Below are 126,600 nucleotides of genomic sequence, written 5' to 3'. Positions count from 1 at the left end.
AATTTATAAGCATCGACCCAGGAATTAAACTAAAAAAAAAAAAAAAAAGAGAAGACACTTCAACAAGATTCAACCCCAGTCTTTTAGCTCACCAAAGGCAAACTCAGAGGGCAATGAGGTGGAACAATCTGAAAGCCAACCATCTGGATACAAGATCTTGGAGAGGCTGTTTCTCTGCTGATCACCACTCCTCCATCTTCCCAGAAGTCCTGGTCCTGACATTTTTTTTTTTTTTTTGGTACTAAGGATCAAACTCGGGTCCTTGCAAGGTCCTACAAGGCAGGTGTCAGAACCACTGAGCTAAATCCCTGGCCAGTCCTGACATTTAAAGTTGATCTGTATCTATTGGATATCATTAAATATGCATTTTGTTGTTGTATAAATGAGATACACTTGTATATTGGGCAATAAGTCTATTTGTGGTCATTGATACACTTTCCCAAACTTATCAGAGCTGTAAAGATGTCTTTAATTCTTATTAATATAGTGACACTTTATAAAAGCTGTTAAAGGAGTCTAACATTTGTTTTAAGAGTAGAGGCCAGGAATTTACCTCAGTGGTTCCACTGCCTGCTTTGCAAATGCAAGGTCCTGAGTTCAATCCCCAGTACAAAAACAAAAAAGAGTAGAAACTAAACCTGAGTCAGTGGTGCACACCTATAATCCCAGCACTCAGGGGTTGAGGCAGGAGGATCACCATAAATTAAATTCAAGGCCAGCCTGTACTACATAATAAGATCCTGTCTCAACGCCCCCCAAAAAGTAGAAACTAAATATATAAAGACTTCTATACAGCTGTGATACCAGCTATTGCTAACCTCAATGTATATTAAATGGTATATTTGTGTTTTCCAAGTGTACAGACCTTCAAAGAAGCAAACTAAAGGGCTAGGGATTTAGCGCAGTGGTTCCGCTGCCTGGCTAACAAGTGCAAGGAACCAAGTTCAATCCCCAGTACCAAAAAAAAGAAGCAAACTAAAAAATCTTATCACTCTAGTGACTTCCATTAAAGTTGTTTATGGTGTTAAGCTATTTTCAGTTCAAGGATCTGGCTTTATCTTACTTGTGTTATGTCACTTAATATCTTGTAATTAGATAAAGATAACTGGCTAAAAAGTTATTCTATACTAAGATGAACATTTAAAAGTATTTCAGAGGAGCTGGGGATTTAGCTCAGTGGTTCCACCGCCTGCCTCACAAGTGCAAGGACCTGAGTTCAATCCCCAGTACCAAAAAATAAATAAATAAAAGTGTTTCAGAGATAATAACAAAACCTAATAGTTCTAATATAATAATGTCATCATGATTTTATGCTAAAATGTTATATTTCCCTTGATATCAAGTTTTCTCTGTGAAACTATGTACTTGTTATCCATTAGGATTCTACAAGTATTTGATTTCTGAAACAATCATGATCGATAAAATCTACTCCTCAGGCAAGAGTCAATCCCTGTGGTTAAAAAGGCAATGAAATTTATAAGTGCATGTGACTCACTATGAATCTTTTGGCAAACTTAAATATATTCATGTGTCTGCTGGTACCTACTTTGATTATTTATGTGCCTCCTTTCCAGCAGACAACTTTTTCTTTCATGACTATTTCAGGACTTGGCAACTATAAAGTCCCACACCAAAGCAAATTTTCTTTAACCTGCATCAACCCAGGGGTCAAAGGGCCACCTTACAGCCCTTTGTTCTTGACCTAGTTATCACCCTCTGGGGCAAAGATTTACTATTTAAAATTCAATTATTCAAACAAAAAGGAGGGCCCAGGAATGTAGCTCAGTGGCACAGTGCCTGCCTGGTAAGCACGAGGCTCTGAGTTTGATTCCTGGTATCAAATAAATAAATAAATAAATAATTTAAAAAATAAAAATAAGGAAATAAGTGAAATAAAACAGGGCTGGGGATTTAGCTCAGTGGCACCACACCTGCCTGGCAAGCGCAAGGTCCTGAGTTCGGTTCCTGGTACCAAAAAAATTAAAATGAAATAAAACAAAAAAGGGGTAATATGATACCCACAACTATATAAAGCATTATTTACTTTAAATTTTTAATATTGTGACTCAGATGACTTCACAGCAGTGGAAAAACATCTCATTCCCACAAATGATAGAGCTTATCTGGCCCACAAGGGTTGGGCCCTGAGGAACTGCTTACTAGGGGGAGAGGGGTATGTATTTGTTTTCTCATCCACAGGACCTCTTTGGGTTCCTGAAAAGGCTGCTCATCCATATCATGTGGTACCAAATGACAAGGATCCCCATCCCTGAGCTTCAAGTGATGGCTCACAACCTCCACTGAGAAAGGACAAGAGGAAGAAAATGAATCTGTTACCCTCTACAACACAATCCTCAGGACCTACCTGGGGAGTGATTAAACAACTCACTGCATAGGCTGAACAGATGCTATAAAAACCAGCAATGCTTTTTAACCCAGAAAAACCTCTCCTCAGCTATGATAGCACCTATAATTCTAAGATGGCAAAGGTAAAAGTGTTCTTTTTTATTCTGCTACTGTTTAATTGTACATCAAAAGCAAGTGGCATGGTATACTGGACACATGTACTTATACCTCCTGTTTTTTATATAGTTACCTGGCAGTGGGGGACCCTGAGCCTCCTCTCTCTTCGAAAAATACCCCTTATACTGGCAGAGCCTGACTGCCCCCTCCTGGCCCTTTAAGGGGTTGTGGTAGGAATTATGAACACTGTGGCCATTATTGCCAGCCACTATTGACTGATATTTACTACCTCATGAGTGATACTTTTTGGCCAAAGGATTCCCTCTCTATATAGTTGCTAATGTTACCTCCAATAACCACTGTATTCCTTTTAAGACTCAATAGTACATAAATCATATTTTCATTAGTCCCACCTGTACTAAAGGAGCCCATCATCAAGTTTTCATTAATCCTGCCAGAGTTCTAGGTTCCTCTGTGTCTGGCAGGCACCTTCCAAACTGCAATATTCTCAACATTCTCATCCATAGTTATAGGAGATAACCTAGATTTGGGTGGACTTCATGTCAGTCCACCAATCTCTTTATTATTCACCTTGCTTATAACCTAGCCCTAGAAAATCAGGGGCACCACAATTTGATGGTATTAGAATCTAATTCAACCTGGAATTATAGTTTACCTTTTAATTACAGTGGCAATCCCCCTTATAGAATCTTGGGGTGTGCTAGACCTTTATTATGTCTTTCTTCTGGTGCCTACTTATATCACTTTTTTTTTTTTGGTACTGGGTATTGAACTCAGGACCTTGTGCTTTCGAGGCAGGTGGTAGAACCTCTGAGCTAAATCTCCCGGCCCTATATCACCTTTTAAAAAGCCTTATCAGCCAGGGATTTAGCTCAGAGGTTCTACCGCCTGCCTCACAAGCGCAAAGACCTGAGTTCGATCCTGGCACACAAAAAAAGGGCTATGGCAACAAAACAAACAAACAAACAAAAAGATTTTAAAAAATAAACAATGGGCTGGGGATTTAGCCTGCCTTGCAAGCGCAAGATCCTGAGTTCGATCCCTGGTACCCCAAAAAAGCCTTATGGCATTTCACTATTCCTTTCTTCCTCGAATTGTCAAAATTGGCAGCTATCAACATATAGATAAGCTCACATGAATTTCTAATACCTCTGATCATGTTATGATCTGTATTTCACACTCATCTATTTTTATTCTCACTAAGGAAGAGCCTATTTTCACTATTTAAATTTTTTTTCTTTTTTTTGTACTGGGGATTGAACTCAGGACCTTGCACTTGCCAGGCAGGTATGGCACAACTGAGCTACATCCCCGACCCTAGAATTTATCCACTCCTTGGTACCAACTTTTAAGGCTCTCAATATTACCTTGCCTGCAAACATGGCTCACTCCATATGTCACCAATAAAAATATTTCTCAATTAAATATTACTCATTACAGTGCTTAGACAAAGGGCTGAAACCTGGCTCCCCGCTAATCTTACATGCAATCGGATGGGAAATGCTGCCCTTGAATAAATTACCTCAGCACTTGAACATATCAGACACCAATTATTTTGGGGCATTTTGATTACTGCCATTATACCTGTGATGGCCTTGGCAGCTATTGGCAGCTACAGGAGCCACAGCAGCCATTGCCCTGACTTGATTCATTCCATCCTAACTGCCCAGACCATGAATGGCTATTTTTAATATGTTACTTCTGAGCTTTTAACTCAAACCAATACCAATAAGGAAATTTTGCAAAGAGTGAACGTCAATGAAGCCATGGTAGGATGAGTCAGTGTACATCAAAAAGCTCCTACTACACTTAGTATGCTCAGCTGGGATGCTGGTTACCATTCCATGTGAATCACTCCATGCCACCCCACCCAGCCTGGCTACTAGAATTTTAAATTATCTATAGGTACTAAAATTTACAGAACTATTTTTAGTGACTGTTGAAATGATCATATTACTTAAATGTAAATGATAATGAAATGGAAAAAACAATAGACAGAGCAGAGACTGATGGTCTCAAGGTGGACATTCTAAGGCTTGCCCCTCCTGCTAAATCCACGAAGGTCACCGTGCCCAGAAGATGAACTGCTGAAACAGCTCCCTACCTCCCTATGTCTTAAAGATAAACTGTTAAAAAAAAATTACCTCCACCTCCCTACCCTTTGCTAAGTGCTGCTTCTGTAAAATTCTGTTCCCCTCGACCCCCGCACTGGCTAAAGTACAGATAAATACAAGAACAAACAGAGAAATGGGGCTCAGACTCTGGAAGGTGACTTCTGCTGGGCCCGATAACTATCAAATAAACCTGCCTTTCCCTTCAATTCTCTGAGTGCCACTCTCTTCCTTGGTCTGCCTGCCCTCCAAATGCCATGTCAATGAAACATTAAAACTTTGAGAATTGTGCTCGCTTTGGCAGCACATATACTAAAACTTTGAGAATACCTTTATGAACCATGATAGGAAAATTTTCTTAATGAAGATAGCACAAACATAATCTAACAAGAAAAGACTGGTAAATTCAGCTACAATACAGTACATTAGTTAAGAATTTCTGTTATATTAAAACTGACTATACAAGCCATAAGGTGGGAGTGGTGACATAGTCCTGTGATCATAGCATTCTTGGAGGCTAACAAAGAAGGTTCACAAATTTGAGCCCAGTATGGGCAATGTGAGTTAGGAAGACCCTATCTCAAAATAAGAAATTAAAAAGGGCCAAGAGATGTAGGTCAGTGTGAAGGTCTTAGGTTCAATCTCCAGTATTGGAGAAGAAAAAAACCCAGCCACAAACTAAGAAGGTATTTGCCAGGTATGTAGCAGCTTTAGCCTGGGATTCCAAAAAAAGCAGAGTTTGAGTCAAAGCTTAAAGATAATGTTTTGCTGGGAGATGTCATGTCAGTAGTAAGAATGAACAAAAAGGAAATCAACTGGGGGTGGTGGCACACACCTGTGATCCCAGCACTCGGGAGGCAGAGGCAGGAAGATCACCATGAGTTGGAGGCCAGCCTGGGCTACATAGTGAGTTTAAGGCCAACCTGAACTACACAGCAAGACCCTGTCTTAAAAAACAAAAACAAAACAAAATGAACAAAAAAGGAAATCAAAATAGAGGAAAAACTGGAAACAAATGCAAAGAAATGAGAGCTGGGCATGGTGCTGCATGCCTGTAACCCTCAGAAGGCTGAGGCAGTAGGACTGCCACAAGTTAGAGTCCAACCTGGTGTACATAGTGAGATCCTGTCTCAAAAATAAATAAATAAATAAAAGCAAGCTGATGCATCATTATGCTGCACCTTGCTTCACAACAAACAGTGCTGTTCTGCCAACAAATGTACCCATTGACCATGGAGGACATTTCTGAGCAGGCTGTATGGGAAGACTCAAAACATTCCATTAAAGATTTTTAAAAAATGAAGAGATTCAGCTGTTACTTCTTTCACATGTCCCATCTCTTATTTGATAAAATTTATCCTGTGGCAAACTTCCAGGCTGCCTTACTGGGACCTTTTTTAAGCACCAGAGACATCAGATACTGCACCATCTGATATCCAAAAGGAAAAGAGACAAGTACAGACTGACAGGTTCTAAAGGATTACTGGTAGTGGTTGAGTTGGAACCAATAGAAGAGAATCCAGAACATAGGTCAGGCTAAGAAAATTTGAGGAGCTTTCTAAGATGTGTCTATAAAACTCACAAAAGTTTAATAAACAGATTATTTTAAAATTCCTTAAAGTCCATAAGACAGAACATAATATTAAATGAAATAAGTCAGAGAAATAAGCTCAATAATCACATGGCTTCTCTTATACAAGAAACACAAAGGAAAAATAGAAGAGAGATAAATAGGGAGAAGTTCAAATACTTCCATTGTTTAAAAAATATTTCAATATATATGATAATTGGTTTCATTTATACTAATTTATCTTAGTTCATTGAAAAGAAAGATTTGTGTTATTGTTTCTTTTTTGTAAGAATCTTTTTGGTTTTTGTCTTTTACTTGAGTAACTACTTCGAAGAAACAATACACAGTGTAATAATTACTGCTATTCTCTTATTATTGGATTATACAATTTTGTTTTATGTTTTCACAAAATAAAAAAATTTAAATTCATAACTCAATAGTTCAATGGAAAAGAAGACAGGGCCGGGGATTTAGCTCAGTGATTTCGCCGCTTGCTGCGCAAGCACAAGGACCCGAGTTCGATCCCCAGTACCAAAAAAAAAAAAGAAAAGAAGACAAAGCCAGTTCTAGTATTTTACAGGAGAAATATAAGGACTGGGGATTTAGCTCACTGGTTCCGCTGCCTGCCTTACAAGCGCAAGGTCCTGAGTTCAATCCCCGGTACCAAAAAAAAACCCAACAAAAACAAACAAGGAGAAATATAATTAATGAGTCAACATGGAAAATTTTCTATTTCATTAGTAATTATAGAAAGACTGATCACCAAAATGAGATATCACTTTAAAGTCATTTCATTGGTCAAAATGAAGAAGTCTAGCCTGGCGTGGTGGCACAGACCTATAATCACAAGACTGACAGAGTCTGAAACATGAGGAACACAAGTTTAGGTTCTGTCTAGGCAAGTTAGTGACACTCTGTCTCAAAATAAAAAATGAAAACGGAAGGATTTGCTTTAGTGGTAGAGCACCTCTCAGTTCAATCCCTAATACAGAAGAAAAAGAAAGTAGCAGAGCAAAAGGAGGAGGAGGAAGAAGAAAAGGAAGAGGACGAGAAGGAGAAGGAGGAGAAGAAGAATCACTCCCAAGGTGATTATAAACTGCATGAATTACAAACATGTACTAATAAAATAAAATAAACAAGAAAAAAAAAAGCAGAAGAAAAAGGAGGGAGGCGGAGGCTGGAGGATCACCATGAGTTCAAGGCCAGCCTGAACTACATAGTAAGACCCTGTCTCAAAAAACAAACAAGGGCCAGGGATTTAGCTCGGTGGCACCGCACCTGCCTCACTAGTGCAAGGTCATGAGTTTGATCCCTGGTACCAAAAAAAAGAAAGAAAGGGGAGGAGGAAAAAGAGAAGAAAAAGAAGAGAAGATGGAAAAGAAAAAGAAGTTGAATACCTGTATGTAGACAAATACAAACAGCTGTTGCTGGTGGAGGTATCCATTGGTACAACTATGTTAGCAGAAATATATAAATATATATATATATAAATATATATATATTTATATATATAAATATATACATATATGTACATATATATAGTGTAAAAGTTGTCAGAATCAAAATAGAATGAAGACAATACATAAATAAAGTTGGAGGGGCCGGGGATTTAGGTCAGTGGTTCCACCGCCTGCCTCGCAAGCTAAGGACCTGAGTTTGATCCCTGGTACCAAAAAATAAATAAATAAAAATAAATAAATAAATAAATAAAGTTGGGAGGTTATGAAGGATGGGATCTCATGCATGTATAGCTATGTTAAGTTACTTTTCTCTCGTCACTGAGACAAAATACCTGACACCCAAAGTTAGAAAGAAAAGGGTTTATTTGGCTTACAGTTCATAGAGGTTTCAGTCCATAATCAGCTGGCTCAGAGGCTGGAATGGAACATAAGCATCATAGAGGAGAAACAACATTGTGTGCACAAGGCAACAAAGGTTTTCTGCAATCCAGCCGCCCCCTCCCCCCATGAGGGATTGAACTCAGGACCTTGAGCTTGCAAGGCAGGTGTAGTGCCACTGAGCTAAATCCCTGGCAAGGCAGCAAAGGTAATGAGAGCGTTTAACAGCATCTTTCCACTCCTTTTATTCAGACTACTTAGGGCAGTTAGCATTCACACCCTTACTCCTAGTGCCCTTGAGCCTAGCATTGCATCATGAATCAATTCCAGCTTCACACTCTCTACATCACGCCTATGACCAATGAGGCTTTGGGGGGACATCTAGACCCAAACCATAACAATAGCTGATGACATTTGCACAAAGGCCACTGCTAATTTACAAGAGGGAAAAAAAAGATAAAAAAGAAAAGAAAACTGTGTAGATCTCTATGCAATCTCCGGTCCGTACCACCCTTGTATTAATCTCCAGGACAAGGGTTATTGTTTCAAAATATCTGATGTAATCCTTCTCCTTTTGTCTTTAAAAATGTATCCCCTAGTAGCGCAGCATGTGGCACATGCCTGTAATCGAAGCAGTGGAGAGGCTGAGGTAGGAGATTGCCAAGAGTGTGAGGCCAGCCTGGGATACATAGTGAGACTCTGTTTCAAACAAAATAAAACAAACAAACAACAGCAGCAACAAAGAACTTGTCCTTACTTCAACTTCCTTGAATGTGCTCATAGCTTGCTATGGCACATATATCCCAGTTACAATGCTCTTCTATTCCCAGATAAACTTCATCTTTACAGAATCTCTTTCTGATGGTCATTTAGGTTGACAGGGGTAACCAAAGAAATAGCTAACAGAAAATTCTGGATAGTGATTCCCCCCTGGAGAGAGCACAGGTGACTAGAAAAGCACATACAGGTAGCCTCAATGGTTTGAGGAATGTTTTAGTTTTTTTTTCTTTTGTGGCACCGAGAATGAAACCCAAGGCCTTCACATTGAGCAATATCACTAACCCCTTATTAATTTTTTATTTTGTTTTGTTTTGTTGATTTTTGGTTTTGGGGTTTTTGTTTGTTTGTTTTGTTTTATGAGACAAGGTCTTGCTATGCAGTTCAGGATAGCCTCGAACTCGCAGCAATCCTCTTGCCTCAGCCTCTCAAGTGCTGAGATTACAGGCATGTACCACCATGCCCCTTTTTAATTTTTTATTTTAACACAGTCTCACTAAATTGTCCGAGCTAGGCTTGAACTTTTGATCCTCCTGCCTTAGCTTTCCAAAGTGCTGGGATTACAGGTGTGCACCACTAAGCCCAGTTAATGTTCTTTTTTTAAAAATTTTTTTTTTGGTACTGGGAATCAAACTTGAGACCTTGCGCTTGCCAGGCAAGCAGCAGAACCACTGAGCTAAATCCCCGGCCCAGCTAATGTTCTAATTAAATTCATGGTGAGTTAATTGGTTCTTAGATGTATTATGGTTCATTATTCACATATCTTTTCAATGTACCCAGTATTACATAACTTCAAGTTAAAAATAGATTATGCACGTATACCTGTATATACTTATAGAAGTACATGGTTTTATGTTACAACTTTACCTTTACCTAAGTGAAATCATACACTTACTCAAATTCCGCTCATTACTACGACTAGAAACCTGGGTTTGTATGTTTCTAAAATTTTAAATCAGTACATAGAGATCGTCCTCATTTAAAAAAAAAATTCCGTCAGGAGTGTGGTCACGTACTCTTGTAACCCCAACACTTGGAAGGCTGAGACAGATTGCCATGAGTTTGAGGTCAACCTAGGCTACATAGTGAGTTCAAGCCCAGCCAAACTACAAAGTGAGACCCTATCTCAAAAACAAAATCTATCTTATTTAAAAAAATTACTATATTGTATTCTATAATATGGTTATGTCATAGTCTAGTGTATCTGCTAGGATGCCTTCAGAAGCAAGTTGGCTTATACAATAAGGAAGTTTATTGTCTTATCCAGCAGAAGAGTTAGATTGTCTATTTTTCAAGAGTGAGTGACTCAGAAGCTCCGTAGTTACAACAAGAACAAGATTCTTCCTATTACATTTTTTCTTATCTCTATTCTGTGTCTATAATGTAGGCTTCAGTCTAAGGCTAGCTCCTTCATGGTCGTAGGATGGCAGCATTGAGTCCACATGCTTTTTATTCAGGAGAGAGTGAGCTGATATCTGAAGCCCTCCCAGAAGATGAAAGAACTCTCCAGAAGCCCCAGGAACCTCAACTGAGTTGCATGCTAAATTGAGTTTCCTGAAACTGTCATTAGCAAGGTAGATCTAACTACCCTTAGATAACCACCCCTATACCTTGAGTTAAATGTGAACTAAGGGTCAACTTTCTCTAAAAGCAAAGGATTGTGCTGGGGAAAGGTGGATATTTTCACAGAATTAGAATTCTATTAGAAAATCAGAAAAGTGAAATCAATGCTGAGAAGGCAACCATCATCTATTATTCAATTTATTTATTGTGTATGTTGATTTTGTATCTTGCTACATTACTGAATTTCGTTATTTATTCTAAGAGTCTTTTGGTGGATATTCTGGGTAATCTGTGTAGAAGATCATGTCATCTGCAAATAATGATAATTTGACTTCATCCTTTCCTACACAGACCACTTATATTTCTTTTCCTTGCCTGATTGGCATGGCTAATATTTCAAGGATTATCTTCAACAGAAGTGGTGATAGTGGACATCTTTGTCTTGTTCCGATTTTAGAGGAAAAGTTTTCTTCAGCTTTTTGCCATTTCATGTGATGTTGGCAGTAGGTTTGTCATACAGGGCTTTTATCAGATTGAGATAATTTCCTTCTATACCCATTTTCTTTAAGGTTTTTGTCATGAAAGGATGTTGCATTTTGTCAAAGGCTTTTTCTACATCTGTAGAAATGATCATGTGATTTTTGCCCTTACTTCCGTTTATGTGATGTATTACATTTATTGATTTGTGTATGTTGAGCCATCCTCGTACCCCAGGGATGGAGCCTACTTAGTTATGATATATGATCTTTTTTTTTACCTTTGGTGCTGGGGATCGAACTCAGGACCTTGCACTTGCCAGGCAGGAGCAGCACCACTGTGCTACAACCCCCGCCAATATATGATCTTTTTGATGATTGGTCCCATTCTGTTTGCCAGTATCTGGTTGAGGATTTTTTTTTTTTTTTTTTTTTTTTTGGTATCAGGGATTAAACCCGGTCCTTGCACTTGTGAGGCAGGCAGCAGAACCACTGAGCTAAATCCCCCAGCACAAGGTTGAGGATTTTTGCATCTGTATTCATTTAAAAGATTGGTCTATAGTTGTCTTTTTTTTTTTTTTTTGGTACTGGAGATTGAACTCGGGTTCTTGCGCTTGCAAGGCAGGCGGCAGAATCACTGAGCTAAATCCCTGGCCCATATAGTTGTCTTTTTTGATTTGGATCCTTGTCTGGTTTTGGAATCAGGGTAATGGTAGCTTCCAGTAATGTCAAATTTCATTAAAAAGCTTGAGTATTTGTGTTAGAACTTCCTTGAAGTTTTTGTAGAATTCAGCAGTGAACTTGTCCAGAGCTGGGCTTTTCCTTTCTGGTAGGTTATTTATTACTGATTCAATTTCATTGCCTGATACTGGATTATTCAGAGTTTTAAAATCTTCTTGTTTCAAATTGGTAATTCATATGTATCTAGGAATCTACCCATTTCTTCCGAATTTTCCAATTTAATGGCAAACAGGTTTACATAGTGTTTATTAATAATCTTTTTAATTTTGACTGTCTATTGTGATTTCAGTTTTTCTTTTCTTTCTTTCTTTCCTTTTTTTGGTTTTTTTTTAAACAAGGTCTTTAGTTCTGTCTGCCCCTGAATTCACTACGTAGCCCAGGCTGACCTCAAACTCATGATCCTCCTTCCTCAGGCTCCCAAGTACTGGGATTATAGGCATGTGTCACCATGCCCAGCATCTTTTTCACTTCTAATTACATTGATTTGAGTTGTCTCTCCTTTTTTTGTTTAGACTGAATAAGGGTATGTCTATTTTATTTATTCTTTTTTTTTTTTGGCACCGGGGATCAAACTCCGGTCCTTTTTGGTTGCGGGGCAGGCAGCGGAACCACTGAGCTAAATCCCTGGCCTTTTTTTTTTTTGAGATAGAGTCTTGGTGGGCTGGGGATTTAGCTCAGTGGTTCTGGCTCCTGCCTCGAAAGCGCAAGGTCCCGAGCTGCATCCCCAGTGCTAACCCCCCCCACCCCCAAAACAAAAAAGAGATAGAGTCTTGCTATGTAATTCAGGCTGGCCTTGAATTTACTATGTACTCCAGGCTGGATTCGAACTCATGGTGATTCTCCTGCCTCTGTCTCCTGATGGCTGAGAATAGAGGTGTGTGCCAACACAGCCAGTTAGATTCTTTTTTTTTGGTACCAGGGATCGAACTCAGGACCTTGCACTTATGAGGTAGGCATCAGAACCACTGAGCTAAATCCCTGGCCCTAGATTCATGTTTGTTTTTTGTTTTTTGGGTTTTTTTGGTATGGGGGATCAAACTCAGGACTTTGCACTTGTGAGGCAGGTGGCAGAACCACTGAGCTAAATCCCAGGCCCCACAAGCATATAATTTTCATAGAGCACATGTAGAACTTGGAAGGAATTTATAAAAAATACTGGTAAGTTCTCTTGATATTTGTTGTTCAGTATGTTAATATATTACAGCTTAATCACTTCCAATTGAAGGCAGACATAAGCTCTTCAAATGAACAGTTAAATGGATTTTTAAAAATGGATTTTGAAATATGGAAATTTCCTTTGTACCTGCATTGATGTATGAGACATGTTGCTGGAATTGAAGTCTAGGCTCAGATTGTATGTTGTTATGGTTTATTTTATTTTATTTTATTTTTTGGTACCAGGGATTGAACTCGGGTCCTTGCGTTTATGAGGCAGGCACTGGAACCACTGAGCTAAATCCCTGGCCCTGTTGTTATGGTTTATATCTGGATGTAGCTCCAAAGCCTCTCGTGCACTAAGGTTCATAGGTGGAGCTTTGACTGGAGGTGACTGGATGGGAGTGTGATGCTCATCAGTGGATTAGTCCACAGATGAGTTCATAGCTAAATTTGATGTTGGGAGGTGAAGCCTGGTTGGAGAAGTGGGTCATTGGAGGCATGGCCTGGAAGGGTTTATCTCCTCTTTTCCCTTGATCTCTGGTTCATGACTGCCATGCTTTAAGAAAGCCTCCTTTGCCGTGTCCCTGTGCTTTGGAGCCATAATTATCACACCTTCCTCCTTTAAAGAACAAACAAAAAACAATTGCCAGGCTGTAATGATTACTGATAGCTTTAAAATAAATCTAAACTGGGCGTGGTGGCACATGCTCATAAGCCCAGCATTCCAGAGGCTGAGAGGCATGAGGATCACTATGAGTTCAAGGCCAATGTGGGCTACAGAGTGAGTTCAAGGCCAACCTGAACTAAAGGAAACCCTGTCTCAAAAAACCAAAAATAATAATGTCTAGGAATGAGGTAGTAAGTGACTTTATTTATCTCTTAGTTTTTTGGTTTTTGTTTTGTTTTGTTTTTTTGAGACAAGGTCATACTATCTAGTTCAGGCTGCTCTTGAATTCATTATATAGCCCATACTGGCCTCAAACTCATGGCAATCCTCCTGCCTCAGCCTTGTAAGCGCTAGGATTATGGATGTGCACCACCATGCCCAGCTCTAGATTTTTTGTTTTTTACTAATCTATGTTTTTTGGTTTTCCATGTAAGTTTTAAAATTAATTTTTTTTTTTTGGAGACAGTCTTACTGTGTAGTTCAGGGTGTCTTTGGACTATGTAGACTGGGCTGGCCTTAAACTCATGGCAATCCTCCTGCCACAGTCTCCCAAGTGCTGGGATTATACTATGCCTGGGTCAAATCACCTTGATTTTTACAAGATGTGCTGGTATGTTCTTTTGTAAGACCGAGGGCCTTACCAAACGAGGGCCTTACCAAACACTCCCAAGGAGCTGACTGCAGCGAAGAACACCCGGGAAGGAACACACCGACAAGTTGGAAAGTAAAACAGACCTTAGTCTGGCCAGATGGCACTCCCAAAGCAAAGTAGCTTAGAGAGGCGACTAGCCCAGAGTCCAAGGCTCTTTTTATAGGGGGTTGCAGAGGAAGTTAACAGGTGAAATTTACAGAAGAGGAACAAAGGTTAGTGGTCAGCTGACATGAGCTGATGGTCAGCAGCTGTTTGTAGATTGTTCTATAGATAGCGGTGTCCGGAACATCAGTTTCGAACAGAGTTGAGTATTTTACTTTGGGACCTTATGGCTGATACAGATCTTATCTAGTGTCCCGGAGCTAACAAGCATCTTTATCTAATTATTCACATTCAATCACAGTTGAGGCTAGGGGAGTTTTATGATTACAGAGTTATGCAGTCCCATATTCCCCACTGATTTTACAATTTAAGTAATCTTACGTATAAACGTAGGCATCTATTGTATACAACAGCATGACAATAGTAAGCATATACACACAACTATAACAACGAGAAAAAGTTGTTTTAACCATTATAGGTGGGGCAACCATTTAGTTAGCCATTGGAACAAGTCCCAGCCATCTTCATTATGTACCCTTTGAGCCAGGTCTTCCAATTATTTTACCTTTTCTTTGATTTTTGGACTATTGTCAGTAAGATTGAAACAACACATATTTCTTATTTTCTCACAACCTTGGTGGTGGAAGAGCAACAAATAGTCTATCACTGCCCTATTATCTAAGATTGCCTGTCTCTGTTCTTGTGACTCTTGGTTAATTAATGCCAAGGCTGATGAGGTAGCATTTAACCCTTTGAACACCTTGCATGCTAATTTCCGTACTGCCTTTTCAGCATGGACTCCTGTAGAAGGAAAGGCAACAAAAAATGCTATCATAGTTATTACTTCAGCATCTGTCAACAGACCTACATCATCATCACATCCTGGTGCAGGATAGGGTGACCAACGTTTAGTTCTGTTTGGCATAATCAAATCAGTTCTATCTGGTAGAACCACAGCTAGATGACTCAAGCAGCAACGGGTCTTGGTTAAATTGGCTGGGATATAATTGAAAGTTATTCCTTTACAGGTATAAAACCATCCTATTGGTAGGGAGATATGGCAATCATTATACACAATTTTTTGTTTTATATAGCAGGGCATCCCTTCCGACCATTTTATCCTCAGACATTTGGTTGTACAATTTTCATACATAGCACATTGGGTATTATTTGACATAATTACCCTGGGTGTATATAATTTGACAGCATTCTTAGGTTTATGACATGAGGCATGTCCCCAATACATGATGGAAATTTACATCAACATTTAGACAGAATTCAGACAAATTAAGTGAGTTTGTCAATTGAATCCATACATTTTTTGTGTGATCTAGTCCTTTTGGGGGCAATACTGCCAGTGTCCCAGAGAATATTATCATGAAGGCTAAACATCTCCATCCCACTCCAATCTTAGCTTTTGGTTGCCTGGTTGGCTGATAACCTTCCATTAGTCCTTTTTGACATCCACAGGGGGTCCTGCTTTCAGATGGTTGTGATGTATCCAGGCAGAATGTCCAGCCACCTTCACCGTCAAGGGAGTTGACAGGACAACAGGAACCGGTCCCTTCCAACGAGGTTCCAGGGTCTTGGAATCAAACCTGCGAATAAAAACCAAATCTCCTGGCTTATAGGGTAAAGGTTGTGAAGGTTTTTCATTGGGACTGGTCATTTCCTTTCGTAATGTCTCATGTAGCTCTGACTGAAGCTGATGAACTGCTTTTAAGGATTTAAGGAGTTGAAGGTGGGAAAACTTTTCCTTTAATTCTACATCTACTAACGGAATGATTGGGGGAGATTGCCCATAAACAATCTGGAAGGGGGACAGATTGAGGGGAGGCTTGGGAGTGCACCTCATTCGGAGGAGGGCAAAAGGGAGAAGCTCTACCCAACCTAGTTCAGTCTCCAAGCATAATTTAGTCAGAATCTCCTTTAAAGTTTGATTTGTTCTCTCTACCTGTCCTGAACTTTGAGGCCTATAGGCACAGTGTAGATTCCACTTTATTCCAAGGATATTACTAATTAATTTAGATATCTTAGCCATAAAGGCTAGACCATTGTCGGACCCCAGAGCTAAGGGCAAACCAAAATGGGGAACTATTTTTGTCAGGAGCTTTTTAACTGTTACTTCAGCTGTCTCCCTCTTAGTGGGGTATGCTTCTACCCATCCTGAAAATGTATCCACAAAAACTAGCAGGTATTTGTATCCATACATGCCAGGCTTCATTTCAGTAAAGTCCAATTCCCAATGTTCTCCTGGAGTTAATCCTCTGTGTCGGACCCTGGGGGGGCCCGGTTACCTGATTTGCATTTACCTTGAGGCAGGTGGGGCATCCTCTCACCACGTCCTGGGCCTTTTGGGCTAATCCCTCGCTGATGAAATGAGGTCGCAGGGCAGCCATCATCCTTTTCTCACCGAGGTGGGTGGACTCATGTAGTTCTTGCAGCAACGTATCTGCTACAGCGGCTGGGAGCACCACCTTTCCATCCTTAGTCGTCCACCATCCATGTTTTCCTCGAGTCCAGCGTCTCCTGTTCATTTCCGCTACTTCTTTATCTGTGTATTCAGGTTTTTCTGGGAGTACCAGTGTGGGAAGCAGAACCATTTGGTTCCCCACTGATTTTTGGGTGGCTTGTTTTGCTGCCTGATCAGCAGCATTATTACCAATCATCTCAGGGCTAAGCCCCTTTCTGGTGCCCACGGCAATGGATGATGGCGACCTCTCAAGGCAACCAGATTGCTTGTAGCAATGCCAATATCTCAGTCTTATTTTTGATTTCCTTTCCTTTGGAGGTCAACAGTCCTCTATTTTGATAAATCTCCTCGTGCACATGGGCGGTGGCAAAAGCATAACGGCTATCTATGAATATATTTATCCTTTTTCCTTTTCCCAATTCCAGAGCCTTAGTTAAAGCAATCAGCTCAACCCTCTGTGCTGATGTCCCTTGAGGTAGCCCCTGCTCCCATTCCGCCTGTTGGTCCTGGTTGACCACCACCGCTCCAGCATACCGTACACCATCACGAACGAAACTGCACCCATCAGTATAGAACGTTATATCTGTGCGGGGGAGGGCCTGGTCCATCAAGTCCGGACGTCCTCCCCTCAAGGTTTCAAGAGTCTCGAGGCAATCATGGATGGGCATTTGTTCGTCAGATTCCAGGAGTAGAGTAGCCGGATTGAGGCTAGCGGTGGTGGCAAACATAATGCGTGGCTGTTCTAATAGGAGTCCTTGATATTGTAACAGCCTGGCATTAGACAGCCACTTGCTAGGTGAGCTATTCAACAAGGGCTCAATGGCATGGGGAGTGATCAAAGTCAAATCCTGTCCAAAGGTCAATTTGTCAGCCTCTCGGGTTAAAGCAGCTGCTGCTGCTACTGTTCTCAAACAAGTAGGCCACCCTCGGGCCACTGGGTCGAGCTTCTTTGAGAGGTATGCCACAGGCTGCTTCCATGGCCCCAAAAGCTGAGTAATCACTCCCTTAGCCACCCCATTTTTCTCTGCCACATACAGGGTAAAGGGCTTGTTTAAGTCTGGCAATGCCAGGGCTGGTGCCGATGCAAGTGCAGTCTTAAGCAATTGAAATGCCTGCTGGCGAGCCTCAGTCCACTTGAGGGGTGTATTTCCTCCTGCAGTGGCCTCGTGCAGGGGTTTGGCAATCTCAGCAAAGCCAGGAATCCAAATCCTGCAATAGCCAACCACCCCTAGGAACTCTCGCACCTGTTTCTTTGAGCCTGGCTTCCGAATCTGGAGAATTGTGGATACTCTCGATTCTGCCAGCCTCCTCTTTCCCTTTTCAAGAATATAGCCCAAGTAGGTTACCTTGGTCCAGCAGAGCTGAGCTTTCTTCCAAGACACCCGATATCCCAGGTCTTGGAGGGCTTTCAGGAGGCCCTCGGTGGCTGCAATGCATTCTTTGTCGGTTGAAGTCGCCACCAGGAGGTCATCGACATACTGAAGAATAGTCACCTGGGGAAACACTTTTCTTACCTCTTGTAAGTCTTTGCTGAGAGCTTCCCCAAACAGAGTGGGGGAGTTTTTGAATCCCTGCGGCAGCCGGGTCCATGTCAGCTGTCCGGTAGTTCCAGTGTCTGGGTCAGTCCATTCGAAGGCAAAGAGGGGCTGGCTCACAGGTGCTAGAGGCAGGCTGAAAAACGCATCTTTAAGGTCTAATATTGAGTACCACACATGACCGGGAGGGATGAGACTCAACAGAGTATAGGGGTTTGGTACTGTTGGGTGAATGGTCTCCCCCCGGCTGTTTACTTCCCGCAAATCCTGTACCGGTCTGAAGTCTGAGGTGCCAGGCTTCCTCACAGGAAGCAGGGGTGTATTCCAGGCTGACTGACAAGGGATCAGGATGGCGGCTTCCTGGAGTCAGTGGATGTGCTTGGATATCCCTACCTTGGCCTCCAGCCAAAGGGGATACTGCCGCACATGGGCGGGGGGTGGCAGAGGCCAACAATTGAACCACTACTGGGGCATGGTGTTTGGCCAGTCTGGGTGGATTGGTTTCAGCCCATACTTGGGGAAACTTTTTCTGAAGGTAGTCCCATTTTTGTTCAGGAGGTTCTGAGCCCTCCTTTAGCAGCTTAAATTCATCTTCAAGGGGAACTGTTACCATAATGGCAGAGGGTGGCTTGAGTTTGAAAGTCCCTCCTTCAGGCTCAAAGGAAATAACAGCCCCCAATTTTCATAGTAAATCTCTTCCCAACAATGGGTATGGGCACTCCAGGATGACTAAGACAGAATGAGTAACAGTGCCTTTTCCCAGATTTACAGTTCATTTAGTGGTCCAAGGATAAGAGGCCAACTTTCCTGTGGCTCCGGTAATGGAGGACTTTAGGGAAGAAAGGGTTCCAAGGGGGGGTCTTCAGGACAGAGTGGGCCGCGCCAGTGTCCACAAGGAATTGGACATCTGTTCCCCCTATTTCCAAAGTCACCATAGGCTCATTAGGGTCAAGCGGCCATGAGCCTTGGCCCCGTCAATCTTCCTCATCTACCAAGAGAACTCCATCTCCTTCTTTCTTAGTCTCTTTCTCTCTCTTTCTTTTCAACTTTTCACAATCCCTCTTATAATGGTCCTTCTCTTTGCAATACATGCATTGGTCCTTCTCTAACAAGGGCCATACCTTATTTTTATCCTCCTTTTTATTTTTTCTTTCTTTTTGGACAAAACCTCCATCTGTCAAGGCAGCAATGTTCGCCTTTCCTACCTTTTTAGCCATTCTATCCTCAAAAGGATCCCTATTGTTAAACACCTTCATTCCCACACTCATCAACTTTTCCCTGTTTTCTCCCTCAAATCCCTCCATCCGCTGTAATTTCTTTCTAATATCTGGAGCTGACTGAGTAACAGAAGCCAAATTAATCGCCTGTTGATTTGCAGGGGCATCTGGGTCAATTGGAGTATACGTACAGTATGCTTCCAACAGACGCTCCAGAAAGGCAGAAGGGGATTCCTCAGGTCCTTGAAGGACCTTGCTTACCTTGCTCAAATTGGTACGCTTTCGAGCGGCTCCCCTCAAGCCGGCTAGGAGATGCTGACGGTAGTTTTGGAGAGCTTCTCTCTCGTCCGAGGAATTAGCTTGCCACCGGGGACAGGTGGACGGAAGTTGCGCCTCAATACGGGCTTGTTGTTGCTCTTTGAGTGGGCCCTCCGTTCCTCCCAATACTGATTTTATGGCTTGCCCTTGAATTCTTTCTCTTTCCTCGGAGGTAAAAAGGGCTTGGAGGAGTTGTTGACAATCATCCCAGGTAGGACCATGGGTATGAAAAACAGATTCTAGGAGGGAGACCAAAGCCTGGGTTTTTCTGAAAAAGGGGGATTTTGATGTTTCCAATTGTACAAGTCACTGGTAGAAAAAGGGATATAGACATAATGACCCTGCCCTATTTCCTGAAGAGGTAAAAGAGGTACCGAACCAGCCCCTTCAGTGGGAGCCCTGCTGGGACCATAAGCAGCCCCTGTTCGTGTGTGGGAGGGGGAGGTTACAGAATCCAGAGATTTTTCCTCTTCAGGAAGAGGAGGGTAGAAAGGGTTTCGAGATCTGGGGCCGGCTTTATCAGAGGAGGAGGATGGCTCCACATAGGGTGGAGGTCTTATAAAGGGATCTAAGGGATCAGAATCTTGTGAGAGGACCAGCTTGGGAGCCTGGGCTTTGACCTCTCGGGGTTCCCTTGGGGCCATAACCAAAATGCGAGAGTTCCTTCGCCAGGAACAACACTGCAACCAAGCTGGAGGCTCTTGACAAGCCTGAACCCAGATATTTATATATGGAAACTGATCAGGATGGCTAGGGTGCTCGGTGACCCTTTTCCATACCCCCCGGCAGAGGCTTGGGTCAAAAGAGCCCTCAGCTGGCCATCCAACTCCAAAGGCTGCCCATTCCAATTGACACAGGGAGCGAAGTTTTCCACGAGAAAATTTAACCCCATATTCGTCCTCCTGCTCTGGGGAAAAAGCCAATTTAAAATTAGTGAGGAAACAGTCCAACGGGGTAGTCTTGGAGCAGGATCCTCCCATCTCTGTCCTTGATGGTTTAAAAAGAAATTCAAAATTAAACACACAACGGATAGGACACTAACATATGAATGACAAGACGAACAGGCGCCACAACAAAAGTGAAACTAAATCTTCCCTTGTTCCTCGTCAGGAACCTTGGGGTCAGGGGAGGCTTACCGGCCCGTCGGCCACCTCACTCCTGACTTAACAAACGGTTGCAACCGGCCAAAAACTTACCTCCGGAGGTTTTCTGAGGTCTGTGCCTGAGAGTCTCCTGCTGGATCCCTCCACAGAGTCTCGGCTGAACCGGGGTTCCTTACCTGGGAATCTCGCTGGGGCCTCCAAAATGTAAGACCGAGGGCCTTACCAAACGCTCCGAGGAGCTGACTGCAGTGAAGAACACCCGGGAAGGAACACACCGACAAGTTGGAAAGTAAAACAGACCTTAGTCTGGCCAGACGGCACTCCCAAAGCAAAGTAGCTTAGAGAGGCAACCAGCCCAGAGTCCGAGGCTCTTTTATAGGGGGTTGCAGGGGAAGTTAACAGGTGAAATTTACAGAAGAGGAACAAAGGTTAGTGGTCAGCTGACATGTACTGATGGTCAGCAGATGTTTGTAGATTGTTCTATAGATAGCGGTGTCTGGAACATCAGTTTTCCAACAAAGAGTTGAGTAATTTACTTTGGGACCTTATGGCTGATACAGATCTTAGCTAACAAGCATCTTTATCTATTTACTCACATTCAATCACAGTTGAGGCTAGGGGAGTTTTACGATTACAGAGTTATGCAGTCCCACATGCTGGGGATTTAGCTCAGTGGTTCTGGCGCTGCCTCACAAGCGCAAGGTCCCAAGTTCAATTCCCGGTACCAAAAAAAAAACAACAAAAAACCCCACCACTAAATACAAGCCATAACATTCCGCCCCTGGCTCCCAAATGACTGATGTGGATCCATTTATGCAAAATGCATTTAGTCCATCTCTAAGAGTTGTCAAAGTCCTAATATTATAGACAACTAAGTTAGAAATATTATAGGCAGTCAGACAGGGCTAGGCCCTCAAAGAACCCAATGCAGAAAAGAACACATGTAGTGGATAGAGGTGCATTCCTTAAAGGCCAGACCTCAAGACAAAGATGAGCTGACTACCCTGCCTGGGTGGGGGACCAAAATTTTAATAGATCCCTTCCAGGAAAGGTCTTTGTTCTTTATGTGACTTGCTTCCTCATTGGGTCAATAGTACCTAGGTGACTATACTTGTAATCTTATTGGTTGGCCCATAGTTTTGTCCCACCTTATGCCCATCTTGTGGCTACCTCATGGTTTTGCTGTATAAAATTTCTTTGAGAAGTGGGCTCATGGGTTACCCACTTTCTGAGCCCTCTCCTGTCCCTCAATAAATATTTCCTACTCTTAACTGCCATTGTTCCTAGAATTCATTTTTATTTTATTTTATTTTGGTACCCGGGATCAAACTCGGGAACTTGTGCTTGCAAGGCAGGCGGTGGAACCACTGAGCTAAATCCCTGGCCCCATTCTTTGATTTTAGAGAGTATGAACTTGGTGTATCAGACATCTAACAGGTTGGGAGTTATAATATTTCCCCTGTATCATTTGGAGGTCCTATATCATCTCTATATCGCTAACAGTTTCAGCATTGCTGAAAAGTCCAACTCCAAAGTCTCCTCTGAGATTCAAGGCAAAGTCTTAGCTGTGAGCTCCTGTGAAAATCAAAAGAAAGTTAATACTGCCAACATACAAATGCAAAGGGTAAACATTCCCATTTCAAAAGGGAGAAAGAGGAAGAAAAAAAGGAATGGGACCAGAGCAAGATCCAAACCCAGCAGGGCAAACATTGAATTCTGTACTTCCATGTCTAGCACCTGGAGCAAGTTATGGTGAGATGAGAACTCCAATGGGCTGGGGTAACCCTGCCTCTATGTCACTGCTGGTGGTTGTAGTTCTCAGGCCTTCTCTCCTGGGCTGGCTTGCTCATTCCTTGCAGCTTTCTTCAGACATTTCACATTCTCTGCTTTTCTAACATCCGTGGGTTTCCACTATACTTTGGGCTTCACACTCAATTTTAAGCACTGCCCTCTCCAGGAGAACCTTTCCTAGCTTCCCAAGCCTTCTTTTGGAGAATAGTGCTCTAGGGCTCTCCAAAGCAGTCTTTAACTTTTGATTTTTGAGCCTTCCAAGGGATTGGGCCTTACTGTTTCCTCACGTACCCTCAAGGTATCTTTCCTATTTCCTGTTGTAAAGTACTTGGCTTCTTTTTTTTTATTTTTTTAGCTTTGCACATGTAACGGAGCAGTTTCATTTGCATCTAAAGTTCTAACAAAAGCTGTAGCAATCAAGAATGGCAGCACATCATTCTATAACAATCAACATTGTAGCTTTTCAAATTTGGTTTTTAGAAGAATTTATCTTTCAGTAAATCTATTCATGCTTTTAAAAATTGCTTTAGGGAGGGGCCGGGGATTTAACTCTAGTGGTTCCACTGCCTACCTCGAAAGCCCAAGGTCCTGAGTTAGATCCCTGGTACGGCAAGAAAAAAAAAATTGCTTTAGGGGGCCAGGGATTTAGCTCAGTGGTTTCATCACCTGCTGAGCAAGGAAGGATCTGAGTTCAATCCCCGGTACCAAAAAAAAATAAATTAATTAAAAAAATAAATAAATAAATAAAAATTGCTTTAGGTCACTCCAAACTTGGCAGTTAACATTTGGCATAAACAAGAAAAAAATCACAATTTGATAAATAACAGATAATACTGTAGGCTGTAAACATACAACATAAGGAAATGGTGGTGTAAGTCAGTAATCATTAAGTTACTAGAATACCTTGGCCTCTATGCAGAGGGTTTGATTCACTAGCCTGGACACCCAGTTTTCAAAATAGGAGCAATGTCTGCAGTACCATTTCTAACACTGCAAACAAGTAGAGAATGAGGAATTCTTTTTTTTTTTTTTTTTTTTTTTTTTTTGGTACCAGGGATTGAACTCAGGATCTTGCCTTTGCGAGGCAGGCAGCAGAACCACTGAGCTAAATGAGAAATTCATTTTTATTAATAAATTACACCCTCAGGAGTTAGAATCAACACCTTAGTATAAAAATGTTCAAGTTATATCAGTCATAACCGTGTGCTTATTTTAAAAGGTGGTAAATGGATTAAATGGAGACAGCAATGCTTCCCCTAATGTGATTGATCTTACCGTGTTTACAGCTACGAAGCCCTAAAACTTCAGGTGTTTGAACTGAACATTGATGAGCACACGTATATTTCAACCTGATATGCTTGACTCTGTTATTTGGTCAACTGTCCATTTACTCTGAAATTAATATTTTAATATTGTCAAAAGTTGATGTAAGTGGCATAATAACTAATATGCTGAAATGGTTATAGTCACAAATGGCACTTAAGGCTGGGAATTTGGCTCAGTGGTTTCACCGCCTGCTGCGCAAGCGCAAGGACCCGAGTTCAATCCCCAGTACCAAAAACAACCCCCAAAAAACCCCAAATGGCAGTTAACAAGGATATGGGGAGATCCCACTCCCAAGCCACCCAGTAGTTGGAATTACTGTATATACTGTCACACAACTATAACAAATTGGATTTAAAGCTGTTTACTTGAGTTTGACATCTTCACATACCCAAGATATGTACCTTATATGAAAAGTGTTTATTCAAAATCAAATTTTTTTGTAGCTGTTAAGCTCTTCCCTTAAATGTAAATAAAATGGGACAGAAACTTTTAATAACCAGGACTCAGAAAATTTAAAAGAATAATTTGAGTTAGGAATCAAATATACAGAGTCAAAGAAGGAAAAAAAAAATCAGCTAGAAGACAAAGATCCAAGTAGCATCTCAGATGCAGAGCAATTTTGTAAAGGAGGAAAGCACCTGTGATCACCTGCAGCTTCTCAGATCATTCTAGCAAGTGTCTCCAGGTACCACCTGTGTCTGTAAATGGTATTTCCCTAAATAAAGGGCCTTGAATGGACATTCAGTGTGTTTCCTGGGAGATGAAGTGAAGATATTTTCGTTTTGCTTAACTCACAAACTATTTGGTCAAAGAAATATGTAAAGCTAAATAAAAGCACATCTGGTAGAAATCCATAGCAATGAATGTTGACAAGATGTGCTTGGATCTTGCTTGCAGCATCTGGCAGTGGGTAGTGGGACAAAGGTAGCAATCTTGCAGGCTCTCCTGTGTTTGTTCTGGAGGTGGCTCCTTGGAGGTGGCACTAGCATTTGCAGTTGAATTCAAGACTTTTCCAAAATCATCGCTAGCCGGCTTGGTTCCCCCTACTTTAGACTTTAAGTTTTTGACCTTTTCTTCAAATGACTTGAAGTTTTTTTTACATCTTCCAGCTTTTTGGTGATAACAGAGCCAACAGATGAAAAGGCCGCTGAAGTCTTCTGTCCTGCCTGAGATAAGGTTTCAGAGGTCTCCCTGTATGCGGATGTGGCTGTCACATCCTGCCACCCTTCGGCAATGTTCTGCTTTAGCTCCTGTAGTGAACCAATCCCAAGTTTCCGCTTGATCTCTGCTAGATGCTTCTCTTTTGCTGCTAACACTTGAGACAGAGTTTGGATTTCTTCTTCCACCTTTGCCAGCTCTCTTCTCAGCTCATCCTGCTCCTCTTCCGAGAGTGTCTTGGTGGTGCTGAGGGTGGCTGCAGCATCTTCTCCTTCCTCAGGTACTGGGTCTGTCCTCAGCAAACCAAGTTTCTCAGTAGGTGATCCGGGTGGAGACGAATGCCCACTAGGGGACAGGTACAGGTAGTTTTTGTTCACTCCTGCATTGAAATCGAATGGGGACTGGTAGTCTTCATATCAGTCTGTGTCTCTGTGATCCATCATCCCAGGCAGACGCAGAGTGCATGGGTTTATGGCTGCCTAAGCTCCTTCCCTAGTCGCTCCCCGCTTTGGCCTTATTCCCCACTTGGCTTTTTAATGCTAATCTTTCTAGCAACCAAACTCTCTGATCTATCTTTTCAAGGTCCAACTTTACCAGGGTTCCTTTCTGGCCAAATTCAAAACTTTTATATTATTCAGCTGGGATGTTTGGTCTTTATTCTCAATGTAGAGCTGGCTAAAGTCCCCCAACAGTACCTGTGCCACAGCTGCAACATTAGACTGCCTTGAAATTTCCTCTGTTGGATTGATTACTCCAATGCCCTTAACCTCAGTTTCCCACAGTATCAGGACATGAAGAAAATGCAGACAAATTTACTGCCAGAGCATAGCACACTATTAGGAGTCCAACTGCCAATGGAGTCATTATTCCCATCTGAAACTTCCTGAGCCTGGTCTTTTTCATCTGTATTTTTATCAGCATCCCAGTCTTTTTTTATAACCAGCACTACAAATAGAGTTAAATGGCTTCCAAATGTCTTCAGGTCTAGTGCATAAATGACCCCCCCACCTCCCCTCTGCCTAGGGAATGGACAGAAATCATGGAGGAAAGGACAGATCCTGGCACCTGGAGGTCAAGCCTAATTTCCTTCCTTAGGCAAGGGAGGGAGAGGTCTGGGACCAGGAAGGGAGGGAAGTAGCCTGAAATTGTTTATTGTTCCATTGTATTCTTCTCCACACTAGTCCTTACTATAAAAGACCCTTGTCCACTTGTACAAGTTGAGGCACCTTGAGGCAAATAGGTCCCTCCCTGAGAGTTTTTTCTCTTCTCTTCTCCTCTCCTCTCCTCTCCCCTCCCCTCCCCTCCCTTCCCTTCCCTTTCTTTCCAAAGTATATACCCTCCTTTGACTTGGTCATCAGTGAGCAAAGGAACCCAAGAGTATGAATTTAAGTGGTCAATGGCATTCTGAGCTCTGAACAGAATCTCCAATCAAGCTAGACTTATAGCATTCTAGGGCAGCTCTCCAGCTTCTTCAAACCTTTCCAAATTCCACCTTCCAACCAGTTCCAAAGACTTCTCTTTTTTTTTTTTTTTGTACCAGGGATGGAACTTGGAACCTTGCGCTTGGGAGGCAGGCAGTGGAACCACTGAGCTAAATCCCCAGCCCCCAGAGACTTCTTAACCACATAGTCAGGCAGTCATCAGAATGATCTCACTTCTTTGGTACTATTATAGACACCCAAGTTAGGTAGAAGTATTATAGGCACTCAGATACGGCTGGGCCCTAGATGAAAACACATTACAACTGTGGCTGGGGGCACACCCAGGCCACAAGATAAAGACGAAATGACCAAGCCTACATACTTCCCCAAGGGATAAGTTCTAACACCTGGCCCAATAAAGTCTAGATAGACATCAGTCACTCTAGTGGGTGACCAAGACCTCTGGATCCATCCTTCCCTTAAAAGGTTCTTTGTTCTTTCCATGTATTCTTGCTACATGACTTGCTTTCCCATTGGGCCAATATTACCTAAGTGACTATACTTGTAATCTCATTGATCATAATTTTGTCTCACATTGTACCTGTAACAAGTGGTGTGGAGGAATGAGACCACTCGAGCAGGCTAGTGAAAGCAAAGAGGTACAGACTTTATTCACCTGGGGAAAGGTGGACTGATGGCAAGCAAGAGGCCGCCAATCCCAAACAAAGAAAAGCAGAAAGCTTTATAGAGCATTGCAAGAGAGGTCTGGCACATGTCATTTGCATATAGGGGTCAGAACAAATATATGTGGTCAGGGTCCATGCAGCAATCAAGGCAGATGTATGGATATTTTCAGGTGACTTGGCATCGAAAAGATGCTGTACTTTGTAGTTGTTATCTCTATGTTGGGAACATCTCATCATGTGTTCTGTATTCTATCTGCTCCAAGATAGTACTGGCATGGCTGCCTGTTTTGCTGTGGTTTTTTTAATCTTGTCAAACTGTAGTTTGGAATTAAAAAAACATATTCATTAGGGCAAGGTCCTGAGTTCGATCCTGATACCAAAAAAACAAACAAACATATTCATTAACCACTTCAGGACTAGGTCAAGTCTGAGAGTACCCACCTCATGATTTTACTTTGTAAAGCTTCCCCTGTGAAGTGGGGGTCCCATGCAACCCACTTGGGTACCCTCTTGCCTCTCAGGAGCTATAAAATCTCTCCCTCTCAATAAATATTTCCTAGTCTTTTGAAGCAAAACATTTATTGGTACAATATTTCCTACTCTTAACCTCCATTGTTCCTTAGAATTCATTCTTTGAGTTTGGGGAACATGTATCTGACATCTAGCACATTATATTCTTCCCGTTATATCATTTGGAGGTCCTGTCTTAGTTACGCTGTCATTGCTGAGACACAATATCTGACACCCACAACTCTGTGGAGGAGAGTTTTATTTTGGCTCACAGTTTGCAGAGATTTCAGTTCATAGATGGCTAGCTCCAAGGCAAGGAGGCATGGGAGAGGAGAATGAGCTGATGGCATGGGAGTAGGAAGCATAAACTGGAGGGCAATTTTATTTTATTTTTTTCAGGTTTTTTATTTTTTATTTTTGGTACCGGGGATCGAACTCAGGACCTTGCCCTTTCGAGACAGGCGCTGGAACCACTGAGCTAAATCCCTGGTCCATTTTTTTCAGTTTTTTTGAGCGAGGGTCTGGCTATGTAATTCAGTATGAGCTCAGACTTGAACTCACTATGTAGCCAGGCTGGCCTTGCACTTGGTGATCCTCTTGCCTCAACCTCTGGAGTGCTGGGACTATAGGTGTGCACCACACCTGGCTTTGGAGGGCATTTTAGATCCAAACCATAACAATCTTCATTTTACAAGTACAGATATGAAGCAATCTATTAAGACTACAGGAAATTATAGTGGTTGGGCTGGGGATGTCTGAGTTTTAGACCATTTACCTAATGTGTATGAAGCCCTGGGTTCAATCCTTAACACTGCATAAGGAAAAAACAAAACAAAAGAAAGAAAGAAAGAAAGAAAGAAAGAAAGAAATCTTATAGTGATAGTTCTGAGAATAAAATGTAGGCAAACTTTATGACATCTACCTAGTCTCATTTTAAAGATTTGTTATCTTTTCCTCTCTGTATACGCCATTATTTGCAATAAACATTAGTGTTTTATAGTGCTACAGACAGCTTAGTTCTTAATATAATGGGTTTTTTTTGGGGGGTGTATCGGTGATCAAATTTGGGACCTTCAGCTCGAGAGGCAGGAGGCGGAACCACTGAGCTAAATCCCCAGACCCCTTAATATACTGTTTTGTGATACACTATAGGAAAAAAATTCTCAACCATGTTGTGCATTGTTGGCTCTCTGCTCAATTTTGAAGACACAATTTTTAGCAATATAATCTTTATATATGGCTTATTCATTGTTGTATAGATTTGGTTTTCTTTTTTTTTAGTACGGGGGATCCAGCTTGGGACCTTGTGTTTGCGAGGCAGGCAGTGGAACCACTGAGCTAAATCCCCGGCCCTATTTTTTAATTTTTTATTTATTTTATTTTTTTTGAAGGGGGAAAGGATTTATTTGGCTTACAGTTCATAGAGGTTTTAGTGCATAATCAGCTAGCTGGCTCCAAGGCGTAGCGGCAGAGGGGCAACAATTCATGGTGACAGAAGACAGCAAAAGCAACAAGAGCTATTTTTTTATTTTTTTGAGACAGGGTCTCGATTTTTAGTTCAGACTGACCCTGAACTCATTATGTAGCCCAGGCTAGCCTTGAACTCTCGGAGATCCTCCTGCCTCTGCCTCCCGAGTGCTGGGATTACAGGTGTGCACCATCGCACTGGGCCAGATTTTTTTCCCTCCTCTCTCTTAACCTTTTGTTAGGCAACAGCCTATCTCTACCTTAAGGAAAAAAGATAGAAAAGCTTCATAGTCTCACATTTTGTGATCACGTCCTCGGCCTGCTCCTTGGCCTGCTCCTAAGCGTAGTTTCCGATTCTGGTCACATGGCTCAGGTAATGGGCCACACCTTCTTACCTCCATGGACTGACACTTCACTTCTCAGCCCTCAACCAAACTTCCAGATTTGGTTTTTATAAATGATCTAATTAATACCTTAAGTTGTAGGATAGAAAGTTTCCTACTTCAAGTCAGATGAGTTATTTTGTCAATAACTTGCTGAGTGACTTTGGCAAGTCCCTTAACCTCAGTTTTTTTCTCCTGAGTTAACGATTATCAAGATAGAATTACAGAACATTAAAATTGCTAGACTTGGGAAATTACACAGTGGAATTCCTTCAATCTATGGAGAGATTAAATGACTTACCCTAGCCATCTACACAGTGAGGAACTTTTCTAGAACAAGCGCCAAGTCTTAGGTATCGGTGCTCTTTTCATTACATTACTGTTCCAAGAAATGAAAAAAAAAAAAGTGAAGGCACTAAACAATACGAGGCCATTTAAAAAAAGCCAAGTATTAACCATAAGCAGGCACTGTAGCTTGAAAGTTTATTTTAAAATAATTTGAAAGTTACCCTAACTTAAATATTACTTACAAGTTAGACGTTCTTAAATTAAATAGATCAGAAAAAAGAATAGGCAGGGTTTAAAAATCTACGGTGGGTTTGCAGAACACCCTTGAATGGAAAACAAGCCTCCCACAAGAGTCCTTACGGATTTGTGAAAGAATGTGAGAATTACCTGAAACCGTATTATTTGCCTCGCCATTTCCCACTTACACTGAACACTGTAACATCAGTTGTCTAATTTAGCGCCGTTCCCTAGCCCAAGAAACAGCTTTAACCTGCGGAAACCACAGTCAACCCAAAGACTCCAAGTCCCAAAATGCTCGCTGGGCTGTCTCCACCGCCTGCTCTCAGGAGCTGTGCTTCCGTCTGGGAATTGTAGGCATGCGGAGCTTGCGCTTCCTGGATGTGGGGCAGAGGATGAACCATGTGAACTACAACCCCCAGGAGGCCGCGCGGCTCTTCTATCCCGCGGGCGTCGCGCTCCGCCTCCAGCCGCTCCTCCCTCTCTGGGCTGCACAGCTCACGCCTTCCTGTTAGTCGGAGCTGGGAGAAGTTCACTAGGATCAGCTGATCCCAACTGACATCAGGAAAGGAGGAAGCCCGGGAGGCGACGAAGGAGGAGAGGACAGAGATGGAGACGAGGATGGGTTCGCCAGTGTCCTGAGGGTCAGCCTTTGCCCCCACAGCCGTCTCGCGAACCCCCAATGCCGCCTTGCGGCGGCCGCGCTGCTCTGTGGTGGGAACCCGGGGCCGCGGTGGGCAGGGCGGGGAGGGCACGGCCCTGCACCGGGCGAGCGATAGTCCTGGGGCTCCGGCTGTCCCCGGGAGGAAGGGGGGCCGGGTGCGGCGCGGGTGGGTGTGGGGTGGTATAAACAATGGATTCGGCTCCGGGCTGTGCTGGCGTAGGGGGGATTTGGGGGGACCTTCTTTGTTCTTCGGCTCCGCTCCTACCCCTCGGGTTGTGTTGTGTTGTCTGGGAGGAAGGCAGGGTGAGGAACCCCGCTTTGGAGTGAGGCGTCGAGGTGGGGACCCCAGTGGAAAGATTGTTTGCTTGGCCTGGAGGGCATGAGGTGTTCTTTTGGAGGTTGATTTTATATTTTTTCACAATCGTGACAAGTTTTGATTTTTGTTTCCGTTTTGGGTGCTGGTTGGGCACGTCTTTGGTTAGAGTGTAAATAAGGAACCCTGGTCCCTCCCTTGCCTTCCTTGTTTATCTGAAAATAAGATTGATAGATTGATTACAGTAGAAGAGTGAGTATCTGAAAGGAGGACTTTACACTTTGTCGGGCATTGGGATGGGAACCAAGGGTAGGGAGAATCAGGAGTGTAATTGTAAAAATGACCAGAGCCCCTTTCCTGATCCAGTTGTCTTTTTTTCCCTTTGTTTTTGAAGTTATTTTTATTTTTATTTTTGAGTAACAAAGATTAAAATTATTTTGTTCGACTCACTGAAGGCCTGGTTTTATGGTGGACCATAGTGTGGGAATTCTGTCTCCTGTTGCTCTCTTTTTGTTTTGCTGTTAAAGAAGCAACAAAAGGAAGTACAATAATTGTTTTATTGTTTTTGAACATGAAAATGGGACTTGTTTTGAAATGTAGAGTCCTTATTAAGCATCTATCTAGTAGAGTTCAAACAGTTATGGGGATAACTGGATCTGCCTAGGTCTATGATGGGTTTAGAGTTTCTTATTTTCTTTAGGTTTTTATGGGGTTCCTTTTCTCCATCTCCTAGTTGTGAGGTTCAGAGGATTATTTCAAGAATTGTTCTCTTAGTGATTCTGATTCTGAATTTAGTAACTGAGTGAACAGCACTTTACTCAGGAATAGAACAACAAGCCTTGGGCCTAAAGGTTATGTTTGTTAAAAAGAAGAGCCTTAGGCATGCTTTTGAGAAGAAATTCCTAGTATTCTAAGACAGTAAGTTTTATAAACAAGAATGAGAGCAGAGAGCGATGATCCCCAGCACTCAGATGGGAGGCTGAGATAGGAAGATTGCTGAGAGTTCAAGGCCAGCCTGGACTACATAGCCAGACCCTGTCTCAAAACAAAAACAAAAACAAAACACAAAACAAGGAAGAATGAGAATTCTCTCAGTAATTTTGACCTAGTATTTAATTACAGTCTTGTTTTTCTGTTTGTTTTTGTTTTTTTCTGTTTTATTTAAAAAATTTTTATTTAACAAAACTCTTTAATGAAATTTATAAAAATGCATCTTTGGGAATAATTTTCTTAGCTTGAATTGTTTTCCTTTTCTACTCCCAAAGAAAATACAGAATTATCAGCACCCACACACATTTACACTCAAAAGTACACTTTCTACACCCAGCTACATTAGATAGGCTTTAAACTGCAGGAAAATCAAGTGTTTTTCTGTTTTGAGGCGCACTTCTGTTTTCTAGGTGAGTGAAATCCTTTTCCTTCCTCTATTTTAGGTGTCCCTGAAATACTGACTTGAATTACTCTGAAAAGATCCTGACCACTTTGTCATTACCAAAACTTTGTGGCTGAGGCCCAGAAAGTGAGCCTGTAACACATTACACTTTTCTCAGATTGTCATCAAAGACCTTTTCAAATTCATTTTGACTATATCTTTGCCTGCACTTTACCGAAGATGAAACCATCAAACCAAATCAACGTTGCTGCTGATACAAGAGTTTGGGAAGCAGAAAATTAAAAATCTGAATATTTGTGAATGTGTAAAGAATTATAATAGGACAGTTTTTCTTTTCCAAGGTGTTCAGATCCCTGTGGAAGGTTTGTGTGGTCTTTGGACTCAAAGCCATTTTCTCCATTCTTTGGGAGAGCTCCTTGACTCTTACATGGTGGGTGTGTTTCCTTACCAGTGTGAGTTATGAGTGCCCAGACATCCCTAACAGAGAAGGGCCTGAATCCAGGGCTGATGTGCCAGGAAAGTTATGCGTGCGGTGGGACTGACGAAGCTGTGTTTGAGTGTGATGAGTGCTGCAGTTTGCAGTGTCTCCGCTGCGAGGAGGAACTCCATCGACAGGAACGCCTGCGAAACCATGAGCGGATAAGACTCAAAGCTGGCCATGTCCCTTACTGTGACATCTGCAAGAGTCCCAACGGGCATTCTCCAGGAGTTAGGCAGAGGGCATTGGTGAGGTGCCAGAGTTGCAAAAACAACCTGTGCCTAGAATGCCAGAAGAGAACTCATTCTGGGAGCAACAAGAGGAGACACCCCATTACCCTGTACAATGTCAGTAAGATCCAGGACTCCCTGGATGGGGAAGAGATGGATGAGGAGACCAAGTGGAAGAAAATGACTGAGAAAGTTGTGAGTTTCCTCCTAGTAGATGAAAATGAAGAGATTCAGGTAAGCACTTGGGCCTGGTGGGACTCAGGTGGGGTGGAGCAGGCAGCTGTTAGAAGGTACATTTTAGAAAGATAGGCCAGGAGTTCATATTTTAATCATTAAAAACCAAGTCTTCGAAGGCTTCAGTTGCCTGGAGTCAGATTTAGTTGCTTATCAGCTGCATGACCTTGGGCTGAGTTACTTTTCTCTGAGCTTTAAAAACAAGCTGGAAGTTGGGTGTTGTGGCACAGAGGGAGCCTGAGGCAGGAGGCAACATAGCAAGACCCTGTCTCAAGATAAAAAGTAAGTGCTGGGGAAGTAGCTCAGTGATAGAGTGCCCCTGGGTTCCATCTCTCATGTTGGGGGGAAAAAAAAAGGAACAGTGTCTATTTGTTGGGTTATGACGATAAAATGAGACAGTATTGGTATAGCCTGTTATATAATAGATGCTCAGTATATGGCAGCTGTTGTTAGTATTATTATTAGGAAGAACTGTTTTCAAACAGATTTCTGATAGCACATTGTGAGTAAATGTCAACGATGAGGGACTGTACACATCCGGGGAAAGGAATACTAACTGTATCTGTGGGAATTTTAGGCGATCAGGCATGAACCTGGTAGGCAGGTCTTTTTAAATTTAAAAATTTTTTTCGGTACCAGGGATCAAACTCAGGACCTTGTGCTTGTGAGGCAAGTGAGCCGCCACTGAGCTAAAGCCCAGGCCCTAGGCAGGTCTTTTAAAAGGGGTTTTTAGGGCTGAGGTTGTGGTAAAGCCCAGTATGTCCAAGGCTCTGGTCAATCCTCAGCACTGTGAAAAACAAAGCCTTTTGCAAGGTCAATTTTCTTACCAGATAGCCTCTTCTTTTTATTTAGGGGTTTCTTAGTCCATTATCTGTTGCAATGACAAAATACCTGAGCTCAGGTAATTTATAAGGAATAAAGGTTCATTTAGCCTGAAGTTCTAGAGCCTGGAAAGTCCAAGAGTGAGACACCAGCATCTGGGGAGGGCTTCAGAGTGAGGTAGTGCAAAAATCCTTAAGCTTAGTTCTCTCTTTTCTTTCCTCTTTTCTTTTCTTTATCTGGGGAGTGGACTCAGGGCCTTGTACATGCTAGGTGGGTGCTCTACCACTGAGCGGTACATGCAGTCCTTTTTATAATTTTAATTTTTTTTGAGACAGCCTCACTAAGTTGCCCAGACTGGTCTGGGTTTGAACTTGTAATTGTTTTTTTTTTCTAAAGACAAGGTGTTGCTTTGTAGTTCAGGCTGGCCTTGCACTTGCAGAGATTCTTCTGCTTCAGCCTTCTGAGTGCTGGGATTATAGGTGTGCACTAGCACAGCCCACTGAATTTTAGATTCTTCTGCTTTAGCTTCTGGGGTAGGTGGGGCTGTAGGTGTGCACCACCCTTCACAGCTAGTCTTTCTTATAAAACCACCAATCCATTGATGAGGGCCCCACCTTGATAACTAATCTGTTTTCCAAAGGCTCCTCTTTACCATCAATTTAAAAATTTGAAGGTTAGGCTTTAAGATTCCAGGGGACATTTAAACCATAACTTCTGAGTGGTAAAAGCCAGTGAGAGCATCTAGAGTGACTAGAGGATACCTGGTTTAATGCAGAGGTGGAGAAGGAGTAGCCTGTGATAAGAGCAAGGTGGGAGATGGTAGAGTGTGACGGTTAGGGGTGACCAGGTGAGGGGTGGTTTAATGTTTGTGATTCCAAACAAGTTAGTGTAAGCCTGCCTGTGCTTTGAAGTGGGCTTTCAGGAGAAGGCTGCTTGGTTCACATCCTAGTTCACTACTCACTGTACTGTGTTGTATTATCATGGGCAAGTTGTTTAAGTCTGTGGCTCAGGTTCACTTTGTAGGATTGTTTAGAAGTGCCAAGAGTTTAGGAATGGAATGGACTTATCACTAGGGCCTGGCACATAGTGTCCAGGACCGTTTTGTTAGCAGTATCTGTGGGGTACATGAGGTCCATTGACTGTATCTTTGGTGGTGATGACTTCTTTAATCTCCAGGTGGGAAGGGTTACCTGTATAGTTACCATCTGAGAAATTTCTTAATCACCACTCAATGTTTTTCTTTTTCTTTTTTTTTTGTACCGGGGATCAAACTTGGGACCTTGTGCTTGCGAGGTAGGTGGGGGAACCACTGAGCTAAATCCCTGGCCTCAATGTTTTTCATCTCCTTTTTTTCTCTTTGGACAAGCTGATGGGAATTAATTACATCACAGTTCCTACATCTGTTGTCAGCTAAAGACTTTGCTAACACAGACTTTTCTTTATTGGTTTGAGAAGAAATGACAGAATTATGGAAGAGTGATCTAGATCTTATTCTGCCTCCCTTGTCAGCAATAATGTGTTCATTATGGGTTATGCTCTAATTGAGTGACATTGTGGACTAAATATTTTATAAATGGAGCATTTGGATTTATATGATTATTGTTGGTTTTGATATCAATTCTCCATCTTGTCAGCCTTTGGACAGTCATAGATTGTATTGCCATTACTTTCCTAAAGTGAGAGGAAGATTTGGGGTAAGTCAGTAATCCTCATGAATATGGTGTTGGTACACAGTGTTTTTGAGGAGGAAGGGTATATTTTTTGTCCCCCTTCTGGCCTGTCGTAGCACTAGGGATCAAACCTAGGGAGTACTGAGCACTTTATTTTCATTTTGAGACAGGGTCTTGCTACGTTGCCCATTCTGGCCTTAAATTTGTGATTCTTCTGCCTCAGCCTCCCTAGTAGCTGTTTTTTTTTTTTTAAAAAATGCATATTCCTGCTGGGCTTGGTGGCTTAAACATCTACAGTCTCAGCACCTGGGAGGTGAAAATGGTAGTATCACAAATTGGAGGGTACGCCACCTTGGCTACATAGTGAAGTCAAGGCCTGCCTGAGCTGCATTGCAAGACTGTGTCTCAAAAACAAAATAAAACAAACTTCATGCATGTTTCTAAGTAGAAAATGAAAATATAAAAAATTATTAAGACAAATTAAACTACCCAGAGGTGATAGTTGTCCATTGTCTTTTTTTTCCCCTCATGTGATATATAATATGTATACAATTGGGTTATTGGTAGAGATTCTTCCTGCTTTTCCTCCATTTACACCACTTCTCTGGAAATAACATTTTAATCCCAAGCAGCATTGGCTGGGCTAATGGATTAGATATAATTCATTCATTTTAGGTGGATATTTATTCTTACAGGGTTGTAAGTACAAAAATACTTGGCCTGGGGATTTAGCTCAGTGGTTCTAGCACCTGCCTTGAGAGTGCAAGGTCCCAAGTTCGATCCCCGGTACCCAAAAAAAAAAAAAAAAATTTAGGGAAAGTGTCTGGTTTAATTTTCTGTTAGGTCAGTGTCCAAACAATTAGATGATTTTCTGAAACCAAATTACAAATTCAGCTAGAGTATAAACTCCTTGAAACGGGACAGTTTTTATGTCCTATACAGTACCATGTAGGATGGTAAGCACTTTGTCAGCATAGAAATATTTGTTGACTGATTGTTATGATGTTGTATCTCAAGTTTTTAAAAATGGGTATCATGTACAGTTATGTAAATAACTAAAATTTAATAACTTAAATATAAGCTATATTTAAATATACTATTTAAACAGGTATACAGTGAAGAGTTTTCTACTTCATATACTTAGTTTCTTTTTAGAATAATCAATAAGTTAACTGCACCTCCTTCTGAAATTTTTCATGTACATAAATATGAATATATGCATGTACCATATTCTTTTTATTTTTTAAACAGAAATGGAGCCTAATATACACATTGTACTGTACTTGCCTTATGAGATTTCCTTTTTACGAGCACGTTGAAGCCTGTCTTATTATTTAAATGTTGTCTAATATTTCTTTGAATGCCTTTTCTATAACTTATTCTATTAAGTTATTCAAGCTGTTATAAAAATATGCTGTTTAGATAGGATAGTTCATCAAATTGTAATGTGAAATTAAAGTTTAGATATTATCAATTTTTTTGTTTTTAGGGGTTAAAATTAGAGAAAGCTAAGTTATGCAGAGTGATTAAAAATACAGTGAGTATTTAAATTTTAAAAATACAGCCTGGTGTGGTGGTGCATACCTGTCATCCCAGGAATCAGGAGGCTGAGGCAGGAGGATCACTGTGAGTTTGAGGCCAGCCAGGGTTACATAGTGAGTTCAAGGCCAGCCTCAACTGCATAGCAAGACCTTGTTTGAAAAAAATGACCCATTGTCATTAATTTCCCTCAAAAAATTCCCTCTTGCTTCAAAGACACTTATCCTGGGCTGGGGATTTAGCTCAGTGGTTCTGCTGCCTGCCCAATGAGCGCAAGGTCCTCAGTTCAATCCCTGCTACCAAAAAAAAAAAAAAAAAAAAAAAAGACACTTTTCCTATCTTTTTGCCATGTTCTGAAGCAAGGAAGACTTCTTTGTGTCTTTGGTTGCTCTGCCATTGCTGCGTTGATACCGGGAATTGATTCAGTATGTGTACCTTGGTCATTTTGACTTTGGGGAAGAGCCAGAAGTCACATGGTGTCAGAACCAGTGAATAAGGTGGGTGAAGACACTAATATTTTTACAAGTTGGCCTTTGTCATTGGATAGCACTTGTCAGTAGCATTAATCATATTTTTGATACCTTGTGAAGACATTCACAAAAAAGAACTCCCAGAACTGTTTCAGAAAGTGGCAAGAATGATGGGATAAATGTATTTGGAGTGAGACACAGTTTATTTATTTATTAATTCTTAAGTTCTTTTATTGGTACATTTTAGGTATACATTATGTTTACATTTGTCATTGGGTGCTTGTACCTGTACATGATGTATCTTGGTTCTTAGTTTTTCCCCATTACCTGTGCGCCCTTCCCTATTGACATAGACTTCATTTCCATTCTTTTTCTTTTCTCATAATTTTTCCTTTCTCTTCTTTCCTTTCCCCTTCCCCTCCCATCACCCCTACCCCTTTGGACTTTTCTTCCTATTTCAGATTATCAGTTATTCATTTTAATAATTTTAACCCTTATTTACACTTTCAATTTCTCATACTAGAGAAACTATTCGGTATTTACACATGTGGAGACAAACAGTATTTTGAGAGAGTTTAATGGTGATGTGTCTTTTACTGTTATAAATTTTTAAAAATTTAAGCATTCACCATATTTTTCCCTGTGTACCTCCAGCTCCTTTTTATTTTTTAATTTTTTTTTTTGGTACCGGGGATCGAACTTGGGTCCTTACACTTGCGAGGCAGGTGGCGGAACCACTGAGCTAAACCCCTGGCCCTCCGGTTCCTTTTTAAATGTTTTCATGTTGAGACAGGTAAGTTTCCCAGGCTGATCTTGAACTTATGATCCTGTGCTTGTGGCCTCCCCAGTAGCTAGTATTGCAGGCATGAACCACTGTGCTCAGCTAGATAATACCAAATTTCAGAATCTCATTTTCTTGTTGTTGGTGTTTTTTTTTTTTTCGTACCTGGGATCCAACTCAGGACCTTGCACTTGCCAGGCAGGCGTTGTGCCGCTGAGCTACATCCCCAGCCCCGAACCTCATTTTCTTAACCTGGGAAATACTTCTATGAGTCCCTGGATTCTGTTTTTGATTCATAATAGTTACCATTTAAAGAGCTTACTTTGGTGTCAGGAATGATTATTTTTTTTGAGATAGGGTCTCCCGATGTAGTCCAGGCTGGCCTCAAACTCAGCCTCCCAAATGCTAGGTTTACAGATGTGGGGCAGGGTACATTGCCCAGCAGGAACAATTCTTTTTTTTTTGGTACCAGTGATCGAACTCAGGACCTTGTGCTTGCAGTGCAGGCGCTGAAACCACTGAGCAAAATCCACAGCCCTAGAAATGATTCTTAACACTTTAGTTGTGTGAGATCATTTATCTTAATGATAACCTTGAACTGGTTTCATATTGCTGCTGTAACAGATTATCCCAAATTTAGTGGCTTAAAACAGCACAAAAGTATTCTTTTTTAGTTTTGGAGGTCAGTAGTGCTACTATGGCTCAACAATGCTGTTTTAGCGGAGAATCTGTTGTTTTAAAGCTTCAAGAGTCTATCTGCTTGTATTCCTTGGTATGTGGTCCTGTTATTCAACTTCAAAGCCGTGGAACCTCATTGCCATCATTGTGTCTGTCTGCTTCCATGGTCACATTGCCTTCTGTGTCTGTGCCCTTATGGCTTCCTCTAAGGGTCTTTGTGAGTACATTGGGACCACAAAGATAACCCAGCATAACCTCCCCCCATCTCTGAGTCCTTAACTCAGTCACATCTGCAGAGGCTCTTTTGCCACATAAAGTGACATATTCACAGGTTTTCGGGATTACAACATGGGTATGGCAAGGGGAAGCCCATATTCAGTGACCTACACCCAGTGAAGTAGATTGTGTTTCATAGATGAGGATACTGAAGCATAGAGAGACAAGGCGACTTTCTTTTTTTTTTTTGGTACCAGGGATCAAACTTGGGTCCTTACCCTTGTGAGGCAGGGGGCAGAACCATTGAGCTAAATTCCTGGCAAGGTGACTTTGTCCATGATCAAGTTAGAGTAAGTGGCAAAGGATTTGAACACAGGCATCTGGTTCTGAGTTCTAGTTCGGTAATGGCAAACCTTTTAGAGCTTTCAGTGATACAAACAGCCTCTGGCAGTATGTGCTCCATATGTTCACCACCACTGTTTTAACTCTTTAACTATTATATTCCTATCTCTGACCAAGTCATTTCAACTTATTCGTTATCTTTATTATGGTGAATAGCACCAGTTCACCAGTTCCTCATGGGTGCTGTGAGGATCAAGGGAAACATAATTCTTCATAAATATGAGTCAGTCCTGTATTATCATTGAAGAACTTTCTCCATGAATTATACCCTAAATTTTTTTCTTTCATGTTTCTAAGTATTTACAAATTTGACCATTTTCACTTTCGTTCAAAGGAATAATTTTAGTAATTTGTAAGTTATTACTGTTTTATGTGGTTCTTCTAATTCCATTCTTTAACCTTTGTTGCTTGTGATTGGAGAATTAACTCATTTTTTTGGAAAACCTAAATGGATAAAATTGTCCCCATCACTCAGGAGGTGGAGGCAGGAGGATTGCCTTAAGTTTGAGACCAGCTTGAGCTACATAGTGAGTTTAAGGGCTGAGGCAGGAGGATTGCTGTGAGTTTGAGGCTAGCCTAGGCTATCTAGTGAATTGGAGGCCAGCCTGGGCTATACAGTGAGTTCAAGGCCAGCTTTTTGAAACAGAGGGAGACCCTGTCTCAAAAAAAAAGTTGCTCCCACCCCAGAGAGCCTGCATAGGAGGCTTTTGCAGAAGCTAAGATGTATTTGGAGGTATAGAGATGTAGAGAGACATTGATGAATTTGGGACAAAATTTGGAGGTCAAAAATAGGAATGTTGATCCATTCGCTAGAGTAATGAAAAAATAGGAATGGTGACCATTTGCTAGAGGAATGAGGGAGTAAGAGAATTCTAGTGACTCCTAGGCATTTTTTTTACTTTTGACTTTTTTTTTGTACCAGGAATCAAACTCGGGGCCTTGTGCTTGCTTGCCAGGCAAATGCTGTGCCGCTGAGCTACATCACCACCCCTTTTCTTTCTTTTCTTTTCTTTCTTTTTTTTTTTTTTTTTTTGGCACCAGGGATCAAACTCAGGTCCTTCTGCTTGCGAGGGAGGTGGTGGCACTGCTGAGCTAAATCCTGGGCCCCCTTTTCTTTCTTTTTTAAATTTTTTTTTTTTTTTTTGAGACAGGGTCTTTCCATGTAGTTGAGGCTGGCCTTGAACTCCTAGTGATCCTCCTGTCTCAGCCTCCCAAGTGCTGGGATCACAAGTATGTGGCACCACACCCAGCTGACTCCTAGGGATTTGGTTTGTGCATATACCACCCTCTTAATCAGATTTTATTGATTTAAATTGATAAGGCTGAGAACCTGTTTAGTATAATAAAGAGCTAATTTAGCATCATTTCATTATTGTTTAATAAAGTGGTTCTAACTAGGAGAGAGTTTACTTCTCCAGGCACATTTGGCAATGTTCAGAGTCATCTTTGTGTGTCACAGGTGGGAGTTGGGGGCCATATGCCCCTGGCCAGTGTGCTGCTAAATATCTTACATAGGGCAAAGAGTCATCTGGTACTTAATGTCAGTGGTGAGAAAGGCTAATGTACTAAAGTTTCAGTCTAATAGGAGATATGGATTCTAGTGAAGCGGAAATAGATCAGGGACAAAAAACAATTTAACCAAACAGCAGATTTTCCAACCTCTTTTGGTTTTGTTTGCTTTTCAGAGGTAATTAGCTAGTGAAATCAATATTCTCTTTTAGCATATTTTGTAATCTCGCTAGTGAGATGATTAGTCTTTCTGGGCTGTATTCATTGGTTTTTTTTCAAGCTTCAGTAGAACTGTACTTGGAAAACCAAACAGGTGCATTATTTAGAGACCATAATAAATAAGTGATCCATGCTGACAAGTCATCTATAATTTCCTGAAGCCAGCAGCAACACCCTCAGCAAATAAATCAAAGGTTAGAAGAATAAAGTTTCTAGCAATTAGGGTTCTTAGAGGAAGAGGATGATATTTTCTTATCTGTTGGGTCATGAGGCAGTGAGACATCTTGCTTTTCAGAATGTTGACTAGTCAAGGTGGAAAAGGGTGAAAGATTCAAAGGCATTTTTTCCTTAAAGCCCCATACAAAGCTCGGCGTGGTGGCACATGCCTGTAATCCCAGCCTTCTGGGAGGCTGAGGTAGGAGAATTGAAACTTTGAGCCCATAAAGTCTCACAGTTAAAAATAAAAAGGACTGGGGTTTTAGCTCAGTGTAAAGGCCCTATGTTCAGTTCCTTCTACCAAAACAAAACCCATACAAGGTTTTCCATTTAAAAAAACTACTACCCCATTCTCCTTTCTTTTTCTTTTTTGAGACACGGTCTTGCTATGTAGTTCAGGCAAGCCTTGAACTCACTGTGGTGCCCAGGCTGGGCTTGAACTCCTGGAGAGCCATCCTTCTCCCTGACATTATAGCCATGCACCGCCATACCCAGCTTCCTCTCTTTTCTGCAAACTAAACAAGGCTGTCCTCTTCTGAGAGAGGAGACTAGCAAGCTGAGGAGAAATTTTGCCTGTTTCACCTTCGTGATGGTTGACCCCTGAGTGGAAGGAACATTAGGAAGAGCCTAGGAGCTTTTCATACTGAGACCCCTGGAGTGAAGTCCTTGTGAAGGAAGTTCAGTGGCCCAAGAGTGGTCATTTAGAGGCTAACAAAGTGTCCACCCAAGCCAGGGCCTACTGCTGAGAAGTAGCTTTGGAAATGAGAGCCAAGATTAGAGTCTTCTGTCCTTCCCTTCAGACAAGTCACTGGTCATCTCACTGAAACTGCTCCTTTAAGGAGATCCATCACATTGCTTGGCTGCCTGACTTGTTTACAGTCCCAGAATAGTGCTGCTCAAAATACTGAGACTTTGCTTTTTTTTTTTTGAATTGGTTAAAAGAGACTAGTATTCTAGTGGGATTCAGAAATGGAAAATCACAGAGGATGTTTTCTTACTGTAGGGGAATTCTTTACCTCACAGTGGCTGTGCTGGTGTGCCACGTTTTTGTGCTGCTTCTGTCTCAGTCTCATTTGCTGTTGGCCTCCAGGGCCCTGTCCTCTGGCTCCTGGTCTAGGTTAGTTTCTTGGAGCTTGCTCTTCCCAGCCCCTCTGTTTCAGATAGGCCAGTGGAAATCCCCCAGGACTTGATTCTGGTCAGTGGCTCAGTGAGCTGGTGGATCATAAGCATCTAAATTGTTGAACTTTCTCATGTTTCTCATTAAATGGGCAGTGTAAGGACAAATCTTGTTGCGGTGGCTGGTTACCCTTGGGGAATTCTGCTCAGAACATGAAGCTGTGTACTATTAGTTTCTTAGGTGCCATGTAAAAAATACAACAAATGAGCTGGGCATGGTAGCACACTTTGTAATCCTAACATTCAGGAGGCAAAAGCAGGAGGACTGCAGTGAGATTGAGGCCAGTTTGAGCTACATAGTGAATTCAAGGCCAGCCTGAACTACCTAGCGAGACCCTGTAACCAATAACTGTAGATCTACTTAGGAGCTATTTGTCAAATTGGATGAGTGGCAAAGGTTTCCTCCCCCACTGCTGCCTTTCACTCACAGAAACCCCAGTAAAAAGCCCCCTTTGTTTAGTGGTCATGTAGGGATGAGACATTGAATGGGATTACTGGGAAACAGAGTTGAGGATGACTCAGACCAACAAAGTTGAAAGGGCTATTACATGCCTTAAGTTTCTGCTCAGCATCTTGTGAGGCTTCTGAGCCCTGGACTCATTCAGTTATAACAGACTTCTGGCATTTAACCTGGGAGAATGTTTTGTTTAGTACAGGCTGGGGTAAATTTGACCCATATAAGCCATCAAAGCCACTGCGAGTCAGCTTTTTAGGGAACCTATCTTTAACTCTTTTAAGATACCTCTTTTTGTGCTTCTTTTTTTAATTGTCTGCCTGTTGAAGTGATTGAGTTTTTTGGACTTGGGCAAGTGTTGGCGTTTTGAGCTGGGGTTAACATAGTAGGCAGGTTTCTTGTTAAGATGACCTTGTTTGTTTTCCTTGTGGATACCTCTGTTAGCTGTACAGCTCTGGACTTTATCCTGGAGATTGTGTAGCACAGAAACACTTTGATGGCTCGCTGTACTGTTCTGGGGAGTCTTGCCTGCTTTGAAAGGAGCTCCTGTGAGATCATTTCTCTCTGAGGTTAGAACTGTTAAATGCACTGAGTACATTTGATTGGGAATGGGAAATCAGAGGAAAGCTAATGGAGTCTGTAAAAGGGAGAAGGAAAACAAGACTTAGTTCCAGGCAAGAAGAATTGGAAGTACTTACAGGAAGAGACACCGAAGGACTTTTGGAGGCAGGAAAGAGCAAGTGCTCCCTTAGAGAATGTTTTTGTTCATTTCATCCTTCTTTCCAAGGGCTTTTGGCCTCCTGTTTGACTAGATTGTGTGGTCATCTAGGTGGTGGCTGAGTTCTTGGGCAGAGATGTGTACCAACCGCATGTAAGTGCCTGGCCTCTTGCCTTCACTGGTGGGTAGTTTGGCTTTCTGGAAGCTCCTAGATTTTTTTTCTCCCTCTTTCCTGATCCTCAGTCTGGATTATTACTGTCTCTGTGCTAGAATGCTTGAAAAGAACTGACAGGGTCACAGATATTCTAGTGTTGTGCAGCCTCCTCCTTTATCTAGTCTAAAACATTTTCCTTACTCTACAAGAAGATGCCTAATCCATTTAGCAGTCCCCTCAGGGCAGTGATTTTTTATTTCTATTTTTTTGTTAGTACATGTTTGCCATACATAATGATCACATTCATCATAGGAAATTTGTACCTGTGTGTAATATATCTTAATTCTTTTTTTTTTTCCCTGTTAACTTTATTGGTACATTTTAGGTATAAAATACAGTTACATTCATCATTGAGATCTTGTACCATTACGTGAGTCTCTTGGTTCTTATTTTCTTTCCCCTTCCCCTGCCCTCCATTCACCCCCTCCACGCTTCCCTATTTGGAAAGACCTTGTTTCCATTTTTTTCCTCTTCTCATATTCTTTCCTTTCTCTTTTTTCCCTTCCTCTACCCCTCCCCATTCCCCTGCTCTTTTAGACCTTTTCTTCCTCTTATACAGTATCAGTTATACATTTTTTAAATTACAATATTAAGATCTAGGAGACATTACCACAGATTTTACAGAATTTAAAAGGATATAGAAAGCGTATTACAAAAATCTTTTTTGAAATAAATTTGACAACTTCTAAGAAGTAACTTGGTTTTTTTTTTTTTTTTTTTTTGGTGCCGGGGATCGAACTCGGGTCCTTGCGCTTGCACAGCAGGCAGCGAAACCACTGAGCTAAATCCCCGGCCCTCTAAGAAGTAACTTGGAAGACAAATTAATGAAACTAACTTTGGAGGAAATATAAAATTTGAATAGCACCTATTAAAGAAAGTATATTCCTAGCTTGAAAACCTACCTATATGACAACAGCAGGCTCATAAACATTTTAACTGATAAATTATATCAAACAATTAAAGCAGAAAAAAGAAGGAACACTTCTCCCCTCATTTTAGGAACTCAACATTGTGCTAATCCTAAAACTGGATAAAGATAATAGAAGAAAAAAGTATGAACATAGATAGAAATTTGTTTAACAAAACAAACTATTAGAAGTCAGATCTGGCAGGATGTAGAAAGTGGTTTTGTTATAGGGATGGCAGTGTTGGTTCAGCATTGGAAGATCCACCCCCCAAAAGTCATCATTTTAACAGAGGAAAGGAAAAAGCCATATGATCCTGTCACTAGTTGGAGAAAAAGTATTGGACTAATTTCTACAGCTGTTCATGGTAAAAGCTATCAGGAGACTAGAAATAGAACAGAAACTTCTCAACAGATTAAAGACATGTACTCCATACTTCCAGCGAGAACGCCTTATATGAATGGAGAAGATACAATGCTTTCTCCTTAAGGTGGGGAACGAGGGCAGATATGCTTACTCTTTATCTGTCCATTAAACTTTGAAACCTAGTCCCCACCAAAATAGTCTGGCAGTAAAATGACACAACTAGGATAGGATTGGCACGGCAGAAGCAAAATCTTTGTATGTAGATGAAATGATCATCTACAGAGAAAATACTAAGAAATCTCTAGGAGCCCCTAGAACTTGTACTTGAATTTAGCAGGATTAGAAAACACAAGGTATATATAAAAATTCAGATCTGTGTATACTTGCTATAAATGAAGAATTGGATATTGAAATTATGTAGTAGTAAGTACAAAGGACCTAGAAAAGTTAAAAATAAAAACAAAAACAATGTTGGAAGACGTTTAGCACCTAATTTTAAGACTTCTTCTAAAGCTACAGTAATCAAGGTAGTGTTGGTGTAAGGAAAGACATATACATCATTTGAATAAAACAGAGAATGTAGAAATAGAACCACACATATATGGTCTACTGAGTTTTGAAAGATTATTTAACATTAGCATTTTATAGACTATAAACTCAATTCAAGAGCTGAGGAAGAGATAGTGTTTTCAGCAAATGGCACTAGAACACCTGGTATCCGTATATAAAAAATTAACCTCAACCCTTTTTTTCCATACATGAAAATAACTTGAAGGGATCTATGAAGCTAAATAAGAAAGCCTAAAAGTATAAAACTTTAGAAAGAAATTATAAGGGAAAATATTTATGAATTCAGGGTAGGCAAGAACTATCTAGGATACAAAAAACATGATGTATAAAAGAAAAAAATTGATAAATGAGATTCCATCAAAATTTAGAACTTTAAATGACATCATTAAAATGAAAAGTAGTCCTTAAACAGACCATATTTACAATGCATATAACCTATGACCAGAATATATAAAGAATTCTTAGAGCTCATTAATAGACAACCCAATTAAAATGTAGACATAAGAAGATGATAAATAGCCAGTATAGCACAAGGAATGGTGTGCAACTCTAGAATCAGAAAAATACTAATCAGTACAATAATAAGATTGAATTATACACTCATTAGGGAGATGAAGTTAAAAGTTTTAAAAGCCTTGTCATGGCTTTTTCTTTTTGTTGGATCCTCCCTCTTTGCGTTTAATTTGTCATGCCCAATGGATTCATTCTGCTGGGTTTTCTGGGGTTGTGATCCTCATTGTCTTTTCCTAGGGTATTGTCTAAAATTTATTGGAGTGCCGGTTTGGTATTCATGAAGTTCCTGAGGTGCTCTTTATTATGAAAGTATCTTATTTCTCCATCAATTTTGAAAGATAGTTTTACAGGGTACGTCAATCTGGGTTGGAGGCTATTTTCCTTTAGGGCTTGAAATACATCACTCCAAGCTCTTCTTGCCTTGAGGGTTTGCATTGAGAAGTGTGCTGTGATTCTGATGGGCTTTCCTTTGTATGTGATTTGTTTCTTTTCTCTCACTGCTTGTAGAAATTTGTTCTTCTGTTGGATTTCTGGAATCCTAACTATTATATGCCTATGTGTAGATTTTTTTTGATGAAGGCTAGCTGGAGTCCTATATGCCTCACTTATCTGTATGTCAAGTTCTTTTCTCCTGCATGGGAAGTTTTCTGCCGTCACTTCTGTGAACAGTTTTTTTGTGTCATCTGCACTCTCTCCTCTTTCTTCATTGACTCCAGTCAGCCTTATGTTATTCTTCTTTGCATCGTCTAGCAGCTGCTGGATTGATTTCTCATGTTCCCTTACAATTTTAAAGCAATTTTTCTTTTCCTCCTCACTAATTGCAATCTTATCTTCTGTATGTGAAATTCTATCCTCACATTGGTTCATTCTGCTGTGTAAACTTTCAATGGAGTTTTTAATCTCTTGGAAATCTGTTTGTATCTGTTTTATGGATTCCATTTGTTTCCTATGTTGAGATTCCATCATGTTCCCCAGCTCCTCTATTTTTTTTATCTGTGTCCTCTCTAGATTTATTAATCATGTCTTGCACCATGAGCAAAATCTTTGCTGTTATCTGAGTAATTATTTCTGATTTCATTTTTCCCAGATCCTCTTTTGTTGCCAGTTCAGAGTCCAGGGGGTTGAGTATCAGATTGTTCCATCTCGTTTCCCTTTGGGTTTGCTGTAGGTGATCTGGAAGTCTGTTTTTGAGGCTTGTTTATGTGTCTTTTCATTTCCATCGCGGTGGGGGGTGTGTGCTTCTGGTGCCCACGTGGCTCAGCTTCTCTGCCCTAGGAGCTTGAGATGGCAGTGGGGTAGCTTCCTTCCAGGTGCTGGGACCGGCTGAGCCTCTCTGCCCTAGGAGCCTGGGATGGAGTCGGGGAGGTTCCTTCAGGGTGCTGGGACCTGGGACCGGCTGAGCTTCTATGCCCTAGGAGCCTGGGATGGAGGCGGGGAGCTTCCTTCTGGGTGCTGGGAGCAGCTGGGCTTCTCTGCCCTAGGAGTCTGGGATCTCTTAATTCTTTTTTTCCCATTCCTCTTCCCTCCCATCAACACTTCATCCCCTCCCCATTTACAAAAGTTTCATTTCCATTTTTTCTTCCATTCTTTTTTAAAATCCCTTTTCTCTTCCTGCTCCTTCCCTGTCCTTCTTCTCCTTCCCATTTGAACATGTCCTTCCTCCTTCTCAATTAGAACATTTTCAGTAGAGAGTAGTTTTTGACACCCCTATTCGTCAACATCTATGTCAACGTTAGGCACATAGGAAGTACTCAAAAAATTTGTTTGGATCTAAGTATCTTGTCTGTTTGTGGTACTCTGACACAATATTTGAAACTGCACAATTTATAAACAGAGTTTTCCCCTCAGTTCTATAGGCTGAGAGGTCCAAGATCAACACTAGCAGATTTGGTGTCTGGTGAGGTTGGGGTCTCTACTTCCAAGATGGTGCCTTGAATGCTGCTTCTTTCAGGGGGGACAAAAGCTGTGTCCTCATGTGGTGGAAGGGATGGTAGGGAGCACACCCATCCCTCAAGCCCATTCATTCCATCCATCAGTGTTCTGCCTCCAAACTGTCACATGGGTGATTGAAGAAGGTACTGTGAATTTTGGAGATGATACAAACTTCAAATTATAGCATGAGCTAAGAACGAGGAAACACTCAGTTAATTCAACATTTGGTGAGTGCCAGCTGTGTGCTGACACAAAGATACAGAGGGGCACTGAAACAATAAGCATGCCCTTGGGAAAGGATGGTGTAGTGACAATAGACAGATACTGTACATACAGTCAGGTGCACAGTGTTTGAGTGGCATAGGGAGGGTATGATTAGAATTCAGAGGAGGGTGATATCCCTGGAGGATCATTATTATTACTGAATTTAATGAGATACCCTACATTGTTCCCTCACCAGGGCTCCAGTCACATTCCATATAGAGTAGAAATCAGGCCCCTTTCATTCTACACCTCAGGCACCAGAGATCTCTTTGTCAACCCGCATTATCTTCAGCCATAAACTGAGAACATTTTAGTGAGTCTCTGCTGTTGTAATATGTAGTAATAATTCTTGGAATCATGTCATATTCTTTTCAAGAGGACTGAATGCTTTCTTAGGAATAATAGATGTATTATGTAATCATGTAACAGCTTTTTTTTTTTTTAATTGAAAAGATGGATCCTTTTGAGGTGAGAAATGGTAACTATTGACTAAGTATCCTGCTTGTCCAGTTGTCCCTATTTATTTCTTGAGACATTTATTAGAAACTTGCCTGAAGAGTTTTGGTTTGGAATGATGGGATGATCTCTGATAGTGCTAGCACTGTGGCTCAGCAGCAAACAAAGGAAACTACAGTAGTGCCAGTCAGCACTTCTCTAGCATTTACTGCATGGCTCCATGGTGCTGTGTGTTTGCTGTACATTGTCTCATTTAATTCTCACAGCTACTCTGAAGTAGGTTGTGTTGACAGGTGAGTGGTACAGTGAGTTTCATTGAACCCTTAGTGGTGATGCTATTATACTGTTCCCTTTCTCAGAGAGGATGTAGTACCTAGACATTGTGTGCCATGTTTGTTGCCTAGTATCTGTCAAGCACAGTGGTAGGGGCATGGTGGTGAATAGCTCAGATGATGCTCATGCCATTCTAGTGGGGAATCTCAGGGTTGGGAAGAATGGACAAATGTTAACAATGTTGGTGGGTGCCAAGGGTGTCTTTGAGCAAGAGAAGGGCTGAGTCAGTTGCCCATGGTGTGATGTGTGATTCATGTCTAGCTCTGGTCTTCTGTCTGTCTTCATGCTTATACCACTGAGTCCTCACACCTCTCCCAGAGTGCATGTCAGTTTGCATTGTGGTCCAGTTTGGTTATGCCATCCCGAGTAGAGGGAGGCTTTGCTTGCCACCCAGAAGCTCCTCAGAAAGATTTCTTAAGGATGATGGGGATCTTTAGGCTGACTCAGTATTCGTTCCTCAGAAGTGGAAGGCTTTTTTATTTAGATAAAAGTGGTGAGTTGAACTGAGTGAGTTGGATATGGTTAAAAAAAAGCATTTATAGTGTGAAAAGTGGCTCTTTGTGAAGAATTTGTGTATGGATCATCTCTACATAGACACATTCTTTGCTGCTAGGGCAGAAGAGCAGCTGGCAGTCTGAGGCAAGGGTCAGAAGCACTATTCCTGACCACCAATCATAGAGCTCTCTGGGGACACTGGAGTTCAAGAAAGTGATCTTTGCTCTTACCAACTGTGCACAATATGTTTGTAGGGCCAGCCTTGCAACTTCAGTCTTTTTTTTTGAGGCAGGTTTTTTTTATGCAGTGCATGCTGGCCTCAAACTCACTATGTAACCCAGGATGGCTTCCACCTCTTGGTGATCTCCCTGCCTCAGCCTCCCGAGTACTGGGACTATAAGTGTGCACCATCACCCCCAGCTGACTTCAGTCATTTTAATTAAGAAAACATTTGACTGAGAAACCCTTTTGTTTTTACATAAAACTCTGTGGACACATACATGGGTAAACAAAATAAATACTCCTTTTAGGATAGAATGAAAGGAAATTTTCTGAACTTGCTGTGTTGGAAAAACAGGTTCTGATGATAAGATTTAGTTGGAATAGAACCTCCTTATCATTTGGAGTTTAAAAACAGACTGACTACTGGTTTGTTTGACATTTTTAGTAAAATCTTGTTTGACAATTAGGCCATGGGCATAAATCATTGCCTGATGTTCTTTTTTTTTTGGTACTGGGGATCGAACTCTTGGCACCTTGCGCTTGCGAGGCAGGCGGTGGAACCACTGAGATAAATCCCTGGCCTGCCCGATGTTCTTTTAAATACAAAGCTGGCTTTGGATTTCTCAGGGAATAGCTTTCTCGTCTTCTTCTTTCCCTCTCTAGCAGAAAGAAAAATGTTACCCAAGTTCTGTATTTGTGCTGATCTAACATCAGGTCAGTGATAAACAGGAGGTGAAGCTCAGTACATGTCTGTTGGCTTAATGAATTGATCAGGTTCCTGTGTTTTAGAGTACTAGTTCCAGTTCTCTTATGGGCGAGACTTTTGTTGGTTTCTCTGGTTCTCTCTTCCTTTAAATTCAACCAAAAATGGAGTGAAAGAAAAATACACCAATACACCAGAAAACATTAAATAAAAGTCATTAATAGGAACTTAGTTTTGGGAATAACTGTTCACTTAAGTTAGTTTTAAAACCTCAATAGAGCTGGGTGCACGCCTGTAATCCCCACACTCTTGTAATCCCCGCACTCAGGAGGCTGAGGCAAGAGGATTGCTGCGAGTTCAAGGCCAGCCTGGGCTACATAGTGAGACCCTGTCTCAAAAAAACAGAAACAAAAGCACCTCAACGAGAAGGTATAAAATCATGATTTGTTATCCCAGGATGGAATTCATTGTAGGCATGTGATTGTGATGAGAGTAAAAAAGCTTCCCATAGCCCTTTACATTAACTGGGTAAAGGAACTAATTTTTGCCTCCTAGAAGAATTTTATAAAGCTTTGGAGGAATGAATGTCTGATGGTGGTTGGTACAGATTAGATCTTTTATCCAGAGAAGCTGGCACTGGAAGGATCTTGATGCTGAGTTACTTTGGAATGTGTTCTGGGGTCTTTGAGGGTTAATTTGTAGAGTAGAGGTGCTGTAGAATTCCCTCCTTTCAAGGTTCTTCAGCTCTTTCCCTGTGTCCCTTGCTTTTCTCTTCTCAGGGTTGCTGGGACAAAGTCTGTGTGTGGTTATTCTTCCTGGAATGACTCCGGGGACAAAATGGAATATGAGGGGGAGGCTGTCATCATTCCATTTGCCGGTTTGCCCGAGATTGACTGCTGGACACTTCAGTACCATGAACTACTCTGAATTCTAAATTGGAACAGTGGGGGTCATTGAGCAGTTGTATTTCTTTGTAGCAACTGTTTGGAACCCTATACAAATTAAAAAGCTTTGTGGGTGAGATAGAGAGGGAGGGGGAGGGAGGATGGGGGAGAGAGAAAGAGAAAGAAGCTGGTTGTTGGGCATCTTACAGATTAATAAAATAGTAGATGGTCACTTTTTTAGAGCCTGCTATAAAGCCAGTGTTAATGCATTTTTTTTTTCTTTTTGATACTGGGGATTGAACTCAGTACCTTGTGCTTGCCAGGCAGGTGCAGAGCCACTGAGCTACATCCCCAGCAGTAACACATTATTTTGATGAGGGAGAAGAAAAGGGTGATGAAGTGAACAGAATTCATTTCCAGGTAGAATTAGTTTAGACCTCCCCACGTTGCTTAATTAGTTATGGAATGAGTAATTTCTGAGCAGTATAGGTGCAAGCCCAGCTGCTACTGTGTACATCTGGGTGTTTTCCCAGTGGGCTGTTCTTTAAATAGCAATGGCTTGCATTTGTGCTTACCGTGTGCCATGTGCTGTCCTATACCCCTTTATACTTTTATCTCATTTAATCCTCTCAGTGTCCCTAAAAGTGGTGCGATCTGCTATCATCTTGTGTCCCTGAGGCTTCAGTAGTTAAGAAAATTTTCCACAATCACACAGTGGCAAAGCTAGGAGTGGAAACTGGATGTTTCTGACTTGCCTGAGGTCTGAGCAATAAGCTCAGGGAGGAGGGAAGGTGGAAATTGGGAAAGGGTGGCTTTGGTGTCACTCTTGGTTTTGCTGTTGTGGTAGGGCCAAGGACCATTTTAGATAAGTGGAATTGGGTGGGATGGCAGGGCTTCAGGGTCAGGGAGTTTGTTTTCCTCCAGGAATGGAGCAAAGTGGGACCATTGATTGCAAACAGGCAGAACAAGTAGGGCAGGGACCTTGTTCCTTTTGGCCTGTTCCTGCCCTTGCCAAAGGGAAGCTTATCTTCTCTTTACCTTTGCCTTCCAGGAGTACAAACCATCTTGCTACCACCTAGGCGAAGGAAGGCTGTTAGTCTCGCTGGCTCAGGGGTAACATATTAGGGATGAATTTAGTACTTTAACTGAGTACAATGTAAGATGGAAGGCAGAAGAAGGAAAAAAATGAAGCCTGGTTTCCGTTTTGGCAGGGATTTTTTCACTTATCTCCTAGATTAATTAGAACTATGCTGTCCAGTCAGGGGAGGCAAAGATGATTATATCCTTATTTTACATGAGGAAAAAGTGCCATTAGCACGAGGTAGGAGATAGTCCAGAGCCCATCAAAAGGAAAACCAGCCTAAGGCTATAAGCTCTTAGAGCTTTTCCATTGGCCCCAAATGCATATGCCTGTTAACAGGGAGTGTTTGATTCTCATCCCAGATGAGTTCTTTATATATTATGTACATCATTTGGTGGACGCTTAACACAAATCCTATGACATTTAATAATTCTTTACCTAAAGACTGGTGAGCACCTTTTCAGATGCCTGTTGCTGTTTTGTGAGTTTATAGATCCATGATAGAGTAGATTTTCATTGGGTGACAATCCCCGGTCCCAGTCTTCCTGGGACCAGGACTGTTTGAAAAGGTGGCTGGCTCTTCCAACAGTTACCCTGAACTTATCTTCTCCATGGCAGAAGTTTGTGGAGCTCTTGTTTGTCTCTTTTGTCTAGCCAGTTTAGCAATTTGGAAGCAGGCTGGCTGAGTGACACAGATCCCAGTGAGTTGTTCTGTGTAGCTTCTTGTTCTCAGAGTTATCTGCTAGATAACAACCTCTCACCACATTTATGAAATGTTGCTGTGTTCATCCCTGTGGAAGATGTACAGTGGGGCAAAGTGATTAACATTTCTAGCAAGTTGCCTAGCATTCATTCATTCATTCGCAAGACATTGAGCTCCTTGTGCCGGGCTGTGTCCTGTGTACATGTAGAGATGAGATAGACTTGGTCCTCTGCTCATGGATCTAGTGATGAGCCCTGTCCTTCAGTGGACATTCAGCGAACTATTGGAATTAGCAAAGCTCTTAATAATATATTAATAGTGGTATCATTAATAGAATAGTGACTGTTTAGAGCCTTGATGATGTTATAGAAGACAAAGACTTCTTATATTTTCACCCTCAGTTGTCTGTCTGTAGCAGGTCTTACACAGATTCTGGAGAATCAGAAACATTTCTCTGATGGGTGGTCGTTAAGGTAGATACTGGTGTAAAAGGTCCATCATTCCTTTAACTGGAGGAAATGTAACCTGTATGGTTTAGGAACTTTGATTTGAGGATCTATCTGTAGTCTTGAGTAGGTGCTCTGAGCATCTTGCTGAAGGTCTAGTGTGGAGGTCTACTTTTCTTGCCCAAATCTCTTCCTTTCTGGGCTTGCTTTTTATAAGGACTGTCCTGTTCTTTTAAATGTTAACAGGGAGGTCTGGGTATTCAGCTCGCTAGTTCTGGTGCCTGGGCCTGCCTCTCAAGCACAAGGTCCCAAGTTAGATCCCTGGTACCACCACCAACAAAAAAATGTTAACAGGGAGAATTTATGAAGTTTGAACAATAAGCTTAAAAAAACCCCACCTTGATTGTGGGGCGTGGTGGTGCACGCCTGTAATCCCAGCACTCAGGAGGCTGAGGCAGAAGGATTGCTGTGAATTCAAGGCCAGCCTGAACTATGCAGTGAGACCCTGCCTCAAAAACAAAAACTATTGATGTAATTTACATACCATAAAATTTACCCTTTTTTGCTTATTTTTCAGTTTTTTTTTTTTTTTTTTTGTGATGCTGGGAATGGCCCCTTGTGCATACCAAGCAAACACTACTACTGGGCTACATTCCAGCTCATATTCACTCCTTTACAGTGTACACTTCAGTGTTTTTAGTATAATTATAAAGCTCTGCAGCCCATACCACTGTGTAATGCTAGGACATTTTCATGACCCCACAAGGGAATTTTGAGTTTTGTTTCTCTTTTTTTCTTTTCTTTATTTTTGGTCAAAAAGGCATTTTGTACCCATTAGCAGCCTCGCCCTGTCCGCCCCCCCCAGCTTCTGACAACCACTAATCTATTTTCTGCTTTATAAATTTGCCTGTTCTAAACACTTGATATAAATAGAATCATACAATGTGTGGCCCTTTGTATCTCTCCTTTCATTCACTTAATCATATTTTCAAACTTCATCCATGTTGTAGCATATATTGGTACTTCATTCCTTGTTTCCCTCAGTGTCAAGTATTATTTGATAGTTATTTTCAAGTCACAAAACTTTTTGACATTTCTGCCAAAATGTTATTAGATAGCATAAAATTTTTATTATTTCTGAAGGAAAAAATTTGCACTTTAGCATCAGTACTTAATAATTGGTGGATGCGATGTGAGTGTGTGGGCGTGCAGAACTGTCACTCATCTACTTCATAAGCATATTTAGGGGACTGGATTAGTAATAAAATACTTTGGAAATATACAAAATATTACAAATTCTATAATTTTAACTTTAAGTCATTTTAATTCTTTAAAGTAAGAGAAATGTGATTATATTGACATACTTTTCATTCCCCCAGTCCAAAATTAGGAAGTGAAATTTAAAAGATTATCATTAATTTAAGGAAAATCTCCAATCATAACTGTTTTTCCCTGTTGAAAAATTAATTGAAATGATTCAAGGTACATTTTCCAATTCCTTCCAAATACAAGTTTCATCTGTTTTCTAAACAATCAGAACAATTCAGTACGTACACAGAACACTTCTAAACTAAACTAATACTAAGTCAGTAGACATTATTTCAATGCAGTGCACATTATTTTATAACAGCAGGAATATGTAGTCTTGCCATAGCATTTTAAACCTCCTCCAAGTTTAGTGAGCAAAGATTTAAGAAGACTATAAAGGAGGAAGCGGTACAGTCATGACAGTTAAGACAAAAATAAGAGTTCCTGACAAATGAGGTCAAAGTACGGACACATTTAAAAATTGCTCTAGGCTGGGCATGGTGGTGCGTGCGTGCACTCAGGAGAAATGCCATGAGTGTGAGGCCATCCTGAACTACAAAGTGAGACCCTGTCTCAAAAAGGAAAAAAAAAGAATTGTCCTAGGTTGGGCATGGTGACATACATCTATAACGGAACTTCTAGCACTCTAGGAGGCTGAGGCAGGAGGATTAAAAATTTGAGCCCAGCCTAGGTAATTTAAGGACTTAGACCCTGTCTCAAAATAACATAAAAGGGCTGGACATGTAGCTCAGTGAAAAGGCCCTGGGTTCAAATCCCAGGAAGGACCCTCAAAAGCCTTAAAGGTGAGACTAACAGATGTATATAGTAGTAGGTGGAAGTAGGTTCATTTTAGATCCAAATGGCTCTCAGAAGTCTTCTGTGTTCATAGGGCTTTTGGAAGGTTATTGGATCATGGGGGCACTAAGGGTCAATAAAAAAGATATGGTGAATGTTTAAAGAAAAAAAAACACTACTGTAAAAGACATATTGCTGGGCTGGGGATTTAGCTCAGTGGTTCCATTGCCTGCCTCGTAAGCACAAGGTCCCAGCTTCGATCCCTGGTACCAAAAAAAAAAAAAAAAAAAAAGACATATAGCCAAGAATGATGAGTAAGTGTATTCAAAACCTGGTCAAGTATTTTGAGTATCTTGAGTGGGGGTGATGGCGATGTGTCCTTTACTGTAATAACATTGTATTTTTTATTTATTTTTTTGGTACTGGGGATTGAACATGGGATGTTGAGCTTGCGTGGCAGGCACCAGAACCACTGAGCTAAATCCCTGGCCCAACATTTTATTCTTTTATTTATTTTTTGGTACTGGGGATCGAACTTGGGTCCTTGCGCTTGCAAGGCAGGCGGCGGAACCACTGAGCTAAATCCCCAGCCCTCAAGAGTATGTTTTAATCACCCCCATTGATCAACTGTTGACAGCAATTTGTGTCAAATAGGAACATTATGGTGTACCCTTACCACCCTTTTCAAGGGATCTGGTACTATTCAACTTATCCCTTTTCCCCAAAGTCAAAATGACCATGAAAGGTAGATGTTTTAATGACAGAGAGGCCGCACAACTTAAGACACTCATGAAAAGGACTCCCAGAACTGCTTCAGAAAGTGGCAAAAATGATGGGCTAAGTGTGTTTGAAGCAAGAGGGAATATGTTGAGTATTAATAGTAATTATTTTTCGCTGTAATAAATTTTAAAATTTAAACATTCACCATGTTTTGATTGAACTTTGTATATTTGTCAGTGAACTTATTGATGAGTTCATAGCTGAATGTGCTGTTAGAAGGTGGGGCCCAGTCAGAGGGTCAGAGGAGGTGAGTCACTAGGTTATGACCTGGGGGGGTGTTCTCTTGTTCCCGGCTCCTTCCTTCTGTCTCTATTCTCTGCTGCTATGGCTTAAACAGCTTTCTTCCACTTGCTATTCCATTGTACTGTTTTTGCAGCCTAGCATAGACTGCACCCTCTGAAACCTTGAGTCAAAATAAACCACCTCTCCTTTAATTTTGGGTTTAGTATTGGGTATTTTGTCCCAGCAATGGGAAAATGACTAATACTATTCCTTTTTATAGCTGAATAATCAGTGTATTGGATATATGCCACATTGTATCTATGCATTCATCAGTTTATGGGCGTTTGGGTTGTCTGCTTTTTGGCTGTTAATGTACATACAAGTTTTGTGTGGACATAGTTTTCAATTCTGTTGAGTATATACATAGGAGTAGAGTTACTGATGGCAACTCTGTCAATTATTATGGCAACTCTGTCAGACTTTTCCAGAGAGGCAGTGCCATTTTACATTCTCACAATTTCTCTTACTTCCTTGACAATACATGTTATTGTCTTTTTGGTGATAGCCATTCTAGTGGATATAAAGTGATATCTCATGTAGTTTTGATTTCCATTTCTTTAATGACTAGTGAGCATAATTTTGCATTTGCATATCTTTGGAGAAATGTCTGTTCAAAATTTTTGCTTATTTTTTAATTGGATTGTCTTATTGTTGAGTTTTAAGAGTTCTTTATACTGAACCCAAGGCCCTTATTAAATATGTGATGTACAAAAAGTTTTACAGTTTTAGCTCTTTCATAACCATGAATTTATGACTGATTTATACTGATTGAGGCTTTATAAACTCTTGTGAGTTGTTTGCTAAGGATGGGAGGTGGTGATGGATCTCTTATCCTGAGACTTCTTTCCTTCCTGTCTTGATGAGCTTATCAGGGACCTTGACCCTGGAAGCATGCATTTTCCTTCTCCTTCCCACCCCTTCTCCCGCCCCTTCCTAGGGGGGCCTCACACATGCTAACAGGAGTTTTATCACTGAGGTACAACCCCAGCCCTTAAAAGAAAAATTTTCTTAAAAAAAAAAACTTTTGAGGGTCGGGGATTTAACTCAGTGGTTCTACTGCCTGCCTTGCAAGTGCAAGGTCCTGAGTTTGATCCCTGGTGCCCCCCCCCCAATTTTTTTTTGAGATAGGGTCTGTCTACATTGCCAAAGCTGGCCTTGAACTTTCGATCCACTAGCCACAGGCTTCTGATAGTTGAGATTGTAGGCATGTGACACCACACCTGGCTCACTTGATCTTTTTGTAGGTGTTTCTAGCTGTTCTGCAGTTTCCGTATTTCATTGTTGTCTTTTTCTTTTTTTTTGAAGGTAACAAATGAAGATGACTTTATTAGGAAATTGAACTGTAAACCCGATCAGCATCTGAAGGTGGTTTCCATTTTTGGAAATACTGGTGATGGAAAGTCTCATACCCTCAACCACACTTTCTTTTATGGCCATGAAGTCTTCAAAACCTCCCCTGCCCAGGAGTCCTGCACAGTGGGTGTGTGGGCAGCCTATGACCCAGTCCACAGAGTAACAGTGATAGACACAGAAGGGCTCTTGGGGGCTACCGTGAATCTAAGCCAGAGAACTCGGCTGCTACTTAAGGTCCTGGCCATTTCAGACATCATCATCTATCGAACTCATGCAGATCGACTTCATAATGACCTCTTCAAATTCCTTGGAGATGCCTCGGAAGCTTATCTGAAGCACTTCACCAAGGAGCTTAAGGCTACCACTGCCCGCTGTGGCCTGGATGTCCCCTTATCTACTCTGGGCCCTGCAGTTATTATTTTCCATGAGACTGTGCACACTCAACTACTGGGCTCTGGTGAGTAGACAGGGTGCTGAGTCACAGATTGTCTTTTCTGGGTACAAGGAAAGGCCATTGGGTTGCAGTAACAACTTGGTGGAAGTAGATTGACCAGAAAAATTTTTTCCCAGGAGGAAAAAAAAAAGAAGCGTTTCAAAAAGGATGGCATGTTCAACCTTGTCAAGGGTTGAAAACTAACTGCTTTGGCAACAGAAAGGTCCTTGGTGATATGGATAAGAGACCTGTTTCCTTGATAGGGAATGAAAGCTTATTCAGAGTGAGAATAAGAGAGGATAGGAGCAGAATGAAAGCTCTGAGTACATTGAACTCTTTCAGTGAGTTCTGTAATTTGCTTTTTCAAAATTTAAAATGGTGGGTATTACAGTTATTGGTGTACTGATGAAAATGATTCCTTAGAAAAAGAACAATGCAGATGTAAGAGAAAAGGAATGATTGGAGTGATGCATAGGTGGTACAGTTGGCTGTAGAGGCATAGACAATTCATTCATGTCAAGAGAAAGAGTGTAGGGACGTGGTTTCAGGTAAACATGTAGGGGCATGTATGTGTGAGTGTGTATGTAAGCTCTTGTCCTATTGTTTCCATTTACTTAGAGGAATAGGGTGCAAGATCATCACCTGCGTGGAAAGATGAGGGAGCAGGGGCAACAATAGTGTTTAGATGTAGAGAGAATAGTAGTATGGCCCCTAAAACAATTATTCCACTCACCAGTCAGTCAACAGTTTTCTGAATGCACATGTCATGTTCTGATCACTGGGACTCAGAGGGAAAAAAATAATTCCCACCTTTGAATAGCTCACAGTCTAACTGGGGAGACCACCTGGTATTCTGTCCTGTGGCAGATCTAGGTACTGGAGTTGTGGGAGTGCAGAGGAGGGACTCTGCATCCCCTGTTGGGATCTTGGGAGGAGGTAATATTTGTACTCTGAATTTTGGCTACTGAAAGGAGTGGGGAGGAATGATGTTCTGGGAACAGTGGATCCACTGGTGGCTTCAAGGAGCAGGCTGTGTTCAGAAAACTGCAGGTAGCTCTGCAGTAGCTTCCTAATCTCCGTTCTTAACCCTTCACTCTCTCCCCACCGCCTGTGCGTGTGTTATGCACATGTGTTTGAGTATATACACATTCCCCGCTCCCCGGTAACCTGCCTCTTCTCAGTTCCCACCTTTGCATATGCTATTCTGTCTGAATCATACATCTTTCAGATTTAACTCATAGGAAGAGAAGTTTATATAGTTTTGGCTCACAACTTCAGAGGTTTCAGTCCATGGTTGACTGAATACAAGGCAGAAATGTTGTGGCAGAAGGAAATGGTGGAGGAAAGCTTTCATCTTAGGGGAACCAGGAAGCCTAGAGAGAGGGGACTAGACCCCACTTCCTAATAGTCCCTTTAGCCAAGAACTAATCAGTGGGTTAATCCATTGCTGACAATAGTTTTCTCACAATACAGTCACTTCTGTAGGCATCTCTTAGTCTCATCAAGTTGGCAATCAGTTTTAACTGTCACATCCTATTTGCATGCCTAATTTGTTGTTGGTCTTTTCCCATTAGAATGAAAATAACATGAAGGCAGGAACATTGGCTGTCTTATTCACTGCTGGGTTTTTTTTTTTTTTGTACCAAGGATCGAACTCGGGTCCTTGCACTTGTGAGGCACGAGGTAGTGGAACCACTGAGCTAAATCCCTGGCCCATTATTCACTGCTGTTTATAAAGAGCGTGGATAAATATTTGAAGCATAGATGTGTGCTGAATGAATAAATGAGGAGGTTCTGAGTGTCTGAAACATAGCTTGTGTAAGAGAGAGTGGTGGAAATACTCAGGTATCAGATCATGGATGGCCTTGACTCACTTCTCAAGTGTGACAGGAGCCCCCAAATGACCTTAAGCAGAGACTTATGTGATCACATATATATTTTCAACTGATAATTTAGCACTTGTTTTTAAGGTGAATTAGAGGAGCCTGCCTGGAGGTGGAGAGACCAGTGAGGGAGTTTTCATGGTGCTAGTTACCATAAAAATATAGGTAGTTGGCCAGGGCAGTGGCAGGGTGAGGGCAGTGAACAGAGTGGGCCATATAAGAGCTTGTTCTAACCAACCAGTTGATTGTGCTGGTCTCAGTGACTCATGACCTATGGGAAGATGGGAATTCTAAATGTTTCATACTGGAGAAGAAGATTCATTAGCAAGTCCTTGTAAGGTAAGGAGAGAAGGTGAGAAATACTGATTTAGGATGCCTCATGTGAGCAGTGCTTCAGTGCCACTTTGGAGTTTTACAACTTTGAGGGGAAAGTTTAAGATTTTGAAATAGGGGCGGGGATTTAGCTCAGTGGTTCCGCCAGCTGCCTCGTAAGTGCAAGGTCCTGAGTTTGATCCCCGTACCCCAAAAAATTAGGATTTATTTTTAAAAACACATATGCTTTTTTTTATTAGTACACAGCTGTACTACATAATGATTACACTCATCATGGGGTGTTGGTACATGTACGTAGCACATCTTATTTCTTAACCATTTAACTTTTTTTTGTACCTTGTGCTTTTGAGGCAGGTGTCAGCATCACTGAGCTAAATCTCTGCCCCAGTCATTTAACTTTTTAAAGCTCTTTCTCCCTGTCCCCCTTCCCTCCACCTCTTGGTCCCCTTCCCATTTGGAAAAAGATCTATTTCCCTGTTTCCTACCTTTCTTTTTTTCTTTGGTACTGGGGATTGAACTCGGGTCCTTGTGCTTGCACAGCAGGCGGCGAAACCACTGAGCTAAGTCCCCAGCCCCCTACCTTTCTTTTATATTGCACTTTATTATTTATTTATTTATTTATTTATTTTTTTGGGACCGGGGATCAAACTTGGGTCCTTGTGCTTGCAAGGCAGCCAGCATAACCACTGAGCTAAATCCCCAGTCCCTATTGCACTTTATTTATACTTTAGGTTTCTTGTATCAGATAAACCATGTGATACATAAGTTGTGTGTCTGATTTATTTCACTTAAAATTATGGTCTCAAGGTATATCCATTTTCCTACAAATGACTTAAATTGTCCTTCTTTATAGCAGAGTAGTACTGCATTGTATATAGATACATTTTCTTTTACCAGTTCATCTGTTGATGGACATGTAGGTTGCTTCCAAGATTCAGGCATTATGAATTGTTTTTTTTGGTGCCGGGGATCAAACTCGGCATCTTGCATTCCGAGGCAGGTGGCGGCATCACTGAGCTAAACCCCCAGCCCAGGCATTATGAGTTGTGCTGTTATAAACATGGGTATACATCTATCACTGAAATATGATGTCTTTAATTCTTTTGGAAAGATACCTAGAAGGTATTAGATTTTTGAGCTGGGGTCTTGCTATGTAAGTTCAGGCTGGCCGTGAAGTCCTACTGCCTCAGCCTCCTGAGTGCTGGGATTACAAGCATGCACCACCACAGCCAGCTGGAATTAGTTTTTTGAGGAATCTTCATGCTAATTTCCATAGTGCTTGCACTAGTTTACATTCCCACCAACAATATAGAAGGGTTTGTTTTTCCTTGCAGCCTCTCTAGCATGTTATTTGATTTCTTGGTGATGACCATTCTTTCTGGAGTAAGGTGGAACTTAACTATCTTTATTATTCAGCCTACTCAGTTAACAGTTCCATTTTGCAGATGAAGAAACAGCTCATATAGCTGTTACGTTATGTGACCAAGAAAGTTCTAGCAAAATTGGGATTCAAATCAAGATCCTAAATCCTAAATCAAGACCTGTTTTTTGTTTGTTTGTTTGTTTTTGTTTTTGATACCATGGATGGGGCCGGGGATTTAGCTCAGTGGTTTCGCCGCCTGCTGCGCAAGCGCAAGGACCCGAGTTCGATCCCCGGTACCAAAAAAAAAAAAAAAAAAAGTTCTTGACTGATACCATGGATTGAACTCATGTCCTTGTGCTTGCAAGGCAGGTGGCGGAACCACTGAGGTAGAGCCCTGGCCTAAGACCTGTTTTTGGAATAGTTACAGTTCAAAATGGAATTAGGGTGGCCAGATTTTATACAAGATAGGAAGGATGACAGAATTGTGAGCAAATTGGTAAATTTTTACTGTCTCATAAAATTTTTTTTGTTTGGTACTGGGGATTGAACTCAGGACCTTGGGCTTGTGAGGTGGGCGGTGGAACCACTGAGCTAAATCCCCAGCCATGAATATTATATATATTTATATATATATATTTTAGAATATTTGATTATCTATTTAATCATTAAAATTAAAATTATTTTATCATCTTTTATGGATACAGAATTCCTAGGTAGGAGATTAGTAGTAAAGTGAATTATAGGTTGAGTATCCCTTGTCTAAAATGCCTGAAACCGTAAAGGTGTCAGATTTTAGATTGTAGAATGTTTGGATAGAGCTTACTGGTGGAACATTCTTAATCTAAAACTCCAAAATATGATGCTCAAAAAAGTTTCAGAGCTTAGAGCATTTTAGATTTCTAATTTTTACTTCAGGGTTGTTCAACCATATTTCAGTTTTTTAAATTACTTCTTTTTCTTGCTGTATTTCTCTTTTACAAATGAGCAGAAGCAAGTCATTTTGGAGCAGTGATTGTATGTCCAGGGACAAGCTGTGAGGTGGTGTTTGAAGGAAGTGAAGGTAGCCAGACTGGGGTCCTGTTGGCTTTGGGAGAAGTCAGTGACTGATGGCCATTTAGCTACTTCTTTTTTTTTTTTTTTTTTGGAATTGAGGATCGAACTCAGGTCCTTGCACTTGCACAGCAGGCGGCGAAACCACTGAGCTAAATCCTCAGCCTGATTTAGCTACTTCTTTCAGAAGTTCTGGATGATGCTGGATGAAGTAGCATGTGCCTGTACTCCCGTGGCTGAGGCAGGTGGATCAGACTGAGCAACTTAGTGAAACTCTGTCTCAAAATTCAAAACAAATAAAAAGGGTCTGGGCATGTATCTGAGTAGTAAAGTGCCCCTGGGGTCTATCCCAGTACTGCAAAAAGAAAAAGTGCAAGATGAGATGGGTGTAGGGAATGATTACAGTTAGGACTCTATTAGTGGGTTTTCCTTTTAATTTGAACTAGTATGTATATTCACTATTAATTGGAGTATTTTATTGTTAAAATATTAGAGATTAAAACGAAAAGTCTTGGGGATTTAGGCCAGTGGCGCTGTCGCCTGCCTCGCAGTCACAAGGTCCTGAGGTCGATCCCCGCTGCCAAAAAAGTCTTTCCAGCCTTTCCCTCCAAACATTTATTGAATGCATCTGTTTTATAACCACCCACATTACTGGACAAAGAGTGAGACCTGGGCGAGGTTGGACCCTCACACAGCTTCATCATACAAGACCAACATTTTCAAGATATAGAATTGGAAATGCTCATTAGTAAGTGCTGGTTGAATATGTCCCTAAGCAATAAGAAAGCAGGTTGCAGGCTGCGTATTGTGTGGCAACACAAAGTCTGAAAAGGTGAGTGGGGAACTGTAGTTTACCTCTGGAGAGTACGAGTGAGAAGAGGCTATATGTGTCTTTTATGCTTTGACATACCTTGACTTTTGCTTTTTTTTTTTTTTTTTTAATTTTTTGAGATAGCATCTCACTAGGTAGTTCAGGCTGGCCTTAAGCTTACTATGTAACCCAGGCTGGCCTTGAACTCAGTGATCCTCCTGCCTCAGGCTCTTGAGTGCTGGGATTATAGGCATGTGCCACCATGTCCTGCTGACCTGTCTAGATTTTTCTTACAGTGAACACTTTTTTAAAAAGTCTCTTCCCAGGGCCGGGGATGTAGCTCAGTGGTTTCGCTGCCTGCTGCACAAGCGCAAGGAGCCGAGTTTGATCTCTGGTACCAAAAAAAATAAAATAAAATAAAAAGTCTCTTCCTTGGGCCATGGATATAGCTCAGTGGTGCTGCACCTGCCTGGCAACTGCAAGGTCCTGAGTTCAGTCCCTCATACAGAAAAAAAAAAAGCCTCTTCCTTGAAGTGTAATATACACATAAAAAAGTATACATCATATCGATATGGTAACATGATGGATTTTCACAACCTGAAGACACTCATGTATCAGCAGATCATGAAACACCTTCACCCTCCTCATGAAAGCCTTCCTAATGCTCCTTTCCAGGCAAGGTTAACCCAACACTGTTAATTATAATACCATATCAGTTGTGCTTGTATGTGTATTTTTTATATAGGGAGTAGACTGTGTCCTACTTTTATAATGAAAGATAGGCAACTTTGTAAGAAGAGAGTCACTCACTCCTCACATGCATGTTTCTGCTTTTACAGATCACCCCTCCGATGTGCCAGAGAAACTCATCCAGGACCGGTTCAGGAAGCTAGGCCGCTTCCCTGAAGCCTTTAGTTCCATTCACTACAAAGGAACCAGGACTTACAACCCCCCTACAGACTTCTCTGGGCTCCGGCTTGCTTTGGAGCAGCAGCTAGAGAACAATACCACCCGTTCTCCCCGGCATCCAGGGGTCATCTTCAAAGCCCTGAAGGTTAGTTGGCTCGTGTCCCAGAGGGTTCTCATGGAGGTACCAGTGGGTGGGGCAAACACTCAGTCCACCAGCTCTTTCAGTGTTGGTGATTGGAAGCCTGGGCTGGAAAGAGATGGGAAGAAGTGCATAAGCAGAGCTGCGCCTGTCACATTTCCTCAACTTGCTGGGAGTTCAAGTACAGAGGATCTTTTGAGTTATAGTAAAAAAAACAAAAGCCATTAAAGCTTTGTCTTGGAGAAAAAAAACTAAGCTTCTGATAAATGGGAAAAAGTGTTCATTTTTGTGTGTTTGGCACAGTCTTAGTTAACCTCATGTTCAGACTCATTTAACTATCTGTACAACCTTGATGGTTTTCATTTTCTTACATGTCTTAATCCATTTTCTGTTGCTCAGCATATTACTGGAGACTGGGTAATGGATAAAGCCATAGAGGTTTATTTGGTTCACAGCTCTGCATCTGCTCAGCATCTGGTGAGGGTCTTCCGGCTGCATCGTAACATGGTGGAGGCCATTGCAGGGCAAGACAGAGTAGGTGTGCCAGAGAGAACAAGGCCACTCCCTGCATAACCCATTAATCTATGGGCGCACTGACCCTGAGGGCACAGCTTTCACCACCCACTCACCATGATCCACTGCCCCCCACAAAAAAGTCCGATCTTCAAAGACCATTGACATAGTGAGTTTAAGGATTATGTTTTCTTTTTTGGGTACCAGGGATCGAACTTGGGTCCTTGCGTTTGCAGGGCAGGCGGCGAAACCACTGAGCTAAATCCCCGGCCCAAGGATTATGTTTTCAACACAAGAAATTTATATTTTCAAACCATGGCATTATTTAAATTAACTTATTTAAGAAGGAAATTTGTTATCACTATAAATGGAAAACTTGTTATCACAGGGAGAACATTATCAAAAGAAAACCCTAAAACATGATAGCAATAATTACTTTAAAAAAAAATAATTACTTATTATATGCTAAAATTCAGAGCACTATGAATTGATTAATCCTTGCATTACTCTGTGAGTTAAGGACTATTCTGGGCTGGGGGTGATGGTGCTTGCCTGTAATCCCAGTACTTGGGAGACTGAGGCAAGAAGATGGTTAAGTGTTCAAGGCCAGTCTTTACTACACAGTGAGACTTTGTCTCAAAAAAGCTTAAAAAGAAAAACAACCCCCAAACCAGACTATTCTCATTTTGAGGATAGGCAAACCCAGGCACAAAGGGATGAAGTCATTGGTTATAGTTACTAAGTAACAGAAGGCATAAATCAAGGCATTTTACTCTAGAGCTCCTCAATCAGGGTTTGCAGCCTCTGACCAAATAAGATGACATTATTTCCGTCTTTCTGGTTTTGTTTTGGTACCGGGGATCGAACTCAGGTTCCTTGCGCTTATAAGGCAGGAGCCAGAACCACTGAGCTAAATCTGCAGCCCAAAATGACATTATTTCTTTGGAAGTTGGTTTTATTTTTTTCATTTTTTATTTATTTTTTGGTACCGGAGATCGAACTCGGGTCCTTGTGCTTGCGCAACAGGCGACGAAACCACTGAGCTAAATCCCCGGCCCTTATTTTTTTATTTTTAAAATTTATTTATTTATTTTTGGTACCAGGGATCGAACTCGGGTCCTTATTCTTGCGAGGCAAGTGGCGGAACCACTGAGCTAAATCCCTGGCCCTATGACATTATTTCTTAGTGAGAGACTGTATAGCTTGACTGTACAGTAAACACTTTGTTTCTTAAATATGCTGTTGTTTAATCCTCAACTTTGCTGGGCCTGATAACACACCTGTCATCTCAGCACACAAGAGGCTGAGACAGATTGCTGCAAATTTGAGGCCAGCCTGGGCTACCTAGTAGTAAGTTCAAGGACAACCTGAATTACTTAGCAAGACCTTGTCTCAAAAACCCAGGGGTGGGGGGAAAGGTTTTTAGTTTTTTTGTTTTTTTTTAAAAAAGGTTTTTACTATATAGTAAATATTCAGTGATTTTAATTTAAGAATAATATAGAAAAACAAAAATTATATTTGAATAATCATGAAATACTATCTTCTAATTAGAAGTTGAGGTTAAAGTATATTTAGCTCATGTTCTTCTAATGACTGAAAGGTTGGCAACATGGAAGATTACACATAAGTAATGTGTAATTCACAAGAGGCTGAATCCATGCTGTGGTGGATTATAAATTTGATTATGAAATGAGCCCCATTTAATGTTTACGCCCACCAGGACACTGAGGATTTTAAGTAGTAATCACAGCTCAGGGATTTTCCTCTAAGGAGCTTTGGATGTCCTGTCCCAGGCCAGTTTCTGTATTCTTGGAGATGATTCATGAAGGTTTCTATCATTAAAATGGACCTGGTCAGCTGGAGTTCTCATGATTCTTAGTAACTGGTATTTTCAGAACTTCACTGGGACCTGTTATTTCTGTTCCCTGAGGGAGGGCCGTGGTCTACTGAAATGTGGGAGCTACTCCTGTCTGTGCGAAGGAGCGAGCCATTTAAGCATGTGGTTTGGGTTCTGCCCAGGAAATTGTACAGTTCTTGCAACTTATTCAAATCTTTTTTTTTTTTTTTTGGTACCGGGGATTGAACTTGGGTCCTTGTGCTTGCAAAGCAGGCGATTGAACCACTGAGCTAAATCCCCGGCCCCACTTACTCAAATCTTTGAAAACAATATTTTTGCCTTTTTTGTTTTGTTTGTAACTTCCACCTTTAAATTCAAAGTAGTTAATTCTCTGATCATGATTGTAATAGAAAGGTACCTTTGCCAGGGATTTAGCTCAATGGTGCCGCCACCTGCCTTGCAAGTGCAAGGTTCTGGGTACAGTCCCTGGTACCAAAAAAAGAAAGCTACCTTGAAGACCTACAGTAGGCAAATAGGCAAATTGTAATGTGGTGGTTACCTGTTCTTTATATGAATAGTGATTTCTTCTTTTCCTATTACATTTTCTGAGTATATAAAAGGTATCTTCCACATGCTGCCTATTTCCTTAGATAAATTACCATTCCCACTCCTCTTGGCTGCCTTTATTGAGTGCTTACTGCATGCTTTCTACTATATGCCACTGAACTTAACATACTTTTTTTTTGGTACCGGGGATTGAACTCAGGACCTTGTTGCCTGCAAGGCAGGCGCCGGCACTACTGAGCTAAATCCTTGGCCCTTTAACATATACTATTAACTCATTTAGTCCTCATATCAACTGTCTGGGTAAGGACACTGAGAAACAGAGAGGTTCATTAACAGTAAGTGGTACAGAGTTTGAACTGGGTAAGCTGGCTCCCAATTTTTACCCTATCTTCCTGATGGGCGGATGTGACCATTTTTAAATGTTCCTGATACACATTGCCAGTTGCTTTTGGAAAGGATATTCCCATCAATTGTATTTGAGAGTTTGGTTACATTAATTAAAAAAACAAAAACCCAGGCACAGTGGTTTGGCTGAGAGGAGGACCACAAGTTTCAGGCCAACCTGGACAACTTAGCAAAATCTTGCCTCAAAATAAAAAATAAAAAGGACTGGGGGTATATCAGTATAGCTCGGTGGTCAAATGCTTGCCTAGTATATACAAGGTCCTGGGTCGATTCCCAGTATCATAGGTGCATACCACACACAAAATGAATAAACAAAATAATTATAAAAGCAGTGTGTGTTGGTTGTAAATGATCCAAGCAGCACAGAAGAGGCACAGTGTAGTCCTCTTCCTCTTTCCTGACCTGGCTCTCAATAGAGATAACCATTGTTTTTACTTTCTAGTGTATGCTTCCAAAAATTTTCAGTGTTACATAGTGCATGCGTAAGTTTCCCTTATGTTCGTAAGCCAGATTAAGCCTCCTGTAAGAAAAGTTTCTCATACGTGTGTGAGTGTATGTATGTGTATATATATATATATATATATATATATATATATATATATATATATATATGTCCTAAATATACCAGATCATAGAGAAGTTAAATCTTCGTGCCCCGCCCCCCTCCCGCCCATGTTCTCTTCTTGCTCTGCAGCTAAACACTACTGGTTTATTGAATATGCTTCTAGAAATTTTCAGTGTTGTATACGTGCATGTATATATTTTTTTCCCTTCATTAACTGTATTACTATACTATTGGTACTTGTGTTTAGGAAAACAAATTACGACTCACTAAGCTTTTCCTATCATGCATTCACAACACAGATTTCTTCTGACATCAGATTGGGAGAGGGGTTCCTCTCACACTAAGTAAGCTACCAGTTCTGCAGAAGCCATCAGCTGGGTGTCTTCTAACTCGATTAAATTTGGACACTCTCCACCAGAGATAGTGTCAAATCCCAACAGTTGACAGTTCAGTCCCAGACTGTCCCTCCCTCCTGTTTAGGTGCTAGTCACAAGCCCCCAGGTTGCTTTACCTGTGCTTCTGACTGACCAGCTACATAAATCAGGTTTTCACTAGCCTCCTTCTTGTGTTCAATTAATAATTTGTTCAGGCATCTCACATAGCTCAGGGCATTTACCAGTTTATTATAAAAGATATTACAGTGGATACAGATGAAGAGTGCAGAGGGAAGGGGTGTGGAGCCTCTGTGCCATGTCTGTCTTGACCACCCTCCAGACACCTCCACATGTTTATTCAGAAGCTCTCTGATCCCTGTGCTCTTGGATTTTTTTATAGATAGTTCATTGTTGCATGATTGAAGAATGTGTTGAAGGTGACTGGACAAAAAGAATATTCTCTAATGCTAATAGACTGATTGGGAAAAACCAATGAGGTGTGACATTCAGATTCTACTTGGCCTCTTTGTGCAGCATTCCTTTCCTTCTGGGTATGGGGCAAGACCCCTTGCAATGAGGAAGGTCTTATGACCTACTGTGTCAGGCAGAGGTGGGTCAGAGAATTTCTTCATGGCTGGCCACAGGAAAGGAAGTCTGGAGAGGGCCAGGGATTTAGCTCAGTGGTTCTGCCGCCTGCCTTGTAAGCGCAAGGACCTGAGTTCAATCCCTGGTACCCCTCCCCCCACAGAAAAAAGGAAGGCAGGAGATCAGAATTTCTATGAGTCACCCAGGGGAAAGAAAAATTCTGAATTCTAGTTTCTATGTCCCGAATTGGGGAGGGAGTTCCAAATTGCTTTTTTTCCACTTGATTATGAATCTTAGTTATCTTTCTATATTAGCACATAATTTGTGGTTCATTCATTTTCATGTCATTAATATATTTTTAAAGGCTGTTAGCCATATCTTATTTGTGAAGTTATACCTGATTGATCCAGCACTGTTGGATTTGAAGGGATTCCAAATGTTACTGTTTATTGAACAAGAAGGGTGGGTTTTTTTTTTTTTTTAAGACAGGGTCTCACTCTGAAGTGCAGACTGGCCTTGAGCTTACTAGTTAGCCCAGGCTGGCCTCAAATTTGAAGTAATCCACCCGCCTCAGCCTCCCAAGGGCTGGGATTACAGGCTTGCATTACCATGCCTGGCCAGGAAGGATGGATTTGGAAATGTGATTAATAAGGAAGAATTTGGGCTGGGGATTTAGCTCAGTGGTGCTGCTGCCTGCCTCACAAGTACAAAGTCCTGAGTTCGATCCCTGGCACCAAAAAAAAGAAAAAAAAAGGAAGAATTTTATTTGAGTACAAGGGATGACCAAAATATATGGTGAATGTTTAAAATAAAAATTTATTACAATAAAAGACACTTTGCCATTAATCCCTCTCAAAATACACCTACTTGCTTTGAACACACTTATCCCATTATTGTTGTTACTTTGTCTTATCCAAGTACTAACCAGAGCTGATCCTGCTTCACTTCTGAGATCAGACAAGATTAGGTGCATTTGGGGTTGGTAGGACTGTAGACAGTTCTTGCTACTTTTTTTTTTTTTTTAATACAGGATCTCATTATGTGTATCAGGCTGCCCTTGGACTCATTATATAACCCAGGCTGGCCTTGAACTTGGGCAGTCCTCCCTCAGCCTCTGAGTGCTGGGATTACAGGCATGTACTTCCATGGCTTGGCGGTTCTTGGCATTTTTTTTGGGTATTGGGAATAGAACTTGGGACCTTGTGCTTGGAAGGCAGGCAGCAGAACCACTGAGCTAAATCCCCAGCTCCCTTCTTGACACTTTTTTTTTTTTCCCATTAAGTTTATTGGTACATTTTAGGTATAAAATACAGTTACACTCATCATTGGGAATCTTGTACCATTACATGAGTATCTTGGTTCTTATTTTTTTCCCCTTCCCTTGCCCTCCCTTCACCCCCTCCACCCTTCCCTATTTGCAAAGACTTTGTTTCCATTTTTTTCCTCTTCTCATATTTTTTCCTTTCCCTTTTTTCCCTTCCCCTACCCCTCCCAATTCCCCTGCTCATTTAGACCTTTTCTTCCTCTTACACAATATCAGTTATACATTTTTTTAAATTACAATATTAAGATCTAGGAGACATTACCACAGATTTTACAGAATTTAAAAGGATATAGAAAGCATATTACAAAAATCTTTTTTGAAATAAATTTGACAACTTCTAAGAAGTAACTTGGAAGACAAATTAATGAAACTAACTCTGGAAGAAATATAAAATTTGAATAGCACCTATTAAAGAAAGTATATTCCTAGCTTGAAAACCTACCTGTATGACAACAGCAGGCTCATAAACATTTTAACTGATAAATTATATCAAACAATTAAAGCAGAAAAAAGAAGGAACACTTCTCCCCTCATTTTAGGAACTCAACATTGTGCTAATCCTAAAACTGGATAAAGATAATAGAAGAAAAAAGTATGAACATAGATAGAAATTTGTTTAACAAAACAAACTATTGGAAGTCAGATCTGGGAGGATGTAGAAAGTGGTTTTGTTATAGGGATGGCAGTGTTGGTTCAGCATTGGAAGATCCACCCCCAAAAGTCATCATTTTAACAGAGGAAAGGAAAAAGCCATATGATCCTGTCACTAGTTGGAGAAAAAGTATTGGACTGATTTCTACAGCTGTTCATGGTAAAAGCTATCAGGAGACTAGAAGTGGAACAGAACCTTCTTAACAGATTACAGACATGTACTCGATACTCCCAGCGAGAATGCCTTATATGAATGGAGAAGATACAATGCTTTCTCCTTAAGGTGGGGAACAAGGGCAGATATGCTTACTCTTTATGTTTACCTAGTCCTCACCAAAATAGTCTGGCAATAAAATGACACAACTAGAAGTCCTTTTTCATGTCTTCATGAGGCATGATCAAAAATACGGTGAATGTTGCTGCTGAGTGCCATCCAACAGAAAGGGAGGTACTTAGAACATTATAGTGTGTCCTCATCCACCTCATTCTTAGATCTGGCACTGTGTAATTTCTGGCTGTTCCAGAAAATTAAAGTGACCATGAAAGGTAAACATTTTGAATTAATTTAGGACATCGAGGCAGCCACACAGTGAAACTAAAGACACTCATGAAAATGGATTTCTAGAACTGCTTCAAAAAGTGGCAAGTACAATAGAATAAATATGTTTGAAGCAAAAGAGGGAGTATTTTGATGGAGATGTATGGCAATATGTCTTACTGTAAATATTTAATTTTTTTTGAGACAAGATCTCCCTTTGTAGTTCAGACTGGCCCTGAAGTATGTAGCCCAGGCTGGCCTCGAACACTTGGTGATCCTTCTGTCTCTGCCTCCCGAGTGCTGACATTGCAGGCATGCGTCCCCATGCCTGGCTGAAAAATATTTTTAAACATTCACTGTATTTTTCTGTCACACTGCGTGCATGTGTGTGTGTGAGTGAGATGTGTGGGGGTTGGTCTGCAGCCACTTTCTGTTCTAGTTGACCTGCCTTAATGTTTCCCTGCTGACTTTCCCTGTCCTTCAGCCATGTTGTGGTCTCTAGGCCCCAGGGCCATTTTCCTCACTGGGATACTTTCCATTCTTTGTTCAGGATTCACAGTAGCCCCAGCCCAGAATAGCTACAAAACAGGTAAATCTGTTTAAAAGAAACAGATTCTCAAGTCCCAATTGAATAGGAGAATTAATATTGACTAATAAAGGAGGGCCAGGGATTTAGCTTAGTGGTGGCACTTCTGCTTTGCAAGTGTAAGGTCCTGAGGTTGATCCCCAGTACCAAAAAAAATATGTTTAATAATAGAGGAATCGAATACCTGTATTGAATTATCTGTGGTTGTCTGAATCTAGAGTTCTGAATAATTGGGAGAATTAGTTTTAAAGTTGAATTCATATAAGTTTCATATACTTTCCTTGCTAATGTGGAAACTCTTAGCTTTCCACTTCCATCACATCAAAAAGCATCTATTGGCCCGGGGATTTAGCTCAGTGGTTCCGGTGCCTGCCTCGCAAGTGCAAGGACCTGAGTTCGATCCCAGGTACCAAAAAAAAAAGCATCTATTAAGTATTTATAAAGTTATGTTAGTTGTGTGGTAGCATCCTTGATTACAGAAGAGCGTCCATTTTGAATCAGGAATTTTACTGTAGCCCCTTGATGATTGGGGCTAGTATAGGTACAGTAGAAAGAGCTACACTGTTGCCAGGGCAACGTGACTTTAAGATCATCTGGTCTCCAGGCAACCTTTTCTACGCTTGCCACAAATAAGTCCCAGGCACTCTCAGAAGAGGCCCTTCCCTGCTTTTCCCTTCCAGTTTTGTGACCTCAGGATGAGCAGAGCCTAAGAAACCATGGAATGAGGCAAGGTTTGGACTGACCGGCTGATGTGCCTACCTCTCCCCCTGCCTCCTTTTTGGTGGTGGGAATGTAACCCATGGCCTGGCTTATGCTAGGCAAGTGTTCTACCACTGGGCTACATCCTCAGCCCCAGCTTTGGGTTTTTGAACTGGCAAAGTATATGGATCAGGTGGTAGGTTATATTTATACTGGAAAAGAAAAATCAGATTACAGAGAAGGAACACCTTCTCCTTATCCTGGTATGTAAAACTTACCGATTACTTAAAAATAGTTACTGTTACCTTTACATATTCTTGATTCTTTTTTTTTTTTTTTTGGTACTGGGGATCAAACTCTGGGACCTTGTGCTTGCAAGGCAGGTGGCAGAACCACTGAGCTAAATCCCCGGCCCTCTTGATTCTTATAAGACTTTTTGAAGACTAATTCCTATCAACTTGTGACTTGCAGATGAAGTGATAGTTTATTCTCTTACCCAGCTCGTGAGAAAGGCATGACTGGCATCTGAAGTGATAGGGCTGGTTTGTTCTTCTGTTTCTGACATCATAAGGGATTACTCTTGCCTTAGACAACATACAGCACAGTTAACTTGTTTAGAGCAGAAAAAAGATGGTAGTTCGAAGGGTATTTGTAGTATGGGAAATCAGCCTACAGATTTTTTCATACCAATCCTTGAGATGCTTACGCTTGCCCCCATATCTCTGAAGAACTTTCAGAGAAGTGAACCTGGCTTCTTGGTTTGGAACAGAAAGGATCTTTCTGCCAGTGCAATTGGGCTACAAGTTTTTATTTATGGTGGTAGCATCCCCCTGAATTCAACAGCTGTTGAATCCATGATAAATTTGGTATTGTCTTTTATTTTTTATTTATTTATTTATTTATTTATTTATTGTTTTTTTGGTACTGGGGATTGAACGCGGGTCCTTGTGCTTGCGCAGCAGGCAGCGAAACCACTGAGCTAAATCCCCGGCCCAACTCTTTTTTTTTTTTTTTTTTTTGGTACTGGGGATCGAACTCGGATCCTTGTGCTTGCAAGGCAAGAGGCGGAACCACTGAGCTAAATCCCTGGCCCTATTTGTCCTTTAAAAAAATCATTTTTTGGGGCCAGGGATTTAGCTCAGTGGTACCATGCCTTCCTTGCGGAAGGTCATGAGTTCGATCCCTGATACAAAAAAAAATAATAAAAAAACACTTCTTAGGGCTAGCCTTTTAGTTACTTGTTTAAAGAACTCTGATGCTAAAAAAGTGCTGTTCTTGGGCCAGGAATTTAGCTCAGTGGTGTCACGCCTGCCTCGCAAGCGCAAGGACCCGAGTTTGATCCCCAGTACCAAAAAAAAAAATGGTGTTCTTGGTTTCTCTCATACCTACTGTAGCAACTTCTACATGCCTTAGCTAGCTCCTCTTTTTTTCTGCAGTGTTGGGGATCCACTGAGCTAAATCCCTGGCCAACTTTTCTTTTTATTGTAAAAATAATTTCTTCTCATGGGCTGGAGATTTAGATCAGTGGCACCGCACCTGCCTTGCATGCCCAAGGTCCTGAGTTCAATTCCCAGTACCAAAAAAAAATTTTTTCTTCACTAAATCTTTCGGCATTAGGAAGACAGTGGTCTATTTTTCTACCAGGTTTCTCCAGAATTATGCACATACTCTGAGAATCAGTCTTAAAAGTTAACTCTAATTTGACGTGTTAGAGAGTAGGTGACCTTAAACTTTAGAGGGCTGTGGGCATGGGATGAAGCCGGGGTGGGGTGGGGTGGGGGAATCGGAGGAGCATGGGTTGGTGCTGGGGTGCTTCATTCTAAAGTCCTATTGGAGTGCTTGGGAAGACATATTTTTGTGTAGAATTGATAACCTGTGAAGGTTGAGATTTGGAGGAGATACAAAGGTAGAAAACTTCTTTCACAGCATTTATGATCTAGTGTGGGAGGTAAAATACACACAATAGACCCATATTTTTCCCCCACTGTCCACTAAATACCTGAACTCGGTATTGAGTAAAATAGGAGTTCAGAGAAGGCAGAGGGAGGCAATGGTGGTTAAAAAGGCCTCAGTAGAAGAGGTGAGACCCAAATAATCCCTGAAGGATGGTCACATTTACAAGTAGGAGAGGAGAGAACATTGTATAGGCTGACTGGTGATTCCACATGCCCTATTTCTTACTATTATTCTTCATATCTGTGTTCATTGAGAGTTTTTCAATATTCTTTGTTAGTTTTTATAGAATTTCCCTCCATTAGAACAGGATTTAAATGATTATTACTTGTTAAATTTTTTGAGCAACAGGGTCTCACTGTAGTCCAGACTGATTTTGAACTAGTTATGTAGCTCAGTTGCTTGAACTTGAGATCCTCCTGAGCCTCCTCAGTGTTGGGATTGCAAATGTGTGCCACCGTGCCTGGCTATCTTTAAACTGTTTTGTTGTTGTTGGTCTAAAGCTTTTGTGAGCCATAGCTAACAGCTGGTATTTTATGGGCCTGCCCATTATCCTTGCTGAACTTGAATTTGAATACCCTGGTGAGTGTTGGGCTACTATCCTTGTCTTACTCTTGACCTGACTCAGCCTTGGTGTCACCTATGTGGGACTTGATTTACAACTTCAGATGTTAAGGTTTTGCTGAAAATAGGAAAAGGCACATCTATTGTTTTGCAGTGCTGGGGATCCATGTCAGAGCTTTTCTCATGCTAAGCAAGGAGTCTGCCATTGAGAGAAGGAGCCTAGTAAAGGAATTTTAAATAAGAGGTTTTCTTTAAGTGAGAAGCTCATCAGAGATTGAGTCTCTTAAGGTGCCTTTTCTCCAAATCTCTTAAAATTTCTTGTGCCCTTTCATCAAAGTAACATCTTGTCCTTTTGTTTTGGGCTACTTTTCTTCTCTTTCCCTCTAGTAGTGTCTGGCTACCTCAGACTGGGCGATTGGCATGGGTTTAGTGATTTTTGAAGCCCGCAAAGGCTTTTTCTGTCATCAGCCTGAAGAATACTTTGAATATAAATGAATGGAAACAGAGGACTAGCAATAAGAAGTTACATTTCAACATAGTTTTCAGTTTGCTTCTCAAATATTTTCTTTCTTTCTTTCTTTTTCCTATGTTGAGATAGTTTTGTGGCATAGTAAACTCTGAGTGTCTGGTTGAGACTGGGATAGAAACTTGGGGAACTCCTAGTTCACTTCTCAGCTCTCTGAAGCCACTCTCTTGAGTCTCGGTATTTTGGTCCTAGCTTCATGAAGATGAAATGGGCATTTGTCAGTATTTGTGATAGTCTTGAATACAACACTGAATGTGTCAGGTGTTTATAACCTGCAAGGCAGTTAGGAGAGAACATAATTTTCTTACCTTTGACTCTAGGGCAGTAGGTTGGTTCTTTCCAACCTACTTTCCTGCGGTGAGGATTGGTACAAGTTGGGTAAAGGCTGAGGATGATGAGTAGAACTTACTGGGTTTCACCTTCTGCTGTGGTGCTTGGAAGAAATGCTAGCAGCGAGGCCGTCTTAGAAAGGCAAGAGATGGAAGGGCCAAAGCACACGCCCTCTGCGGAAGGCCTTCATGTGTCACCATCCTCCTTGGCAGGCACTGAGCGACCGCTTCAGTGGGGAAATTCCTGATGACCAGATGGCACACACCTCCTTTTTCCCAGATGAGTACTTCACCTGCTCTTCCGTGTGCCTCAGCTGTGGGTAAGTGAGGCCAGCCATGGCCGGGCCTTACCTTGGGACTTGGGACTCGGAGTGGTGCTTCCAGACTTGCATGCATGCCAGTCTCCTGGGATCTGGTTAAATGACAGGTGTGATTTAAATGTACCATCTAGAGTGTGAGGCCCAAGACGGTACATTTCCAGCAAGTACCCAGGTGATCTTGGTGGATAACAAGGGCTTCAAGGGGTTATTAAGAATCCCCTGAAGAGTTCCAACTGGTAAAGTTGACTGGTGTTTGGCTTGGGCAGTGTTTATGGCAGAGCACTTTGGGTTGCCTGCTTTCGTCTTTCTTTAACGAGAGCTTTCAGTCATTTATTCATAGTATTCAATTTATTCAACTAATAGTTGAGTGCTCATGCCCCACTGTGTGCACTGTGGTAACTGTAGGTATTGATCCTAGGTGATTCTTTCATTATGGGGGCAAATGATTGGTGCATATTGGAATTTCCCAGGGAGCTTTCAGAATTATTGAGGCCAGGTCCCCTCTTCTAGGGATTCTCAATGGATCTCACCATTGGTGTATTTAAAAGGCTTCTCAGATGATTCTTATGTGTAGCTTGAGCTGGGAACATTGACTTAGGGCAGTGCCTCTCACATTTAACCTGCATGTGAGTTGTTAAAATACAGATTCAGAGTGTACAGGTTGGGTAGGGCCCAAGATTATTCTGTATCAGAATTAGAGCAGTGATTGTCAAAATTTTAGCATGTATCAGAAAAATCTGAAGAATGTGTTAAAATAGATTGTTGGTCTTTGCCTGCATATTTTCTGATTCAGTCAATCAGAAGAATATGTTATTTCAGTATATTCCCAGGTGATGGGGGAATTTGCTTGTGGGGGGACCACACCTGAAGGTCGCTGCATTAGTTTAAGCTATTGATGGCTGCTACATGACAGTCTGGTGCGACATGTTTGATGGGGCCCGGTGTGTGTCCAGGTTAGATGGCACTCTTCATGTCCCGAAGACACTCCTCTAGTCCCCTCACCATTGGATTTTCTTTGCTTATATCAGGACCACTGCCCATGTTGTCCACACTTGTCCATCTACCAGAAGACACCTGAGCCTACCTCTCTTATGAATGGGATTTTGGCATTGAACCCTACCATGTCTGACTTGTATGAAAAGTCTTGGCTCTTAGATTATACTGTGTGGGCTACAGGAGAACTAGGGATTATCTTGAGTTCAGCTTGTACATGGGAGAGGGATATTATTTGCCACTGGGATGTAATTTTTGCTCTTCCTATGAGCAGCATTAGGGGCCTAAGCACTATTGGACCATTGTTTTTCCAGTAGATTTTTTTTCTTTTTTTTCTTTTTTGGTACCAGAGATCGAACTCGGGTCCTTGTGTTTGTGCAACAGGCGGCTAAACCACTAAGCTAAATCCCCGGCAGGACCATTGTTTTTCTACTTTTTATTTCATTTTATTTTATTTTTTGGTTTTTTGAGGCAGGGGTCTCCCTTTGTAGTTCAGGCCCAGCCAGAACTATGTAGCCCAGGCTGGCCTTGAACTCGAGGTGATCCTCCTCCCTCAGCCTCCCCAGTGCTGGGATTACAGGCGTGTGCCCCCACGCCTGGCTCATTGTTTTTCTATTGTGAGCCTCACCAGGGTTTCCAGACTTTTCCCTTTTAATGCTGTGAAATTCTAAAGTCTTGATTTGTGTTTTTGCCCTGTCAGGATTGCAGAGCTCACTGTTCATTTGGAAGTTTTTCTTATTCACCATAAACCTCCCCTTAATGCATCGCCTACTTTTTGGGTTGGTTTTCATTTTCTATTTTGGCACCCAGTTTTGGTTTAACTTTCCATTTCATCCTTTTTGGATTTTTTTTTTTCTTTTTTTTTTTTGTACTGGGAATTGAACTCAGGACCTTGTGCTTGCAAGGCAGGGGCAGTGCCACTGAGCTAAATCCTGGCCCTGGATTTTTTCTGTTCAGTTTTTTGGTACCGGGGATCGAACTCAGGTCTTTGCATTTGTGTAGCAGGCGGCAAAACCACTGAGCTAAATCCCCGGCCCTTTTGTATTCAGTTTTAATCTCTGGTCAAGTTGGTATTTTCTGTTCTTCATTCTGCTGAAGGCTAGGTCAATTTTCGGTGAAGAGTTTCCTTTCCCCCTTTTTCTACTTATGAGGGCAGTAGTCACTCTACTTCTGTCATGCTATTGATGACAAGTGTCATGTAGGTTTCTGAGGTGTGAGCTGCCTTTTCTATGCTCAGCATGCAAGGCCCAGTTAGTAACCATGTCTGATTTAAGGCCTGTGCCTGGGGCAGGGTGAGACTCTTGTATATGTGGCATTGGCTCCTTGAGCTGTCTCACTGTCCATTTTTGTGTTTCCCTTAGGGTTGGATGTAAGAACAGTATGAACCATGCGAAGGAAGGAGTGCCTCACGAAGCCAAGAGCCGATGCAGTTACTCCCACCAGTACGACAACCGAGTTTATACCTGCAAGGTGAGTCTTCCCAGCTTCTCTTGCTCCTGCGGCAGCTTGCTAGACACTTTCCTTTTGGGGAAATTGTCCTTTGCTGCCAAATACGCCCAAGTATTTGATATTCAAATTGAATTATCTTTGGAATTTGAAAGCCAGTTCTAACCAAAAGAACTCACACATCTTCATTGCCAGAGCCTCCACTGTTTTTTTTTTTAATGCGTTTTCTTCCCTCTGTTGAGCTTGTATGTAAGGATCATATACATTGACTGTTCGCTTTTGTCTGGAGCAGAAGTGCTTCTCAGGAAATCAGTTTGAAGGATTTCTCCTGCCTGACATGTGTGTAATTTAGAGCTCAGGTTTGGGGCTGGGTCTGGGTACACAGTTCATTATCTTTCAGGGCACTTGCTTCTTTAGAGAAATGAACCTCCTTCTGAGGTATTAAACTCTGAAAGTGTCACCCCAGCTGGTATGGTTTGTGGGGATGGGGGACGTGAAGAGGCCAGGGGGTCTGGTGTACCTGGAAAAAGCTGGCAGAGTGCTCCCTGTTTCAGGCCTGCTATGAGAGAGGCAAGGAAGTCAGCGTAGTACCCAAAACATCTGCTTCCACCGACTCTCCTTGGATGGGTCTTGCAAAATATGCCTGGTCTGGGTGAGTTTAAACATCTTAGCTAAAGGTTTTTTGGTGTTTGTCTCCTCAGCACGTAGCTGGGTAACATTATTTACTTGTCTCCTGCATAGGTACGTGATTGAATGTCCTAACTGTGGTGTGGTCTATCGGAGCCGGCAGTACTGGTTTGGGAACCAAGATCCTGTGGATACAGTGGTGCGGACAGAGATTGTGCATGTGTGGCCTGGAGTAAGAACTATTGTATTAATTTTCCTTCTTTCTCTCTCAGGTTTTTTTTTTTTTTTTTTTTTGCAATGCTAGGGATGGAACCCAGGGGCTTGAACTTTCGAGGCAAGCACTCTACCATTGAGCTACATCCCCAACCCTCTTCTTTCTTCTGAATATTTCAGTTGTCATGTGTGGGGAGGAGTGGGGCTTGGTTAGAAGAAAGGTCACCCGTGAGTTTCAGTACATCAGTGGTTTAGAAAGGCATCATTTGGATAGCCTTCCCTATTCCAGACCTAAATTTTTGTTTCTTGCATAAATAGTAGGAGCACAACTCTAAATGATGTAAACTAAAAGTTAATCTGTCATTCTCCTTTGGCAAATAAAACCTCATTTTATGTTTGTTTTCTTGTTTTCCATATGCATGTTTTCATAGATGTAATTATAACTTACTTGCTTATTTGTTATGGGACTTTGTCTACCACCCAGAATGAGCCTGATCTCATCTGACCTTGGAAGCCAAGAAGCTTGGACTTATTTAGTACTTGGGCGGGAAGTGAGGCCTTGCTATTTTGCCTGGGCTGGCTTTGAACTAGGTTCAGGGGTTCCTCTTTCTTCAGCCTCCTGAGTAGCTGGGACCACAAGTGACTGCCATCACACCTGACACAATTATAGTTTACATGCCATTTTTCTGCCTTTTTTTCCATAACACAGTGTGTTTTGTTTGGTTATGTAGTTCGATTTGCCATTTTTTTAGTTTTGGGTATTTATGCTGTTTATCCTTTTTTTGTACCAGGGATCGAACTCAGGACCTTGCCCCTTGCGAGGCAGGCGGCAGCACCACTGAGCTAAATCCCTGGCCCCGTTTATCATTTTTTATTATCAACAGAAATGCTGTAATGACCATCTTCTTGTAAGAAACCCATTTCTTTTTTTTTTTTTTTCTTTTTGTATATCCTTTTATTGGTACATTTTAGTTGTACAATATAATGACATTCATCATTGGAAATTTTCACCTTTACATAATCTCTCTTGGTTTTTATTTTTTCCCCATTCCCCTGCCCTCCCTTCAACCCCTCCATCCCTCCCTATTTACAAAGACTTTGTTTCCTTTTTTCCATTTTCTCATATTAATTTCATTCCCTTCTTTCCTTTCCCCTACCCCTCCCACTTCCCCTTCCCCTTTGCCCCTTTTCTTCCTATTTCACATTATCTATTGTAAGAAGGCCATTTCTTTATCCTCTGAAATTTTCTTGGCATATAGTCTAGGAATTGGGATTATGGTAGACCTTTAATTACTATTTTTAATTTTATTATTATTATTATTATTATTTTGGTACCAGGGATTGAACTCAGGACCTTGTGCTTGTGAGGCAGGCGGTGGAACCACTGAGCTAAATCCCGGGCCCTTACTTTGATTTTCAAATTTAAGATAACAGATAAACAAATCTGTTTAGGAGATGGTGGTTTGTTTGGTAGTTTTATTCTGCATCAGCTCACTATTTGCAACCAGCCTTGGTTTTCTGCACCTAGTCTCAGCTTTTGTGAGGCTGAGGCAGGAGGATCACTTGAGCCCAAGAGTTTGAGGCCAGCATGAGCAGCATAGAAAGAGGACAGAGACAGAGGTGGGGCTAGGGAGGGAATCTGACTATTCACACTTAAGAGTTATTTTCTAAGAAAATTATTTTGCTCTCTTGTTCCCCTTGCTGTCTAATGCCTATAGCTACTATTCATCTTCGCAGTCTTGTTAGTCATCTTTCCATTACTGTAACAAATACCTGAGACAATCACCTTGTAAAGAGGAAAGTTTTACTTTGGCTCACAGGTTTAGAGGCATCAGGCCATGACTGGTTAGCTCTGTTGCTTTGGACATGCAGTGGCACACTGTATCATGGAGGAAGCCTGTTCACCTCAGAGAAAGAGACGAGCACCCTATAGTCCTCTTCTGGGACATGGTGCCAGTGACCTTAAACCTCCTACTAGATCCCAACTTCTTAAAAGTTTCTACCTCCTCCCAGTAGAGCCAATCTGAAGATAAAGCCTTAAGCACATGGGCCTGGCAGGGAGGACATTCCATATCCAAGCTATAGTCCTACCTGCAGTGGTGTCTTCGACTGTTCCTGGATCTACAGGTGCATAAAACCAAGGATTTCCTTATTTTGTGCATGCAGGTAAACCCATTTCTGGGTCTACTGGGATGTTATTGTAGAGTGGTCTTATTTTTGGAGTCCCACTTGGCCTGATGGTCTCAATCTTGTCCCAAGGATTTAATGTAACCTTAAAGTAAGAAAGTGAAGTATGTATTCCAGGAAAACAGTAGTGCAATAGTTTACTCTTAGTCTGCATCCATCATGGTCCTTGGGATTAGAATACCTTGCTTTCTGCTCATGTTCATGCATTGGTTCTTTATTTTAGCATATGTTGTCAAGTACTATGTTCCCAGAATTGAGCTAGGTACCTTGAAAAAAATTGTTCTCAGAGGTTAAATAGTCTAGCAGGGTGTCAGATAGGTAAGAGATACTGCTTTTACACAGGGATAGGGTTCCTAGGGATATATAGTATGAGAGGAATGGGGAGGAATGTTTCCTAAATGAGCCTGGATGGGGTTGCTTCCTGCAGGACGTGTCACCTCATACATTGTAGGGAGAAGTAAGTCCTGAATTGAACAGCTGCATTTCAGGCTGTAAGATGAATGTTGATGAGCATAAGTCAGTGTTGACAGTTTGGCCGCACTATTGCCTAGAAGCCAGAGAAGTTGCTGGTGCATCTCCGTTCTCTGCAGTGAGGGACTTTGTGTTTCTGAGCTGGCTACCAGCTGCTCCTCTTCCTCCTCCCTTCTGCTCCTCTCACTCAGCATGATGGAAGCCTGCACTTTCATTTCAGACTGATGGGTTTCTGAAGGACAACAACAATGCTGCCCAGCGCCTGTTGGACGGGATGAACTTCATGGCTCAGTCAGTATCCGAGCTTAGCCTTGGGCCCACCAAGGCTGTGACTTCCTGGCTGACAGACCAGATCGCCCCTGCCTACTGGAGGCCCAACTCCCAGATCCTGGTATGGTGTGGCTGGAGACCCCTGCACCCTTGGCACAGCCCACCCTGCTTAGGCTACTTTGCTTGTTCTCTGAGGGAGGTGCAATTTTCGCTCCATGCAATTGGCTTCAGTGGGAGTGTTGGAAAGCGTAGGAGCTTAGAGTCATTCAGTTTCCTCTTGGCTCACTGATTTCCTTATATGTTATTCTGCAAGTATTTTCTTTGTTGTGGGATCTCATTCCTTGCCCTTGAGGGCCATAAATTAATACCGCTCAGATATCAGAGGTCATTGATACAGCCTGAAGAAAGGAGCCTGAAGGTCATTTTGCATTGTCCTCAGCTTACTACATAAATGTCTAGGGCATGCACAGGCAGGGAGCACCCGGCCTCAGTGCACACACCTGTGACAGGAAACTCACTCCCCTTCCTTTCCACTTTCAGATACATCATTACTAGGAAGTTTGGGTCCTGACTGAGCTAAAACCCACCTCTCTGAGTTTCTAGCTGCTCCCTGGGTCTTACTGGCTTTCTGAGCTGAGCAGACACCTACAATTCCTGCCTTTCTGTTTTGTTTTGGGCTTGGAACAGAACTGCAACAAGTGTGCGACATCCTTTAAAGAGAATGACACTAAGCATCACTGTCGGGCCTGTGGAGAGGGCTTTTGTGACAGCTGTTCATCTAAGACCCGGCCAGTGCCTGAGCGCGGCTGGGGACCTGCGCCCGTGCGGGTGTGTGACAACTGCTATGACACCAGGAATGCCCAGTTAGGTAACGTGGGGACCCTGAGGGCTGTAGGCGGACAGGGGGACCCACCTTCCTTTGCACTCACTGGGGTTTAGGAACTGAACTCCCACCATCCCGGTCCTGCCCCGTCACCCTCCCGGCCTTGGCCTGTCATCTTTGAGTTCATTGTTAGTGGAGCCTTGCAGGTGCTGTTTCTCAGGGGACTTGGTCTTGGCTGCACTACACTGAGAGATGCTTCTGAGGGAAGAGTATACACAGAGAAGTTCTGACGTATCGATCCCTTTAGAAGAGAGTTGGAGGTAAAGAGAACAGATGACACACAGTTTTGGTCTGAGCTGGTCTGACCACAGCTCAGACCCTTGTAATCATTGGAGGACAGCACAGTGATGCAGGGAGACGAGTGCCGAAATCTGCTGCTGTGATGCCAACTTTACCATTTGGGAAATGACTGAGGAAACACCTCTTCTTTTGTCACTGTCCACAGATATTACTGAGGCACAGGCAGAAGATGAAGGTGGAACGCTCATTGCTCGGAAGGTGGGCGAGGCTGTGCAGAACACCTTGGGAGCCGTGGTGACAGCCATTGACATACCACTAGGTAGGCTTGGCAGTGCATCTCTTGGCTATAGAATATTAGGATGAAGGGATGCGGGGTGCCCTGGACTGTCATTTTGTCAAAGGCTTGCTAACCCAGATTGAGCTGAACAGCAAGGAATCAATTAAAATTTGACATTTGCTTGCTTCTGCTGAATTTTTTGTGGTTTCATGTTTATTCTGGGAGCTCCTCCCTCACCCCATCAATTGCTGCATAACAAAGTACTGTACCTTGAAATGTAAAGGCCTATATACAGCTATTTTATATCTTACAAATATGTAAGATGGGAAGCATGTTAAAGAATCTACAACACCAACCAAGGTATTAACTTAGCCCAGCTCCAGATGTGAGGGTTATTTGTATCTGGGGTAGGAAGGAGAGGAAGGGAAACTGATTAGTGGGTGGAGGACTTTGGCAGGGTGGCCAGGCCTTGGGTTAGTTTCAAAGTCTCCTCGTGGTGGTGGTGGGGATGGACATGATTTGGATCAGATTTAAACACTACAGCCTATTAAAAAGCAGATGATGAGCTTTTGACTTAGATATAGGAATAGATGGATTTGTCTTGGCTTGAAGCTTAGGTTGCCCTTGCCCTTGGGGTGTGGGAGAGGCGTGGCTCCCCTTGGCCCAGATAGTTTGCTGCCTCTGTTTACCAAGTGCTCACTCCCTGAGTTGAGCACTGGGCCAATGTGTTAGACGTGCCATGATTTATCATCCTCAAAAATAGCTCTTAGAGGCGGATAGCTCAAGATGAGTAAAAGCACTGCATGAAGATTCTGCATGCAGTTGGGATGACAAACCTAAGCATCTGGACGCGTGCCAGCCAGTGGGGACTCAGGGTATCGGGTTTCTGTGTCCTGACCTCCTTATTCCTTCCTTATGCAGGCCTGGTGAAGGATGCAGCCAGGCCAGCGTACTGGGTGCCTGACCACGAAATCCTGCACTGCCACAACTGCCGCAAGGAGTTCAGTGTCAAACTCTCCAAGCACCACTGCAGAGCCTGTGGCCAGGGCTTCTGTGACGAGTGCTCCCACGACCGCCGAGCTGTCCCTTCTCGAGGCTGGGACCATCCAGTTCGAGTCTGCTTCAATTGCAATAAAAAACCCGGTGACCTTTAGCCCCAGCTCCCTCCAGAAGTCCTTCACAATTCCTTAGGTTCTCAGGGTTAGAAACTGGAGTCTCATTGAGATAGGCTCTCCTCCCGGTCACCTGTGGTGTGTCCTCTCCTCCTCTTGTCCTGGGCCCACTTTCCTCAGGTGGGGGTGAGCCTGGCGGCAGGCATGAAGGCGTAACCCTCAGGGCAGGGGGTGGACCAAGTAGCTCTCAGCAAAGGGGAATGAACCTGAATGCATTGCATATGTATCAGTTAAAAATAATTTTTAAAAAATCTATCTCCATTATACATATGAAAGGAATTTGGAATATACTGAGGTTGCTGCTGGCTGCCAGTACTCACCCTGGTGTGTCCCCAGCATAGAGATAAGGACATCTCCACAAAAGGAAGCCAGTTGCATAGCTCTCGTGTTTGCTGGTCACCTTTTGCTGCTTCTCTCTGAGCCTAGGCAGCCTCCCTTCCCCACCTTTTCCCCTCCCACCCCTCTTCTCCTGGAGCTGAGAGCTGTACCCTTCTTGCTATTTCTATGTGGTGAAGCAGCTCAAAGGGAATTCCACTTGGGCCCTTGGGGGAGTTGGATCCCAGTTCTTGGTTTAATCTTGTTTTAGTCAGAGACCACCCAGCTTAGTGTGCAGAGCACTGGAGGGTGCTGAGGGTCAGAAGTTGGGTCTTCAGCCCTGAGAAGTGAAAATGCAGTGGCTGCATTGTCCCTCATGGAGAGTATGGAAGGAACTGGGCTTCTCAGCAGCATTTCCTGCTTGTTGATGCTTCTCTCTCCAGGAGGCCTCCCTAGAAGGCTGCACCCTGCTTCTAAATTAAAGCACCTCCACCCTCCCCTGCCTCCAGCTCATGATCTGCTTCTGGGTGTCACATTAGGGTTTGTTTTGCTTAGTGTCTTCTTTGTTCCAAGACACACAACCTCTCTAGCTATTGGACCGGTGATCGTGAGAAATCGTCCAGGGGAACAGAGCACAGAATGGACTGTCAGTTGTTTTTGTAAGTGTATATAAATATTTCGACAGATCATAAAGAAAAAATTCTATCTCTTTGGTCCTTGTGGAGAAGTCAGATGAATGTTTCTCATCTAGAGCTTGGATATCCATATTTGTCATGACTGGAAAGACTTGTGCTGAAATTCTGTCATCAGGGTGTTTATCTCAAATGGCCAAAAAAAGAAGTAAAGTAACATAGTTCTTGACTGAGCTGGTGGGCTGAGTTTTGGGGAGGTGCATGGGTGGCCGTGCCTGGCATGAGTATCTGTGTGAAGTGTACCCTGTAGTGGGTTGGTCCCTCACAGGCCACCTTCCTGCCTCCCGTGGCCCAGCAACTGAGGCCCTGCTCTAGAACTGTGTATTTTCAAATTCGCCATCATAAAGGAATCTTCCTGCTGAATGTGGACTGTGCTCTTTCCTGTTAACTCACCAGTACTCTTCCACATGCCCTCTTTCCAGGTGATGGGAAAGTAGCTGGTAGCTTGCAAAGCAGAACCCAAGTGAGAGACATAAATCTAGACTGGTAGTGTTTGCCCTGTGTAAATACTTGCTTATTATGCTGACAAATAAGACTTTTTTTCTGGAAAGAAGTATAGCCAAATATCATGAAGTTATCATACGGAGTTGGGTTTTAATCTCGTAACAGACATTCCCCAGCTCTTACGTATAGTTTTTCAGCTGGGGCTAGCACTTCGTGGTTGCCACAAGTATTCCTTTATAAGTGACATCTTATGGTCACAGAATTCTTTGTAGTGACTGGAGGGATCCCCAAGTTCTTACCGTTGGGTCATCCTGTACCTATAGCTTTCCTCTAGCCTTCTCACAGTGGGGTGGGGGGTGGGGGTGGTGGGGGTGGGGGTGGTGAGGGTTAGAGAGTGCCAAAGGGGTCTAGCTAGGCTGTCCTGGCCTCAAGTGGGCCAGTAAGGTAGTGAGTCGGGTACTGCAGCACAGTGGCCGCAGCTTCTTGGGGTCTCTGGGCTTCCCTTTGGTAGCCATGGTGTTGGGGCTTGTGGGGAAACTCAAAGGACGAGGTGGGGTATTACTCCTGATACATAGGTTCCAGGTATACAGTAGGTACTGGCACTCCTCATTTAATGGCAGTTCCAGTCCTGTGACCAGGTTGTTAGCAGAATTGGTCACTAAATGAGGACTTTTACATGGTACGTACGTTACAATATTTAGAACAAAGAAATGACCACAGGAAACACCAATTTGATGACTTTGCTTTTATTTGCGTAACTCTTACATGCAGTACTGTAATGTATAGGAGAACATAAAGGTACAGTACTAAAGCCAGGTGTGGTGACTCATGTGTGTCATCCCAGCACTCTGGAGGCCAAGGCATGAGGATTGGTGTGAGTTTGAGGCCAGCCCGGGCTACATAATGAGACCCTGTCTCAAAAAACGACACAGGACTGGGGTTGTAGCTCAGTATTAGAGGGCTTGCCCAGCATATGTGAGGCCCTGAGTTCAATCCCCAGGACAATAAAGCACACACACAACACACACACAAAAGCAACCCATAGAAACCAACAGAAAACAACAAAAACCCCAATACTGTAGTGTAGAAGACGCTGCCATAAGGCCATACTGTCACCCATGTTCCTGTGTTGCAAGTCCGAGCAGCAGGTAGTTAGGTCCAAATCATCATTAAACAGGTAATTAATAACCTATGGAGGCACTGAAAATTACTTTCTACCTTTTAATGTGGGGCTTCCTTTTGCTTCTCCTCCCTTGCCTTGTTTGTCTGACTCCTGTGTCGTCTATCATTTCCCCATTCTCTGTAGCCACCAACATTGGACTCTGTCCCTTTCCCTGCTCCCTTGCTCCATTGCCTTTTCCCTTATCTTCCTCTTTCCTACTCCCTTCCAGCCTTCTCTCATTTTCTGGATGAGTGGGGCAGGGTGGGAATGGTTTGGGGGGAAGGGGTGAAAGGTGGCTGGAAAATACGTCACAGAACTTAGGAGGAAAGGTTTATTTTGGTTCACAGTTATCAGTAGACTCAGTCCATGGTTGGTTGGGTCCAAGGCAAATGGCATGGCAGTACACCACGGTGGAGGGAATCTGCTAACCCTGTGGTAGCCAGGGGGCAGAGAAGGGAGCAGCCACGGATGAGAATACACCTTTGTCATGTCCCTAGTGACCAGGCCCCACCTCCAAACATTTTTGGGAGACATTTTAGATAGAAATCAACATTCTACCTCTGCCTAGAAATCAACATTCTACCTCTGCCTTTCAGAAGGTTCATGCCCATCTCATGCAAGATGAATTTAGTCTGTCTCTAAGAGTTGCTAGAGTCTTAACAGTTCCAGCATCGCTAAAAAGTCAAGTTCAGTCTCTTCTGAGATGTAAGAAAACTGTTAGTTGAGTCTTCTTTTTTTTTTTTTTTACTTTTAAAAATTATTTTTTATTTTTATTTTCTATGCACTGTATTACGGTAAAAAATATTTGATATTAAGTGTTCCTATAGGCAAATAATTTGTACTGCACTTAGTTTTTATTTTCCTGACATCTACATTATACAACTCCAATCACTAAATTCTTCATCACTGAAGTATGTGCTCTTCTTTATCCTTGGGCGCCGTGAAACCTCTGACGTGGAGGGTCCCCCTGCACTGGGTTCCATTGGTTCTGTTCTTCAGTCGTGGCTTGCGGGGAGGCGATGGCTTGGCTGAGACTCTCGAGAGCAGGGTCTTCTCCTTCGTCTTCACTTTCTGCTTCATCCTCGATTTCTTCCGGTTCGGCAATTTTCTTTTTCTTCTTTGGAGGCTCACATTCTCTGAGCATATTTTTCGGACAGGCATAATTTAAGTGTCCACTTTCCCCACATTCATAACATTTCTATTTATCAAAGCAGTTTTGCCTTCGGATGAATTCAGCTGCTCTCCCATTGTCAATAGCAATGCTTGCCTTTATCACTCTACCAAACAACTGTTTGTTGTTTATGGCTCTGGTGCAGTTTTGTGCAGAGCCTTTATCCAAAAATAATATAAATGCAACCCCTTTACTCTTCCTCGTATCTTTGTCTTTCATTATAGTAACCTTTACAACTTTGCCATACTTGGAAAATATCTGGTATAAGTCATTATTTGTCAGGGAGAAGGGCAAGTTGGACACATACACTGTGCTCTTACTTGGAGCCAAGCCACCACTCATTTCTTCAGGGATGGCGGCCCCAGCACAGCGGGGCTTCAACCCCGACTTTTCCTCACCCCTTGAATTGGCCCTGGCATCCTGTGCCCGGGCAGGTCGGCTCAGAGCCCTGGGATCACGGCAGTAGAGAGGCTCTGCGCGGCTCCCTACGGTCCGGCCTCACTGGCGGGCACCTAGTTGAGTCTTCTTGAAAATAAAAAAGTTAAATACTTAAACACATAAAAAGAGACAGGATAAGCAAAAAGGAATAGGGAGATACAAAGGAATTAGACCAAAGCAAGACTGAAACCCAGCAGGGCAAACATTAAATCCTGTGGCTCCATGCCCAGCAGCCAGAGCAGGTGGTGGTGACCTGTGTTCCATAGGGCTTACACAGCCCTCCCCCTGTGGCACTGTCAGTTGCTGCCACATGGCTTCTCAGGCTGGCCATGCTCACTGGCTGTGGTTTTCCATAGCAGACACTCCACATTCCTGCCATCTTCAACTTCTGGAGTCTTCACTGTTCTTTTGGCTTCCCTCAGCTTTGTGTACTCCTTTCTCCAGGGTAGACTGCTTGGCCATCCAGGCCTTCCTTTTCAAATATGGGTGGAAATCTCCATGACCCCACAATTTATACACTTTGCATGCCTGAAAAACCAGTACCATGTGGATGATGTGAAGGACTGCTGCCAGCTTGAGCAGCTTGGACTACAGCTGCAGAGGGCTCGGAATGCTTAGATGGTTCAACTTGGAGAAACACTTCTCTGGGTGGGTCTGAATGAGTATGGTGCCACGGGGCTCTCAAAGCAAAGTGTTTCAAAGGAATTTGGCCATGTCCTGAGATCCCTTCAAGGACTCTTAACTATCATCCCAGTGCAAAGTACCTAGCTGCTTTTTGGTGCTACTGATCTCTTCAGAAACCACACCTAGTTTTTCCTCAACTTTTGGACCAAAAACACTTTTTTTTTGGAGAGGGGGTCTTGCTATGTAGTATAGCCTGACCTTGAACTCACTAGCCCAGGCTGCCTTGAATTTCTGGTGATCCTCCTGCCTCAGCCTCCCAAGTGCTAGGATTTACAGGCCAAAATTTCAAGTTTTTGCCCAAGTCTAGCAAAAAGCACCAGCAGTACCCATGCCATAGCCTGAATATTATGCTGTCTTGAAATTTACTCTCCCAGGTTAGTTACTCCATTGTCCTTAACCTTAGTTTCCTGCAAAGTCTTTGTACATGGGCAAAATATAGACAGATTCCTTGGAAGAATGTAACACACAGTCTCTAGTCCAGTTTCCAGTAGAGGCCTTGTTCCCAACTGAAACCTCATGAGCCTGGCCTTTAGTGTCCAAATTTCTATTAACATTTTTTGTTTGTTTGTTTTGGGCACCAGGGATCAAACTTGGGACCTTGCGCCTGCAAGGCTGGTGGCGGAACAAATGAGCTAAATCCCTGGACCTCTATTAACATTCTGGTCTGAGTCTCAACTGGAATCACCCATCAAGTTCTGTTCACAGCATTTATGGAGCTTCTTTAGCCTGCATCTCCTAATCTTTCCAAATTACCACAAACTAGTTCCAGAGGTTTCTAAACCACATGCTTAGGTAGTCACAGTAATGACCCCACTTCTCTGGTACCAATTTTCTGTATCAGTAACTTTCCTGTCCCTGGGACAAAATATCCAACACCCACAACTTAAAGGAGGAAAGGTTTATTTTGGCTCACCGTTTTCAGAGGATTTGGTCCATGGTAAGTTGGTTCCAAGGCAGAAATGGCATGGTAGAGGACTGCTGCTCATCCTATGGCAGCCAGGAAGCAGAGAAGGGAGGGGCTGGGGACAAGAATATACCCTTCTAGGTCGTAGCCCTAGTGACCTGCCTCTTCTGACCAGGCTTCACTTCTGTACACAAGACCTGGGGGGACATTTTAGATCTAAGTCAGAAAAGTGGCTATGTTGGACCTGGCTGGTTGTTCTGTGGTCATGCCCCAGCACCCATGGTTTGCTTAGGATGATAGTGACATTTCTTTCTCTTTTTTTTGGTACTGGGGATTGAACTTGGGTCCTTGCGCTTGCGAGGCAGGCGGCAGAACCGCTGAGCTAGATCCCTGGTGATAGTGACATTTCTAATCCATCACTGGCCTAAGGCTCTTTTCTTTCTTTTTTTTGGTACCGGGGATCGAACTCGGGACCTTGCACTTGTGAGGCAGGCGCCGGAACCACTGAGCTAAATCCCCGGCCCATTAAGGCTCTTTTCATAGGACTAAAATAAAACAATCTCTCTTTTTTTGGCTTTTTGAGACAGGGTTTCACTTTGTAGCTCAGGATGGCCTCAAACTCATGGTGATCCTGCCTCAACCTCCTGAGTACTGGGATTACAGGCATGTGTCACCATGCCTGACAGCAATCTTCTAAACTCCCTTTTCTACACTGGTCAGACCAGTGGAGGAGAGGAAGGGTACCAATGTCAAATATGTCCTTTTTTTGGTCTTACAGGATCCAATCCCAGCCTCAGCTAAATATGAGGTAAAAACCACATAAATGTAGGCTGAAATGTTTGAGCTTTGTTGATTTTCTCCAATTCAACACCACTGGCAGCCATTAAGAATATGGTTACACTCCAGGGACCCCCTCCTTGCCTAGTAACTACAATGAGCTCTCTAACACCAACCAGTTCCTCCACTCCTTGGGTGTGCGAGGGATCTTACAGGACCACATAAGGCTTTAAATAACTCTGTGTAAAGAACTTGGTTATAGGTGAAGATAGTGATCGAACATAATGAGGTTTCAGCTTGTGGCTGAGAACTAAAATGGTTTCCTAAGCAATGGGACCCACTGGGATCCTTAGTCATCCCTTGGGTTTAACTCAGCAAGTTAGTTGGGAATTGGAAAAGTGAAGAACCAATATTTAGTTGCCTATTTCATTGCCAGGCAGTGTACTAGCTTTATATGGTTGATGGTTGGAAGGCCGTCAGTGGTGGCCAGGTTTTACAGCCAGACAGTGGTTCAGAGGTTCAGAAGGTCAATGGTGCGTAGCAGTGAGATGCACAGCTGGCAACTGGGGCCAGGCAGCCTGTGCAGCCTCTGGCAAGGTCTCCCGGAACATCTGCTCACACAATATGCATTCTTTTGCATTTCCCTCTAGATAAAGTCAGTATATTTTCCTTAAATCGCTTCTCAGCCTTTTGGCTAAGATCAAGTGCAGTATATATTCCTTAAGAGCAAAGGTAAAAAGCCAAGGTTCCTTCTGTTGTTGGGAGAGCACAGCTTTATATCTAATCTTTTCCATTGTCCTCAGGGAGGAACAGTAATTTCTTCACTGAAAGCAACAACTGGCTTCTACCCTACAACACAAGAGCCAAGCCTCCAACTGTTAAAATTCTGATACAATTTTGCAACCATATTTGCATTTTCAGTTTCAGAACTACCATCGATCAGGAAGAGAAAACTGAATCCATAATAACAGTCTATAACTCCTCTTTTTTTTTTTGGTTCCGGGGATCAAACTCGGGTCCTTGCGCTTGCACAGCAGGTGGCAAAACCACTGAGCTAAATCCCCGGCCCCTATAACTTTTCTTGACTTTAAATCTGAGCTCTAGCATGGATCTTGCTGAGCCTCTGGTCCCGCTCCCAGACTATCCCTTCAAAGTCCTGAAGGTATTTCAACTAAAGGAGTGTGAGTGCTCTTCCCAGTCAACAGGTCACCTCACTTCTGGCCACTGGGGCTATGAGTATCATCTGTGACTACATGCCTTTGCTCAGATTATGGCCTCTAAAGAGAACATGCTTGTGGTACTGTAACAACTTTGAGTGAAGCTAGGGCTGTGCCCCTAGCCTGGACCCTGGTTTATCTTTAAAATGATGCTTATAAGTTTTAAAAATGTTTTATGTTGAGACTGGGTTTCTCCATGTTAGCTAGACTGGCCTCTAACTCCTGGACTCAAGTGACCCTCCTGCTTCAACCTCCAGAATAGCCAGGACAACAGGTATGTGCAATCAGCTAATCATTTTGAATTAGTACTGCTGTCCTGCCTCCTTTATGGTTGTTATAAGGATCAAATAAGATAGGATGAAACACTAAAAATAGCTGTAGCTGTAGTTCAACTATTAAATAACCAAAATTCTCACGTAGTGTTTAAGATTTGGTTCTCTGTATAAGTTTTATTAGGGTCTGGCAGGAAATAGAACATTCAAGAGGGTAACTGAAGAGTTTAACTGGTGAATTAACCTGGGATTAGTAACAGTAAGGTGTTGGGGACAAAGAGAACAGTTAACTGGAACCCAGAAAGAGCTGTCTTCCAATAAAAGCTGTGATGAACGGTCACAGCCACCACAGGTCAACAGAAAGGGAGCCAGGGAACTAATAATCCTATTTTGTGGCCCTCTTGCCCTCCGCTTTCCTGCTAGTACTTCCCACTGGGTGCTTCTGCCTTAGTGCCCAGGGCCAGAGGCCTTGCAGCCATCCAGAAGCCAGTCTCCTGGGGCACATGCAGGGCAGGGCAGAGAAGGAAAAGGGCAGGGTGGGTTGGTCTCCAGCACAGCTATTAAAGCTGGTCTCAGCTATTTTGGCTTCATCTGAGATCTAAGTATAAACTACTGCAGTTGGTTTGGTGCTACAAGCACCAGGACCTTAGCAGAGGTAACATGCTGTAACATGTTTTTCTACTTTATTGGTAGAGAGACAGGCTTTTAAAAACATTTGGTATAAACATCTCAGAAACTGCAGCTGAGATTACAAAAAAGAGAGTGAATTTTCTTTGATTCTGCACCCTTGAATTTGACATTCAAGTCACCATATCAGCAACAAGAGCTGCTATCCTTTACGTTCTGGAAGCTGCCTTAACAAAGGCATGTTAAAGACTTTAAAACTTCTAGCAGGGCCGGGGATTTAGCTCAGTGGCACTGCATCTGCCTTGCAAGCGCAAGGTCATGAGTTCGATCCCTGGTACCAAAAAACCAAAAACTTCTAGAATTAAAAAAAAAAAAAAATCCATCTTTCCTTTCAATGCCTATCAGCAGTAACAAAAAGAGAATCCTTTTGATTGGACATGCTGAAGCAGAGTTTGAGACAGCCACATTAATGATTCCAGACTCCAGCCTTAAATCTTTACACCATAGACTCAGAGACATGACTTGCCTTTCCTCTCCACCCGGCTGGCTTTGTCAAAGACAGATGCAATTCTTCCTGGATTCCAGGCACTGACTACTCCAACAGTCACTTGTCTCACTGAGCTCCACAGGGCTTCTTGTGAAAGCAGCAGATTTATTTTAGTTTTTGCCTATCTCCAGTCTTTACAAAAAAGTCTTTTTTTGTTTTAAAAAAAAGGGGGTAGGGGTTAGGGAACTATTCTGGAGAATTTAACAAGAGAAAGAAATAAATACCTTTTATGAAAAGGACTTTCAAGCTCTCTGAGCCCACAATTTAACTGTAACAACTTTACTGAAGTGTCTCCATGTAAAATCCTTAGCACCTTGCTCATAGCAGCCAGAGGGATGAGATCTGCATGCACTGGGCATCGCTTAAAATTCCCTCATTAGAACCAGAAATAAGCCACTCTAATTCTCCTCAGGCAAAGCCACACTCCTCTGGGCTGTCCCCCTGCAGAATTAGCTGTAGGAGAAATAGTAAAGGTCCTGCTTGACAGCCATGAGCAGCCCTGGGGTTCCTTGGAAGCCTCCGAGCTGAGAAGAGAAGGCCACGCTGGGAATGTTAGCCTTGGAGGCGGGGTATGGGGAGGGTATGGTTCTGAGCAGGTGGGCATCCTGGAGGCTCCAGATTCTTGTGTAGCAGTCTTGGCCCACTAAGAAAGAGGGAAGACATGCAGCAGGTTAGTGAGAGAAAGAAAAGGAAAAAAGTCTGGACGTGGCTCCTCACGATTCTTCAAGGCTAAATGTGATTTTGTGTGAGCCAAAGCACAAAGTCATATACAAACACTGCCAATATGTACTTTTCAAAATCAAAATCCTGATTTCCCTTGGTGTTCTAGAACGTAAATAATTACAAGTACTTGAAGCGACATGACTGGTTGGCTCTGCAGGGGGATTCTGCTTCTTTCAGTGTCAAGGGCTGTTTAAGGGGAACCTAGCACACTTGGTCTAGATAACAGGCAATATTCACCAAGATCTCTCACTTTCATTAATTATATCCTGAGAACAAACCAGATGGCTCCTTCCCGAGCTTTTTCTGTTTAAGAAGTTCAAGTTGCTAAGACCAATTAAAGTCTTCAGGGCTGTAAGTTCTGAGCCCTAAACATCATGACATATGACCCTAGGGGTATGACAGCCTGAACATCTGAATGGCTTCAGCAGGAGAAGGGAAGGTGGGCCTTTGGCAGTCATGGGTCTGTTTCACCACTTAAGTGACTAAGTTCACAGGGCTCCCTTGGTTGGGGATGACCATGTGCAGTAGTTTATTGATGCAACTGGTGGACTACCTGCACCTGCCACTCAATACAGTTTGGCTCTTCTGCGACACAGCACACAGAAGCGCTTTTGAGATGCACACTTGCAGAAAATAGATTTAAAAGAAGCTAAGTGTTGGTGTTGATGAGAACAGTAGGTATGCCTACGAAAGTTCTAACAAAGTGATGCTTCTTAGCCACAAAAATGTTTCACGGAGAATAAGTACTTTTTGTAGGACATTAGCAAATATGAGGATTCGTGAAGACTGAGAACAAGGGCCAGCTGTTTCACATATAAAAACACTGACCTTGGTGCTATCACATTATCCTATGGCCCAGAAATAGTCTGATCTGTAATAAATTTGTAACTCTTTTCAAGGGGGCTTAGTAGGTAGAAGCTGTTCCTATTCTTACAGATCATGTGTAATGTTAAAAAGACCAGGAATTGGTTACTTTTCAATGGATTTGATTTCTTTTCTCAGGACCTTCTTGTGGACATGTGAACAGAGAGAATGGGAAGCAAGTTTTTAGACAGGACAGTGTATGATGGGATAATGTGACCTAATGCATAGATCCCAAACCTTGGTCTCCTAGTTGCTGTCTTGCTATACCTCCCCTCCCTGTTTCCAGAGGGCTGTGCAGCTGCTGGCTGTGTCCAACTGTTGTTTACCAATATCCAACTCTATTTCCCCTTGAGTCTCCCTACCCAGATGCCCACAGTCCCCAGTACTTCTGTTTTTGAGCAACTTCTCCCTCTGCCGCTTAAGTTGCTGGGGCTCTAAGAGATGTGACTAGATGGATAGAATCTTCTCTTCCCTATGTACCTGCCACCAGGATTCCTTCTTCCTCGTGCACATGCAAAGGCAAGCAGGCGTACTCATTCACGTGACCTTCGTATTGCCTTATACACTTCATGGCCCTGAGGTCCCACAGCTTGATCTGAGGGAAGAAGCACAGGGGATCATTTGGGAGGGTCCTGCAGACACATCAGGGAACACCAGGTGTGAAGCTAGGACGGGCCAGGCAGTCTCCAGTGGCCTCTAGGTAATGAAGATCTACACCTCCAATTCTTTTTTCTTTTTCAGTACTGGGGATTGAACTCGGGTCCTTGGCTTGTGAGGCAGGTGGCGGAACCACTGAGCTAAATCCCGGGCCTATACCTCCAACTCTTAAACCCAAGTCCATCAAAATCATGTAGACAGCAACCCCTTTCACTTCTGACTAGGATGGATTCAGCTCTTGGGGGCAGCTAAGGAGCTCCCCAGATAGCCTGTGACTTCTTCCTGCCTGATGTCTTGGTCCAGTTTCTTCTGCAGAACCCCCTTGCATGGCATATGTTATGGCTTGTGTTTAGATGTCCCTTCCAAAGCCTTTTTGGTCTCAGGTGGGGCTTTTTCAGAGGTGGCTGAATCTAAAGTATATGACTGATTTGGGTGCCATGCTAGCCCCGAGGGCACTAGGAGTAAGGGTGTGAGTGCTACCTTTCCTAATTAGTCTGGATAAGATAAAAGGGGCAGGACGACACTGTTAAGGTCTCTTGGTGCTTGCTACTGTCTGTCTGCCATGAACTGTTGCCCCTCTGCCATCCTTGGAGTCAGTTGATTATGGACTGAAACTTCTACGAACTGTAAATCAAATAAACCTTTCCCCCTTTAGTTCTGAGTGTTGGGTATTTTGTTTTAGCAATGAGAAAAATAACTAAGACAGCATACATGGGGCTGGAGGAAGTCAGTGTCCCCTACCTTTCCAGCCATGTCTGATGCCATCACTGATTGTTCTTCCTGGAGAATCCTCAAAGAGGTCACTGCTGAGTCATGGAATAGGCGGGTGGCCTTACGGCTCTTGCCTTGACTTCGAGAACGAAGATCAATGGCAAAGATCTCCCCAGAGCGACAGCCATTAAACAGCAAAGGAGTCTGTGGAGACAGGGACTGCTTGGTACCCCTGAGGCTGGGAAGGGTGTGTCCTCCCAAAGAAAACCCTTCTCTGGCCTCAGCTTCCCACAGGGTCCCATGGGCTGCCTTGGTGGGAGGCTGAGTCTCAATGGAGTTAGAAGGGACAAGAAGTCCTTGTGATGGGGTAGAACTGGACTCCGTGTCTACTCCAGTGTGGGGAGCCCACAGGGGCTTGGAGGCAGCTTATAAGCTCTTAGGCCCCTCTCATGAAGCCGGAGTGATAGCACCCTGTCCCTACCAAGGTCTCCGGTGAGGAGCATGTGACTAGGAGAGAAGAGATCCCAGGTTGGTGTGGGGTCCTAACCGGAGCAGGCGATGACTAAAGGTCTGAATGATCAACTCTGTCTCCTGCCACGAGTGGTCAGCAGACTCCCCCTCCATACTGTTGAAGACAGCATTCTCTACAGGGCAAGCCTTTGAAATACAGTAATGACCAGAATTTATTTTTATCCATATAAAACCTACAAACTGAAAGTTGCATATGAGGCTATGGATTAGTACTTCACATACATATTTTAATTTTTTGTGGGGCTCAGGGATGGAACCCAGGGCCTTGAACATGCTAGGCATACGCTCTACAACCCTGCCCCACATACACATTTTAAACATGATTCATCCCACTAACCCAAAATAAAGGATTGCTAAGAATTACTTTAGACAGGAAGTTGGTTAAATCCAGCTCAGGCAGGCCTTTTACTCAACTCATATTCTCATCCTTTCTGTCACTTCTTTTCTCCTTTGTAAAAGAGGGAGGAGGTCTAAATGCCACACCAGGGAATCCAATTTCATCCCAGAAAACTTTCTATTACACCTTTCCCAATTCAACCAACCATGACAGCAAACTGCTGGGCCAAGACGTCACTGTTGGTCCTGTATGACTGCCGGTGTCCTGTCACCACATTGGTCAACAGGACTCGCCGAGACAAGCCTGGTGAGACAGAGAGAGGTCGGTGACACAGGAATCATTGGCAGTTGAGGGAGAGGGACTGTTGGTTGGGGTTTGAAGGTCTGAAATCCACTACTCCAGGCACTGGGGGAGGCAGTCACGACTCACCGGTACTGAAGCAGGTGTTTGCCTGGATGTTCAGGCACCATGCACAGGACCAGGCGCCAGGGATCCGGAAACTGCAAAGCATGCCACGCCGGTCTACACCTGAGCAGAAGAGAAAATGAAGCATGGCTGCCCTCTAGGCCTGTAGGCTGCCAGGCGAGTGTCCACCAGATTTGGGAAGCCACTGGGGAAAATGGTTAGAGGGCCTGTCTTGGTTTGGGTGCGTTCCTTGGAATGTACATTTGGAAACAGTCCCTGAGTCCCTGCATTTGGAAGCAGAAGGCCCTTTGGCAGGTAACTAGGATTAGATGAGGAGCAAAGTTGGGCCCTCATGTAGCATCAGTGGATTTATGAGGAGAGACCCAAGCTCTAAGGCTTGATCTGTTACTTTTTAAAAAATTTTTGTTTACTTTAATATAATACAAGTAGCTATTACTAAAGAAAATATAAAAGCTGTTCTATGAAAATAATTTTTCGGGCCAGGGATTTAGCTCAGTGGTTCCACCGCCTGCTTTGCAAGTGGAAGGACCCAAGTTCAATCCCCGGTACCAAAAAAAAGAAAAAAAAAGAAAATAATTTTTCATAACAAAAATGATTAAGAGAATAAAAATGATAAATACATTGTATCAAGATCTAAAAAGAGGGCCGGGGATTTAGCTCAGTGGTTCCACGGCCTCCCTCGCAAGATCTAAAAAGAATATATTTTCATTTGCTAATCTATCAGGCTTGATCTGTTTTACCACGGGTGCCTGCACTGTGTCAGGAGGCAGCAAGGCGGCCCTCATCAGAGGCTTGGCCTTCACAGCCTCCAGCACTTCGAGCTCACAATCCTTTCTCCTTTATGACTCACCCAGTCTGTGGTATTTAGTATAGCAATAGGAAGCAGACTAAAATGGGGTCTGTGCCTTGGCCCTTTTCTGGGTTTTGTAGTAGTGAGAGACTCAGCTGGGGTGCCTGGCTCAAAGGGTCATTGTCGTTAACAGTGCAGGTTGTGGAGTGCACAGTACTAACGGCTATCAGGAAGGCAGTGTGGTGTCACAGAAAAGGTGATTTCAGTCCTGGATCACACTACCAGCTGTACACTGTCAAGCAAAACATTTACAAAACACACATGTGCACTGATAGAAATCATAAGGATACATACACTCCACGAGAAACCGCAAAGTGAATTCAGCCATGTGCCAGGTTAAGGTTCTCTCTAGGTTAAGACAGAAAATACGCCCATGCTCCAGACGCCTCCCTCACGTACCTCTCCCAGTTACTACCTTTACCCTGATTCCCGCCCAAAGGGAACTGATAACCCTACTTTTTTGTTTTTTCCAGTACCAGGGATTGAACTCAGGACTTTGAGCTTGCCAGGCAGGCACAGTGCAACTGAGCTACATTCCTGGCCCCTTCTGAGTTTTTTTTTATCCTGAGTTCTAACACTAAAAATTAGTTTTGTGAGGCAAATTCTGACCCTCTCTTTTATCTCAGTTTTTTCATCTGTAAAATGGTGATGAGACACACTTCTGCCTCCTATGCTTATTGTGCAATGAAATGCCAGGCACTGGGCTAAACATGCACAGCCTCATCAGACTCTGCATGGAACCCAATGGGGTAGGCACTGTCTTCACTGTCCAGAGGTTAGAGTTTGTTCAAAGGGGTAAGGGACAGTGCTAGGATTTGTGCCACATCTGCCCCAAATCTGGACTCTTACAGCTGACCCTTGTCTTAGATCCTAAATCTATGAAAGGCTGAAAACTTAATATCCAGAATGCTGCCAGGAAGGACCAGTCAAACTGACTTCAGCAAGACAGGGTGCACACATATCTCTAGGAGGGCCTGCCATACACAGGTAGTCGGGGCTTAAGGTGTCTTCTGAATGGTTAGCACAGGCAGCCCAAACCAATATTTTGATGACTCACACAGGTTACACATACATTTTAACTGGTCTGGCTGCTGATGTGACCCACAAGGGGTACAAGCAGGAGACACTACCAGAAGTGCATGTGCACCCAGTACTGACTGTGGGACAGGCTCAGGGTTTCCACAGTGTGGCCCCACCCTGTGCTCCATTTCAGGGGCACCCAGCCTCTGGCTCCCACATCTCTCTGAGCCCCACCTACAGCTCCTAGAAAGCAGAGGACAGAAACCTCCCCCAAGGCTCTGGTTTCCTCTGAGGGGAAGGACCCTGTACCTGGGTGACTACTGGTGAACAGCGACGCTGGGATCAAAGTGGCACAGCCTGGAGTCTGTGCAAATCCCAAGAGGCACAGCCTGGAAGAAGCCGTTAAGGACAATAAGGGACAAGGATCTCCTCTGGGAGAAAAATGGACATCAGTACCCTTCAAAAACTTAGAAAACACATGAAATAGGACAGTGAGTAATGCTGATCGTCCAGCTGTAACATGATTACATCTTCCAATTTAGCCTCAGATTTACTTAAAGGAAAAAAGTATCACAGATATAGTTAAAAGCCCCCTTTAATCCCTCCCCAGTCCAAATCTCCTCTTTCCCCCACCCAGACAGAAGTTGTGTGTGAGTTCTTCTAAGGCCTTGTTGTGATACTTACAAACATACGATGATCTAAAGTACAGTTTATGCTTTTTTTTATTTTCTTTTTAGTTTATGCTTTTAAAATGTGCAAGACAGCACACAGAATATCCACTCCAACTTTCTAATCTCCATCATCTCCTAGACTCACCTGTCAGTCCCAGTCCTGCCCTGTGGCCACACAGCCAAGTTTCTATCTGCACATTCCTTCTTGGCTTCTAACTTACCACTTCCGGAGTTCCATTGTGAAATGTTCTCCTGTCACCTGATTCTCTGGCTAGAATGAAGGTTTCTCTTAGGCTCTTACTCTCCTTCAAGCCTGCAGCACCATGCCTTCACCACTGTCTTCTTATGGTCTTGCAGCAGCCTCTGATGAAGTCTCACCCTTGCCAGTCTACATCCCCACACTGCTACCAAGACTCTTTTTAAATGTCACTCCATGATCACAGTCCTTGGGGCACTCCATAGCTCTGATGACTCAGTATGGGAAGACCCTACCAAGCTAGAGACATCATGGGATACCAAACAGGTTCCAAATATGCCAACCCCTCTCCTGACTCACCCTTCTGCTGGCAGCTCCTGTCCCTTCCTTCCCATGTGAGGATCCATGAGGACAACTCTTGCATCCTTGTGGCATCCAAAGGCCCTCACGGACTGACTACCTGTTGAGCTGTCTTTCTCCAGGACCTTGCAGAGTGAGTATATATGCCCAACAGACATTGGCTGAGTGGTTCATTAAAAAGCACTAACAAAGAAGCCACCAGGTTAGCATTTCAACCATCTGAATGTGTGATGTGTATGTGACCTTTGGTGGTAAGCTCTGTTAAATAGTATCTCTGGTCTACAGACACTGCTAAAACCAGATGCTCAATTTCTTCCTATATAGACCTTTTGCTTCTGGGTTTATAGGGTAAGGATAAGGGAAGAAATCCTTATCCATGTGCACTTTTAGTCACTGTGGCTGAAACCCAGGTTATACTCAAACTTTGTATGGTACTTACAGGGTCAGGACCATAGATTACTCCTTTAGCAGGGCACAGTTATAAGAGCCCAGTTAAGTGGAAAAAGAATTCATTCTGATCTCTCTTTCGCACCACTGTTGGTGCAAAATGCAGATGCAGGTCTGAACAAGGATGCAGGTCTGAAGATTTCCTTTTTGTAAGGAGCAAAGTTCTGGGAACTTTAGTGGAAGCACAAAAGCCTAATGTGGACCTGGAATGACCACCAGGTGGCAAGCCACCTCTGGAGCTGGGACAGACCACGCTTTAATTACTCGGGGTTTCACCCCCTCCTGGCCATGGAGAAATGGGAGAAAACACCACACTGCTTTATGGTCAGAAATGAGCATGAGGTTCTTGTTTCCTCTCTGTAAAACGTGGCCTCTTCCTTCTTGTTAGATCAGTGTAGTAACAGGCGGTCAGCCCCATCACTTGCCAAAGTCCCATCAGATGACAGCCACATAAAGCTGCAGTTTACAGAACACAGTTTTGTGTCTTACATAAAAATTATAATCAGATCATTGATGGACTTCAAGCCTTAAATCCTTTGAAATGTGGTACTGTGAAGCAAATAAAAATAAAGGTTCTGATTCAGCTTTCATTTGGTGAGGATCAATGAAGTGCTGAAACTGGTATACAGTACATTAATGAACATTCATCTCATGACAGCTCATGAAGCAAGTGTTAAGTGGACTGGCAGCACACAGGTTCAAGAACTCATTTGTTATGGGCCTGAACCAGAGACAAGCATCATCAACATGTGGCTTTGGGTCAAACAAGTCCTTTGTAGCATGAAGAGCCCAGAGGTCCCAGAGGAAGGCTTAGGTCCTGTGATACCATTCGTCACTGTGTTCCTAGCAAAAAAGCCCTGGTGGCTCTCTGGGAAACCAATGACTAGAGTGAAGAGTGCACCACAGAAGGCTGTACTAGGCCTCTGGGCCCACAGACCTGTCCAATGGCAAGAGAACCTCCTTCTCTTACCCAGACCTCAGCGTCCCTGGGAGGACCCCAGGCCCGAATAACCACTGTTTTCCTCCTTTACTGCAGAACTGAGGGCTCCTTCCCAAGGCTGTGCCATTTCTTTGTTTTCTGGTGCCAAAGCACCAACTCTCTGGCACAGATGCTGCCACATCTGTGTCTTGTGCCCCAAAGCCCCAAGTCATAGTGGTAGAGTGGGAGGCTCTGGAGCCAGACTGCTTGAGTTCCGATCCTATCTCCTCTACTTACATGTGAAGTTCCAGAACAGTGTCTGGCACACAGGAACATCGACATCATCCCCAGAGAGTCGTCATGGGATCTCAACTGCTGCTCTGTGCTTCAAAGGAATCCCTGTTGTCTACCCAGTGTAGTTTGCTTCTAAAGGGCAAGACGTGAGTGCAGAATAGCCCAGTCCTCTGCCATTAAGATGTCATCTCACAAAGCCCACAGATCCAAGGTCCACACCAAAGGATACAGAACGTGGGAATCCAAGTGGTTCAGCGAGGCCCAGCACACAGAATTCACCTGGTGAGGAACCACACAGCAAGATGGCACGATTGGCTTGACTGCCAGCTCATGGAGAGAAATGGCCAAGTTCTCAGTTACTTGTAGGGAAACAGACATAGGACTTTTTCCTGCAGGTCTCATTCCTCTTAAACTGGGCTAGCATAAGCATTCTGAGGATAGGAGAGTTCTCCGTCCTGCCATATGGGGCCTCAATGGGGCCAGAAGGAAGCAAACCCCAGATCTCACCCTTCTGTACCAGCATATGTCCTATACAAGGAAGCTGATATACTCACCAGCTGGGGCTCAGTTCTCCACAGTTGCAGGGGACAAACCTAACTCCAAAACTGTGCTGTATCTTACTTTACTCACAAGCCATTTCAAGCTGTCTCGACCTTGTGGCTCTCATGTCCTATAAGTCACAGCTTCTTACAGATGCAGCCACCACCCCACTGGAATTTAAAGGTCACCCCTAGATAGAGAGCACTCTGTGTTTATTTAAACCTAAGGGGGGGGGCACAGACTGGCTTGGTGATGGATGTATTGACTTGATGTAAGGAGAGGACTCCTTCATTCAGGCCAGTTACTGTAGCCCACGTCCCAGAAACTCCTGACTTTCCTGGAGGGAATGTCCTTAGAACCAGGTAAAGCAGTGCTGCCTTGGGCCTACCCCAACCATCTAAGTTAACTTTCTCTTCCAACACAGGACACTCATTCCTAGGCTCCTTTTCTTTTCCTGTAGGTCCGTGGGTCCTCAGAAACCAACAACCTACTTGATCCTTGGAAAAATGAAGTAACTGTGCCCTGCCTCCTACACAAAGTTCTCTGTGGCCAACTACTATAGAGCCCCTGGGCCCAAAGGGCTCTGAGGCTGAAGAGCCGGATGACGTACCTTACGGCTGGTGAAGTAAAAGTTCTCAAGCATTTGCACCTTGAGTGCAGGAGTCTTCAGTCCACTCAGGCTGATGATGCCATACTTTGCGCCTTCAGTGTCATTGTTCACTGTGAAGAGTCGGTCACTGTTGGTATCCGCCTGGAGGGAATGGGCTGCATGTGACCTCCCAGGCTGAGCCACATGAGCTAAGTCCACCTGCTCATCTCTCCTGGCCTCCACACTCTATGCATCTCCCCCAGGTGACAGCTCCTTTCCATGAGAGAGCATGAAGATGACCTAAGTTTCCCTCACTCTGTACTTGTAGTGACCTTTGGGCAAAGTTCACAGGGAGGCTGTTCTACCACTTCAGGAGCAGGGAGTGGGGATTAGGATTAGTGGGGGTGGGGGTGGGGTGTGGCCATGAAGATTGAGGTCAGTGGTGACCCCTCACTCCACTAGAGCTGGGTTTGAAGAGTCAGGGTCAGCCCAAAGGAACATACTATGTGGCCATCATGAAAACCACACAGAGACATGGAAAATGTTAGTTATAATTGTTAATGGGTCAAGCAGGATACCAAACTGTACTCCTATTACAGATGATGATTTCCAACAAGAAAACAAATGCAGCACCAGCTTAGCATCTGTGAGGTCCAGGGTTTGACCCCTGCCACCAAAAAAAAAAGGAAAGGTACACATAAAAGAAAAATGTACATTATACTGCATAAAAATACAGCAGGAAAATCTGCATTAGGATGTGGGCTATTTTTTTTTTTTTTTGTACCGGGGATCAAACTCAGGACCTTGTGCTTGCAAGGCAGGCAGTGGCACCACTGAGCTAAATCACCAGCCCTGATGTGGGCTATTTTTAAATTTTCTTTTTTTCATTTAGAAATAGAACAGTTAATAATTCAAAGCAAAAACTCCCTATATATTCATGGCTTTGTTTACACTGCTACACACACACACACACACACACGCACGCACGCACGCACGCACGCACACACACACACACACGTAACAAGCACAAGGGTTTGGATGCCAGTGAAAATGCCCAAACTCTGCAATTTCACTTGGGAAGAAGAGTTATGTTCCCGGATGAACTATGAACACTGAGTAGAATCTGATCAGAAAAGTTGCTCTATGATGGCGAATTGCCTTTCCCAGCCCTTGGGTGACAGCAGCCAGCCAGAGTCCCCTGTGACACTGGGTGACGGGGAAGAGATGGAGCGTGGGGATTGGGTGCTCAGGCTTGTAATAAGCAGCGTGTGCAGCACCAGACTCCACACACCACAACCTTCACCAGCCCCGCCACTTAGCCCAATGATGGGGAACCCACTGTGAGAATATATTCTACTGATTCCAGTCCAACTGCAGCCTCAAACACACACAAAGAGTAAAGCAAAGCAGAGAATCTGGGCCTTGTCCCTAATACCCCTTACTTGGCAAGGCTTCCCTGTGGAGGTGCCCTGGGGCAAGAGGACTCAGAATCAACCTTGAGTCTGAGGCTGAGCCTCAAGTCCTCCCAAAACACATCACTCTGTCTCTCCTCTCACTCTCCCCGGCCTTTGGAGAGGAGAGGCTCCTTCTGTTGCAGAGGACCTGCTAGCTCTCCAATGACATTTCCCTGGCCCCTGGGCTTCGGCACTTGGCCTGGCTTCCAGCCCAGTCCTTACAAATGATGTGAAGGAGGGGTGCTAACGTGCAGCCCTAGATGCCCAGGCCTGCAGACTCCTGACAGACACAGCAAGCAAGGGAGTCAGAGCCTGTTGCAAGTGAAGGTGCCCTGGAGCTTCAGGTTCAGCACCAATCCCTGCCCAGGGGTAGGAGGGGCCAGAAGCTCCAGGTCACTGAATAGCTCTTTAGTTGCATATACAATCCAGTCAGAGAAGTTATTTTGTAAGGGTTCTTAGTCGACATGTAATTGGGCCTAGGATCTATGTCAAATGCCAGGGGTGGAGTGAGGGTGACGATGGTCACAGCACAGCCTGCCAGATCGGAACCTACCTATAGGTGGCCAGCAGGTAGGTTCAAACTAAAACCAAGAGGATATTGCCTGCTTTCCAGCTATTGGCTTCTACACAGCCAGGCCTGATGACAACCATGAAGCATCCAGGGCATGGCAGCCACGGCCCAGCACTCATCCAGACAAGGCCTTCCAACTCACCAGGATGAGGCTGAACTGGTCGCTCGTCAAAGTGGAGGGATTTGAGCGCTGAATGTGAACTCTTTTCCTCTCCATGCAGCTCACTCGCAGCTCATGGGCTAAGCTACAGAAGGAAAACAGATGCAGGGAGGGATGGTCCCAGAGCAGGATGCTCACGCAGGAGACTCAGAAGCTACACATAGCAGTGAGCACCTGGAGTCTGAGCTACTTGGGAGACAGAGGCAAGAGGATTGTTTGAGCACAGGAGTTAAAGATCAGCCTGGTCAGCAGAGTGAGTCTGTGTCAAACAAAACAAAATAAAAACCAAGCAGGGGATTTAACTCAATGGCACCGTGCTTGCCTCGAAAGTGCAAGGTCCTGAGTTTGATCCCCGGTACCAAAAAAACACAACAAAACAAAATAAAAACCAGACTAAAGGTTTGTACTACTTCTCTGTACTACTTCTCAGCAATGAAGCTGAGCGAGAACCCCCAAATTCTGAATTTTAGTTTTCTCATATAATGTTGGGGAAAACTAAAATGAAGCACTGCACATTCCAGATTCAGAGAATGTCTGAAGAGGAGGGATCTGTTCCTAGACTGCCTAGTACAACACCCTTCTCTTGCGATGAAGCCAATGTCCCTGAGGGATGGCCAACAGGCTGAAGGACACAGGGCAATGGGAAGTGCCCCGGCGTGTAGACACCCACCTGACCACCCCTTTCCCCTCCACTGCAAAGGGAAGAGATACCATTACCTCTCCCTACTCAGAACCAGGGAACAAAGGGCACCTGCCCTGCCTGATAGTCCTTGCAAGGCTGGCTGCCCCTGACAGGCACACTGCTCCCAGGTGAGAGGACTGAGCCCCAGTAAGCTATGTCAGACATGCATGGGAGGCAGAATAAGGTGGGGAAGGGGGTTAGGAGCTCAGATGCCAGAGTCAGACAGATCCTGCCTTGCTGGCTGTATCCTGAGCAAATCGCTCCATATCAGGCATCCCAAGCATTTTGATACATTTAGTATGCACATATCCATTTAATGGCCCATTTCTGGTGACAACTCATTAGAAAGGAAAGTGAAGGAGGCAGAAATCTCAAGGAATGATGTTGGTAGGAGGATCACAGAGTAAACAGCTTGAGTGATTTCTGCCTAAATCCTTGCTCCTCCCTCCCCACTGGAGAGAGAGGATAAGTCTCTAGGGCCTGGTTTATGTGGCAGCTGGGTACCTTGGGGCCTTTCATCTGTGAAGACTCCTCATAGAGTAGCCCATGGGTTCTCCCGACTGGATTCTTAGACCACAGTAATAGGAAACAGGAAAGAATGCCAAGAGTGGTGGTGCATGCTTGTCATCCCAACTCCTCAGGAGGGTGAGGCAGGAGGATCAAAACTTTGAGGCCAACTCTGGTAACTTAATGAGACTGTCTCAAAATAACAAAGGGCTGGAGTGCAGCTCCTTGGCAGAGTGCTTGCTTCGAATGTATGAGGCCCATGCAGGGTTTAATCCCTACTATTACAAAAGAAAAAATAAAAAAGAAAAGAAGCAAATAGGAAAGAACATTCATGAAAACACGACATCGAGGCACTGTCTTACCGGCAGTAACTGTTGACGTTGAGAAAACCCAGCTGGCTTTTTCGTAGGAAGGAAGATGCATTAAATCCCACTCTAGCTACTTTCTAAATTAAGAGAAAGAAAAGAAAGACCCAATGAAGATTTACTTGTGTTGTAGGATAACAGAAATGTGTTAGTTTTACAGGATGCAATGAAGGAAACAGGTGTTAAATGGGTAGAAATGAGATGCATAAAAATCTGACATTGTCTTTTACAAGTCAGAATTAGTTACTTCCTCCTCCCCTGGGCAGGAGGACAAGGCTCTCTCACCAAGGCAGGGGGGGGGGGCTGAGGGTCAGCTCCACACCTCTGTCTGAGGCCGAGGCCGTCTGTCTGAACCCAGGAAGAAGCAGCCTGCAAGGGCAGAGGAGTCTGGACTCTGGTTCTGGGCGCAGTTACCCTCCATCCCCCCAGGGCAGTCCTGAGCAAAACATCCCAAATCTGTCTGCAAGACTGCCTGAGGCACTCCATCGGACTGATTTCCTGTTTGAAACTTACAGGGACTCAACTTCCATTGGGCTGCTTCCCAAGACACCCCTGGGCAGTACAGTCTTCCCCAACTACTGCTGACACTTAGCAAACAGGAAAAGGTGGGGCGGGGGTGGGAGCGGAATGGGATCCTTGCTCTTCTTATTCTCTTCCATTTCCCTGTCTGGGGAAGTGGTGGGGCTGGGGGCGGAACTCCCTCAAGGGCCTGTGCTAAAGCTTCACAGGGTGTCTAACTGGCAGGAGTGGAGGGCGGGGCGTGGAGTCCACCTTTTTCTTTTTTTCCTCTTCCTCTAGCAGCCGCAGTCTTTTGCGCTCCATTTCCTTTTGCTGGATGCTCTCCTTTGTGAGGGGGTTGCAGTTGTTATGTCCTGGGAGCAGGCGGAAGTAGCGGTTCTTTTCAGGGTCGAAGTAATACCCTGGTAGATCTTTAATGAATAAACATTAAATTCGGCAACTTAAAATGCTGGGAATGGACCCACCTAAAAAGGAGCCCAGTTGCCTGTCTGTTGTAAGGCATGGTCAGTCCCTATCCTGGACTGAGTTCAGTCCTGGGGAAGACATTTGCCCCAAGACCATTGTTTCCCAACACTGCAGCTCTTTCCTTCAGGGTTTCAACTTGCTTCTAGGATTCCCTCCAAGCCAGGAATGTGCTGGTGACTCCCATGCAAGTGAGGAGATAGACACATTTGAGCCTGGCCGAGGAGGACGGGCAGCCAGAAGAGACAATACCAGGGAACTTGGCAGGGGAAGGCTTCATTGATCCTGGCTGCTGGGCCAGAGAAGTCTTTTCCAACAGCTGCCTTACCTGGCGCAGAAGAATCCCCATTGGTGTTGGATGAGGTCGATGGGGACTCCTCATTGTCGTGTCCAGAATCCTGCGATCTCTGCCGTGGCCCTGTCATACACCTGAGGACACACAGCTGTGATGAAGGGCAGTGCAGAGCCTGAGTTCCCAATCACTCTGGTCCTACCCGAGCAATTCTGCATCCCTTGCCCCTTACCTTTCTGATCACTTTGGGAGAACTGACTCCTTTCTAGAAATACACCAAAAGGAGGGTAACTGGTTTCTCTGTCTGTCTATCTCTTTTTTTTTTTTTCAGAGAGGGTGCATGTCACAGTAATTTCCTCTTCTCATGTGAGCCTTTTGTGAGGTCTTCTGGAATCTTTCAGATGAAAAGTAGAATAGAAATCTTTGCCAATAAGAATTTTACCAGCCAGGCTCATCTGTCAGCTCAACAGCAGTTGAATTTCATTCTTTATTGGATTAGTAGTAGAAGAGTTTAAATTGTACCTGGCTAGCCAACCTCACAGATGGAGGAACTGGTACAGAGGTAGAGTAATCTGCTTGGTGACACTGAGACAGAGCCATGGCTAAAACACTGGAATGGTAAAGCCACAAGCGGCTTGTGGCAATTACAGGTTGAAGGATACAGTGACAAAGCAAAAGATCTTTATTTGGAATCCTGATAAAGTTGACTTTAAAATCAAGAATTTCTTTTCTTTTCTTTCTTCTTTTTTTTGAGACAGGGCCTCGTTATGCAGTTCAGGCTGGCCTTGAACTAACTCACTACATAGCCCAGGCTGGCTTTGAACTTGCAGCAATCCTCCTGCCTCAGCCTCCCAAGTGCTGAGATTATAGGTGTGTGCCACCATGCTGGCCTAAAAATCAAGAATTACTTCCCTGCACATGCATACACTGAAAGGAATATAAATTGTAAAACTAGGGTAAGGGAATGAAAAAACATTCTTCCATAAATACTATGCAGAGCTTCAGGGAAAATTATTTACTCCTCTTTTCCTGGCCCACAGCTTCCCCAGGCAGCTCATCTGTGGTCAGCAGGAAGAGGAAGGATTAAGTGCCATGACAAATGTCTGTGTTGTTCATCCAGAGGCTGCTGCTCCATTCTTTCCACAGGGAGCCCAGAGGGCAGCTGTGCTCAGCAGGTTTCCAAACCACTCTGCAAAAGCTGGGCAGGGGCTCTTGCACGAATCACATTTTGTGACATGTTGTGCTCTTGGGAAAGGCCCAGGGCCCAAAAAGTATCCATGGTCTCCTTAGGAAACATGCAAACACTGGGCACGGTCCTGACCTTTCTGTAATATGGGTTGAATTTGAGAATTTCTTCCCAGTGAGACCTACCATGTGCTAAGGGCCTCCTCGGAGCCAGGCAGCCTTTTAGGGCTTTACATACTTTCCTTCGTAAGAGGTTATTGGCCCTGTTTCATACAAGAAACAGTGGCACAGAGTGGTGAGGTACTTGGCCCAGTTTCATAAGAGAAAGCAGAGCTCCTGGGTCTAAAGCCCTTGTTCCTTCTACAACTTCTGGATGCTTCTGTTACTGTTTGGGTTAATTTGTTCCAGAGAAGCATCTTGATATTTGACATCTTACAGTTCTATAACTAAGAAATCTGTCTGTTTTGCTGGTTGTGGTGGCACACACCTCTAATCCCAGTACTCAAGCCTGAAGCAGGAGGCTTGCTATGAGTTCGAGGCTAGCATGGGCTACATAGCAAGACCTGGTCTCAAAAAACCAAACAAAAAAAGAGTCTGTCTGTTTTTGTTTTTGTTTTTTTCGGTACCAGGGATCGAACTGAGGACCTTGCATTTGCAAGGCAGGTGCAGTGCCACTGAGCTAAATCCCCGGCCCAAGTCTGTTTTAAAAGGTGGTCTGAACCAGGGGAGAATTTAAAATTTGGGAGCTGCATCCCTTTTGGTGCTGAGGGAGCTTGTGACACTGAGGGCTGTGGGAAGGCAGGGGTGCCCAGGAGTCTTGCAGAAGCCCTCAACGGCAGAGCTGATATCCTCTCCTGAGGCCAGGGGAGCTGTCTTGTTCCAAGACAAAACCGGACTTCCTTCATGAAGAAAAACAAACAGAATGTAGAAAATGTTTATACTGGGGATTTCAACTCAGTATAAATTTTATTTTCTAAGTTGGGTGCTGGATACATGATGTTCACTACATTTTTCACTTAAAAATTTTTTTCTTCTTTTTCTTTTTTGGAGAGAGAGTTTCACTATGCAGTCCAGGCTGGCCTTGAACTCCCTATGTATCCAAGGCTGGCCTTATACTTGTGACCTTCCTGTCTCAGTCTCCTGTGTACTTTTTAAATAAACTTTCGTATATATTATGTATAATGTTTCATATATAGACTTCAAAACCAAACTAAAATAGAGAAGTAGGTCACCAATTGTATCAGGTAATGTCTTCCTGTAACCATATGGATAACACTGACCAGAAGCCACAGTCACTCTGAAAGAAAGTAGAGTGTATGTAGCTGTGCCCCCTCACTGCTCAGAGTGGTGGATGGACCCACAGCAGCCACACGCCCAGAGAACCTACTGGATACACAGCTCTCCTCAGGTGCATGGGGACCTGAGTATGAAATGCACAGCGGACCTAGGCAGGCCTGGCTCCCAGCTCTGGCACACTTGCCTCTCACTGGAATGGCGCTGTCTGCACCAAGAGTTCTGCTGGCGGCTTCTTCTCCCATATCTTCTCCTACTCTGCCTGCTGCTTTTATTCATTTCTGTTCCTAAAAGAGAAAAGAGAATGTCACATACATCCCTGTGTGTGCGTGTTCTGCTTCTTGGCATCTGTGCCTTCCCTATAGAGAGCTCCTCCAGCACTTTTCCATTTCCTCCCCAACACCCTGGATGGATGGCACAGTTCCCTCTCGCAGAGAAGAGAAGCCATGAACACTGTAACACAGTGATGGCGATCGAGCTTTCAGTGATAACAAACAGCTGGCTGTGGCTAAGCTCTCTCCCCTCTACCCCACAAACACCTGCCTATACTAGTTCTGTCTTGTCTTTTTCTTTTGGTACCAGGGATTGAACTTGGGTCCTAGCTCTTGCAGGGCAGGCGGCAGAACCACTGAGCTAAATCCCCGGCCCTCTGTCTTCTGCCTTGAGGAATAGTCATGTTCCAGGACCTTTTCAAGGCACACCCATCCCACCTGGCTGTTGATCTCATACCTCCCCAGACTCTGTATACTTCTGTTCCCATATGTTTAATGTCTCCCTCTGCTTAATTCAGCTTATAAACATGCTCAGGTTTTTTATTTGTATGTGTCCCACTTCCAATCCAGAAGAAACAAATATTCTGAAAGAATGTTCTTTATATACAAATTCAATATCTTCATTTCTCAATATTCCTCAACCCACTGCACACAGGCGTCCTCCCTCCTCCCTGTTCTGCTAAAATGTTTTGCTGAGGAATTTACTATGATCACCTCCTTCCCAAAGTTGGTGTTGAGGCAGGAGGATCACAAGTTCAAGGCCAGCCTGGGCTACAAAGTGAGTTCAAAGCCAGCCTGAACGACATTTCGAGATTCTGTCTCAAAATAACAAAAAACAAAACAAAACAAAACAAAACAAAAGAGGTCTATGGAAGGGTGAGGACCCTGCCTTGCCCAAATGCAAACAGTTCATTCTCTAGATCCACTTTACACACAGTTTATGACTGTACTTATCTCTCTATATTAAACTTTGTTTATAATCCCATCTCATCTCTCTTTTCTATTACTAGTGCCCATGACCTAGTTGGCTCTGAGTAAATTTTTGGAAAAAAAAAAACCCCACAAAAACAAAACCAAAAAACCCCTGCAGCTACCTGTAAATGCCAGGTAGCCTCCTTCTGCTCTAGGAGTCTTAACACATGTTTACAGAGCAGCCACTCCACATCAGGCTCTGGGCTTGGCACTGGGGAGTGGGCAGGAATCAGTAAGTTGTGGTCCCTGGGCTTGTGGCACTCACTGTCAACCAATGACCCAGGTCTCCCCTGGGGCTTTGGAGAGAGAGGAGAGAGAGAGACAGAGAGACAGAGAGACAGAGAGAGAGAGAGAGAAGAGTGACTGCCCCTGTGTGGACAGGACAGGGTGGGGTGGCTGCAGCACAGTCCAAGGTGACAGTAGGGTAAGGGGCCTGCAGGCAGGCAAAGGCCAAGTACAGCACAAGGGATTCTGGGAAGAGGCTGGAGAGGCTAGCAGGCTCAGTGGTGAGGACTGCAGTGCAAGGTGAGTGACCCACGTTGAAATGCACCTTAAAGGCAGCAGCACAGGGAACAGGGGAGAGTTAAGGATTGCTGCCGCAGCAGAGCTGAGAGGAACAAACTAGGGAAGTGGCACTGGGAAGAGAGAAGCCTGAATTTAGAAAGATTTAGGAGGTGAACTTTATGGGAGAGGAGGGGAAAGAACCTAAGAATGGGAAAGGGAATCACTGGTAGTGTCATGAGCTAGGAGACCAAAGATAGAGGAAGAGCAGTTGGAGGCATGCAGAAACTACAGCTAATTTTGGACACACCAATCTTAAGATGTAGGTAGTTGCAAAAAGGGCCTGGGAATCTAGAGAAGAACCAACACTAAAGATACAGATTTGAATTCTCACATACAAACTGTATCATACATGTATGTATACTGAGAATTCAACTCAAATTTTTTTTTTTGTGGTACCAGGGATCAAACCCGGGTCCTTGCACTTGCGAGGCAGGCAGTGGAACCACTGAGCTAAATCCTTGGCTCAAATTTTTAAGTCATATGAAATCGAGCAAGTACCATAGTTTATAGCTCAGCGATTTTTTTTTTTTGGTACCAGGGATCAAACTTGGGGCCTTGCGCTTGTGAGGCAGGCAGCAGCACCACTGAGCTAAATCCCTGCCCAGCCCCCCTTTATCCCAGCTTATTTATTTATTTATTCCTGGTACTGGGGATCAAACTCAGGACCTTGTATTTGCTGGGCAGATGCAGCACCACTGAGCTACATCCCCAGGCCCTCAGTGATTATTTTTGTGGTACTGGTGATTTTTGTTTGCTTTCGGTACCGGGGATCGAACTTGGGTCCTTACTCTTGTGGAGCAAGTGGCGGAACCACTGAGCTAAATCCCCGGCCCCAAACAGCTTTTTTTTTTTTGGTACTGGGGATCGAACTTGGGTCCTTGTACTTGCGCAACAGGCAGTGATACCACTGAGCTAAATCCCCAGCCCCGGTACTGGTGATTTGATGATTGCTGTAAGTGCTCTACCACTGAGGTCAGTTTTTGTTTGTTTGTTTTCTCAAGACACGGTCTTCTTGCTAAATTGCCCAGGCTGGCCTCAAACTTGTGATCTTCCTACCTTATTTCCTGAACAGCTGGGATTAAGTGTGTGCCACCGTTTCTCATTGGATGATCAGTAATTCTTAACCACTGACAGTTTTGTCTACTAGGGCACATTTGGCAATATCTGGGGACATTTTTGTTTGTCCCCACTTGGGAGGGATGAGGGGGACTGGTACTGTATCTAGTGGGTAAAAGCCACCATCTTAGGCCCAGGACAGCTTCAGTAAAGAATTATTCTATGAGGGTATGGTGGTACACACCTATAATCCAAGCTACTTGGGAAGCTGAGGCAGGAGGATCACAAATTTGAGGCCATCCTTGACAACTTAATGAGATCCTGTCTTGAAATAAAAGAGCTGGCAAAGTAGCTCAGTCCAAGGCCTCAGGTTCAAACCCCACCCCCCAGAAAAAAAGAAAAGAAAAAGTTATCTGGCCTAAAACAGCACAGGATTGAGAAACTCTGTTCTAGGTGGAGAACAAGCAATAACAATTTGCGAAGTGAAATGCTGCGTCCAACATCCCTGGAGCTGTTCCACAGGGCACAGACTTTAAAATGTATTGCAGGAGGCCCAGGCTGGCTTTGCCTTTCCGAAAATCTTATAAGTTTCTAAAGGTGTAAAAAGAGTAAATTTTAAGAGATGGCTATCCTAAAAAGAAATCTCAAATAATAAATAAACATGACTTGACTTTTTAGAAAGTGATTAGGCAACATTTATCAAGTAACTTGTAAATGTACATATATTTTCCTTCTTCTGGGAATCAATCACAAGAAAATAGGGCCAGGGATTTAGCTCAGTGGTGCCACTGCCTGCCTCACAAGTGCAAGGTCCTGAGTTCGATCCCCGGTACCAAAAAAAAAAAAAAAAATCACAAGAAAATAATTCAAAAGACTGTGGCAGTTAGTGGCACACTCCTTTAGTCCCAACCACAAGATAGGCTGAAGGCTGAGACAGTAGGATTAAGTTCAGGAGTTTCAGGGTAGCTGGGGGAACATGATAAGATCCTATTTTTTTTTTAATAAAAAAGAACATTATTATATGTGCTCCCGAAGCAAGCACTAAAAAAGAACATTATATAGAAGATATATACCAACCTTACAAGGCCAATAGAATCCTGATATCAAAACCAGACAACAAAACATCAGAAGAAAACTATAGATCAATATGTGTTATGAATGCAGACACAAAAATCCTCAATAAAATGAGAGCAAGCCAAATCCAAGAGCATAGTACAAGGATTATGCATCATGAACAAGTGGGATTTATCCCAGGAATTAGGTTGGTTCAACCTAATTACATCAGTCAATGTAACACACTGAATTAATAGATCTGGGAAAACCCACATGATTTTCTCAATTGATGCAGAGAAAGCACTGGACAATATCCAATATCATTTCCTGATAAGAACACCCAACAGACTAGAAATAGAAGGGAATTCCTGTTAAAGGGGATCTACAAAAACTCCGCAAACAACATCACCAATGCTGGAAGACTGAAAACTTCTCCTTAAAACCAAGAACAAGACAAAGATGTCTGCTCTCTATTAATCACTGTACTGCAAGTTCTATGTAGGACAAATAGGGAAAGAAATAAAGGCATTCAAAGAGCCAAAGAAGTGAAAATATCTCAATCTGTAGATGCAATGTTATATAGGAAATCCTAAAGAATCCATCAAAAAACTTCTAGTACATTCAGCAAAGTTATAGGCTACAAAATCAACTTATAAAAATCAGTTATATTAGGGCCGAGGATTTAGCTCAGTGGTTTCGCTGCCTGCCACGCAAGCACAAGGACCTGAGTTCGATTCCCAGTTCCAAAAAAAAAAAATTCAGTTATATTAATGTATATAACAAAATGAAATTCAAGTTACATTTACAATAGTATCAAAAAGAATTATGTATTTAGGAATATATTTAAGAAAACAAATGCATGACAAACACTGAAAATAATAAAACATCCCTGGAAGAAATGAGAGACCAGTCCCTATCAAAGGTTCAACCGCCTTTTTTTGCTGAAACGGATAAGTGGATCCTAAAATTCATAAGGAAATGCAAGGGATCCAGAACAGTCAAACCAACTTTCAGAATAAAGTGAAAGACTCACACTTCCCAATTCAAAACCTAACTAAAAGCTGAAATAATCAAGGCACCGTGATACTGGCATAAGGACAGATATAGACCAATTGAGAGTCCAGAAATAAACCCATACATCTATCGTCAACTGATACTCTACAAAGGTGTCAAAACCATTCAATGAGAGAAAAAAAGTGCCGATCCCTGTCTGTGTCTCTTGCAGTGCTGGGGTTTCACGCATACTAGGAAAATGCTGTACCACTGAGACACAACCCCAAACCCCAAGAAGTCTTTCTAATTGCTGGGACAACTGGATATTTACCTTTAAAAGAACAACTTCAAGCTGGCTGTAGTGGTGACGCCTGTGCCTGTAGTCCCAGCTATATATAAAGAGGCTGAGGCAAGAGTACTGTTTGAGCCCAGGAGCTCAAGGTCAGCTTGGGCAATATAATGAGATCTCATCTACTAAAATCAACTAAAACAGATCCAGGCTCTAAACCCATCATGTCCTTAAATGATCATGGACTAGCAACAAGTTTCTTAGTTATGATACTGAAAGCATGAGAAAAAATACAAAAACTGGACTTCATCAAAATTAAACTTTCAGGGATCAAAGGACACTTTCACCCTAAGTGAAAAAACTTACAAAATTGGGGCCGGGGATTTAGCTCAGTGGTTCCACCACCTGCCTCACAAGCAGAAGGACCCGAGTTCGATCCCTGGTACCAAAAAAAAAAAAAAAACTTACAAAATAGAAGAAAGTATCTGTAAACCATGTAAGTGTTAAAGGTCTGGTATCCAGACTAAAGAACTCTTACAACTCCATAAGAAATAAGCTCAATTAAAAAATAAGCAAAGGATAAGTATATGCAAATCAAAATCACAATGAGATATACTAGGACCACTATAATAAAAAAACAAACAGGGTTGGGGTATAGCTCAGTGGTAGACACTTGTCTAGCATGTATGAGGTCCTGGGTTTGATCCCTAGCACCACAAAACCAACCAACCAACCAACCAGTAACAAGTGTTGGTAAGGACGTGGAAAAACTAGAGCACTTTCATAGTGCTGTTCAGAATGTACAATGCCCCAGCCATTTGGAGAAACATCTGACAGTTCCTCAAAAGTTTAGAACTAACATGTGATCCAGCAATTCCAATCCTAGATATATACTTGGAAGCGAAAACATATGGCTATTAAACTTTGGAACTAATTGGTTCAAATCAACATTATTCATAATAACCCCAGGGGTGAAATGACCCAAGTTTCCAGTCACCGATGAAGGGCTAAACAAAACATGGCACATCCACACAACAGAATATTATTCAGCCATTAAAAGGAATGAAGTACTGATGGCTGCATAGTGTGGGTGAAGACTGAAAACACTATGTTAAGTGAAAGAAGCCAGACCCAAAAGGTCACATATTTTATGATTCCATGTATAGGAAATGTCCAGGACAGGCAAATCAAGAGAAAGAGAGAGTGTAGTGGGGGTGGAAATAGAGAAGGAGGAATGAATGACTGGCAAAGTTTTTTTTTCTTTTAAAGCTTTCTGGAAAGGCTGTTACGAATAACTGCTCTTTTTAGTTATTCTACATGAGTTCATATCTGATTAAGCTATTTCATATCTTCAAGAGTGACTGACTATATATCCTTATTTATTTATTTATAGTACCGGGGATTGAACTCAGGACCTTGTGCTTGCCAGGTAGGCACAGTACCACTGAGCTAAATCCCCGGTCCTATATATCTTTTCATTAATGAGGCAATAGCTTGGTAAAATTTCTATAGAATTTTTTTTTTAGGGTTCTTTGAGACAGGGTCTCACTATGTAGCCTCGAACTCACTTGGCTTCTATAGAATTTTAAATAATTTATATTCCATGTATGTTTCTTTCCCTTTTTTCCTTCAAGTTTGAAAAGGCCTATGTTGCACTATTTTACCCCAAGTTTTTTTTTTTTTTGGTACCGGGGATTGAATTCGGGTCCTTGCGCTTGCACAGCAGGCGGTGAAACCACTGAGCTAAATCCCCGGCCCAAGTTTGTTTTGTTTTGGAAACATTTCACCAAATTATCAGCTTTCCAAAAACCATAGTACCACCAGGTGTTGTAGTGCGTTCTCATAATCCTAGCACTCTGGGAGGCTGTGGCAGGCATACTGCAAGTTTAAGCTAAACCTGGAGAATTCAGCAATTTAGTAATTTTATTTTGTCTCAAAATAAAAAGAATTTTTAAAAGGGCTGGGAATGTAGCTTAGAGCAAAGTACCTAGGTTTAATCCACAAAGAAACAAACAGAAACCTGTAGAACCATATATAACACTTTAGTATGACAAAAGTTTTGTTCTAACCACTTAATAGTTTACCTCCAGGGTCACTTGGGCAGTGCATTGTTTATATACTGACACCTTACATATGCAGGTGTCATGTCAATCAGTTGATTCTTGTATTGAATAAATTTGATAAAACTGTTGTTTTTATATTTTCTGTTATATTATCCTATAAAAATTAACCAAAAAATGCGATTTTTTTGTTATCCTGTATTTAAATATTTGGACTGGTAAGTGGTTAAAACCAGAATCAGGCTGAATACAACTTTCACGTAAGCCAAACCGTACACTTTATCCACACGTGTAAACCAGAGAGGTTTGGGTGTCACATTTCTCTCATTCTGTTTATGCTCTCGTTGAAAGGGAAATTTACAGATCATATCTGAAATGTCCTCTTTCAATCAAAGAAAAAGGGAACTGGCTTCATTAAGGTTTTATGGAAAGGAATTTGTATTTAATCAGACTCACACATGATCTTTTTCTGGCATCAACATAAAGGAAGTTAAGCTATAGTTGTTAGATCTTTTGGTTTTTATACTTGCTTTTTTTTTTCCAGTACCGGGGATTGAACTAAGCACCTTGCACTTTTGAGGCAGATTCAGTGCCATTAAGCTAAATCCCCGGCCCTATAATTACTTTATTACAGCACCAGCACCTAGACTAAAGTACATCAATACTAAATACTTTGAAATCCACACTCTTTTTGATTCAGGGTCTTGCTATGTAGTTCAGACTGGCCTTGAACTCACTATGTAACCCAGGCTGGTTTTGAACTTGCAGTGATCCTCCTGTCTCATCCTCCTGAGTGCTGGGATTACAGGCGTGCGCCACCATGCCTGCCCTTGAAATCCACAATCTTTTAAAAAAAAAAAAAGGGGCCGGGGACTTAGCTCAGTGGTTCCAGTGCCTGCCTTACAAGCGCAAGGTCCCCAGTTCGATCCCTGGTACCAAAAAAAAAAAAAAAAAAAAAAAAGAGGAACTAACAAAAAAGGCCCATACTTCATTATGTAAAATGCTGAAATGATCAAATATGTTTGTTTGTTTGTTTGTTTGGTACTGGGGATTGAACTCGGGTCCTTGCGCTTGCTCAGCGGGTGGTGAAACCACTGAGCTAAATCTCCAGCCCCAAATATGTAATATTCTTTTTTTTTTTGGTACCGGGGATCGAACTCAGGACCTTGCACTTGCGAGGCAGGGGGCGGAACCACTGAGCTAAATCCCCTTTCCTGTAATATTCTTTTAAAAACCTCTTATTTTCTATCGGCATAAATTTCCTTCCTTTCCCATTTTGGCAGCATTTCATTTCAAGGTTGAACTCGGCAAGCCAGCACCTAAACTTTACAATTTAGTAATCCTTCATTGAGTCATTTTAAGATAAAAAGGGAAGGGGCGGTGTATTTAAAATTAACTTTCTTCTGCGTATCCAACTCTTCATCTTTCATCATTGGCTTGTTGATCCTCTCTTAGGTGACAGGTGGGTCGGGACCTGTCCTGTTGGCTGACAGCTATTTCTGAAAAGGCAAATATGAATGTACTCTTACAATATCTAAACAAGATGAATACCTGAGGGAGTGCTTCTGCAAATTTCTCCCGCATCATCTTTTGTACATTTGGGCAGGCAGCAGTGTGTACTTTGGTAAGCAATGGTATATACTCTATATCACAATAACGATATATTCTGAAAACACAGTCTTCACATCTTTCATTTTCTGGCTTGCAAAACCGTGGCTGTAAGCCAGGCATGTTGGACACACCTATGGCACCTCATCACTCAGGAGGCTGAGGGAGGAAAATCACAAGATCTGGGCCATCCTGGGCCAACCTGGGCTCATGAGTTCAAGGCCAGCCTGGACTGCACAGTAGACCCTGTCTCAGAAAAACAAACAAAACAAAACAACACTCCCTCTCAAAAAAAAACTGGATAATTTCTTCCATATGAGTTGTAACACCCACTGCTGGTCTCTGTAATTTGGTTTCTGACTGTGAAACATGTCCATTAGATGGGCTCCCTCATGTGTCATTTTTCTTTTGAGACAGGATCTTGCTGTGTTGCCCAGATTGATCCTGAACTCCTGGGCTAACACGATTCTCCCACCTCAGCTCCAGAATGGCTGGGACCACAGGCACAGACCACCACTGTGCCAATGTTTCCCTTACAATCAGGTACCTGCTCTGCTTCTCCATCCCTTGCTGGCAGGTCATCCCTTTCGTCTTTATAATGCTTCCAATGGCTTTCCGAGGTTCAACAACTTTGGCTTCCAGTCTTTCAGCCTCTGTTTATCCACAAGTCAGGCAAACTCCTGAGCAGTTACGCAGCCCTTGCTTTAAACCTGGACCTCCATGGAAGCCTACTTTTTATTTTTCCAGATACTGGGGGTTGAACCCAATGCCTGAGCACTGAGCTACATCTTTCATTCCTTTTTTATTTTTTATTTTGAGAAAGATGTCACTAAATTGCTAAACTGCCCAGACTGGGCTTGAATTCGCAGTGCTGAGATTACAGGTATGCAAGGTGCACACCACCATGCCTAGCAACCTCCTCCCCTTTTTGGCATTACTTGGGCTAGAATTCAGGGCCTTTATACTGAGCTACATCTCCAGCACCTTTACTTTTAGATAAAGTTTCCCTAAATTGCTCAGGATGACTTGAATTTGCAATCCTCCTGTGCCATTCTCTCAAAGTGGCGGGATTACTGGCGGAGGTGGTGATTTGCCCTCAGCAAGGCAGTTCTCCAGTTTTCCCAAGTGCACCGCAAAGGCTTCCTGCCTTGATATGGGCTTCCTGCCCCACCGCCTCCACCTCCTTTCCCCTTCTCCAAGACCTGTTCTAACATCCCCTTCTGCAGTCTGCAGCCCAGAGCAAGCCTATGAGGGCGGCTAAGCGGTGGGCAGCCTACATGCACCCGTTCACTCCCTTTGCCCACACAAGGGTAGCCCCTGCTTGCAGCAGCAGGCTTCCCAGTTGGGCAAACCCTCCGAGTTGGGAAGCCTTGGGGCTGTTGGCAGTTTCCATGGCTGGAAGCCCTGGGCTAAAGCCCAATAAATAACTCAGCTCTGGAACCCTGGACCACATGCTTTTTTTAGGCAGTGATAAAACTTCTGGAATTAGATAGTAGTGATGCTACTACTACTTGCACAATCCTGGAAACAAGCTAAAAAGTCCACACAGCCAGGTGCAGTGGTGCACAACTGTGATCCCAGCACTTGGGATGCTAAGGCAGGAAGACTGCTGTGAGTTTGAGTCCAGACTGAGCCACATAGTGAGTTCAAGACCAACTACATAGTGAATTAAAATAGTGACTTTAAAACAGGTGTAGTGGCACAGGCCTTTAATGCCAGCACAGGCTGAGCAGGAGGAGGTGGGCCAAGTTTGAGCCCAGTCTGCAATTTAGAAGTTCTACGTCAAAAAAAAAAAAAAAAAAAAAGGTGGTGGTGGTCAGAGATGTAATTACATTACAAGGGCTGGGGATTTAGCTCAGGGATTCCACCTCCTGCCTTGCAAGCACAAGGTCCCGAGTTTGATCCCTGATACCAAAAAAAAAAAAAAAAAGTAGTTACCCTATAGCCCTGGGTTCAATTCCCAGTACTAGAAAAAAATATATAAACTTTATGGTATGTGAATTATATTCCAAAACAAGAAGATGTTTACTACAGCATATTATAATAAAGAGGTAAACATCCTAAACATCCAACAACAGGGAAATTCAGTAAGATCGTGGTGCCTATTGCACTGTAATGCGGAAACCACTGGTTTGTAAAGCCGAATGAACAGTAAGGTTTCCACCCCCAAAAGCAAGTTCAGAGTGGTTAAAGTATCGAGAAACAGAAAAATGCAGACAGGTCAGTGTGGAGTTCCATTTAGTGGCGGGGAGGAGGGGGACCGAAAACCACACACACAGAACCCCCCCCCAAAACAAAAAACCCTTAAAAGTTTTCTGTTAATACTTGTTCAATAAATACTTCAGGCGGCGGAGTGTGTATTATTTCCCACCCTGAGCTGGTATTTTTAATTCTATTTTACAAGGAGGAAACTGAGGCTTAGAGGGCTAACATACTCAGAAAGTCACAGTGGTGGAACTGGGATTCCACCCCGTTGGTCAGATCTGGACCTGTAAACCCACAGGGCACAATCTCAGCTAATTTCCAGGTATTTAAAATCAGATTTGGGGGCTGTGGGATTTTGTTTTCTCCCGGAAGTTGCCCCATCGTTTTTTGTTGTTTTGTTTTTTTTTCCTTTTTGCTGTGCCCGTCCATTCACAAGACTATGTCTGCAGATCTCCAAGAGGGAGAATGTGTCACGGTTTCTGCAGACCCCTGGGGGAGACCTGGAGGCCCCCGGGACTCTGAAGAACTAGAGTAGAAAGGCTGGCTCTCTCACTAACGCACAACTCGGAGCGGATGTGAACTCGGCAGGATGGTCTACACCGAGGCTTGCTAGTTCGCTGCGTAGGAGCCCAGACACCACCTTGGGCAGGTGACAGCCTCATCGTGACCCTTTCAGTCTCTGATAAAAGGCTGGGGTTCGATCACAATCTGAACTTCAACGCGAAATACCGCGTACAGGCCTGCAGTACAGCCACAGCCAAGTGGTGGGTGGGCCTTCAGCATCAAAACACACTTAAGTGGGTCACACCTAAGTGTCTGACATCAGCGGCGACATTCGGCGACATTAGGGTCCCCTCCGCCCCGTATGGGCGGCAGAAGAGCCAACCCCACAGGATAGGCCAGGCTCCGCGCTCCGGGGCTCGTGGGCCCAGACCGCCACCCACGCCCCACTCAGGTCGGTATTCCACGTGAGCGCTCCTCCCTGCCCTTTTCCCCGGACGCCCCTAGCCCCATCCCGACCTCCCCTAGCCCCATCCCGACCTCCGTAAGGAGAGAGCAGCAGCCCCTCCACCGACGGCAAAGGACACTCAAGGCTGCAACTAACTTACTCAAATACAGGATCCTTTCTGGCTCCCTCTCTGGCCCACCTCTGGAGAAAAACGCTCGAGGTATGGAAAGACCCGGAAAGCTCGAGTTGCGGTGTCAGCCAATTGGGTGCGCCTGTTGTTGTATTTTCTCAGCCGATAGGGCTACGGCGACCCACCCTGCCTACTTATTGGGTAAGACTTCAGTCTGTCAACGTCAATAGGCGAGCTCTTAAGGCCGGGCGCTTAGGGGAGGGGCCGGAGGTTGAGAGCTGTAGGAGCCTTCTCCTTTGCGGGTGCTCTCTCACCCCCAAACTAACGCTGAAATTTGGAGAAGTAAGGATTGTGTTGTAGAAAGAGCAAAGGAAGCCCCGACATGAGGGAGAGAGAAGGACATCTAGTGACATTTTGGTCAGTGAACTCAAGTGGCTGACACTAGATCTACGTGGCTCCAGGGGGCACAAGACCCTGCCCTGAACTGGGACTCAGGTGGCCTTGGTGTTAGATCTACTTATTTCCTACTTGCTGTGTGACGTCGAGCGAGATTCTTCCCTTCTCTGTGTATGATTTTTTTGTCACAAGGTAGTTGACATATTCATGTGCCCTTGCCAGCTCAAACTTTGTTTATACAACCAGCATTTCTAGAATGATCTATGTATGCCTGTTCCAGGTATCAGCCAGCAGCCATTTTCT

The 126,600-nt window shown here is 43.0% G+C and overlaps 2 protein-coding genes and 2 pseudogenes across 9 annotated transcripts; 1 reads left to right on the top strand and 3 right to left on the bottom strand.

Moving 5' to 3' along the window:
- Positions 1 to 24,678: 24,678 nt before the first annotated feature.
- Positions 24,679 to 26,245, bottom strand: LOC101723519 (tumor protein D52 pseudogene; annotated as a pseudogene).
- Positions 26,246 to 30,508: 4,263 nt separating this feature from the next.
- Zfyve1 (zinc finger FYVE-type containing 1) lies at positions 30,509 to 88,245 on the top strand. Of its 3 annotated transcripts, none has more exons than XM_004837253.4 (12): positions 30,509 to 30,696; positions 32,463 to 33,364; positions 58,792 to 59,296; positions 65,552 to 65,766; positions 77,990 to 78,096; positions 80,451 to 80,559; positions 81,090 to 81,187; positions 81,277 to 81,394; positions 84,254 to 84,424; positions 84,991 to 85,171; positions 85,632 to 85,745; positions 86,625 to 88,245. In XM_004837253.4, exons 2-12 carry the CDS (start codon positions 32,882 to 32,884, stop codon positions 86,855 to 86,857), a joined length of 2,334 nt encoding a protein of 777 aa, XP_004837310.1. In that variant the 5' UTR covers positions 30,509 to 30,696; positions 32,463 to 32,881; the 3' UTR covers positions 86,858 to 88,245. The 3 variants fall into 3 exon arrangements, with proteins under 3 accessions (XP_004837310.1, XP_012922866.1, XP_021102544.1); XM_013067412.3 differs by having other exon boundaries at positions 30,598 to 30,766; XM_021246885.2 differs by lacking the exons at positions 30,509 to 30,696; positions 32,463 to 33,364; positions 58,792 to 59,296; positions 65,552 to 65,766 and adding an exon at positions 74,502 to 74,667.
- A 1,971-nt stretch (positions 88,246 to 90,216) lies between these two features.
- LOC147822754 (zinc finger CCHC-type and RNA-binding motif-containing protein 1 pseudogene) lies at positions 90,217 to 91,192 on the bottom strand (annotated as a pseudogene).
- Positions 91,193 to 92,664: 1,472 nt separating this feature from the next.
- On the bottom strand, positions 92,665 to 126,052 carry Dcaf4 (DDB1 and CUL4 associated factor 4). Of its 6 annotated transcripts, none has more exons than XM_087195356.1 (15): positions 125,932 to 126,052; positions 113,938 to 114,037; positions 111,309 to 111,409; positions 110,771 to 110,928; positions 109,997 to 110,079; positions 108,428 to 108,530; positions 106,282 to 106,422; positions 105,361 to 105,458; positions 102,554 to 102,633; positions 101,519 to 101,572; positions 100,378 to 100,476; positions 100,154 to 100,251; positions 99,111 to 99,284; positions 98,193 to 98,307; positions 92,665 to 92,882 (listed from the first exon to the last, which is right to left on the bottom strand). In XM_087195356.1, the coding sequence occupies exons 2-15, from the start codon at positions 114,027 to 114,029 to the stop codon at positions 92,836 to 92,838; spliced, it is 1,443 nt and encodes a 480-aa protein (XP_087051482.1). In that variant the 5' UTR covers positions 114,030 to 114,037; positions 125,932 to 126,052; the 3' UTR covers positions 92,665 to 92,835. The 6 variants fall into 6 exon arrangements, with proteins under 6 accessions (XP_087051482.1, XP_087051483.1, XP_012922870.1 ...); XM_004837257.4 differs by lacking the exon at positions 92,665 to 92,882 and adding an exon at positions 96,389 to 96,768; XM_004837255.4 differs by lacking the exon at positions 92,665 to 92,882 and adding an exon at positions 96,389 to 96,768 and having other exon boundaries at positions 105,361 to 105,410.
- Between the last annotated feature and the right edge of the window lie 548 nt (positions 126,053 to 126,600).

This window comes from Heterocephalus glaber, unplaced genomic scaffold (genome assembly GCF_053883595.1).
Source record: "Heterocephalus glaber isolate CG9 unplaced genomic scaffold, H.glaber_assembly_v1.0 deba00001608, whole genome shotgun sequence".
Classification (NCBI taxonomy): Eukaryota; Metazoa; Chordata; class Mammalia; order Rodentia; family Bathyergidae; genus Heterocephalus; species Heterocephalus glaber.
The sequence above is the reverse complement of the archived record's forward strand: the minus strand, read 5'-3'. Positions and strand labels throughout refer to the sequence as shown.

Excerpts from the sequence above, each read along its gene's own strand:
- Zfyve1 (XM_004837253.4), top strand. The coding sequence starts at position 32,882 with ATGAGTGCCCAGACATCCCTAACAGAGAAGGGCCTGAATCCAGGGCTG. Across the intron at positions 81,188-81,276 it reads GCAAAATATGCCTGGTCTGG|GTACGTGATTGAATGTCCTA; the intron begins GTGAGTTTAAAC and ends TCTCCTGCATAG. Across the intron at positions 84,425-84,990 it reads GGCCCAACTCCCAGATCCTG|AACTGCAACAAGTGTGCGAC; the intron begins GTATGGTGTGGC and ends GGCTTGGAACAG.
- Dcaf4 (XM_004837257.4), bottom strand. The coding sequence starts at position 114,029 with ATGAATAAAAGCAGCAGGCAGAGTAGGAGAAGATATGGGAGAAGAAGC. Across the intron at positions 110,929-111,308 it reads TGGGGATTCTTCTGCGCCAG|ATCTACCAGGGTATTACTTC; the intron begins GTAAGGCAGCTG and ends TATTCATTAAAG. Across the intron at positions 98,308-99,110 it reads CATCAGACATGGCTGGAAAG|ATCAAGCTGTGGGACCTCAG; the intron begins GTAGGGGACACT and ends TTCTTCCCTCAG.